Source organism: Pempheris klunzingeri, chromosome 12 (genome assembly GCF_042242105.1).
Source record: "Pempheris klunzingeri isolate RE-2024b chromosome 12, fPemKlu1.hap1, whole genome shotgun sequence".
In the NCBI taxonomy this organism is placed as follows: Eukaryota; Metazoa; Chordata; class Actinopteri; order Acropomatiformes; family Pempheridae; genus Pempheris; species Pempheris klunzingeri.
The window spans coordinates 10,104,636-10,248,814 of NC_092023.1; the positions used below are offsets into that span (position 1 = coordinate 10,104,636).

Below are 144,179 nucleotides of genomic sequence, written 5' to 3' on the forward strand. Positions count from 1 at the left end.
CAGCCCAGATGGGAGGGTGACTTGCACCAGTGAATAATCTGATCATAGATGTCTGCTGACATTTATGCTCGTTTTATAACAATTCAGTGTTTGACAGAAAAGGCAGTGCTGATGCATTACACAGATGGTAAATGCTGAGGTCACTGTCCTCAGCGACTTCATAGTCAATGATGGTTTGACCACTGGGTGTAATAACCTGACTGATGTCTGAAATCACATCGTGCAAATCGTAAATGGTGAGATCGGGTTCTGTATTAATGTGTTCCTCACATGTGGAGGTGACACTGTGACCTCCGCTTCAAAAATACAGCTTTTTTTTTTTTTTTTTTCAAATTTAGTGGTGTTGCTGAAAACATCCATAACTCACAGGCAGCTGTAACTCAATCCAACAAAATGCCTTTTCAATCACTCTCATCTTTTATAGTTATGCCCATCAGACATTTACATAAATACATTATTCATGGTTCTAATCTGGTTTCAGATGGGGAGATATAAAATGTGACTCTGTGTGTGTGTGTCTGTATGTGTGGGAGTGTGTGTCCTGATGTGTGTGCAGATGGCAGGGGAATGAAACAGTCTATTTTGTTTGTGGTTTGCACATTTCTGATTCAGCTGAGCTCTTTCCATCAATGAGGCAAATTTACATTTGCTGCGGCGGTAATAACCTAAAACCCATAGTGATGTTAACACTTGTATACACTCCAATTCACGTTGCCCTGCTGCATGATTACATTTGTGTGGCGCTTAATAAAATGACTCACTTGACATTATCAAACAATTCAGCTGTAATAGTAACCCATGAATGTGAAATTGTGTTTTGCAGGCAATTAGTTCATTGTGATGATTGCTATTCACACTGGGCCACGCAATATTTACCTTATGAATGGCTATACCTAACACACATATAAATACGTGGTATTATGAGATCAATGGCTGCAACCGCAAATGGACGCTATAATTGGTTTGCTGCAAATGAGGGATGGAAATTGTAAATGAAAAGATGGATTGCAGAAAACATAAATTATGCATAAAACACAATGAGATATGGTAGCTCAGATAAACAAGTGTGATATTAGATAAGAACAAAAAGAGGCAATTTATTTTTTTTCCATTCTGCTGTAAACAGTAATACTCCACAAAGTTCACTGCACACAGCAACTCCTTTGATGTTCTGAAGATATCACTGCATCACAGATATTTATGAGCTAAGTCAGTTAATATTCAGCCTTCAGTGCACCGGCTGACACCTGCAAACATACACAGAAATCATCTCAAATAGCCTCCAGGTGAACATATACTTATGTCCTGATTAAACGTGATCCTTTCAATAAACTAATTGGATTTCTTGTGCATGTGTTGTCCACTGTGGGTGGACTCACATGTGATTGAATGGAGAGAAATGTAACACCCCGTTATAATGAGTCTAAGGGGCTAAAATTAGCCCAGCAACATCACTCAGATCTCCTGTTACCTTTCCTAAAGTCATGCTGCAGATGGGAGCCATTGTCATGTGATTACAGCAGCACAAAGACGCAGGTGTAAAGTTACTATTGAAACGTGTTCCTATGGACAAATATTCTTGATGGATTTTTAATGTCCCGGGGCTTTCCATTGATGATAGATGGATATCCACTGGGTAATGCAATTGTGCATGCGGAATGAGTAGGAGACAGAGTGCATTGCCCTAATTTCTCAGAAGCTTACTTGCTTTAGTCATCTGTAGGTTTTCATGATGCCTTGCAGTGTGATTACAAATGTGGATCCTAAAATTACACAGAGAGCTTTTACTGTGAGGACATGTACATGTATCCCTTATTGCCCCAACGCTGACGAATAAGTCTGACTATTTCTCCTTAAGGCTGTTGTTAACACTTAATTAGACGACTAATCTAGTAAATGAGAAGGCTTAAGGTGTCCTTACCCTCTAATGATCTTCTCTTTTTTGGTTGAGCATATTTTGAATTGTGACATTGGTGGTAAAGTTGTGAACAGTGACTGAGTACATTAAGTCATATGTACTCATATGTATTCATACTTAAACAAAATTTACTTTACTTGAGTATTTTAATAGTGTGGTATTTTTGCTTTTAACTGAGTAAAGAGTTTTTCCTCCACCACTGAATTCAATTTTGTTTTATTTAAGTCAACTTCATTGAGACATCTCTGACACTTGGTCAAAGTGTGTTTGGCTCAAAAACATCCCTCGGCTTACTGAACTAAATGATGTGAATGAATACCTACAAACAGTTACATTTTTTAAAAACATGCTCTACCAATCAGGCCAAACATCCATGCGTGGTACAAAATTGAAGGAAAGTTTTCTAATGTTAAAGATATTAAAAAATTATTCATCTAACTTCATTGGATTTCAGTTGAGACATGTTCAAAATGTACTAAATGAATATACAGAGATTATTAGGTAAATCCAGGGTGATATCCTACTGCTAATACTGGTGATCATTTTTCACCAAAGCCCGACTTAACCTGTCAGAACTGATTTTATGGCCACACGGGGGCAGCAAAAACACTGTAAACACCACACTGACATTTATATCGTCACTTTGTCATGTAATAAAGTGAATCTGTTAGCAAACCATCTGCTATTTAATGCCCAGCATCCCCAGAGCAACATTATTATCCATTTTGAGTCCTGTTTCTGGCCAATGAAAGACCAATATTCACTCTCCTTTGAGCTTTGTTTTGTTCTCCACCAACCTCTTAGTGAAGTTTCTGATTCTTTAGTAGCTGAAGGGCTCCCTATGTTCACCAGCTAGCTGCTAAGTGGCCAGTTGCTCCTGGGTGGGTAGGATACAGTGGGTTAATCAGAGAGAGTGGCCAGTATTTTGGTTGAGTTTAATGCTTGGAATATATACACAGATTGATAAAAGTGTACTCATTAACATCATAAAACTGTGTGGTCAATTGGGGAAAAAACAGTTTGTTCTTATAATGCTAAGAAGAACTAAGAAATGCAGAATAATAAATGTTCCCTTGCTTCCTTCTGGGTGAGACCATCAAAGATGAATTTAAATGTATCTCTGCAGTTGTCTGTGGGTTGACTTCTTACCTGTAGCTCTAGTCAATATTATCTTTAAGCCATTATAAGTGAAATTCACCATCAAGACATGTCAGCATGTGGCCAGAATTAAGTTGGCATATGCTATTTTAAAGGCTTTTTTGTATTGCTTTGCTGTGGTTGAAACTGTAACTCCAGCTCTCCATTTTGAGGTGACTTTCCAACCACATTTGTGGCTCCCTGCTGAGGCTGCCTCATTATGTGGAATGTGGAACACCTGTGCTGTGAAAAAGAAAGGTTTTACCACTTATCCACTGATTGTACGTTTCTGCTATAGGCAACAAATAAACATACATATTCTGCCTGAACCGTGTTTATCTTGCCTTTTTAGTGCCGTCACTTGTGAAGATTTTTCCAGCTTCTCTCACTCATGCAGTCAACACATATTAACAGAGAGAGGTTTCTAAAAGAAACAGAGAATATTCATACGGCGAGTGATTTTATTTAACTCAGCCACTCAGCAAAATGCCCCTATAAACAAACTTGCAAGCAGTGATTGTGAAAGTGGCAAAATAACTATTTGAGGGTATAAACTGAGTCTGAAGTGGAAAAAACCTGCAAGATTCACCACACAAATGGCTGGACATAAAGGGGGGGACTTTGAGATTTACTAAAGGGGATTTGAGCTGCTGCACTTCAGCCTGGATATTGGATAACACATTTAATTCTTACCAGTGTGTCCTCGGGGTATTTGTATGCATATATATGTTTATTTGTTTGGGACTCTTCTTTTCTTTCATGTTTAATTATTCATTCTTGTCATGTTTCAAGTTCACTCATGAGGTCAAAGCATGTAAATATATCTTATTGATTTCCTTCATTAAATCTTATCTAATCACAAAGACATGTTGAGATAAAGAGAAACAAATGAGGTTGCAATTTTTACACTCAACATGTGTGTTACTGTTATGCAGATTGTGTTGCAGCACATTTCGACACCGCTCTCTCTCTCTCTCCTTTTTATTAATTTTCAATAAAGATTTCTCAACATGAAGCCCCATTTACACCAATTCACATCAATATCTGCATCACAATGTTGCAGTGGCTGCTGGGTTCTCTGGCTGTTGACAAGCAAACACTTGCAATTGCCAGATAAGAGCTCGAGTGGTGCCATTGATTAACCAGGGACTTCATTATAGTGGCTGCCATTAACAATGCAACCCCATTGATTCAGCCCCTGAAATGGCTGGGAGAGAAATCAGGAAAGATAACGCTAAGAGCCGCAGTTTATATTAGATTCACTGCAGGATCCCAACACTGCTGCAGCCGTATGTAAGACAACGAGCACCGGTTTAATCCACATTTTACTCTACCAGTGCACTAAACTGGTACTTAAAATATCCCAGTGTCACAGAACATTGCCTCAGCTATTTTAGTATTAATACATTATGTTCTGCTGCTTCTTTGAATAGAGGGCAGTGGAGAGGGAACTCTGGTGGTACAATTATGATCTTGTTCCTAAATATATTATATTATATTATATTATATTATATTATATTATATCATATTATATCATATTATATTATATTATATTATATTATATTATATTATATTATATTGGTCTATTTGGTGCCATTGCTTTAATTAGGCTATTCAAGTGCCTTGATGACCCTGTTTGTCTTTAAGATAACTACCCAACAACCATTTGGAACAGCAGCACAGCCAGAAAAAGAAAACATGTCCGCTTGTAAGACAGGAAAACACTTAACTGGGTGTGAATCAATGCGCCTGTGTGCTCTGCCCGTCATTTCAGGGGAAAAAAGGCGCATTGCGTAATACTGTACTTGAAATAGCTGGTGTCAGAAGTAGGCCTATGTCGCTGTTGCATGCTCTGTGATCTGAGTGGTGGATAAATGCAGGGCAAAGGGTGGATGACTGTGGAGAAACAGCACAGCGCTGTGGACTGAGCGGGTACTTGTCAATACATGAACAATTCCAGACACCCGATAAAATATAGCTGACACATTCAGTGGCAGGCTGAGAGGACAATGAGTCCACAGATGTAAATAGAAACCGTGAAGTTTACGTAATGTCATATAAAAATCATATATACATATTAAATAATCCCATAATTAATATTGATCGCCTAATACCTTTGTAATTCTCCGGTGTTTACAATAATAAATATTCATTAAGGTAATTATATAACAGGCTTTGATCGTGTAAATGTGTTAACCCGTGTCAAATATATCCCGCTGTCTCCACAAGGTCAGCGCAGCGTTTTAAGATGATTTATGTCTGGATAATGGACCGCCTCGTGAATTCTGTCTCGTGACGCCCCGCTTTCTAACTCGGCCAATTTTGTCTTTTCATGCTCGCCTCAAAATATATAAAGGCCATTATTTTCGGCATTAGAGCCAACCTGCGCGCCGGAGTCATAACGCAGAGCAAGTTCTGCTCAAAGCAAAGCCGGCACCTCACGGGTCCCACATTGCCTTTTGAGGAATCATTTGATAGCCCTATTAACTTTCATGTAACATTGTTTCTTGAAGGCATCCACAGCAAGCGCCTCAGTGTCATTACTGTGAGAAATGTGCTTTCATACTGAACGTCTTTTGCTGAAGTCCTGGAAGACACACAGTCTCAGAAAAGCCCACAAACACCGAATATCAGCACAAATTAAGCTGTTATAGGCAGATCTTTTTTCCTAAACGGTATTTTCTATTTTTATATGAAACTACTTCACACTGCTGGTTGAAAATACCTCATATTTTTATAGTTACACGTTAATATTTGTCTAAACACGTGATTGCACTTAATAGAAATTCGCCACAAAAAAATCCCCATCACACATAAATAAATTAAATCAATACGTAGACTTACACAATATTTCTTTCACTCAATTTACCACAAATCATATTATTCCACGACTCTTAATCGACTAATACGCGATGTTTTAAACTCTGAAGGAATATGTCCCTTGCAGGACCTTCGGCAATCCATTCAAGCCAGCAAGTTTGGAGAGCGTGTTGAGTTTAATCAATTCATAACGTCGAGATGGAGCCGAACTCACTGAAGGTAACGTTTGTTATCAACCGTCGATTTATTTTATTTTCGCATTGCGCTAATCGCCATTCACTGTAAACTGTGCTCACGTGTCTGATCCACAAAACTTTGACACATTGCATTTAGTATTACCACATCTGTGTCATATGTTGAACACCTAAAAATTGTTACACGATACTAATTGTGTGCAGAAAACTGAGATATCCTAATGTGGTGTTTGCCAACCGTGCGTAATTACGCAGGGGTGTTTGAAATGTTTGTTTCCACTTAGCTACGATTTGTTTGCCAAATGACTTGATAAGCCATTCATTAATTTCTCCATTTGTGTTTTTCCTCTACAGTGGGTGGGCTCGTCTTGCGGTTTACATGGACCATATATATTCTATAAAGCCTTTAAATTTAACCGGGACGGCAAACCGAGGATTTTGTCTCTCGGAGACTTTTTCTTTGTCAGATGTAAACCGGAGGATCCTATTTGCATAGCGGAGCTTCAGCTACTCTGGGAAGAAAGAACAAGCAAGCAACTTTTATCAAGCTCCAAACTTTATTTCCTACCCGAGGATACTCCCCAGGGACGCACGGTCACTCACGGAGAGGTAGGAATATTAATCGCCTGATGAATTATCCTAAATGACCGGTGTGTTTGCGTGTTTGTTCTATGTGGTCGCCCTTGTTCGCGAGCATTTTTATTAAACAGCATCTTTACTGCATTAAGAGTTGGCAGTGGATGTGTAGCCTCCCGTGGCAGGCGTTCATAAGCACATGTATTGATTCTGACATTGATGTATCCGAGCAGTAAAAGGACAGACCTACAGCGGCATTTGTTCTCCAGTTTTACTTTAGTCTATTTGCCTATTGTGGTGTCAACTGCTGAATGTGCACTTGTCCAGCTGCGCTCAATAAGGCTGCCGCTGCGCTCTATGGGGTTAATTGTGTTATAAAGGGGAAAATCCGCAAGAATCCTGCGCGCAGGCTCTGTCATTTCTTTTCTTGGTAAAGCGTATCAAATACTGACATATGGGCGGAAATTGCGAAACGGTAATGAATGCATGGGGTCAACCTGGCTCAGATCGGTCGCTACGATAGTTATTAGATATTTTGTAATACTGCTTGATGTTGAAAGAGCCAGAGCGAGTCATAAAGCGTGGCAGCGCAAAGCCAGCGCTGACACGTTTTAACTACTGTCCAAGCTTTGCATAATTTTCCATGTGAACATTTCGATCCTCAACAATGTGATATTGTCAGCTCACATTTGAGGCAGCACTTAAAACGCCCCTGTGTTGCATTAAGCCGTTGCTGGCACAGAAAAGCAATAGTTATGATTGACTGTGGCCATATGTGGCGCTTGTGATCCGGTTACACCGTTGCACTGAATGGCATTACACTGATACTGAGAGTTTTTCTCACCGGCTGTAAAACAAATGATGTGTTGTTTTCTCTCTGATATTTCTCAGCCAGCGACAACGGCACTTTAATTACTACTCTCTGCTTTTGATCACTCGCGACTGGATGGAAATTATTCTCTGCCGCTGTTATATTGTTTATAGGGAAGGACAAAGCCGTGTTTGTACTCGACTCTTCCGCTGATGGTTTACTTACATTCTTTCCTCTTGAGTAATAGAGTGGCTATCACATTTCCCTTTCATGAGAAAGGTGGCTATTTATGGCCTGCCGCTTAGACAAGCTATCATCTTTGTGGCAAAATTCTTCTATGAACGGGTATCATCTCTTGAAGCCCTCTCCCTTTAGCCTTTAACACGCTGCAATTATTTAGTAATTACTTTGAGTGCATGCATCGCCGACTTTGAGGCCACACTTGCGCAACCACACATCAACTCCGCCCCTTTCCCAAAGACTTATTTGCATTGCAAAGTGCTTACATTCCAGTCCATTGGGCATATCTGGAAAAATATTATATTAACTACCAGAGGGGCTGCACTGCCAATGCAAATCACATCTCGAAGAATGTGGGACATGAAGCGAATCACAGAGCGATATAGTTTGTGTTTGTGATAACAGAGCAAAATCGTTATATAATAAAAGAGGAATAAAAGCAATCTCCTTGAATGAATTATGCAGCAACTCTCATCACAACACACAATCCTGCAAGCACCAGAGACAGATGCACTAGCTTTGAAGTTGCAGCCTGATAAGAGAACAAACCAGACAATGACATGATAATAATAATATGATATAATTTGAGGATGATATGTTTAAGTGCAAAGTAGTTGCCTGCAGGCTGACCTCGATTAAAGGGCTTGTCAAATCTCCTGCTCTCAGCAAATCAGGCTACTTACTGTATATTACACAGTGGAAATTGCCCGGACAACTTCAAGTCAGTTTATGACCTTCACTGAGCCCATTCAGATTCTCGCTGACTTTGCCCCATAACACTAATCTGCACTGCATGAGTCAGCTAGGAGAGCTTACAGATGCAACCCATAATCCAAAAAACAAACAGGAAGGGTAAAGCAGCCTCACAGTAGCCTGTGATATTAAACCTCATTGGCTGTCGCTGAGTGATGTGAAAAGATTATTTGTTTTATGCAATGCAAACAAGAAGAGGAGTTCATTTTAGCAGCACTGGGAAGTGGAGTTTGTAAACCTCACATTAGTCATTTTTCTTTCTGTCTTTCTACTCTGGTTGCATAAAAAAGACAGATTAATGGCTGCAGAGTTAACCTGCTCTGTAAATCTGTAAATGACTGGCTGGAAATCAGGAGTTCAAATTAGCTCTGTGACTCACAGATATGAACTTGATAACATACAGCTCTCAGGAAGTGTGCTATTTTCACAAGGTTTTAGTGCTTAACAAGCACCGGCAGCATTGAGAGGCAAAGCCACAGTTTGGTGTCATTGAGGCTGCAGACATTTATTCTTAGATCATGTTAGATTTACTCTTAAATATTTTCACACAACATAAAAGAGAAACAGTTTTTGACATATGACATGTGAAACTCCTTCTCTGTGAGTTCACCCCCTCATATCTTGTAGATAGCTGTTATCTTACCCCTGAAGCCAATATCCTTCAAATACCAAAATGCAGGACTTTTTCAAGACCCCAGAAAAATATTGGACTAGCTCACTGGAATTGGATTACTGATTCACTTGTGTTCTCGGTGCAGAGGTATGATGTAATTTCCTGGTTATTTCTCAGGTATTTGTTTGCTCTCAGCCTCTCCTGCGTTGTGTTTGCTGTGTTTTGCTGTGCTGTGCAGTGACAGGAGGAACCAACCCATGACCTACTGTGCTTGTTTTTCTTCTGTCACAGGGTTGGAGGTCAGCTCCTTTTAAATGCAGCCAGCTTTAAATCCAGTTAGCTAGAAATAGAAATAATGATTCATGGGATAAAGCTAACTCTCGGTGCATGTGTTTGCTGAATAGCCAATAAACACTGCCAGAGAAAATGTATTAATCTATTTATTGTGGGTTAATTATTAAGTCCATATGTGGAGGAAGCTCTATTTTTCATTGTATCTCAGGCTGACAAGCAGTGTTTACCCCCACCAGTTGAGCTCTGCTTGCTCTTTAAACAGGCTTTGTGTCGAGTTGCTCACCCATTATGCCAAACCGTCTATTGGGGCCTCTGCTCTATTTGTGTGCCTGCAAACTGCCACTGACTAAACAGTCACATGTGTTTTAAAACTCATTGAGTGACACATTATTTCTTCTCACTCCAAATGGCCCTGCCCCTCCTGCTGGTACTGCTCACCGGCTGTAATACTGTCTGTTTTTGGACTCCCCATTTCAGGAGAGAGCTGTTGTACAGCGTGTGTAGATAACAGCTCACCCCACACAACACCCACTTATTGTATGCTCTGCCTCAGACAGTTAATTGCTTATTCTTATCTTATACTATATATCCCACTTTAGTGCAAATACAGCAAGCCACTCTTAATGGGAATTCACAACCGCAGAGAATATTTTTGGATCATGTTATATTAATGTGCTATTATCATCACCTCTGATTTCATCTGACCTCTCCTCTCCTCTATTCTGTCCCTCTAGCTGACAAGACTTTGGCACACGCACACACACACACACACACACACACACACACACACACACACACGCACACACATACACACACACGCACGCACGCACACACACACTGACAGGCTGGGGACTGCAGCAGTAGGCCAGTATTGATTGCTGTGGAAAACACTTTGGCATGCATCCAGAGCCATTTCTTCAGTACATGGCAGTAGTCCATGCATGTGTTTCAGTGCTTGGAAAGCCAGCTTGTAGGGAAATTAGATTGTATTCATTTGCTGCTTCTTTGATTTTTCCTAAGGGAAAAACCCTGAATGGGTAATTCAGGCATCTGGGATGCTAGTTGAATTAAGTGTAAGTGGCTTAGATATGCGACCAGCATTTTGATGGATAAGGTCGTTCTGCTGAATGACTCGAGTGTAAATGTGATATGGCACATTTTTACAGTGATCTTTTTAGAGCATCCATACTGCTGCCTTGTCTTGGCCGGTCTGTGCATTATACCAAATCTCCCCATTCACACAACAATGGCAGGAATTTAGATGGGGGGGGGGGGGTGCTTTTAGTGTGCATGTGTGGCGTGCGCGCATGTGTGCCTCCTCCTGCCGCAGAACAAGTCATTAACTCTGAACACTGCCCTCCAGTGAATTCCTCACCATTGCTGAAATAGCATGTAAATTATTACCAGCTTTTTAGGATAGTGTAATTTAAAACCTTTAAAATGGAATACTCTGGACTTCAAAGGCTATAAAAACCTCCGCTAACATTTCCCATTGGTTTGGGACTTGTCATTCTTGTCTTTCACAATCTTCTGATTCTTTTCACCAAACTGTTTTGTGTCTTTGCCTCCCTTAGTAATCATATGTTACAGCAGCGACTGGTTTTTCAACACACAAGAGCCTTTTGGTGCTCTCCTAAGCTCTGTTTTTTTCCACTTTGTCATTGACTAACCACTTGAACAGCCAAACATTTGCCTTGATGCATGACTTAAGTGCCCCCAGCTACAGTGGATCGTTATTATAACCTTTGAGGAGAATGCAGCCACACATGAGAAGCTCTTGCTTAATACTCCAGCCCCTATTTTAAATTTTTAACCAAGGTTTCTTAGATGGAGCATGTGGAATCATCATGCATTTAGTCTTTCCTTGTGTGTGACTGTGTGCGCATTTGTTAAAATACATGAGTACAAAGATGCAGTGATTCAAGGGAGCTGACGCAGCTTTTTTGTGGTGTCACCTTACATGATGGATGCCTCGCCCACTTTCAGAGAGGCTTTGAAAACTCCTGTTATCTCGCTATTTTTCTCTGTCATTATAACGGCGAAAGAATGCTAAGTTCATATATCACCCCAGCTCATGTAAGAGCAATCTCTTAATGGAATCAGTGAATAAAAGATGAGTTCAGCACCCCTGCAGATATTACAGCAACTTTTATGCATATGAATAAACTGCATGCATTAAGTGGCAGAACATTATGTACAATAATTCTCACCTTCTAAATGTTTTACCTTGAACTCTTTCTAGTCTTTAGGCACTATCAAAAAACATATTCTAATTCAATTGTCCCTGGCTTACTCCCCAGAGCTCCTTTTTAATTCCAAGATAAGTTTGTTTTGGGACACTGAAGCCAAGGTCAGTCATGGGGAGGGGAGATAGATAATGAACTCATATTGTGTTTCATACCCTCGTCCTCACTCTCTCTCTTCTTCCTCTCTCTGCCTCCTGCTCTCTCTCCCTCTCTGTCTCCTCATTGTCCATGTCACCATGTCCATTACTCAATTACTAATCTCCTTTGGCCTTAGGAATTCCAGTGCTGACCTCTCTGAGGCAGCAGGCTGAAACCCTCCCAGCATGACGGGAGTACTGTGTGTATGTGTGCGCGTATATGTGTGTACCCACAGTATAGAAAGACACCCACCCACTGGGAGCGTGCACCCCCTGACTCCCAAGCTGAAAGTCCTGTCCGAGCGATGAGACGCTCCGCCGCAGAACGCTGACAGTCAGGAATGTCTCCCTCACTGCTGGCGCACAGTGGCGTGGATTTCTTGCAGGGAATTGTTCAGAACGATATGGAATATTTCAGGGTGCATTGTTTCTAATTGGATCACCAAATATGGAATTGGGAATGTCCCTTATGGGCTGTTTTGCCACCAGTACGCTGCAGCATCCATATAAATTGAATGATATGGATTTTAGAAAGTTTAATTTCAATGAGATTGCTGGAGTCGTGGGTTGCTGTGACAGAGTTATCTACAGTTTCACAGCAGAAGTCTGTTTTTTTCCACTTTCAGTCCATTATGTGCAGTCATAGCAATAAATTCACTCGGTAATGTTTTTGGAGATATCATGCTGCTGCAGTAATAACATGAATTATTGAAGGAAGAACAGAGACAGAAAGTAACATTCAGCTGTTAATGTGTTACCTTGCATTTTGACTCAATCATAAAATGAGCAGTTAGAGAGTATGCGTCTTTAATGACGTACCCAAGATGAAATTATGACAGTACATTAAGATGTTTAGTGTAAGATTCAGTGTATAAATGCTCTTAATGCATCTGTGTAGGAAGTGTCACTGAAATGACACCAGGCTGCTTGGTATGTTGCTGATGTGGAGTGTCACCTCTTGGCTGTGGGCTTGCAGTCCTGTGACCTATATTATCAAGTGGCCTGCTGGCTGTGTCTGCCGCTTTGCTAAAGTATCAGCTGCCTAACTCGAAATGACAGGACAGTGTGGAGGGGCGGCATTTACAGAAGAGCACGTTTCTAAGGCACATCTTTGAAAACCCCTGCAATGCTGATGAATGTTGCTGAAATGATTAACCTTGGCAGAGTTATGCCCAGCGCTGAAGCAATTAGTCAATTAATTGAATTGGCATAAAATTGTTGTGTGACAACAACAATTTAGTAATAGATTAATCATTTAAGTCACTTGAGCAAAGATATAGGCCTACAATTTAGGATCATTTGGATTATCAATCGATCTGCCAATTATCTTCTAGATTGGTTTGTAAGATATATCTAAAAGATGAATTTAATCAACAGATTATATGATAATGAAATCAATCATTTTAGTTTCTTTTTCTCATTATTGGTAGAAATTCTTCTGTTCTTTTTTGTTTCATTGTAGGAAATCAGGCTGGCGCAATGCTGTTGTGGTTGTTTCTCAATAACTGACAGGGTTGGCTAGTTCTCAGAAATTCACACAGCACATTTCATAATTCTACAGTATTTGCCTAAACATTTCTCAATCAAATATCATGACTTATGCAATCCGCAATCCAGTACTCAGCTTCCTGACTGTATGCGTCACATCACACGGCAGCCCACAGACTTAAGCTGGTGTAAAGTTGGCTGGTAAAGTTAGAAATATATGTGTGTGTGTGTGTGTGTGTGTGTGTGTATATATATATATATATATATATATATATGTATATATAAAAAGTATGCAGGCTAATGGATGTAGGTGGTTGCAGTTCCATTCATAGACTGATTATATTCTGGACTGTGTTGACAGCTGCTGAATTGCTCTCACCTGTTGTGTTTTGCTCTCAAGCCGAACAAGTCCCCAAACAGGATCTGTTGACACTCACACAAGGCACCATGTCATTCAGCTGATTGATATAGAGGCAATGGCTGTGTGTTTTTAAGGGTTGCTGTTGCTGTGTGAATGCTCTGGTGTGCTATTGAATTACTTGAAGTATTGCTGTTTGACTCATACATCAGCAGCAGAACATTCAGGGCATTATTTTTGTTTCGAATCGACTTGACTGAAATGTTTCATGGTTATGTTTCTCTGTGTGCTGTCAGTAGATCGCATCAAAGTACAGTAGCTAATTCTGTAGAGATATAGTACAATGTGGTTTTTGGCTGCAGGCTGAATGCTATTTACTGTTGCTCTACATTATTCAAATGGCCTGCTTTTCTGAAGGCAGAAACAGCAGTCAGTTTTTCATTGCATGGAAAGCCGGTTACAACCACCCGCCACCACTTGACAGCTGAAGACAGCTCATTATAAGAAGACCGAAAACCCATGTTTGATGTTTCTACTTAGTGAGGGAGGCACAGCTATATCAAGCTATCCCTCGCAGGCTTTTCCTTTATAAGGAAATACTGTCTCCAACTGGCTGGGATTTGATATGCCTGTAGTTACAGATGATGTGAGAACTGAATATGGGTAATTGTATAGACAGACAGAGCAGAGCACTCAGAGAGAATCTGAAACGCTACAAAAGTCATGTGTTTGTTTTTAGAATATGGCAACAAAGTAACAGGAACACTGGAATAATCCATTAAAAATGGGGAATGGAGATTACAGAACTTGACATTTTAAGCTTCACAAAGGAAGGATTTACTGCCGAGTTGTTCTCTGGCATTTTATTAGATCGTATAGGTGCAGCTTTTATTGCGTCCACCCTCTCTACATTCATACATGAAGTTCGTAAACATGTCAGTATAGAGTAAATGAACGTTATTTTAATGTCAGTAATATACAGACTCTTTGAAGGGAAATGTGTACAGACAGACAGATGCCTGGTAAATTGCAGATAACCAAGGTAAACATCAGGGACCTACTCACAGTGTCTGCTTTTCTGCCAGTACACATCTGTCCTACAGACTTTTCCTCTTTCTGTAATAGCCATCTTCCAGTGCACCACTCCACTCTGTTGGTAACAAACACTTCAGCCATTAGCCCTTCAAATGGAAATACAATTAAGGATCTCTGTTGCCTTGCCTCTCCATAGGAATTGTAGTTATTTGAGTGTGAGAGTTATTAAAAGGGACTGAATAGGAAGAAAAAAAAGGTTGAAGCACATACTGGAGAGGGAGCAAATCTTATTAAGTGAGCTAGCTGAACAGTCTGAAGTATGTACACAAAGACACCATAGTGTTATTCAGCTTACCTCAATGTCAGTCATGCACATCACTGCTATAGATTTACATTTAAAGGTTTGTCACATTAGTTTTATTGTGTCAGGGAGTCGACTGGCTCACAGCGTTCTCCTGTCCAATGATTACAGTCTCACTGTAGAAAATTACACACTCTGAAGGTGTAATCACAACCACGGAGTGTAACTTGTGATTAAAAAGCATAAAATCTCAAATACCAGGAGCCGAACTTCCTAAATGCTAATCGGAAAGTCCAAACATCTACGTCCTCATTGACATTGATTTAACTGCTGGCATAAATTCAACTCAGCAATCATCCACATCATCCATATTCATGGTGCCGTAATTGACTTACATTAATGTGCATCCACCGCCGTTATGCTACTTGACGCACATACCAATTTAGCTGATAAACCCTTGTCCTTGTTTCAATCCTGTTTCATCGTCATACAATATGCTGCCATACATTACTTACTGGTAACTATGTACATTTACCGAAGTACTTTAGTTATGTACACAGTTGTGGTACTTGAACTTGAGTATTTCCATTTTAAGCTACTTCATACATCTCCAAAGCATTTCAGAGGGAAATTATTCATTTGACACTTATTTACTTAGTTACTTTGCTGATAACATTTTACATAAAACACAAGATACACATATGTGATATAATATAGTACTATATTATTGATCTTCTCAGTAGTATATAAAGTGAAGTATCTAAAAGTATCCAAAATGGGCTTCACAACGGCAAACTACAGAAGCTGCTATTACTAAAATACTCTTACAGGCAGATATTTGCTGATATTACTTCTGTACTTCTACTAACAGTTTGAATTCAGGACCTGTAAAGGAGTGTTTTTAGACTGTTGTCTTTCTACTTAGAGTTAAGTAAAGGATCTGAGTATTTCTTCCATCACTGTTACTTTCACTGTGTAGAAATATGGGGAAACACAAACACAAGTTTTATACTTCAAAAGAGAGCTATAACTGTGAAAAAAACAAACCTACATTTCCTACATAACCAACTAACTGTTTATTAATTTAAAGGTTCTAAAGTTCAGAGACTTTGTAGATATTAAAACGGCACAAATTATTCTGTAAAGTCAAAAATAAATTGCTACCTGAAAGTGTCTTAGAGTATCTAAAAAAGAGAAAAGAAGTCCACATGATTTGAGAGGTATATACATGTTTAAGAAACAAAGGGTCAGGGCTGATGTCAGGATTCTGATTTTTTCTTTTCTTTTAGTCCCAAATTGTTTGTGCAATTATTTGCAAAGCAAATTCCAAATTTCATTTTCAGTCATGTGTATTAGCAGATGTGCTCTTTTTATCTGCTCAACAAACTCATGAAAATTATGGCCCAAGTAAATGATTCATGACCCTGGCACAGTTGCATTTATGTAACTTCCTTTCTGTGCTTCTGATTGTAATTGGGATTCTGCCCTGCTTCCTTTCAGCATGAGGTAATTGCAGTGTCTGAGAAGGTGATTGTGCGGCTGGAGGACTTGGTGAAGTGGACTGTACCAGACTTCTCGGGATGGGCCCACTGTCTGAAGGCCGAGCCTCTCAAACCGTCTGTGCTCCGGGAGCTGGGGACCAACGGGAGGCGGGAGGCCCTCCATCGCTACCGAGAGAGCACCCTGACCAGCGGCCTCAACTTCAAGGATGTTCAGAGGGAGAGGTCACAGCTAGGTGAGCACCAGCAGAGACCTCCATTTCTTTAAGTCTTTTAGGTTATTTTAAAAGCATCTCTTCATACCAAAAGGTTACTGCAGTGTTTCCAATCTCCCTGAGCTGCTGTGTTGAATGTTTATGTATTTGTGTCCTGTCGGCACCATAAATCAGCTTATGTTTATTGTCCTTTGGTTGGTTTAACAAGTGTTGTCTTGGCTGGGGTAATTCATCAGTATGTATTTGGAATTCCTCCCAATATAATGAGCTGAGAATTACATTAATAGAGGCAGGCTAGAGGTAATAGCAGTGTGCTTGCCAGTGCATTGAATCTGACGGTAGAACAGCTCTGTTTTCCGAATGATAGCAACAAATGTACCATTGCAAAAATCAGATAATTCAGCTGGTAATGTCTTTAATGAATTGAGTCACATCAAACTGCAGTCCACAGCACCTCTGACACCTCCTTATCCCTCAGTTCAGATCATAATTGGCTCTGTATCTCAGGAGCCATAAGGATCATTGCTTTATGTGTCTGAATGGCTGTCTGGTGTATTCATCATGTACACAGTGCCATTAAGTGTCGCTGATTGTTTGATTCTTGAACCGGGCTCTTGAGGTCTCACTGCAGCATTACCCATGAATCAGGCCCAACATAAAGCTGGATGTCTCTGCGGATGACTCATCCGATGCAAATAGGAAACTGGCATTTGAGCCCAATAATCAGAAAGAACATAATGTTCCCTTTGAAGCCGTTTCCCACTTATTTGCCTCTCTCTCACATTGCTGTGATGTAATGCCTAATGCTGATTACAATGGTATAATGTGGCTTAGCAAACATGTTAAAAATACCATCACAATTAGAGCACGTCTTGTCAGGTTATAAGTGTGCATCCTGGTGATTTAAGCCATAATTTTAGCTTTAGTGTCCTCAATTAATTCATTTTTAATAATCATTTTATGCCTAAAGCCTAAGTGGAAGGGAAACTGCTACAGGCTTCAAAACAGGAGCCATATTTTTGTAGAAAAGAGTGGTTTATTGATGAGTCTTGTTCTGTTTTCTTTTCGGGATCTTCCAGGAATGCTGTAATGCCCTTGATTACTCGACTTTGCTTCAATCTCATACAGAAAAAGGACAGGAGGATCAATAATGGATGCTTTGTTGTTATTCCAGTAATCAATATAGTTTGATTGTGCTTCTGGGTGTGTGTGTGATTGCTTGCTTTCATAATCAGGTATGTCAGCGTGCTTCATAAATGATATTACGTTCCATATCATGGCTTACTATAAATGCGCTGTATCGTCCAGATTTTATAGATTTATCTGTTGTCAGGGTAATAACCTGGCGATGACGCTATTGTTACTGAGCAGTTGCGTGTATGAGTGTGTGTGTGCGTGTGCGTGTGAATGTCTGAGTGTGTGCGTGTGTGTGTGCATGCGTGTGTTGCTAATGAGCAGCGCTGCCGTTAATGACTCCATCAGGCTGTTTCTAAATGCACTTGTCACTCCGATGGGACACTCCGCCAGAGAATCTGCCCACTCAGCAGAACGGGCTCAGACTCTGGCAGGGCACCAGAGAAACACACACACACACACACACACAGATGGACACTTACACACATGCTACACACCGACAATCAGTGGCGTGCACTCACTTATCCATTTGTTTGTTTGTTCACTACATCTTTGGCGTGTGTCAGTTGTTGACAGTTGTAACAATATGAGAGAGGCAGAGAGTTTGGGGGGGAGGGAGGGTGAGAGAGATCACTTATTCATCAAGGCAAATGCATGTTACTCTGAGCAAGGGTTTGCATAGAAATATGAAATATGCTACTGCAATGCTGCTGACTACCAGAATGAAATATTCATGTCACAGCAGCAGATCAGATATAAAAGTACCCTTAAAGCGTCCTTTAGCTGAATGTCTGTATTCTGTGTAATATGTTGGCTCATTGAGTAAACTGACTTTTTTATGATACAGCTATGCTCCCTTTTTGGGATTGTATTCATAAACAGAATAGCCTGAGGTGTCTGCTCGCTTTATTACTTGAATGATGTATTTGCTGATTGTTATTCTCAGGCTGATCTGTAACTATGTCAGAGGAATTGGATTGTTCTCCATAACAGGATACTGCAGCAATACCACAAGCTGCACAGAAAACCATTGTGAGCTAAAGAGCAATAAAGTGTGCCATTGTTATCGAGGGAAACTGTTCTTTTTTTTTTCCAAGTGCGTATCCTAACTTTTCCTGGCACGCTGCCATTGTGAATTAAGTGCACTGTTATGTATTTGTGTCTCACGGGCAGCATATGAGAAATACTACAGAACAAATGTTTCTAAAATAGCAGAATGAAAATTGTATTGTTGTTCTTGATCTACATTACATGGACTATTATGGTTTTGTAAGTGAACAAAGCTTTATTCTGACTTCAAATATGCATAAAGCCAAAGAAACCAAAGATGCCTCCACAAAGCAAAGTGATTAATTAGAAAACCAAGTGACCTTTGCTGCTGTCCTGCAGCATCGACAGCTGGGACTCTCTAAAACCTGTGAGGCAGAGAGATGATCGGTATCATAATTCAAATTCCAGCTTTAGCCATGCAGGCTTTGAAATGTAGTGTCTTAAAAGAGAGCGGCTGACCTGGCATTAGAGGGCCTTGAGGATGATGCAACCTTCTCATAGACCCTTGAAGGAAAAATGATTTGATATGTACATTGAAAGAAACTGACATCAGGCTGTTCTTTCCCTGAGTTAGACGAGAAGATTGAAAACATTCTCATGTCTGTATAATAAATATGATGCTACTGCAAGCAGCTGGTTAGCTTAGCTTAGCATAAAGACTGTAGACACACACACACACACACACATATATATATATGTATATATATATATATATATATATATATATATATATATATATATATATATATACAGCATTTCAAGCCAAGAGCACAGTAATAAGATATTTCTACAAGTGCATGAAGAGTGATTGTATTTTGCAGTCCTTACATAATCTCCAATGTAATTCACTTAATCAGGTAATGCAAACTGTCCACTCAGTTTATCTTGTCTTGAAGTGAGCATTAGAGCTTCTTTTTACAGTTCAACCCACCAGGGATGGCTTGCCAGGGAAGTTTACATTCTGCCCCTCTATCTCTCCCCAGAGAACTGGCCTGATTCTTTTTTTTTTTTTTTCATTGCTGCCTGCCGAAATTGGTTTCTGGTCGTATACTAGGAGACCGAGTGTCGTGGAGCTGTATCTGCTGATACAGTTTGTTGGCTTGTGCCGAGAGAAACGGAGAGCTATAGAAGAGAAATAATAGAAAAAAAAATTTAAAAAAAGAAAAAACACACACACACAAAGGATGGCTCTTGCTCACAAAATAGCTCAATAGGTTTACTGTCTTCAGTTCAAGCCTTCAGTGCAGAAGCCTGAGAGCAGATACTGAGTTGAGATGTCTGGAGGATTATACAAGGTCATAGCTTGTGACTCCTGCATTCAAAGAACATGAGCAAGAACAGTGTTCCTGACTCCTGCCCTCAACTATAGTATCATCTATAGCTGGTTCCTCCCTCAGTGCTGCGAGGATCAGGGCTCTCTGAGAAAACATCCCCACAGGAATGAGTAACTGTGCAGGCAGAAAGAAATATACATATATTGCAAAAGCAATCACCCCTCCCCTTGACGTTTTTTTATTAATTTTTTGCTTCAGAATCCTTTTTGAAAGTTAATGAAAGCATAAAATTACAACAAAATATTAGGTTTACTGCTACCTCAGACAAATATATGCACATTAATTGTAATTCTGCCATTTGACCAAACAAATTTATACCGTGAATCACACTAAAGTCGAGGGTGTATGATGAATTAGATTTCAGTAAATGTGAGCATTTTTATGGAATATTCAGTTAGTGATGGTAATGGAGGTCAGCTATTATTATTCAAGGAAAGACGTGTACATCATGCATCTCTTGGCTGTATGAAAAGCTGCAAATGGTTTTGCTTTGACCGATGTTTTCCATCTAATATCTCCATCAATGTCCAGAGTACAATTTGATGTGATACATTTGAATTGAAATGCACTTTGTTGCAAGTTGTATGTATAGAAAGAATGACGTTATGGATTTATTTTCCTATCATCCATAGTAACTGACCTTCATTACTATGCATGTTGTATATTTTAGGTAAAGTACATTACACTACATCCATTTGGCTCGTCCTTTTATATCTATTTCCATACAAACACAGGAGCAGGTTGGGGTGCAGTGTCTTGCTCAAGGGCACTTCATCATGTGGACAGGAGTAGCCAGGCAAATTCATTTAGCTTTGTCACTTTTCCAGTATGAACACACTTTATACTCAGAACCTGTTGAGAATGATTGTGTTGTCTGCAACTGGGACACACAAATTGATTATTTTTATGTGATCAGAGCTACTCGTACGTTGATTGAGCTTGAAGGTGCAGTAGGCCAGTGAGGAACAGAGCGATATCACTACATTTCAAGATTCTTTACAGCCTCGCCTGCTTGGGGACAGAACCACTGTATTTCCCTCTGATGCAACATCTGATCTGTATGCCAGGCTTGGCACATATACCTGCATTGATATCCCGACAATATTTCAGTTGGAACATTTCAATTTGATGTAGAGGGTAGATTCTGTCCCTTTTCAGAGACTGTTCAGAGCGTCGGAGAATGTTTATGCGGGTAGGAGCTGGTGATAAGGAGACAGACAGATGCTGTCTTCTCATGGTTGATTTGTCTTGGTGACAATACAGAACAATATTTGGGACTTTGACTCGCTATCACACATGAAAATGTTTTATGTTTCGACTGCAACGTAGGAAGGAGTAAGCGGTTTCTTGGAAAAGATAAAGAGAAAGTGTCGTGGTGTTACAAGAGTAATGGTATGTTGTGACTCTGACAGAGAAAGAATGCAATGCTTCTGTAAAACACACCACACTGTACTCCTCCATTCAGAATCTGTGGCAGATTGTATCGTTTGCACTTGTTTACTTCCCGCCCCTCAAACATATTTGTTTTCCCTTCTGCTTTTTCTGCAGAACTAATTCTACAAACTGTCCAAAATCCCTTTTGAAGTAATTTAATGGAGTGTTTGTATTGATTATGTAGCTCTCTCACCCTCCTCTCCTCTTTCTCTCCTTCTCTGGTATGTGCTTTTTTTCCTTGTGTCTGGTAGTGTTGGGGGTATGGGGGGGGTGGGGGTGGGGGGGTATATGGCAGTATCTTCTTCATTATGCTCAGACCTGTAGGAGAGAGAATCACAAGCTGTTTTTCCTCACTGATGTGCTCATATCATTAATTCACTTCTGACTGGCCGGAAGCCAGAGAATTCTAAATCTGTAAGCAGTAAATTGTGTGCCGGGGTGGAAAAATCTATTAGATGTTTGAGCATGCCTCGAATTTGAATAGGAGAAAGAGAGAGAAAGACACACTGTGAGAGAAAAGGAGAAAGAGAGAGACCACCCAGCACCCGAGCCATATCCTGTTATGGCTCGCACCGTAATCAAATTCAGCTTCTTTGGATAGCTATATTCATTAATAATTTGTGTTATTTTATTTCTGGAATGTCACATAATGTGTTTTGCACGAGGGTGGGGGCTGAAGGCTGGTGGATGGTTAAACAATGAGAATGGCCTCAGAGGAAATGAAGAGCGCCGTCTCTCCATTACAACAGTTGTGTCTCTCTTCTCTCCATTAGTCAGGTCTGGAACAACAGAGATGCTATTGATGTGACCTCTGCCAGGCATCTTAAATAGACAGAAAGGGAGTGGGGCTCTCTCATAACACAGTAGCTTGTCTGCCCCAAGACTAACTCCCTGATAGATTTATCTTATATCAATAATATATATTTTTTAATCTGAAATTGTGTGTTGATTGAGGAACATTTGCTTTCTTTTAAGCGAATTGCCTGCCAGTCCCAGTTACACTCTGACTTAAGTGCTTCCCAACCAGCAGCCCTTCTGGAAAGATTTCTATATCAGTCTTTATCAAAATGATGCTCATTTCAAGTATTACAGCAACATTAATATTTCAGGGCAGAATTGCCTTTTGTACGTGTCTCTTTATTTCATACAGTTTCATATTCAGCCTTCAGATAGATAGATATGGTAGATGATTCTGTACTGCTCAATAGAAATTCAAGGCATCACAGATTGTACAGTTTATAACTCTGCATATTTTATGAGCCTGCCAGTCCATCTGCTCTATGAATGCATGTAAAACTGTCCTCTTTTGGATGCCCTGTTGTGTGAATCAAAAGGACTTCAAGTTCAAATCAATATTAAAAAACACACACACAAAGGAACAGTGGTGGAATGTGTAGATTTAAAGTATTTGTACTTCACCTTAGTATATATGCTAAAGTATAAATATGTCACTTTTAACTCCACTACCTTTGTGTGACTTTTTTAGTTTTAGTTTTAGTTTAGTTAGATTAAGATTTTACATACAAAACACATGATGCGTCTACCAAATATGATGCATTTTTACAGATTAAGGTCCCATATCATGCAAAATGCACTTTTTAATGTCTTTCTGGCATAAATAGATGGTGGTAAAGATCACCAGACTACAAGAAAACACAATCCCCTCTCGTTCCATCTTTCAGTAAATGTGTGTGAAAACACACAGTTCAGATATGGCTCCCTTTATAATGTCATAAGGGGATCTGTTGCTCATGTGACCTCCTCCATCCCATCAGCAGGCCGACTGAAAACCTGCCGAATCCACCTCACTGTCCCACATTGTTTTTTCCGCCAGCTCCCGCTAACACGAAGATGTTGAAGGCAAAAACAATGCAGACAAACTGTTCTGTTCTGAAGAAGAAAACGGCTGCAGCAGCCATGTTTGTGTGAGAAAAGGAATGTATGAACATTAAACCAAATAAACCTGTTCTACTGGGACCTCCAAATACAAGTATAAGTATATATAAAGTATAAACTTTGAAATGAGCTGAAAATGGGACCTTTAAATAAAACTGTATATAAAATAGTTAAAATTAGCTCCACTTCAACGAGCAACAACAGTAAAAAGCTACTCAAACATTAATGCATCAGTATAAATAATCCATTAATATATGAGTTTACTCATAGGAGCATTATAAGTACTGATTAGGCCTGTGAGTGCTTTCTATGTTATACTTTGATTACATTTTGCTTAGATAATTTTACTTAAGTGAGACTTTACACTGCGGTATTGCTACTTACTCACTCAAACAGTTCCTCCTCTCTGAATGTGAAGAGCGTGCTCTTAACTGTTTCTGAACAAGGCACGTGAACATGATTCAGATGATTGGATCCTGAAAGTGGAGATACTTTTAATTTGATACTGATGTCAAAGAGTAAATAAAAAGATTTACTTACTGAGCTCCAGTTCCTGAATCATGGCTCGTTCTTTTCAAGCTTTATGGTTACATAATTTAATAAGACTTAACTGGTGACACTGATAATAATAACTTGAACTCTAAAGTATGTGAGGGTGTGTGAACAAGTCTCACATTAAATATGTGTTTAATTCTGCCTTAGCATTACAGTGTTGGAAAAACACTTTCAGTCAGACCTGTGCCAAGGTAAAAGTAGTTGTCGCCGCCGATTGCAGATCAGCTTTTCAACATCTACTTAGTATCTGTCATAATCAGGATCATAGCTAGGATGCAGGATATGCACAAAGTGGAAGAGAGACTTCTAGCTTTGCAGGAACAACATAGTATTCATTTCACAGCGCAGTGGTAATGTATTTTACCCGCATTGAAAGGTAATTGCAATGGGGGTTTTGATAGATTCCAGACCTATAGTGGGAGCTCTGTGTGTGTGTGTGCGTGTGCATGCTGAATGCTCACACATACTTGCTTGGGTACATAACTGTTCTTAATGCTTTTATTAAGCCAAAGAAATACAAATGACGTAATTTGTATTTGTAAAATATCTCGGTGCAGATGGTGTAATATATTTTGGTTTCTTTGATATACTGACTGCCAGGGGAGTTGGAAGGAGCGCCATGGCTGCAAACAATAGATCATTGATGCCTCTCTGTCCTCTTTCTCAACCTGTCAGTCCATTTCCTTGTTATGTACTGGCCTGAGGAGCACTTGACAAAATGAGAGGCATTCAGCCAGTCTTGTTTTTTCCCCTGATTTTCCTCTCAGCCATAACTCAGGGAAAGCTGTTGTTTCATTCGACGGGTCAGAGGATAATATCTAAAGTTAACAATGGCTGAGTCACAGAATTTCTTTGTTCCAGTGTAATAGGTGCAACTTTAATTTATCTTGCTAAAGATAATCATTAAATGTGAGGAAGAACAGCTGAGTAGATGGGGGGCTGCGCACAGACAAAGCTAGATAAATAACTAATGTAATATTTCAGTATCAGCTTTCATGAGGAGAAAATTGATTCCGCTAGCTTTTTGATAATTTATCACGTCTGTCTTATGACACACATGTGTTGCCAGTCATCACTATGGTTTCTTAGACAACAGCGGCCTTTGTCCAGTAATTTCCATGATTCATGTTGTTTTCATTTCATGTCTCTTCTCACTGTGTTATTATACTGTATACAAAATACATAACAGTCCATTAACAAGAAGTAGCACATAAACACTGGCATTTTCAAGACCTATTGGAGTGTTTCATTGGTTGTGAAAAACACCGCAATATTACAGAGAGAAATAAACAGCATTTTTGGCACGAGTGACCAGTGAACATAAACTTGTTATCAGAACTAGTAGATATTCTCCATTGAAGTTCTTATCTTTCCTGTGCAATGTGAGACAAGCAGCTACAAACACTGTATGTGCTGCATTACAGTGATTACAGCTCTGTCGGTAAAGCGGAGGTTTGCCACATCACAGGTCATGTTCTGTAATCTGGAATGAACGAGTTTAAAGCCAAACTGGCTTCAGTTTATCAGAAATTACCTGCTTGTTTAGCCAGATACTGTGTACGTCGCATGAATAACACAGCAGCAGGGCCGTGCTGGGGAACTTCAAACGGAGATCATTAGGGCTTGTGGAGAGAAAACAATTGTTAGTGGTTGTTTTCTTTTTTGTGGTGCTGTTAGAATGTGTAATCACAACTAATTGCACAGCAAAATATGCTACAAAGAGAAAATCCTACAGTTTGCATTTCTGGTATTTGCTTTTGTATCTTCAGTTTGCTTGCTACCAATGACAGCACATAAACAAAAATGTGAACAGATGGCACTGGTTTTTAATGACATATTGCTATCTGTAAAGTCTCCCTGTAAGCCACAGACTAAAACGTCTCCCCTTGGGGAGCGCACCGCTCTAGTTGTTATCATCCGCTTTTAATGTCACCCTTTTCTTTGTCACATTGTCAAGTCCTCCAGCTAAATAAATGCAATGTAAATTGAGTATTGTGCTGGATGTAATTATTGAAAAGGGTTCCAGTTGGCTTAACTCTACGGGCTGTTTATTTAAAGCCTTCCTCCTCCGCACAGATCTGATGATAGAGAGAGAGGGAGAAAGAGAGGTTCTTATATAATGACAGGAATTCACAATGGAACCATGCTGAATGACAACCCCCCCTCAAACATCTCCAACAAACACCCCCCTTCACCCAATTCCTTCTCTTTCTCATTACAGTTTTACCATTGGGAAACATGCCTGTCCCAAATAGCCTCTAGTATAATTCCTTTTCTCCCCCTCCTGCTCTTTTTTTGCTTCATTCTTTTACTGAAAACATATTAAATCATGTTTCCTTTTACACAGTATACGCCCTGAGAAATAAGTCTGAGTTGATAATGAGGGGTCCCTTCTTTGAGGAAATACACACGGCAACTTTGATCTAGAATGGCATGTAATTCCTTGCCTGACCCAATTCCCAATCTCTTGATAAGATGTTTTTTTTTCTCTCTCTCTCCCTCCTAACCTTCCTGCAGAACTCACTCAAATGGGAACTTGCTGTCCCATTAAAGATACATTTAAAGCCAAACATGTCATCCATTTCATTCTGCAGGAGGAGGATATGTGAGGTTGGAAACGCTGTCTACTACAGGCTGAGGCGAGGAAGCTCTCTCTGTCTCCCTCTTTCACTCTGCCGGTGAACCTCTGAGATCTCCGATCACAGCTGCTCAATTGAGTTTGTGTCGGACAGAGCCGCGTGACAAATGAGAGTGGCCGTCATAGTAGATAGAGTATCATCACCTGGGTGCAAAAGCTTTTAGGCGCGTTTGAGGAGAGAAAAAGAGGCATGGAGAGGGGTTTCACTTGTTTGTGTAGTCAAATGGCAGCTGTATTTCTGCAACCAAAGATAGCTGATTAAATTTGTTCCCTGTGGTATTTGCACATTTCGGGTTCTTGCAGAGCAGCTTGTTTTTACTCTCAGAATTGACTGCGCCGTAAGTGGATTGACCCCCAAAACCCAGCAGTAGTCTTTCATTAGTCAGGAGGCAGCCAGGGACCAGACAGCGAGCAGTGTTTAGGGCCAATCCATCACTACACAAAGGGGGATCAACATGGCACAAACTTGTCTTCCTCATCTTAAGCGACTATGTGGCCTCTAACCTCGTAGTAATCACGGCTTCAACTTTTCTTCCTCGTGACTCTGACAATTCTGAGGGGCCAAACCTGCGTATATTTTCATCACCGGCACAAAAGGGGCCCTTTGGAGCTTTCTGATGGCTCATTTGTTACAAGGCCCCCGTTGTTTTTTGATAGTCAAAAGAACCAATTTGGGTTTTTGACAAGGAGCCCCTCTGAATAATTCCTTCATGTATTACAGGACCTATTAAATGCAAACTTTTCAATCTGACAATCAATAAGGCAGGCAGCTTTCCCTGGCCCCGTGCCAGACACATTAGGGCTGCGAGCGATGGTTGCTAGGGAGCTGAGCCTGCTCAGGGGAAAGAATGTTTAATGTAATAGAATCACATAAATCAACTGGAGGAAAGTGCTTGTGTTGTTTCTTCTTCTCTTCTCTTCTCTTCTCTGTTTAACTGAAAACATTTAATATGGGTGTGTGTTTTTGAAAATGTGGTACGACCATTTTTCCCCCCCTCTGTCAACCGCAAGAACATCTGGGATGGAATTAAGCTGAGGGAAGTTGAATTTTCTCTGTGTTTATGCGCGCGTGTACAGTTATTATACTGTGTGTGTGCGCGCATGTGTGTGTGTGTGTGTGCATGCTTGTTATTGTATGAATAGCTGCGTGTTCCCAATCCTTGTGCCGCACACTTGAATAAATTGAGGTGAAAATTATATAAATGTTTCGTCTTTTTTTTTTTTTTGCTTTGTCACAGGCCGCTGCCCCACCCTGCTAAAATGAATGAGGCACTTTAGTGCTTTACTATAATTAAGAACAGGAGCCAGCATGCATGGAGAGCTCTCTTTCTATGCATTACGCTTGCTGTGTGTTACTCTCCCTCTCTCAGCCCTTTGTACAGTTCCAGTAGAACATTTCCTCTGGGTGTTAGTGCCCTTTTGTGGGAATATGATTATCTTAGAAGAAGTAGCGCACAGACATGGCCTGTGAATGTAAAAGCCAGATATCTTTAAAGTCATACTCCACCCATTGTACCTGATAACCAGTATGTGAAATATTAGATTTTTTTACCTCAATAAAAACTTCTCAAACCAGTCGTGCAGCTTAAACCACTTCTCCACTTTCCATTTCTAAGCTCTGTGTGTTCCAAATAGTAATTGTTACCAAAACATGGCTAAATACACTACTAGAGTCCCATTCTTCGGACAAACCTGCTTGCAGATTGCTTTTGGTTGGATAACCTGCTGCAGTTTACCTGCTCTTGTCAATTAAAAAACGCCAGACGCAAGACAGAAAGTGTAGAAAATGTGAGTATAGAAAACTGAATATGTTGAAACATATTGAACATACTGACTCTACAAATAAGTTAATTATGCTGCTGAGGACTTTCTATAGACACCTAATACTTTATTTCCACCTTAAGAACTCATCATTGGAATGTATTGTGACTATCATGAGTTACAGTTGTTGTAATGAAATACCATTGTATTGTACTGTCTGCCAGAGCAGGTGGTGCATGATGGGTTGTTAGGATTTTGTCACTGAAGACAGTGTTTCACTCCTGCTGAAAATGACTTTGATGAGCACAGTTAAAGGGAACCAGAACTGTGAAGTTGTGGACTGTAAAACCAAAACAATAAGCTGACAGATACTGAAACCCCACATAGAGTTGGCTGATAGTTTGTTCAGTTGTAGTACCCATCCACCCAAACTGTACAGTGCATACGGTAAAAATATGAATTCATTCAGCTAGATCATCAGTTTGATCATTTGATATATGACGTACATATACATTTGCATGCATTTGCCACATTTTGATATATCTATAAAGGAAAAGCTTCTTAATAGGACTTCTCCATGGGGAAATTCACAAAAGCATTAATAATATCATGATATTGATTTCAGACATATTGCCTGGCCCCATTTGATCCTTAACAGATACTTGTTTGGGGGATTATCCCTTTAAAGGGCTGAATGTGTGTTGTGTACATTGTGTGTCAGAACAGATTGTGGCTGATATGACAAGCAGGGAAAGGGGAGTCACTGCCCGTGACTGATGTGATGTCGACGTCCACTGAGTCATTTGCAAACACAGTATGAAACTCAGTGCAGAACCATTAAATGCATTTGAAATATTATTCCAATTCAACTCCCTTTGAACACAATACGCTGAGTGTTAGTGACACACTGGGTGATTGCTTTGCTTTGTTTTAGTCCAATACAGAGATATATTGATGCTGCATCCTCTGCATTAATTAATGTGACGTTATTTACAGCACAGACTAGCTTGTAATTAGAGAAATGTTCTAGCACATTTTGTCTTGCCATTGATAGTGTAGTCATTCACAGAGTGGACAAGCGATGAATCATGCGAATGAATTTATCCGATTGTTTTATGTAATTCTCTTTTCGTTGGAAGCACAAGGTTGCCGCTAATGCAAATGTGACGCCTCCCATCACGCATCATTTCCATTCGGTGTCAATGACAGATGCTGTTCCCTCTTTATTTGGTCAGGTTTCAATAACATGAAACCAATAGCCAGATCGGGCGCCTGCTGCTGCTTATATGGCCCCTTCTCACTGTCATGTCCCCTCATTGAGAGGTGAGAGAGAGAAGGCGGATAAATCAGAGATGTGTTATATATAATGAGAAGAGGCTAAATGGAAACAGGGCAACCTCGGATATCAATACAGACCACGGAGTAGAGAGCCTGCAGGATGGTGTGAGAATACCAAACAAGTACCTTCTCCTCTCTCCATTTCCTCTTTCTTTCTCATCTCTTCCTCTTTTCTTCACTTTCGAACTATTTGTTAGACCTTTTAGACTTGTTTCGGTGATAGAAAAAAGAAAAAAGAAAGAAAAAACATCAAATATGAAAGTGACATTATTGGCTCTGGGTTACATGCCTTGCCATTTCTCGCCAACCCCACAAAAGCAGCAGGGGGATCCAGTAAATTCCTTGGCCGAGCAGATAATGTGGAAATGTTGACAACAGCAAATTTGAGGCGAGTGAGTGATTTAAGGACTACAGCGGGTGACAGAAAGCATCAGAGTAATGGTTTTCAGCTTTTTCCTGCTCGTCTCTGACAAGAGAAATGAGCACACTTGCCTGAAAGATTTTGTCAGAGCTTGTGGGCAGTGTGAATATTTTTAAGCTTGGTTGAATGTAAATGACACAGTTTACATGAGTCACATTTGGGTTTTAATTAGCCAGCGTAGATCTGCTTTTAACTGTCAGCAGCTCTCATATTATGACTAGTTTTATCCCTGACTCTCTAAGCCGCTACAGAAATTCTTCAATAAAAGCAGAGGATCTCAGAGATGTGGAAGTAGATCACCCCATTTATTTCCCTGGTTTGAAATTCAATGGTATCAATGATGTTTCATCTAACGTTGCAATAGCTATTCATCCAGCAGAGCAGCTGCTTCAACCACAACTAATGAGTTTCATGTTGTATGCGGCATTTCTGAGATTTTGATTACGAAGAGTAATTTTTCCTGCTTGTTATGGAAGAGAAGCAGAAATGTTTCCTTTGGTGTAATTATGCAAAATATTCTTTAATTCTTTCTGGTATACTGCAGTGTCAGAGCTTGTTTCTATCATATTTACTTCTACTCCTGCTTCTGTCATATGCAGTGTGGCTGCATTACACTACAGCCTTCTCTCCTCCGTTTTACTAAACATTTGTCCTCGAAGGAAGAGTTGGATCACTGGAATATTTCCCCATACAAATATCAAATCTATCCTGTGTTGTTTTGTCATATTTATATTGCACACATATATTAAAGCACGTTGCTATTACTATGTTGGAGCAGATTGAGATCTGCATTTTACTGTGCAGAGTGTCTCATGACAGCTTCTGTAGCTAATGACTTTACCAGTCGGCTGTGGACCGCAGCAGTGTCGCTTACAGTGTAGTGTGATACAGTAGAGCAATATTTGTGCATTTTAAAGCACTATATTGTTAATATAAATCTCCTGAATTTGACATTGCAAATATTTTCCTAAACATGCTAAGGCAACAAGTTTTTAAAGGTATTCTCCTCTCTTCAGCTAGTTTAATTCAGAGCTACAACTACTAGCAAGTAATAGATATTAATTAAACAATCATTTAATTAACTCCATGAAATCTCACAAAATAATGTAAAAATACGAAATTGACGATTTCAACCCCAAAGTTATTTTGCAAGTTGGTTTTGTTTGCCAAAATTCAAAGATATGCACCTGAGGATATTCAGTATATTTAATTACGAGAAAAGAAGCAAATCCTCACATTTGTGATGCTGGAAACAGCTTTTTTTATATGGACAATGTGTTCAATTCATCACTTACACTATTAATCAGCAAAACTATTTACAGTGATTGAACTGATTAATTGATTAGCTTCTTCAGCATTATTTTTTATTTCGCGTCAGCAGAGCGCAATAATCCGTGTATGAAGATTTAACACTTGTTATTTATGTGAATTTGCGAGTGATTTGTCTGATTTATAATGTGATGATGTGTTCAGGGGAAATTCTGCATCCAAGATGTCCAAGAAAGAAAGAGTCAGCTGTTAAAAACATCTCGTTCAGTAATTTTTAAAGGAAGACAGACAGGAAGCAGACACAGATGTTGCAAAAAGGATTATATGATTTTCATCTTGTATTGCATTTGGCAGACGACTCTCCAAATTCCATGTTTCCATAAACACAACATGAAAGAAGGAATTTCACTTATTCTCTGTGATGGATTACCAAATGTATTATTAGCAACTTTAAAGTCCCTGCAAGCTGATTTTCATGCTGTTGTTAATAGAAAACAATGGCTGCCTTGGAGCCAGGAAATCAGTACATTCAATCAGTACCTTTTAAGAGGGAAATACTGCACCTTTGACTTCTTTTCTGCTGTTTTATTTCACATCATCAAATCAGTAAGTATCAAAACAAAAGCTCTGCACTGTAACTAATCCTTTTGTTCACTGTCAGTGCTTTGCTCCCCATCTCTGCTTGTAAAGTTTTTGATTAAAAGAGGTACTGGAGGAATAATAGTGCAGCAGTTGAATGACAGATGTTTGCATGCTTTTGTCTTTGGAGAATGAACAGATATAGCTTTGTTTGAACTGAGTTGCCTTGGTTTTGTGTGACATCTGCCCTGGGTATAATAACAAAGCATAATCTTACAAAGCCACACAAGTAACATAAAATACTGATTCACTGTACAATTTCTTAATGCCACTTTTGGTCAAAACACCGAAACACTAGTGTGTTTCTATGAACAAAAGATAGTGTTGCCGTGTAAAACTTCTGTGTGACTTATGTCATTTTTAAGGTATTCCAGGCCACAAATGAGTGTAGCAGACCATCCATTTTATATAATTGTCCTCCTGACATCAGGGGGTGGAGATCTTATGTTACTTACAGTACATACCTGACCCTGTTGCACAACCAGTTCTATAATATCTGGACTCTTTTTCTAATTCCGCTGTCTGAAAATATAAAAATTTTATTCCTTTTTGCATTTCAAAAAACTGCTTCAGTTGTGCTTCTTTAATATCAGGAGTGTTTGTAAGATCAGCCCCATCCTCATCTTTAGACTCATTGAAACCTTTCCACGCCTTTGTCAGATCCTGGTTACATTATTATAATGGACTTTTTACTTGAGTGAGCCAGTCATCCTTGAAGTGTCTACATACTGAACAAAGTCCTGCAGCCAGAATCCTAAATAAGACTAGACATGTGCCAATACTCATATTACTCCTGCTTTTTGCTTCTTTCAATAAATTATAAATCTCCTTTTAAAATTACTTTTTGTCACTTTTTAGGCCCTGTATGGCAGAGTTCCAGTCTACTGTATTTCATGTAGCTAGTACTACTACTGCTGTTACTCTAGAAACAATATGAATAATAAAAGTTAAAAAAGTAGAAGCAGAAAAAAAACAAGCCATAACAAAAAGGCCTTTGTAGCTGTCTGTCTGACTTAACACAAATCAAAAAGGAGAACGAAAGGTTTTTATTTATGGCTTCCAAATTAACCACTTCACTGTGCAGTATAATGTCAGAAATCTGTCAGTACTTTTAAATCACATGCATAGAATCCTCGTAACCCGTTTTGTATTGTGTTGTTTGATTTATTTATATATCCATATTTTCCTTCATGTTCAGTTCTTTATAAGCTATTGTTTTAGGAATTCAAGACAACACACATGCAACACTAATCAAATATGTTACTCCAGCAGTTGAAAAAAGAGCTGAAGGCAGAGGCAGAAATACTCTTTTACTTTTAGTTCTTGTATGAGTCAAGCTGCAAAATCACTGGATCCTACAGTTCCCACAATGAAACTCAATAGTGTCTTTCATTAGGGCTCTCTTGGCTGGTAAACCCTCATGTCTTTTATACTCCATGCCCCCGAGTTTTGGTTTTCTTCCACAGGCTTTCTGTTGTAAATTTGTAGTGTGGAAGCCCAACCCTGATGATATCACTATGACATCACCAGGGTTATTTTGAAACGCTCCTCCAGAGCCTCAGCAGACATTATACTGTTAACTGTTCTCATAGACGTATAGCTTCACAAGCCAACATGTGAATTAGTGGAACTGACCCTTTAGTGTCAGAGCATCAAATGTGCAGTACTAAATATCGTACTGAACTATTAGTATTTACGTTATCAGTGCACTATATGTTGTATTAGAATTTATTGAGTGCTGCGCTGGCTGAGTGGTTATAACATCAGCTGTCCTGTGGAGCAGTTATGACCCTGACACTATTGTAGTTTATGAGGTTAGGAGCTTTACAGCGTGTTCTGAAAATAATCTTCTACACCACAGCTGTTTGATCAACAAGCTGCACTACCAGCAGGAGAGGACTGACAGACAGAAAGCAAAAATAGAAAAGAGATCCAGAGAGAGAGAAACAAATTGCATAATGCTCTCGCAGTGTGTCTTCCAGCTCTCCAGTGTTGCAGCACAGCCCAAACCAATTAGAAAGCTTATATAAAGATAAGGACGTCCTTTATTTTGAAAGGTCAGGCTGCAAGAACAAAAGAAAATTTTAAAGTGTAGGCACACTCAATGTACATTACACGCACCAATACACACACTCACACACACACCAACATGCATACTTTACAACGCCTTTGTACAGTTATTAATGCCCTGCGGCTCTCTCCCCAAATTGAATCTAATCAAGTGAAATGTTTTGAGGGTCCTCGGAAAAAAGAGCAGGTTTGACGGTGACCGCTTACAATAAAATCCCTGACATTTGGAAACAAAGCTTGCTCTGCCTCTGAGCTGTAATTGCGTACGACAACTGCTGCAATCTTTGATAAATGTGTGTGTCTGCAGTGTGATATGCATGTGAATGTATGCAGGAATCTTTGTCTTTATACATCTGTGGGCTTCATGGCAACTGTGTGTATGTGTGCGCTGGTTGACTGGTTTTAATGATTTCTCTTGAAGTGGTCGTCACATTGGAGTACAGTGGAACTAATTACGTTGATTGTCGGGAATGCAGCTGCTGTAAATATGGTATGAATGGTGTCCTTCCTCCCCTATTTCTGCTGCACATTTCGATGGTGCCCTCAGCCTTCAGCTTGATAAAAAAACATCAAAAAGGGAAAAAAAATGCATTTTTAAATAGACCTGCTCGTACTGTCTGTTTTGTCTCTAGGAAGGCAAGGTGAAAAGCTCGCTAGTTAGCCACCACTGAAATATTAACTTACCAGTAGAAATTCCCATGAATGTCATGTCCAAGGGCTTTGTAAAAGTAGACAGGACAGTAAATAATTCATGTAAAAATCGTGTTTCAAACTGCCTGACTCTGCTTCATCAACTGTTGAACCGTGTAGTCAGCTTTGTAAGCTAGGAAAATATTAGCACTCTACTTTTAAACAGCACTCTGTTAGAGTAAGCGAATCTACAAAATGTGACTTGGAATAAAGCTTTAATGAAAAATCTGCATGCATAATTTCTCTGCGTATTATGATTTGCCAGCCTAAAGTCATTGTGCAGTACCGTACTATGTTGTATTGCCTCTGTTGAGGTCATGTGTCATTTTATTATCGTATAATCATCATAGTAGGAGATTAAAATCATCATTACAATCATCAATCATTACAATTCATAGGTAATACCCACATGAACTTTGGACCAGAAACATCAAATTTTATCATGTTGTATTTTGTCATGTAAAGTCACTTATCATATTATATTAGTGTTGACACAATTAATCAATTAAATGGATGAGTCAATCAACAGAAAATACATCTGTAACTATTTTTGTAATGAACTATCCAAGCCCCCAAAGTGCCAAAAATTCGGTGTTTCAGCATCTCAAATGTGAATATTTTCTAAGTCATCTTTAAAATTAAACTGAATACGTTTGGATAAACAATCAAGACATTTAAATATGTTGACTTGAGCTCTGGGAAATGGTTATAGACCCGTCTTATTATCTATTATCTGATATGTTATGGACAATATGATTACGCAATGGAGAAAATATGTGGCAGACTAATTGAATGAAAGGAAAAATAAGTAGCACTTATATTACAGTTATATGATGTAAAATATCTCTTTGTTTATGATGTTATATGTCCATGTCAATACTGTAGATTTTCCTGTCAGTGTTAATGTTACAGGCAGATAGAACTAATCAGATTTAGCTGAACAGAGTTTCAGTAAAGTGAAAACACTGTGTCCAATTATATCTTTAAAGAATGGGAAATGTCTCTTGTACACCTTCAAGTTGACTCATTAGTCAAGTATTTCTCTCCCAAAGTGCCTTATTTAACCTGTTCCATGTTCTGCTGCCTAGAAAAATACCAACTAAGCATGTAATTAGTTAAAGGTTATATTTCTGTTATGTGGATGGCAGGAAATAGAATTCCGTTATGATGAAGCATAAAACTGTAATTTCAATTTCCAACAGCATTATGCTCATTACATAACATCCACTTATAGAAGAATGTATACTCTAAGATGAGTGCTTATATACACAAAATAAAGAGGCTACATTTGGTTAAATGTACAGTCTGCTGGTTCAGTTTGTGTCTTCATGTGAGTATTATACAGGGAAAAATGGCAGTAACATAATAATTATAAACACAAAAAACATAGTGACTTTACAGCGACTTTAATATGTTAATTAATTTCTGACTCATTCACTGTAGAATACAAATATTTCTCTGACATTGTATTTATATGAATATCTTACTTTTCAATTGTCATATCATAATATACTTTCTGTTTTAACAATTCAACAGCAGGTTTTTGGTATTTTTATTAGCCAGAAATGGCAGTCTGTCAGTTGGACCATCATTTAACAAAATATTTGATGGATTGCCATGTGCCGTCATCAGATCAAACTTTCTATGTGTCTGCTTCTTTAGTTTATGTCAAAATTCCTATAAAACTAATAATACTCAGCTCTACTCTGTGTTTGGTGCCAATTAGCCAAAGTTAGCATGCTACCAAACCAAACTTGGTCTTGATTGTTTATGGTATAAGTATGATATTAACAGTTTGATTTATCTATTTATCCTGGCTTTTATGGCAGTTTATTGTGTCAGCTCAGTTTGAACTTCCTGTTCAGAGGTTCTTGAAATAACGGAAGATATTTCTTTGGCAGTTAGTTGTCAGGTGATAATACTTCGAGCAAACTGGCATGCTCTCCGTGGAATATTATTTACACCCTCACTTCGGAAACAACACGCCCAGTGTGGTGGTAAAGTCTGGTTGTAATGCTACCTGATTAAAACAATGAGTTTTGTTATCACCCAACTCATAGATTATAATATATTTAGCCAGGCTGCGAATGGCCTCACACGAATTCACATACACTTTGTCCAAACTGCTCAGAGGAACTAGTCTGTTGAAAAGCCTTGTCAATCAAAGTAGCAAGCTAGAGATTCCTCCTTAGAGACACCTCAGTAGCGATGCATATCATGCATTTCAAACATGCAGCCCAACAACATTACATTATTGTGCAGCACACATGATGGGTTTTGTTTTGTCAGTATGGTGAAATGTGTTATTGCTACAAGGAAAGGGTGCGAAACATTTGTGCAAACTATTTAAAGTCACAATGAAACAGCAATATTAGAGCTTGCTCTTCCTTATTGTGATGCATTTCCTGAAATAGACAGAGAGATCATTCAGATATCAGCTAGCAGGGACAGTAATGTAGTTGTATGTGAGAGACTGTACTATTCATGCAATGGAAAATTTTGCATATGGCTAAGATGTATTGCTTTACAGCAATCATTAATAAACTTCAGTGCGTTTGGATTTTTTATTAATCATATATTTACCTGCTTGATATTTATCTGATTCTCACCAAAAGTTACAATAGGATTAACCTAAAGTCTAAGATCTCAAACATTGCAGGAAACCTATCAATTTAAGGCCAGTACTAAGGAGTAAAAGGATCATATTCACAGCACGCTGGCAGTAGATGTATCAGAATATTATAGTAGCCAAAAAATGATCTATGAGAGAGAATAAAGTAGTAAAATCTGCAGAGAAATGGAAGAGTGAATGTGTCCTGTAGAATTAAGCACTGCTATTCTCTACAAATCTTACAGGGACACTTGAAAAACAAAACTCTATTTCCCCACAAAGCTTTCCCCATTGAATGTCAAATTTAACTCTGCATAATCTCTGTGGACTTTCTAACAGTGTGACTGTATTTTGTGTGTTTTCCAGGCCAGGAGGAGGATGGGCGGAAGGTTTTGGTCCTCAGTTACCCCCAGTATTGCCGCTACCGTTCCGTTTTGGCGCGGCTCAGAGAGCAGCCGTCCACTCTGCTCATAGACCACACAGTGCTGGCGCTGGGCGGCATCACTGCGTTGGGCGGGAGCACAAGGATCCTTTACTGTCGGGACACCTTCGAACACCCCACCCTTCTGCAGAACGAGAGCATCTGTGACGAGTTTGGTGAGTGTGGCAGTTGGAGATCTGATTGCAGCTTTTAGATAAGTTATCATATTAGCTCATCTGAAATGCCAACAGCCATTACAGTGGAAGTTTATGGCATATGGAGTGTTGCACATTGCCCCATGAAACATCAAACATGTCCCGAGCCCTGAACATAAGCATGCACTTAAAACTCATTCTCACAGTATGGTTCATCTCAAACTTTCAATTATGACATTTTGGTTACCCTGACCATTTGTTCAAGTCTGCTTTTAGTGGAAAATGGACAGTGTTTGCACTTTTTGGGCCAAGCAATTTAGCTCAATTGTGTCAAATCCCAGAAAATGTACTTGAGTCCATTTAAAATGTTAATTTGTGTAATGAACACCATCAAAGGGCAAAGAAAGGGGAAGCTATTGTATCATTTACACCTGCGAAACAACCCAAAACTCAAGAGGCTTTTATAATATGTGTCACTAGGCTTGGCTTTGAATAAAATACATGTAAGGAACACACAGACAAAAGAAAGAGCAGAAATTAGGACTGCAATATTTATTGTTTATTACTATGAGGACGTCTATGCTACATTTTCCATAGCTGTGATTTGGGTTTGTGTGGAGATCATTAGATTGTGTTCTGTGGTCTCATTTCACTTGTCAATCCTTTGTTTCTCTCATAACTTTTCTATTTGATGTATTTAAAGCCATCTGAGCTGAACATGCTTTTGATCAGTGCTGTTTTTGTTTAGCTTAGATAATTTAAGCTAAAATTCAAGACACCACAACTGACCATCGTTTGTTTTTCATTTAGTCTGAGCTCATTTGTCCCCAGATGGGTCTTTCTGTTTACGAACACAAGTGACCGCCATTGAAACACCCTCGCCAGTCACACCTATGAAAAGCATTCTGTGGTTCCAGTGAGGAATTTTGAAGTGCTGGAACATGTCTGTTTGCCATTCACCGTGCTTTCCCTGTCGCTCATGAATCCACACATTTTATTAACCCCAAGCTGGGCTAAAACAAAGGAATAATGTGATTCATCTCTCTTTATATTTCCTCTGCTCAGGAGCACAGTGGAGCTCAGCGGGCTCTTGTGCAGCATCAATTTGACATTCACAGTAACGGCTCCTCTGGTCAAAAGTCATTGTTTTTCTTTTCCTGTAAATTTGCCAGTAGGTAATTGCATTTTAAGAGAGCAGCAGAGGTGAGACTAGAAGGGAAAACGGTTTTAGGCATAGGAAAATAAGTTATGAATAGTAACGCTAACATCCTGTGGCTGCTGTTGCTCATTCACTTGGCTCAATAATGCCATTCCTCTGTGAGCCACATTTAAGCTAAAGGTTTATTTTCAGAGCCTAAGGGAGTTCTACTTTTTTTTTTTTTACTAAGGCAACCCGATTTCTAATGTTATTCACATGAAGGTTTACTAGGTTTGAAGCAGGCTTTTATTTCTGCTTGAATTGCTGCTAGGAGACTTGTTTGTGAATTGTTTCAAAACAGCAGAGCTAAGTAATTTCCATCGCTCTGCCAAGAGAATTGACTCCAGGGCGCCTTACTTATAGGCACGAACACACACATGAATGTTTGCACATATGCACTTAGGAACATCAGACAACTGCTGAGTAAAGTTCTCTTGCCATTTAGCGGCTCCATATCCAAAAGCAGCAATAAACGCTATATTAAATCCACCTTTATTAGGGTAAATACCAGCACTGTGGACACGTTAGAAATAATACTGTGCAGCTGTGAAATATTAAAAAGTTAAAAATTAATCTGGGGAACAATTTTAGGACTTTCTTCTCTGCCTCTGTCAATGCTAATTCTGACCTTTTAGATCCAGCCAAATCTGCTGTGGCAGCTCTAATAGCCGTCCGTCTTGTCTAGGCTAATTCATGAAAGTGTGTCAGGCTACCTCAGGGGGTAGAGAAGACGAGAGGCCTCAGTGTAAAAAAAAAAGTGCCATTGCAGAGTTTCAGCAAGCCTGTTGGTACAGTATTGTGTAAAATGTAACCATCAGATGAAAGCCTGGTGCTGAAATCCAGTCTATTCTTGGTAGCCTGATTATGGCTTTAACACAGCACTACAGTAGATGGATGTACAGTATGATCATGTCCAGACTTATTATATAATCAGCAGCATATGTTTGTATGCATTTGAGTGTATCTGTACATTTGGAGGTGAGTAATGAAGCATCAGCAGGCTCTGGCTGCTCCTGTTTACATAACTTTGATGTCTTTGATTTGCTCTGACTTTACTCACTGCTATAAGGTCGTTCCTGGTGAAACAATAACGGTTTGTCGGGGACTGTGCTTCTCCTGCTTGATCTATATTCATGTCTTTTCGTCCATGTCGCCACAATGCTTTTGAATCAGCGTGAGCAAAACTGCAGTTGCGTCAGTTACCATTTCTTTAGTCGTGTGATCCATATTTATGTTCAGCATCGCCTGTCACCCCTGCAGCTGCTTTCCTCACGGGGAATGACACAGTTTTTGTTTATAATTATCATGCATTCTCTGCCAGTGTGGATTGATTATACCCATGCTACTTTGTGTCCCCAATTTAATTTCTTGCCAGGAGGAATGTAATACTACCCTTGCACAATCGCAGAAAAGGAAATATATATGAGGGAAAAGTTGTGTGGAAGACCTCAGTGGTACACATAATTCTTCACAGTGTTCATTGCACACACTCACTTAGTGAATGAAAATCAAACTATTATATAAAAGTATGAATAGAGACGGTGTTACTGTACTGTGCTACATTAACATTGCCATTATGGAGGCTCCTCTAATGTGAGAAAAAGCCAGAAATAGTTGTAGTGGGCCAGGTTTCTGCAGTGCTCAAGGCCAGATGACAAGTTCAACATTTTGTTATTAGCTGTCATAGTTCTGTAAAGTAGTACTCACATTCATTTTGTGTGGGTATTGTATGTGCTACAAAGCAATAACACAAACGTTTGTGCGCTCGACCTAGAGGTGCCAAATACGATATATTTAAACAAAATGCACATTGCAGAGCTTCAGGGCTTCTTGACAGCTCCTCATTTGGACGCATGTTAAGGAAAATATTATGACCAACATTTTTCCCATTTTCTCTGATTCTGAAGTTATGCTCCCAAACTGCTGACCTTCCTCTCCCCTCCCTTCCTCCACCTCTTCAGAAACCTAACACTCCTTGTGTGCACGTAGCTTAAATCAACAGCATTTTGAAAGTTAGTGAGGCAATCATGTTTGAGGCAAAGCAGTTGAGAGGAGCTGCCCCCTCCCCCTCTTGCTCTTTCTCATTTGTCCTATATTCCCCAGGTCTCTTGCCTTGGCACAGAAACTATGTATTTTGTGCTCAATTCAGTGTGTTTTGTTTGAAATATCTCTCACTCAGTGCTGGTTTGATTTTTATTAAAAAGGAACATTTTGAGTGCAGTCCTTTGGAATCCTTTTTGTAATCCTCCAGGGTGGGAGGAGTATAAAAAAAATATTTATTGCTTCAATATATTAACATTGTCCAGATGCACTGATCATAAACAGAATTTTACAGTCTATCTTGGTAATGTGGTGCATGTGCGCTAGTTTTCTACATTTGTGGCTGAATGTGGTTGTGTTTCGTGTGTATTTAAGAGGGTGTTTCTGCGCCTGAGTTGGTTACATCTGTGTTTGGAAGAAAAAAAGGTTTCCTGTTTGGTCACTGACACTGGTACTGAAATATAACGTATGCTTTACAAGAGAAGGAAAGATGAGGAAAAGAAAATCCTGAACATCAGTAAACAGTCTAAAATCTTAAACCTGTACTGAGATAATATCTTTGAAAACATTCAGTGCTGCTAGCCTGATTGGGTTGGGTCACCAGATGAACATACAGTATGATGTCATTGTTTCCACAACTTGAACCACTTTCTCGCTCCCTCTTTAAACATGAAATCAGATTAGATGAAATATGCATACGCCAATATCGTCCCATGACAGCCCCGTCTGTTAATGTAATAGGCAAACTGCTTGCTAAGCTCATGTTTTCCCATCTCCTCCGCAGATTTGTGTTAACCACCAGCCCATGAATTTTTCATCGTCCATATGTCATAGTATACAGAGGCCATTGAGGAGAAATTTAGAGGAGAAAAGAGCACATGTTGTAGCTGTATAATCAGATATAATCAGGACACACACTGTATATAACAATGAACTGAACATCTGGTGAAAGGCCACTTATATAGTACACTGTCATGTCCTTACATATCTGTAAAATAATGTTTTTACAAGAAATGAAAGATACATATTTTTACACTATAGGCTGTTATACACAGGATATTACATACCATGCTATGTGACAGGCCTCAGCAGACTTTGAGTACGATGTGTCTTATTTATTGCTCTAATATATCCGTTATGCACAGGCTAAATCTATGCCACATTGCTAGTTTAACTAAAAGCTTTCTTCTACTAGCTTCAGAAGCATTAGCATGACTTTGGGGCTGAATAAGGCACAATTTTTCAGATTTTCCCCAGTATGTCATCAGCAACACTCCAGTTCTGTGCATATTGCTTTGCATTGCTGCTTATCTAGTTTTAGAAGACAGCACAGAGAAATAAATAAGCATTTGGCTATAGGCGAGAGGCTTCTCAAAGGTCTGGACTTGTTATTTACAGTGCAAAGGTTTCTCAGAGGACCAGTGCTGATCAAGGATTATTGACAAGTGAAGGAAGAGAGAACACTAAGGTAGACACAAATGTCAATTAGAGGGTCATAACACGACCTCACCTCTCAATATCCTATTTTTGTCTCCACCAATATTACCGTTTCTGTTTGATTTCCTCATTAAAATCTCACCAAACAGAGTTGATAAAAATGCTGATAAACTCAATGGAGTCAACTTCAGTCAATATCATATGCTCACAAGCAGCAGTGAGTAATTTGAAAACTTGTTTTGCCCCTCAGGCTACATAGTTTTGACCCCCTGAAAGGCAGAGGATCTGCCTGCAGAAGTGTGGAAAAAAGCTGCAACCTCCTGCATATGTTTTTCATGTAAAAAACAATTTAATCTGTATTTTTTTTATTCTAAAAAGGTCCTGAAATTGATAAAACAAATTAATAACAATCATGTAAAGTGCAGAAAATAGCATCCAAATACTTTTAGTTTCTTCTGAAAACTCAAAGCTACACCCTTCAATAAGTTCCATGTTTATATTAGAAAGATAACCAAAAGTTCTTAGACTTAGAGGTTTCCTACCTTTCAGGCAGCCATTTCATTTCACTATAGTGAGCAGTAACATAAAATCTACTTTGTATAGGTGACCTAACACAGTGAAACATTTAGTCACCTTTTTATAGTCCCACTATAATTTCATGTTATTGCAGCTGTGAGTAGTAACTATTTCAAAATATCTCCCTGTTGCTGCATTCAGGGACGCTCCGACATCCAAGATTTAAGAGTTACCTGCCAAATGGGGACCAATTTAAATGATCTGAGGTTTTCGTACAATTTTCTGTCATCACATTGTCCAGTAGATCATGAAATGCAGTGGGGGGACAGAGTGTCCTTCTGCTGGTTCCAGCTCACAACTGCAGTCATAAAAAGATGTTAAAAAATAATAAAGGTGCTAAAATGTGAAGGATAACTCATAAATGCGTTTCATGTCTGTGCATGTTATTTTCATATCAAACCAAAATGCCTCTCACATTTAGGAAATAAATCTAGAAATGTGTGCTGTAAAAGTTATTGGGTAGTGAACATAGCTCCATGAAATGGCACAAACTTGTCCTCCTTTGGTAAGTGAATAACCACTTTGGCACGATGGCTGACAGCTCATTATCAGGTTGGGATATAAAAAGATGGACCGAAATGTGATGTTTTTGGCAAAGCAGTTGTGTAATCTAAAACACTGATAAAGTGCAGAGCATGTTTTTAATTACTTCACACTTCAGCTGACCAGGCCCGCTTGACCTCATTCATAATGGCTTAGGTGATTATTCCATTAATACACTTGTCAAATATGGGAGAACCACCGTCGGTGAGCATGGTTCAAATTAAGATAGATTATATTTACATGATAAAAATATGTCTTAGGTTTGTAGCTGTCATGGACTACACACTGAGTCATATTTTCACAGAATCCCAAATGTGAGATGTGATACAACTCCTGAATGTCCCTAATAAAAATTACAGAACAGCATGTTGCAACCTGGAGTGAGCAAGTCTGACTCATCAGTGTAACTGTAGACACTGTTTACAAAGTCTGTCTCTGCCAGTGAGGCTGGTGTAGAAACAGCTCATGAATGCAGCCCTCTAGCCAGGTTGTGCTGGGTTAAGTGTCGAGCATGTTTCACATGTGTGCAGGTAGAGGCTTGTTACCGGTTGTTGTTTCTGAAAAGAGCTTGTGTAACTTAAGTGACGTCCAAAATCATTGTTGCACGGCTGATAAATGACAGCAGCAAAGTGAGGATTATATTGTACCTGATGACTCTTAGGGATGTTTTGAGCTTTTTGTTTTCCAAAATGACGCACACATTTCCTGGAAAAGAGCCTACCTTAACAGTGTCACTACTGGCAGCTGCTATAAGCATTTGTTTATCAAAAAAAAAGCAGGTGAGAGCTTGTTGTGTCTTTTGAATTATTTGTACATTATTGGAATAAACTCTTAAAATCCCTTAGATACAATACATTAGCATATAAACAGGGAAAAAATGAACTGAGAGATAAAAGTATCCATTGGCCTATTTTGTTATGGGAATGATGATTATTTATAATCACTATGGCATAATGCTGTGTAGCTTTTCAAAATGATAAAGTCCCTCTGATTGGGCTCATTGGCCAACTCAATCCCATCAAGTGTAACTAGAGCGTGATCTATTAGAATACATATGTTTTATTGATGTATGGGCTTCGTGTTTATCCTGGCATTCATTTATTTATAGGTCGATGCTGTGATTTTTTTTTTCCTCCAGTAATGAATAGGATAAGCCTTGAAGCTTATCCACTGCTCCCTTTCATCTCCCCCTCTCTCCCCCTCTCTCTCTCTCTCTCTCTCTCTCTCTCTCTCCCTCCCTTATCCCCTCCCTTTATCTACCCCCCCCCCCCCCCTCTAAAAGCCAAATTGAAATACAGTATTTTTAAAGCCGCAGTCCTAGTGAGTTGTTGCTGCAGTCTGTCAGTATCAATGATGTGGAAGCGTTTGAAGGTTATCCCATTTTTAGCAAATCCTCCACATTATGTAACTTTTACTCTGTTTTACATTTGGCTCTCATCCAAACAGCAGGGTGTGTATTTGGGACAGTCCCTCTGTGTACTCTTAACATTTCTTTGCAAAATGGGATTTATTTTTCAATTTCCTCCCGTGGAACAATAGCCATTAAAAGCTACTTGCCAACTCCAGGATATAAGCTATAGGGACATGTTCTCTCAGATATTTACAGTGTGTATTGTGTTGCAGCATGTTTTTTTTTTTTTTATGTCTTGACAGTAAAGCAGCACTGTTAGTTATTAGTTTCGTTTTCTTTCTTGTATAATTACACTGTGCATGTATGTGTGTGTGTGATATTACTAAGTTCTCCAGGGTCAAAGGTCATTGCATTCCTCAGTGTTTGTGTCAGTCAGTGGATAGGGGTTTAGATTAAACCCAGCCATGTCTCAAACGCGATGTGTGTTAATAAGTACTTAACGGGCGATGTTACCATCATGAGGCGATCACATGAGGTAGACAGAGAGAGAAAGACAGAGAAAGAAAGAGGAGATGAAAGGAGCAACTAGAGAAATTTAAAGGAATGATTTTAGCCCTATAATTACATCCTATTTTGACTATAAATTAAGTTTGTGGAATTGCGCTTGTACAACATGTAAAACTGTGACTGCTTACCATAATTTTCTATTTACTTTGCAAATGGAAAGCTTGAGTCGACAGCCTTTATGAGTTTGCGCAGTGGTAAAGTACACACATTCACACCCCTGTCGAAACACACACCCCAATGAATCCGATGAGAATGATTTCATAATCCGTCGCAATAATAAACTTCTTTGAACAGTTTAATTGGCTCTTCCTGGAATGGCACGGCTTCGCTTCATTTGATCTGATGAAAGAGTAATGTTGCCTCTCCCCAGGGGGAGCATGCACAACAGTGCACAAATAATGAATTAAGAGCACTAGCCTTTTTTTTTCCAAATGACTGCCATAATAAAGCAGGAAAATTCATACCACACTTACACCATTCCCCCCCTAAATTGCTTTCATGTTTACTTGCTTATATATTTAATTTTCAGGGCTTGTTTTAAGTGAAAATAATCCTGATTCCTGGAAGGGTAATGGATTGAGGTCACATGGAAATTGATTGTCATCTGAAAGCCCCATTGTTGTTTGTTGGAAATGTTCCAGAAACATTCCTCATGTGCGATTCTGTGAAAAGTCACACTTACGGTACTCCCTTTGGGAAATGCTAGTACTTTGAAAAGCTTGTATGGCAAGGAGTGAAATTTGATTTGAACGCATTTGGTGTATGTAAAATGGAAACTGAAGTAGGCTATGCAAAAAAGGAAAAGGAATATGTAAAATTGAAACTGACAAAGTCATGTTGGTTTGGGAGATTGTCCTCTTCTCTCAGCTGAGGAGTATTAACAGTGACAGTCTGAATGGAGAGTCTGTGTACAGCAACAGCATGGCCACAGAAATGAGCTCATTACTGGCAAATACATTATGTATGTGCACTTACACACACATTTATCTTATATTACTATGGTGAGAATATTCCATTTGCATATCCATCTGCTAATTGTAACCCCTAACATGCTGGATCCTGAAGGCAAGGAGGATTGGTGTAAAACCAAAACCATAACCTCAACCAAAATGATTCAATTATATCCCTTAAAAGTCTATTTTCTTAGTATGGCTTGGCAGGAAAACCTTAATAAACACAGACACACACGCACATTTTAACAATGCACTGCTCATGGCTCGAAGACACTAAAAGAATGATTTACATGATATTGTAAGCGCAAGATAAAAATGGGAGTGTATTTTTAATGTCCTGGTAAACACACACTTGCTAGTATGTGGGCTTGTCTCCATGGCAACGCTAGTCAGAGCGTGCCCGGCCTAGCGTTTTGACAGGTTCTCCTGATGATGATTGATAATTACTACCTGACTTGTTGTCCCCGTCTCCACAAACATATGGCGGGAGCTGCCCTCCGCCATATATACGCCAAAATGTTCCCTTTTCTGATAATAGCTTTTTAATGTTGCATTTTGTTGTGCATGCATAGCAATCCCCCCCCCCCCCCCCCCCCCCCACACACACACACACACACATACACACACACACACACACCCTCCTTCCCAGCACACATGCACCCCCCTCACCACCAAACCCACCCCTTTGTAATTACATTTGCTGCCGCTCACATAATTATTACAGAAAGGGAAGAGAAATAGATAGGAGAAGCAGGAGAGTGGGGGAAAGTCAAAAAGAGGCAGAGGAGGGAGCGGGGATAGAATTGATTTCACTTTGAATTGATGTGTTCCTCCCAGTGCTGCTGAATTTAAATTTGACAAATTGTCAGGATCAACACAAAGAAGCAGCATTTTTTACAGTATAGTCGCATATTAAAATATAAACACCAGATAATAGCCGCTGTGGTGGGCTGTAGTTTAAAATGACAAGCGAGACTGTTTATTCCATATCCATGTGCGCTGTATTTTATTATGCAGTGTGTTGGCATGCATAAAGCTCATATTTAGATGCAATTGGAAGCAATGCTGTTATATTCACAGAGGCCATAGACGAGGACATCAGTCTATAAACATGATTTATCTACTGCACACTATCTACCAAGGCATTAGCATAGACCCTCCATTGTGGATCTTATTACCTGACTGTGTCCTGAAACCTCAGACTAAGACTTCAGACCTGACCAGCATGTTAAACCTCAGACAAACTCAAATTAAACATCGAAGTGACTTAGTACTCCTCTTTCTTTTTACTTAAATGCACCTCTTAAACCAACATAATTGGGGCAATTTAGATGATTCTATATCTCCAGAAAGGAGATAATGATTTATGACTACATGCACGTTTGAGTTGCGTCTCAGATTGAGTACATTTACAGAAAGTTTGTTTAGTTATTTTTTTTGTTTCTCTTTCATTTGTCCAAACTGTTTATCTGCCTCAATGACCTCCGCTTCTGGGAACAGGAACATTATCAGCAACAGCCTTTCACTCATTATGTCTTGGCTTCCGTGAGCAAATTCAAATGAACTTACTAGCCTCGAAGTATCTGATTTTACATGTCTGTAGATCCCGGGGGGGGCAGGACATCTAGTTCACATATATCCCATTGGTTCATCTAATGTGTGGCACACCTGCAGCAGGCAAAATCGCGACGCTTTGTGGAAACCGAAGTCATTTCTAATACTGTGTGATTGAGGTCTGCCACAGGCTACAGCAACAGACAGGCTGAAGGAGAAGGAGATAATGATGCATGCACACACAGCTGTCAGTCAGCCAGCTAAGGGGAATGGTCTTTGAGGAAAATAAAAACAGACTGTAGCTGATATAATGCAGTATTTGTATAGGAAATGATGGGTTTGGGAAATAGAGTGGAACAGGATGTCAGAGCTGTTGCAACAAGAAAAGCAGATCTGGTGAGAATCTCCCCAGACCATAAAATCTCACATGGATTCCTGTCTTTGCAGTGTCACTATATTTATATGTTCATACTGAGGACACATTAAAGCACAAGTCCAACCAACCAAAGGACAAAATAGATTAGTAGTTTTTTAACAGTTTGTTGACTTACCACCAGTGGTATCCAACCACGCAGATTGTTTTGGTTATGTTTGTTCTTTGGGGTTCTGTTTACAACCCATAATAATGAAAATCAATGGAATTTAGTTTGTGGTGTTTACAGCACTGAAATTAATCATCAGCAGCATCTCTGTCTTCGTTACTCTGACTGGGGGTGTAATTCCTTTAGTAGGGTGCAGTTTCAATGAATTTTGAACATTTTAGACATATGTGTTTGTTTAAAGCTGAACTAAACAATATTTTCAGAGCAGCAATGGCTCAAATGACTATATGTTGCAAGGGAGCACTCATAGTGAGAATTAGCGCCTAACTCTAAAGTAGGCTCTGGGCCACAGCTTTCACCAACCCTGTTTCCAGACAGCAGCAGACAGACCAAAAAAGCTCTGATGAATCCACTTTACGCTACCTGTTCAGCACCAAACAGCAGACAAAGTTAGCAGCTAAAATAAAAAAATCAATTAGTACAGCAGTGCTGTGAGCATCACAGACAAAATTCAATCCACCCCCATTGTGTTGGGGGAAGAAATCTCTGAGACAGATTTCAAAAAACCTGAACAAATTAGCTTTTGAGATATGAAAAACACAACCTGTATACAAGATGCTGTTGAGGATGAGTCGACTGCACCTCAGGGGACTGTTGTTAGAGCTCTTTTAGTAACAAGCCGGACTAATCCCTGCCTTTTACTCAGGCGCATGCTCTAATAGCCTTGTATTACAGTGATTTTCTGTGTGTCAGTAGTCAGGACAAGAGTCCCTGATACAGGTGGTCTCTCCAAATACACTGTTCACTGACTCTGAACACTGGTGTAAAATTTAAACTGTCGCTCTTGCTGCTCAGTGGTGTTTACCGCTTTTTCTCTCTGTCTCTCTGTGTCTCTCTCTCTCTCTCTCTCTCTGTCTCTCTCTCTTCCTCTCTGTTTCTGTGATTCTGTAACTGCTCTCTCCTCTTCCTTCCCTCTTTGTCTCCCCTCTGTTATATTGGAAGGTTGGAGGTTGTTGTCGTTGAAGGCCTGGCAAAACCTGGATGTGTTTGTGTAATAACAGTTACTAGTATCCATTGTCATGCCTAAAAAGGAGCTGAATGCATTCCTCATTAAATTCAGAGTAGCTCTCAGCCACAGCAGTATAAAAATATCTTCTTATGTTGCAGTTACGTTCACGGGTGAAAACAGGCAAGAAAATATTTCAGCATTATTGATGTTAAATCCCCCCTCAGGTTGACCTCATATGAAACACTTTACTCCTAGATTCTGCTGTGAAATGTTTTGCACTTCATCAATGATAATCTTCCTCTGTATAATTATGAGAAATTAATTAACGCTTGTATCATCTATCAACCTACGGAGGTTTTGATGATTAATAAAAACAGTGTACTCTGTCCACCCACATGCTCTGTGGGCGCGTTGTGTAATTTTTGGTGATTGCAGTGATAGAGATGCTTCAAGTATTATTGTTCATTAACATTTTTTTGTGCTGTCAGTGTGTGTCTCAAAAGGCTCTGTGCACAAATGCGCCTCAAGCTCAGGAACAGAGGAATAATTCTGCTGTCAGATGTGACAAAGTGAGAATTATGAGCACGTCAGAAATGCCTGATGTTAGTACGTGAAATGTGACGGTGGCTACAGTCAGGAACAAAATGACAGAGGAGGGAGTGCTTAATACTCACCATGATACATATGGAAAGTCAAGAGTGTAGTTTTGGTTTCAGACATGGGGGCGACACAAAGTGTACGATTGTTCAACCAGACCAAAAAAAAGCTTTTAATTTCTATACATTTATATTAACGGTGCAGTGTGGAGTTTTCTTGTAAACAAACAAATGTTATGTTTACATTCAGTGTTACTCACCAAAACTCATGCATGTGTGTGAGATGTATAATTAACGTGTTGAATGCACAGCTGATTCTTTTTTTCAGGTCTTTCTAATTAAGCATTGTTTACCTCCATGTTTACTAGCTTGCAGTGTTCCCTGCCTTCCCTGCCTTTGCTGTTGCATTGCTACATTTCTTGGCTCATTACCACCACCTGTAGATCAGTAGAATGATATGAAAACATTGGTAGGACGGTATATTGCGTCTCCTGAGTGCAAATAGGCATCCGTGTGTGAGCAAAAATGGGTACCTGCTCATGAAAAAACAGCTTCATAGCTTTATCAGAGGTCAAACACTCCACAGGGAACCTTTAACCTTCAGCGAATAACAATAATGACATCTGTCCTTGTGCCTTTCATGCATCTAATGAAAGAATTAGAAATGCGACTTCACAGGATCTAATTATGAGGCAAAAACTGTGATATATGTAAAAATGAAGGTTGTTGGAAAAGTTTTCAAAATTCACTGCTAATTGAGTCCCAACATAAACAGATGTGGTGCATTCAAAGTCATCATGGCTCATAGTCAGAATGGCCATAACTGTGAGAAACGTATCAGTATTTCCCTTTGATTTTGCTAGGATTGTACTGTATACATGAATGTTGGTGTTAAAAGGTTGTGAATTCTTCTCTCATGTGGATTTTAGAGGCTGGGCAGTAAACTGACGGTGTTTAGAGAGATTTAACTGAGTCAGTCAAATTGAGAGACTAAAAAATGTGGGCTAAAATTTTTTGAATACCCAATGGAACTACTTCTATATGTGAAATAACATATGTATTGTATCCTGATTTATTAGTAGTTCACCCTCATTTAAATTTCTAGTAAGTAAAAGTAATGATGCATACAGTAGGATATTTGTTGTATGCAGCATGTTGTGCTCAGGAATCCAATTTTCAATTTTGCTTCTTGTTTTCTTGAGGTTGGTCCAATGTGAACCTGATATTCTTTTTGATCAGAATTACTTGTAACGTGTTTCATAAACCTACCCAGAAAACAAGATATTTACTCAGAAATGAGCCCAAACACGTTTTTTGATAGAAAATAAACACAGAAGCCTCTTTTACAGTGTTCTCCTGAAGCTCTGGTCAGAAACATGCAGTTCTCGAGCAGAAATACTTGAAATCTCGCCAACCTCTGAGATCTTTGATGTATAGTGAAGACGCGCCGTCGCCTGTCACTACTGGCTGAGGAATCAGTCATCGCTGCCTTTTTTATATTCTCTCTGGTACTGTTGCCTTGGTGCTTTGGAGCCTCCCTTGTCACATTCCTGTACCTCTAGTGGAGTTAAAATGTTCCACCAAAGTGTAATATCACTTCACTGATCACACATTTAATGCTCCGCTGCTCTACAGATTAAAGTCTGTGTCCCAAGAGTTGTATCAGAGGCTGTTTTGTATCATGATTTGTCAGGGTTTAATCACTATTTGTTAGGTTTTATTCGCTGGTTTATCCTTTTGCTTTCTGAAAGGCGCGATTACTGTTTGTTGTGAGTCATTATGAAACTCATGAATCATATTCTAATCAATTCTGTTTTATTCTGTTTAATATGAGTTACAAAACCCTGCTGCTGTTTTCCATCTATAAACATTTTCAGCAGCATTGTTGCTTCATTATTGGGATCTTTTTGACACACACACAAAAAAAACACCTGCTCAGTGCTTACAGAGGTTAAATACTGTCTGTCTTGGAGCCTAATGTTTTATGACTGGGTGTAAAGTTGCAATGCACTGCTGTAACCCTGTATGCCAGCCCCGAGTGTCCTTCTTTGTCTGCGTGTGAGGGTTTCTTCTCACCTGTGCGGGTACATATCTGTCCTGAAACTGCAGTATTTGGCTAAGATGTCCTCTGCCCGTCCACCATGAAAGGAGTGAATTCAAATTCACTGATTGGATCTCTCTTAGATAATTCATTGATTATAACAGAGCTGGACTGTAACTCTACTTGTGAATGTTTCTGTGCTGCTTAACGGACTTGAATGGTTACTATTTACTTTCTCTAAAGGTTTGTTTATCAAGCATTATTAACAGGATGTTTTGTCCTGTTATTGTCGTATCATACATCTCTGTGTGATGCCCTTGTGGCCACGTTGCCACCCTTGAAATTTTAATCTCAGTGACATATTGCTTGTTTATATAGAGGGTAAATTATAATTACAAGTTGTTCTGTGATTTATTGTATTCTGCTCTGTCCTGGGGGACATTATGTACTGTACAGACATGGCCATGCATTGCAACATGAATGTTACCTTTGGCTGTGAGCTATGCTGATAATTGCTGAGTGGGTGTCAGGCCTTTAGTGAGTTTGCAACCAAGTGAGACGATAAAATATGTCAAAACATGTTTTTCACTTACCACTGCTTGTTCTAGTCATGCCTTACTCATTCCCCTTCTCCTCCTCCTCCAGTCCTCTGTTTGAACTTGGACCTCATTATGGTAAGAGGAAGTTGAAGTTAAACTGTCGAATTAAAGAGTAAAGACATGAGTGGGTGTTTAATGAAAGAGTGGTTGGTAGATTCTTCTGCAGTCAGTCTGACACATTTTGTCTGCATGGGGGGAGAAAAACTCTTTGATGTAACAACTTCACATCTGACGAGTCAGAACAGTTGTTACATCCGTTAAAGAGGTCCCCGTTTAATTCGCATGCAATTGACTAATTGTTAATTAATGAGCTCAGCAGGTTTTGTAATCTGATGTTGGACCACAGTTGTTTTGTCATTTGTAACTTTTACACTGTAGTATTTCTCAACTTTTATAAGTGGTTTATTTCAGCTTGACCTTATGAATGCCCATAAAATGAATGATCAACATTGATAACGGCCTCATTGTTCATTTCTATAATATGATTACGAAGAAGATTGAAAAATAACAGTCCCCCCCCCCATAAGGAATTTGCTTTGCCATGTTGGTGCATAATCAAGAAACATTAATACAAAATATATTTGCAATAAAGAAGATGAGAAAAAATATAGAAAGAATGTACACTACGTCTGTTGTTAAAAATGAAACAGCTAGTTAAGCAATAAGATGTACCAATACATTCATAGTCCAATAGTCTGATATTACATGAAGAGAATAAAAACAAGAACAACAAGTCAAACAACATGTACCAACACACAGGGAAAGGCATCATGGATAGACCATCAAAAATGACAATGATAACATGGTGATTTAAATGTAATATTCATCCAGATCACCATCTTAATTAAGCCTGTCTTAACTGCTAAAAGAGTTGCTAATTAGCACTAAGCACACGTTACAGCAGAGGCTGACAGAACATAGTATAACTGGTTTTCGTTATTCATAAACCAAATGATTTAGCAAATTTACATTTTGACCTGATAATGGCGCAATATGAAAAGTCAGGGGATCACCAAATTACAATTCTCCCTGAGAGAAACATGACTGTCTGCACCAAACTTCTTGGCAGTCCATTCAAAAGTTGTTGAGACATTTCATTCAAAACTATGAACCTGTACCTCATTGTGGCACTAGAGGACAAGTTATTAGGATACATCATCTGGGGATCATGGATGTCTGTAGATAATTTTGTCCCAGTCTATCAAATAGTTTTGATAATAAATACATTTCAGATTCTCCCACAGTGGTGGACGAACCACAAAGTGACTAAACGACCAACTGAAACTGCCTCCCTTGACCCACAGACCCACACTGTGTCTAAAAATAGACAACCACTGCACTCATCTGTAATTGTGACAGGTAATTTCAGCCACAAGTGTTACATGCCAAAATACAAGCCAGCTCATCTACTAAAGTTTGTCAAAGTATTCTTTAGATGGCTGAGCTTTTAATTTCGATTTGCCAATCAAATACAAAAATGTGCGTGCCATCTGTGTGATCACTTGTCCATCTACCTTAAAAGAGGATTTTTAAAACCACCGTCCTTTAAAGGGACTGTCATTAAGTGAACACATGTAGATATTGAGCTTTTTTTTGTGTCAATTCTGTGAGTGTTATCAACGGAGGCATCCATCAGTTGAATTCTCCAGTCGGCTTGATCTGTCTCTCCGTTCCCAGCAGCCTCTCAATCAATCAGTCCATTTTATTGTGGTTCCCTGTGGCTCTCCTCTGTTGATGCATAGAACCGTCAAAACCCTTCCTGGGTTGTCCCTAATGAGTATTTTATTATCATTGACATCAACTGAATGGCAATCAAACGGAGGTATTAGGGCTGTATTTAATTGAATCTGAGGGGGGATAAATTATTAGACAAAGCCGTGTTGTAAAGCTGTTCAGAGCTCAGAGCGTTCGGCTGCATCCGGAAATCAAGTTGTCAGGCAGTGCATCTCGCTGCTGAAGCCACCCTGACTTCCATGGCTCGGGGGTTGGGCTCTGTGACAAGGCATGATGGATTCACACCCCGGGGAATACCCCTTACCTGTGTGTGTGTGTGTGTGTGTGTGTGTGTGTGCATGGCCTCACCTTCCTCCAACAAGCCGTGATCCAGAATGTTCAATATACTGTTCAGCCTCAGAAGCAGTGTGTGTTTGTGTGTGTGTGTTGTGTCTGTGACTGTTGCGTAATTGTTGTTGGTGTTTGTTTGTGTCTGCATATGTGTGTGTGTGCACTGTATGCCTTCTGGGGGTTTGTGAAGGACCAGGCAGAGGACCAGGAGTCCTCTGGTCACTTCAAGGCACGTCTCCAAGTCATGTCAACGACCCAGATAAGCAGAAAACCACAGACTGAGAAATAAGTAACTCGATGGGAAGCAAAAAGGAACTTGGTCAGCAGCCATTTTTGGAGTATGACTTTATTGCCCATTTTTGGCCCGTTGAGGGAAGTATCCTGTATACTTAAATGATCTCTTTCTTTTCTAGTACGATGACAAAGACACTTAATGCCCACAGAGTGGTAAAAATATCCTATCTCCCACGGTGCTGTAAAATCATTATCTTGTGATGTTGGCTTTGTTTTTTACAGACTATAAATGTCTCTGTTTCCATTCTAGAAAATCAATCTGCACAGAGTCAGTCGTGTTATTTTCTCTGTGTTATTCTAAAGCTGATGACTCCCCCCTTATGCAACTCTGCCACTAGGAGAGCAGATCAGCAGTTCTGCACAACTTCTGCAGTACAGAAAGATTTCCTGCTCTTGACCTTGTGTACCTGTTTATGTATGTTTATAAAAATACATGAATGCACCATTTGACCCCTGTTTACTGTACAGTAATATCTGCTGAGTTGTTTAATGCGTTCAGGTTGTCCTTTATCAATAAGTCAATTAATTTAAACTCGCTCACTGTCGTGTCACCGTGTCTTATGCAGCAGGGTTTTGCTGTAATTGCGGCATTTTCTTACGCAGCAGTATTTGACCTGATGAAAAATGTAAACAGACAGGAAGGTTATGTAACTCGGTGTAGGGTGTCAGGGGGGTTAGTGATTGGACTAAAAACAGAACAGCGCTGAGCATGTGACCTCACTCAGACCCATACGACATTTGTTTAAACTGATGTCACATGTTAAAATATAAATCTCCTGCAAGACAAACCTGTGAGCAATAGTCATCTGTCACATTATGTTTGTTTTGTGTGATTGCACATGTATTTTTTCATCCACTGTATATATCTGACATGTTGTCATCAGTTGTTTTTCTTAAGCTTTTATCTAGTTTAAAAAGCACGTTTATCTATTTATGGTTTGTGTTTTGTTTCATTACATATTTTAGTTACATATTCAGATTAGCTCAGACTGTAAATGCTATGATATGTGGCATTAGTGGATTCAGTGACTATTTTATGGCTATGTATCTGTCCCTTCACAAACAAACATAAGCAAATAAAGAAATAATAGGGTTTATAGAATTTCTCAGCGTTTATGTATGAGTAATTGGCAGAATAATAGAGGCACAGTGTGCAGCTGAATGAGAAAACATTGACGGAAGAAACACACCCAGTCCTTTCTGAGTAAAAATTACAGTGTTGAAAACTTGTTTTTTTAGTGCCAGAGGGATGACAAATGTACAGCAAATGCCCTTGAAATTTTCCCTGCTCTCTTTCTCCACAGCGAAGCATTTGTGAAAATAACAACATGAAGTGATAGGTTGCTGAATCGTGATCATTTTACCCTTTTTAATGCCTGCGTCTTAGGCTTATTCAGCTCCAGTGTTATTGTAACATTTTCTTGATGGGAATGTGATCCGACAAAAATAATCACAGTCCTTTTGGCAGAGAACAACCTTGGATGTGATTTAATTGTCATTGCAGATGGAAAGAAAGAATGTTGACGCTGTGAATATGTGACTGAACTTGGATTATTTAAAGTTTCTCTCCTTTTCTCTCTCTTTCTCTCTCTCCTTTGAGCTTATCTCTGTTTGTGTTGCTGCGTGGAGGCAAGGCTCTCTGCCAAGAAGTTACATTACAGTCGCGGGTTGACATAAACGTGGGTGTACAAAGGACTTGGAGGGCTTAAATACTTTATTGTGTGTGTAATGTGAACTGAGCAATTATATCTGCCAGCCTTTCAAACAAAGAGCTCCTATCAGGAAGGTTCATGTGTTTTTAATTAACAGCGTTCAGCTTTGAGACATGAGCAGGCTAAACAGGGAAATAGAGCCATGATGATCAGTAAATCTGAGGTGTTTTAGTATAATATAATGCAGATAATGATGATGAGATGACAGCTGTGCTTGTCCTGCTGTGAAAAACAAGACAAAACATAGCCATATTATATATGTTATTATACATAATGTTGTGGTGAGAGACCCATTCAAACTGTGTTTTTGTAGTATCTGAATCAAATATTTCTCTTCGCAGAAACTGTTTGTTTAAAATGTCTTTCCTTTTGTGGGTTTGTGGGTTAACCAGCATCTGTCATTTACAGTATTATACTAATTGCTTGACTGTTACAACGCCCTCATCTGAAATCTTCAAAATACATCTGTCTGAATTTAAATGTAGTTTCTCTTTTAGGCTGAGAAGGAACTTGAGGATCGTGTTTACTAGCACATTGGAGCAATTAGGCAGCCTGCTACCCCATTCAGCACAATGTTGCACTAATCCAGTTTAAAAATAATTAGCTACAGGCTAGCAGGCCTGTGAAATTCCTTTCCCTGATGTTCTTGTCATAGCCTCCATCCTCCTCAGCTTAAAGTAAATGTTCCCACAGAGTAAATGCTTTTTTGGCTGTAAATGTATTCATATTTCTTATATTCTTCCTCACAAATATAGGTTAATTAAGACTATTTGGAGATAAAAACATTAGACTTAACCAAAGGTTGGCAACAAAGAGGTGAAAATCCACAGTGATTTAATCAAAATGTGCTGTACCACCTAAATGGATATTCTCATCTTCTCTGTCTCCTTTTTCTCAGCTCCCAACCTGAAGGGGCGACCGCGGAAAAAGAAGCTGTCCATCTCTCAGAGGAGAGACTCCCTGGGTCAGGGTCAGGGTCAAGGGTCATCAGGGTCAACCCAGGGGTCAACAGCAGTGGCAGCACAGGACCCCTGCAGCCCAGAGGCCAAAACTACTACCAAGGTAAGACAGGATACAAGAACTATTTGAATGAAATAAAAGAAAAACTAAGATTTTAAAAAGGCACTGAAGAAGCTTTACGTGTGTAGAAGATATAAATGACTATATAAGACTGTTTAAGTGTATTATGCAGATAAATAATAAAGATAAATAAATGTATGAAAATTATTATAAACTAACTTAAAGTCCCCTTTCATGCAATCGCCCTGCAGTAATGACATGTGACACCTAAACTTGTGCTGTTGACCAGCTGCTTTCCAGGTCATCTTTGTATCTTCAGTTTCAGAACAAGGTCGCAGCGTTATAGTTTCCCAAACAATTCACCATAAGAGACTCAGTAGCAGCATAGTGTAGTGTTACATGCTGTACAGTACATGTAGTAAAGCATGTGACTGTGAAGGCCACATGTTACATTATGGGTTGACCTAGTATGACATATGCTAGATACAGGATGGTGGCCTGTTTGGCATTTTCACTGTAAAATTGTCAAAATATTTGCAGATTATTTCTGTGTCAATAGACTACCATTCAGACCAATCATTGCATCTCTAAAACAATACAATTTGCTTTCCGCTGACTAATTTATTCACTGATTGATCACTCATTAGTTATTGAGCAGGACTCTCTTTGTTTGTGTGTCTTTTCCTCCAACCACATGCTCATTTAAACAAGTACAGCATGAGCCCAAAGTGGGCTTTTTCTCTGCATTTTCCAAAAACAAGAGCCAGTTTTGTCAATGTAGACAAATCACTCACATACCACCAAAACCATGTTACTTGATGAAGATTATTTGTATTGGAAACAAGTAAAGCAAGTAAAATCCGGGATGTTTTGAAAGACTTTGTGACTTTGATTCTCTGTTTCTGTGTTTTATAATGCTCCTCCTCATCAGCGTCTATCTGTCTATTTGAAATATTCAAAGTGAAGGAAATATCCACCCTAAAAGACTTCCACAGCTGTTTTTCCTATGACCTTGGACAGTTGAATCAATATTAGCAATTCTCTCTCGAAGCTAGAGTCAAACTAATATGTGCCTAATCTGTGATGACAAGAGAAGTTGCTCCATTGATAATCAATGAGAGGCTGCCTTTGCAGCTGTAAGAATATCTGTTTGTGCTTTAGCCCAAAAACATTTCATCCAAATTGCCTGACATCATTTGAATAACTCTGTTAAGGGCTCAATTTTAATCTGAAGCTACATCAATTGGCTCTTTTCGCTCTCTCTTTGCAGGTCAAACCCAACTGTAAAACGGTACCCAATGGAAAAATAACCCCGGCAGCCAAAAACAAGGCCAATGGCCTCAGCAAGAAATCCTCAGCTGAGGAGAGGGAGAGAGGGAAGGATAAAGAAAAGGAAAAGGAAAAAGAGGAGAAGAATGAGAAGGAGGAGAAAAAAGAGGAGGAAACATCAGAGGAGAGCCGAGCGGAGGAGCAGACGTTCTTAGTAGAGCTCTACAAGTACATGAAAGAAAGAGACACGCCCATAGAGAGGATCCCCTTCCTCGGCTTCAAACAGAGTGAGTACAACTTATTCTCTTGTTCCCCCACTGCCACTGTTTAAACAATGAAGTACTCTAGTTTAAACACAATAGTCCAATAGTCATGTTTGTCTGGATACATTTTACCAGGGTTATTTTGGAGATTTAGGTCATAATATCACCAGTGGGGAAGGTTAGCAGGCTGCTAGAGGTAAAAGGCCCCTGTAAGAACAGACATAAAGCTATTACAGCCTACTCAGATCGCATTATTTAAACCCTAAATGTATTATGGTGAGAAGAAACAGAAGTATATGTTTCAAATTACAGTTTAGGTATGAGAGTGAGTCTGCGTAGTGCAAGTCATGTAGTCTTTAAAATCCACATAGAGTTTTCCCCCCGTGTGGATTTTAATCAGCATCTCTAACCACATGTTATCTCTAGTGCCTTCCTGTTGTGATCAGACAAGAGAACCAGTAGCTGCTTTTCCGTCAAGTCAAGGGTAGACTGTGTCTATATAACTATCCAGAATACCAGAGCTTTAGGGGAAGAAGTGGAGAAGTGGCTGCCAACTACTATGGGCATTATGCCCAACGTCTTTAAATTACACCACTGTTAGGATGTAAAAAAACATTAAATCTGTGGTAATAATAAACTTAAGGAATAATCGTCTGTGCTGAGAAAAATGACATGTAGTGGTTAGTAAAAGAGTCTGGAGGCTCACTGTCAGAGCACATTTTGGCTGGCTTTTATATAAGAACACAATATCTTCTCAAACTCGTCAAAGAGGCTCCCTGTGAAGGCTAAGAACGTCCTCTAACAGTGTTAAAAGAACATCACATGTATGGGAAACACGTCTGTCCGAGATGAAAGATTTCTAATATAGGTCGGGTGCTTAGCTTGCACTCTGCGTGCTTGGTACAGAGAGGAGAAACATGCACGTAAACATCATAAAGGGCGCACTCTGGTCTCTTGAAACTGAAGAAATGTGTTTGTTTTATGTGTTTGATCTCGAGGCAAGACACATGAGAATGTGGGCTCTCATCTCAAACTGTGGTTTTCAAATGTACTTCTTTCTCAGTCTTTACTCAAGGAAGGAAATCACATTTGCGTTCATGTCAGACGAGCCAAGAAAGATTTAGCTGTTCACTTCACAATGTAGCACGACAACATCAGCAAATTAGCGAGAGGCAGGAGCGGGAGAGAGATGTCTATTGAATTTAACAGTGACAGTTTATAGCTCAGTAAAACTCATTACTCTAAACTATTACATGAAGGTAAGCTGTGGTCTCCTCGACTCTGCTAACCTCACCGCGGTATTTTGACAATCCTGTCATCTTGACTGCCGACATGTTGTTGCTTAAATAGGTCATTGTGGTTGAGGGAGATATAGAGAGGGAGCGAGAAGGACGCAGAGAGAGAGAGAGAGAGAGAGAATAACATACCCAACATGCTTTACTTTTAGTTGGCATTTCTCAGTTTGAGCTCAGAATAAAGTCGAGGTCCACGCGCCAACTGTTTTACATACAGTACATGCTTTGAATCTCAAAACCAGACACATCATAAGCAAGGCCCTCATTAAATGGTGAAATCATGCTGTTTAAACTTCGTCCTTGGCAGCGAGCACACATCAGCACATGTAAAGAGGAGGAAAAAAAAGAAAAACACATCATAATTAATACAACAAACCCTCAGATGTAATCAGGCACCATTTTCATATTCTTCCCTTTAAAGTCACTACAAATGCATTAAAAGATCAAAGAACTCGCTTTCCTGTAATGGAAATTAAAATGATGTTATTTTAGTTGCGTTTTAGCAATAATCTTTTTATGAAGTTCTCAAGAGTTTAACAAAGCAACAGATGGTTGAATGATTTACCAGACTTACCCATGCATTGTTGGCTGGGCTACTAAAGAAACTGAACCTGAAACCAAACATGGACTATACTGCAAACTGCACCTCTTCTCAGCTGACAAGCTCTGAACTCTTACCTGATTTTTAATTTTTTTATTTTTTTTTGAAGATTGCAGTTGTGACTGTTTACAGCCCAGCAGAAAGATGTGAAACATTAAAATTCAGTCAATTTGCCTTTACCTCCAATGGCTCAATAACATATTTTAAACTCAGTAACATTCATGCTGCTGGTTTAACACAGCAACCCACTTGTTTTCCTGCTTCACTCTCATGTTGAATTTATATTTCACTCCAGGGTTTGTATGAATTAAACATCTTAGAGCAAAGGTGCTGATCTGAGACCAATCAGCCTCTAAACTCTACTTCTGTAATAATCACAAGATATTCTCTTTACTACCACACAGAACAAAAAAGCAGCAAATCTTCACATTTGAGAGGCAGGAAACAGATTTTTTTCTCGTTTGCTGGGAAACAGACTTTAACAATTACTCTGCTATCAACATTTAGGGCTGTAACTAACAATTATTGTCTTAAACAGCTGAAGTGTTGTTTCTTTATTATCATTAGCTTATTTCATTTATTTGTTTAGTCCATGAAATGTTGAACATAGTGAGAAAATGACCATCACAAGCCTAAGGTGACATCTTTAAATGTCTTGTTATGCCCAACCTATTTTTCAAAACCCAAATTTATTCAGTTAAATGATATGAAACAGAGAGGAGCTGTACATTTTCTCATTTGAGGAGCTGGATTTGGAGTATATTTGACATTTTTTACTTTTTCTGCTTAAAAAATTACTGACACATTTAATTGATAGTTTCTACAAAGCAGTTTATTTTTCTATCAGTAAATGTTTCAGCTGTAAAACATTTTCCTTTTTTTCTTTTTTTTCCATTCAACAGTCCTTCAGTTAACCTATTCATAGAGGCTGAATGCAGACTAGCACCTGAATCACGTGTCTCCTGAACTGACAGAAAATAGTTGGCTGTTTCATTTGAAGAGCAGTGCAGTAGGAGAGGAAAATTGTTTTTTTTGCCTCCATTAATTCATGCGAGTCGCTGTCCTTCTGTTTTGATCATGAGTGGATTCAGGAGGAATAAAACAGAAGTGGTTGTGGTTACACTGTGTATTCTGAATGCCCTAAATCTGCAAGATTAACTGGTAACTGTGTGTGAGCATGTGTGTGTGTGTGTGTTTGTGACTGTTCCACACGCATGTGCGCTTCAGTGCTCGGGCATCAGCATGTGATTGTGAACATCAGTTCCAATTTGTCTCCCTCTTTCAGCCTTGTTGTCTAATTGCCATGCCATCGGTGTGTCATTGAGGCTGCATTGTGTTCCTGTTTTGTCATCCTTATCTCAGTGATAATTGGCCCTGCCAAATAGAAGGGAATTAAGAAAAGAAATTGCTAATGACAAGACATCTAAGAAAAGGCATGTTCGCTCATTTCCTTTATCTGTTCTGTTCCCTCCTAGTCCCGTGTGCTATTGTGGTAATTACAGTCGATGCATAACAAGCTAGTTAAATAGACATCTTTCTGTTTCAACAGTCAGAAAGCACAATACACCGGAGTGCTCAGTTCAAACAGAAAAATCTACCCAGCTCCCTTTGTTATTCCACCCGTGCATTGACAACGGTCGCAGAGAGGAGGGAAGGAAAAAATCAATGCTGTCAAATGCGGAGATAGGAAAATGTCATTTTGACAAATGCAAGGCTTTGTGTACGCACAGATTGAATTTTGATGGATTTCTCCCCAGGCGAGGCCTCTTTTTCTTATTTATAGGCCTTCATATAAAAATGTTAAACAATGATGTTACAGAAAGCAAATACAAATGTCATTGGCACAAAAAGTCCCCCAATGAACTTGCGTTTCTTTGTTTGTGGGAAATATTTTCTTTCGAAGACAGACTGCCATTTGAAGCCTTTCTGAAAGCTCACATGGCTATTTTTAGGAAAATGTTGCACAAGACTTGTATTTTGATATGGCCTGTCATGAGGTATTTGCATGGGGAAATCAATGCAAATGAATTTGCATTAGTTCAAACAGAAGTTTGAGCATATTGCCAAGTGTTTGATGCTTGTAATGGTTTTCATTCATACCTGCAGGCTGCAGCTGAAGGTTAACAAATCTCTTTGTCAGGATGAAGCATATGCTGTATTTTATCACATAGCTGTGATTGTACAAGTGCTTAATATTCATTTGCATTCTTTCAGCTGTGTCGCTTTGTGTGAAAATAATGAAAAGCTGTTTTCATCTTGCCAGTCCAAGCAAGCAAATATGTCATTATTATATTCCTTCGAAATCTATCTATCTATCTATCTATCTAGATTTCAACAAGAGATATTGCACTTTTTACTCCTACATGTATTCACATACTGTAATATCATAATTGCGCTAATGACACATCATATCCTTTGCACTGTACATTTTGTGTATTATTTATTTTTGTTTATTTTGCACATATCACTCTCAGTGCCCAGTTGATTTCACCCTGTGCCTTCATTTGTTTCTGTAAATGTCATTATGCACTTCACCACTGTTTCTGCTACTATTTGGTTAGATGCTAAACTGCATTTCGTGTTTCTGATACTTAATGTGTGCACTGAGATTAGAGTGGAATTTAATCTAATTTCACTTCTATAGCTATTTCTTACTTTACAGACTTGGATTTTACTTACAGATATATCATCAGCTTATAAAATAAGGTGCATTTCGGTAGATTTAACTACAAAACAGTACACATAGCTTGAAGATTTTAGTCCCCTGCGACAAGCTACAACTAAAGGATCTAAACATTTTCCCTGGCACTGTATTCATCTCCCCCTCTCTGGTGTAACAACTGTATATGACGTAATGTGTTTCAGCTCAGGTTCGTTCTCACAGCTCCTGACTGCCTTGTTTGTTTTCTGTCTCCCACAGTCAACCTTTGGACTATGTTTCAAGCTGCTCAGAAACTCGGGGGATATGAGTTGGTAAGTATTCACATATGTGGCAATATATTCCATCTCTATCGTCAAAGTCCCTCCCTTCTTTCTTCCCCATTTCTTTCCCTCTGCTTGATATCTACCCTCTCCTGCTATCTTTTTCTCTATTATCTCTTCCCCTGTTCCTGTCTTCCTACCTATATCCTTTCTTTCCTCCTTGTCTTTTCTTTTTCTGCCCTTATTTTTCCCCTTGAGGTCAGTCACTGTTTTCCCAAGAAGAAAGTCTTGCTCAGAGCCACATTTAGCTAAAATGATGCCGTTGTTTCAAAACCCCCTTGGAGTGGAAAACACATGTTCGTCTGCTCTGCACTGGTCAGAAGGAAATTGGTCAAATCGCTCATTTTTTCCCATGCTTGAGATGAAGTGAAATGCACATATATAGCCACAAATACACACATGTACTGCCTGCACGCACATACACAACCAGAGTGAGTCAGAAATAAGTATGTATGAGGCAGAGGCATTTAACTTGGCAGCTATACCTGTTCATTATTCATTCACTATTCATGTGCGCTGTGTTTCCAAAGTGAAGTCAATGTTTGATGTTAAATCGTCAAGTGTATTGCTCATGCCTGTTTCTTCATTAGTTAGCTGGTATATTGTCATCCAAATAGACGGCCAGACCAGACCATAAACAGGATACAGCTTATATAATTGAGGCTCATATCCTTTAAAAACCTTCATATCTGCAGTGGATTATCTCATGTTTCATGTTGAGGCTTTGTTAGCTCTGTGGCAGCCTGAAGTTTTGTGTTGTGTGTTATAGCCTGTCATCTGTTATGGGATAAGGGGTTATAGCAGGAACAACTGGCTGCATGATGTTAACAGAGCTTATTATGTTAGAGAATTGAGTGTTGAGGATTCAATAACTGGAACATCATGACTCAGTAACTCCCCAAGACCTCAACATGATGTCAACCACTTGTGTTTTTCTCTTTTTTTAAATTCTTTCTTCCTGTCATATTTTTTCAATTGTCTTCTCTCTGCATTCATCTCATTTTCATCCTATGTCTCTCTTTCTTTTTCTCTTTGTCTCATAACTCTTTGTCTTCTCATCCGTCCCTTCAGATCACCGTCCGCAGACAGTGGAAGCATGTATATGATGAATTGGGTGGGAACCCCAGCAGCACAAGTGCCGCCACGTGTACACGGAGACACTACGAGAGGTGAGTTATTATGTTCGACAGCTACATATGACACATTATTGCCATGCATGCACACATGGAACAGTTTGCATTGCCTGGATCTAGTAAACTCCCCCACAGCTGCATCAAATATGATTTCACAATGCTTTATTTATAACATCAGGATACTACAAGAAAAATATTGATCTTATTCAGGGGAAGTCAATGAACTTACACATTCGTGAGGAACGGCACTTGCAACAGTGGGATGGTTTGCAAATTACTCCTAAGTGTCTCTCACCGTTATGGCATGCAGTTCTAATAGTATTACGAAATGCATTCCTTATGGGCCTAAATTAATTCATGATGAGATGAGATTCAGTTATTTTTGTAGGATTAATTGATTAGTTGTGTGGCACCATGGAACCAATTATGCAGTAAACTCCACCCATGCTGCGCTACAGTCAGGCTAAAAAGGATTTAAAAGCTCAAAATGACATCAAAGTTTTGAATTATTAACAGAACTACATGGATACACACACCCACACGCACATATATATAGTAGTTACCCTTGCCACCAAATATGCATTCCATGCACACAGAGCTGCATGGGAGATAAAATGAAAACACTAGTTTAATGTATTCATCTAATCATTCAGTCAGATACTGCAGCATTTTGAACCTCCGTATTATAATCACTCAGATGGTATTACTAAACCAAAGCAAGCATATGGATATGATCCTGAGGGAGCTGTGAGAGTATTATGCAGGGCTGCTTGCACACACTCACACACCCACGCACACAAACATGCACACACGCCTACTTTCCCAAGGTTAAACAAATGCCAAATAGGAGCTTTCCAACAAGAGATAACCAGTCACTCATGAGGCAGGTCATTCCTTCGGGCCGGCAACCCCTCTCCACATCCCTCCGGCTGCTGCAGGTCCATGCATCAGCACAGCTCAGACACACACACACACACATACTCACACCTGTCAGTAATACAGCAATATGCCAGCAGTACCATATGAGGGAGATGGGCAGCTTCATATTGTGTCAAGATTGCATGCTGTAAGCAAATTTGCAAGCACAGGCAGTGCCGGCCAGAGAGGCTTTTCCAGGAAATCTGTGAAACCATAGGTGTGAGAGTGTATTGTTCAGTGTGTTGTATTTGTAGACAAGTTGACAATGTGTCTCTAAATGTTCTGCTGAGGGTGTGTTCAGTGTTTACGCTGCATTCCCACTTCTTCCTCACTGCCTCAAACGGGGATATATTTTAAAGGAGGAGCTGCACAGTGGAGTTCCTTATTTATACTAATAATAAATGTGACTTTCAGCACTTACCTTAAGAGATGATGCTGGTCACATTTATTGCAAAAGACAGACTATATCTTTGATCCTTGTTGATCCTTGAATTTTTATCTGGCTTTGAAATCAGTATGATCTGTCTTTGAAGCCAGATGTGAAAAGCTATATTGTTGATCAGTTTATAAGGTGTAAACAGGGTCGTAGGAAGGCAGGCAGGGTAGGACGAAATTGTGTGGGAAGCGCTGAGGTGTGACTGCTGCTGCATTGGCCTTTCCCTCTCCAGCCACCGCGAAGCAGCTGAGAGAAAATAATGCTGAATCAATACAAAGCAATAATATCCACACACTGCAGTGGATATCAGGCTGACAGAGAGAGAAGGTGTAAGCGGGAGGGGTGGGGGTGATGGGGTGTGTGTGTGTGTGTGTGTGTGTGTTTGAGAGAGAGAGAAAGAGAGAGAGAGATCAGCTGAAGCTGAGCAAGTTTCCATTCAGGGGAATAATTTTAGCTGAGCTTTGGTGTTTGGGCTGCTTGGAGGGCAATTAGCTTCATTGTATTAACTCAGCAAACACGGCCATTCTCTCCGCATGATGAATGAGGCTGTTTGTGGGCTCGCTGAAGTGTGTGTTTGTTCCCCAGAGGCGTCTTTGTTTCCACCTTTAATCATTAGTCAATGTGCTACAGAAATATAATTCACAGGGAAGAATGTACAATGTACAAACTGGAACAACACTTATGTTTTCCTCTTCTCTCAGAAGGATCACTTCTGATTTGTCTCAATGGGCCAAAGTACAGTAGAGCAGGAAATATAAAGTCTCAAGCTAGTAGGAAGAAAGGAAACAATATTTTAGGGCATAATCTCTTTTATACTCTTTGCTGTTTTGGCATTATGTGGGTTAAAGACTGTGGATATCCGCAAGCATTCAGCCCCCATTTCAAATTATACACATTATCCCTTTCCAGCCCTAATGATAAAATCATATGAAATGGTTTCCTAGGAGATGTTACTGTGAGAGATGGAGCCAAGGGCATAATTACTATATTTATGCTGTCCAAGATCAGGTAGTAATCGCAGGTAGTAATGGAGTTATATCGTTGGAATTGAACCGGAAGAGAACCTCAGCTAATTGTCATGTTCTTTAGTCACAAAGCGGCGTTCATTAATGTGCAAAGAATAAACCAATGTAGAAATGTCCAAGCCAAGGTCTGCCGCTGCAGCTACGGGGAAGCTTTAATGATATTTATTTAAACCGTTTCCCGAGATTAGCTGTCAGGGCCCAGCGCTCTGAATTAAAAATGAGGTCATGAAAAAGATGGCATCAATAACCTTGAAATAGACTGCCTTTTGCCTCTGTGCTGTGCCATTTTCTCTGTGCCCCCCCTCCATCTCTCCCTCTCTCCCACTCCCTGCCTTGCACTTCATGCTGTTTCTTTCATTATACAGGTCAGCGCCTTTTAACAGCTCCTACATATTTAATCTTCCTGGTTTCCTACGTGATCTCTTGTTACAGAAACATCACATTTCAGTATCTCTGTTCATTTCTGCCTGTTACAGATTCTTAATACCTCACCATGCCTTGGCACTCTAATGTAATTGCACAACGGGGTTGGTATTGGGGTGGGAGGGGGGTTTTGGAGGGGGGTAGCCATGGCAACAGAGAAGCTATTTAGAATAATTTGCTATTTAAAAACGGAGGTTTTGGGCAATAGCGTAGAGCGCATATGAGGGGTTTTGGATTAGATCATTTCATCTTTAAAGTATTAGATGCTTGCCAGATGTACTGTACATAGAGTCAAAGGCCTGTGAAATATTCTCCGGCTCAGATCATGCAGATATGTGTTTCTTTTAAGACAGATGCGCGCCTGTTCCAATTTTAGTCAACTAGATGTTTTATTGATTCAGCCTTTATTCATTCCTCCTGGTATCGATGTTGCTCTGCATTCACTCAAGCTGCTCTCCAGATATCAGAATACATTTGTTGCTTATAATTATTAAGAGACCTTGAACCAGTCCTCACACAAATGATTAGAACAGAATAGGGTTCAAATTAAGGAGACAAGGAACAGGAGATTGTTTTTTTATATTTTACTCTGCTATCTTGCACTCATCAGCATCTCTCTGCATTGTCCGCAACATATTACAGATGCATCAAATGAGGCACATTATGCTTTAGATTGTCTCATCCATTACTGTAGCTCAAACAGATTTCAATTACTTCGGTCTCTTGTTCTAAAGCACAGGGTATCAGTACGAGGTGGGGGGGGGTGTCCACCCTGCTTTTTGCTCCCAAATCTGAGAGAAACAAGAAGGCAGAGAAAGACTGACATATTTTAATGAAGAAATGATACAAAATTAAGAAATAAAGTAGGGAAAAAAGCAGAAAAATTGCTGTATGAGAACATGGTTGGAGATTGTCCGCATTCCTTAACTCTATAAACAATGTCTCAACATGTTGTCCACATCAAAAGCATGGCCAAATTCTTTGTATATCCATGACTCCTCTACTGAATCTGGACTTCAGCTTCAGTGGGAATGCAGCCAAAGAGCTGCATGTTCTTTACACTAAAATAGCAGGCAGCTATTTTAACCTCTGAGAGCTTGATGGTTTCCCCAAGACAAAACGCTTCATTGAGCATTCAGTAAAACCTCTTTTTTTTTGCAGAGATCTAACAAATCACAATGTTGGGTAATTTCTTTATGCGTGGAATTTAATCAAAAGGTCCAAATTCTCCTCCCTAGTGGCAATAAGAAATCACAAATTACTGCGCTGACGTGTGACAGGCAATCGACTGTATGAGAATCTATTCAAGTCTACTGAGATTAATAACTAGTTCAGTGTAGCAAATTAAATTAATGACGTTCTTGCAGAGATTTTAATCCACTATAATGCTGTAAGAGGAACATATGCTGTATATTTTTGGGTAATAACACTTGAATGTTTCTTTATGCAGAATAGTACACATTTATTTTAAACAGTTAGCACTGTTGGCTCACACCTGCTATGGCGAACATTTAGTGCGAGCTGCAGCAGCAGCTAATGAGAGCAAACCCTGGGGGAACAGTAGAGGTCATTTTAAATCTGGTATTTTCAGACTTGACAAAGGACTTAAGTTTTTCATACATTCCTGCGCTGCCCTCCTGTTTTAACTGCATGAATGAGGGTCACCTCAAGTGATTTGGCTTCGAGACAAAAGAGGGGCTTTGAGGCATGAATCCAAAGCAGAGGGACCAGCTACAATGTCTGTTTATCCCTCTGCTGGCATCTTGTCTCTCTCTTTCTCTACAACAGTTATTGTTTTCTCATTCCTGTGATGCTTAATCATTTCATTTAGATTTGACTTTTATTTTATTCTCTTTTCCTCGCAGGCTTGTAAAAGTCAATGTATAAGTCATTTTCTTTCCTCCAAATCTTTCTTCAGCCCCTGGGGCTTGTCCACCAGATCTTTATATAGTTTCTTTTCCTTTTTTTTTTTTTACGCATGAAGCAGCTCTTGTGATCTTAACACAACACCAGTTAAAATTAATTTTTGCATGGATGGGAGGGAAATTGTTGAAATGGAACAGCCCGCAGGCTTTTTCCACTTATTTGGTGACTTAGGCATTTCTTGGATTCTAGCACACTGCTTGTTCCTGTAACACAAAACTCAGATGAGAGCAGCACATTGCTGGTAAAGTCACCTTGTTTTTGCCAAGTTGTGTTTTTTGGGGGAGGTGCTTTGTGTGCAAGCCATTATTTCAAAGGCACAGACATGCTTAGTGGACAGTTGTGGTTTGAAGTTGTGGGTTACACTGTTATTATTTTAGAGAGATCACTCAGATATGATACATACATGCATATATACATCATATATACATTATATATACATACTTTAGTGTGTGTATGTAGTGTGTGTGTGTGTGTGTGTGTGTGTGTGTGTGTGTGTGTGTGTGTGTATGTATGTATGTATGTATGTATGATACACTAGTGTATGTATGGACGTACATGTATATGAAGCAATGTTTTGTAGCTTAATTAAATGAGACATCTTTTATCTCTGCTTGTTCAATGTTTATTCTCTTCACTGCATTTTTAGTTGCTTGTTATCAACGTGGAAAATGGCTGCTTAAACAAAAGTCGGGTGATAAATTGGCATGAGAGGAAGTTAAGTATTTATTGACCTCATAAAAATGTTGCCTCTGCTGCCTTAATGAAATTCTTTCCTGGGATCTCTCAGTGCAGCACACGCCCCCTAGTGGCTCAAATTATTAACTACACCTGGCTTCCTCTCAACTAATGCAGGGACTGCCAAGCTCAACCCTTACCCTTCCTTGGAGGAAATTGCTACTTATATAAGTGGTATTGTATTATGAGCAGTATGTTACATGATCATGACTAAGTTATATACACACTGCTTGAAATTACTCTTTCAAAGTGAGAGTGATTTTACACTTTTTTTCATGAGTTCAAAATGGAGAAAGGAGTGCCCTGCAGCCTGAGCCTTCTTTGCTTATTCATCCATTTCTATAAATTTACATAAAACTGTGAAAAGTGAAAGTCTTGAAATTGAAAGTCCTGCTTATAGAAGGAATTCTTTTAATATGCTACAGCTTATATTTATTAAGCGGAGCAAAGCAAATAATTCTAAAAATATAGGAAACTTCCTGAGACTGATTTTTGGTTTCGTGGCCAACATATCATCTTAGTCTTTCCATTTGGAACTATTTAAGGCTCCAGTAATTTCCCGGGCTCAGCTCTTACATTATCCGTGCCTGCGACACCCCAACCCCCACCCCATATTGACATTCCATAAAGTTGACCCAGGCCAAGGCAGCCGCCTCTTTCCCACAGATCATTGTGATAGTCAGCAGTGCACACTGGTATACTGTATGTATATGTTAACATATATATATATATCTTAGGCTATAAGTGCCTTTTGATCACTAGTAGGACATTTGCACATGCTGAATACACATCTACCAGCCTGAAGTAATCAAATCCACAGTTTTATAATGATGAAACATTTCATCTACCTGCCTTTCATGTGAAATAATGCCTAATTATAGAAAGCCTATGAACCGCTTTGCTATTTGTAATAAATACCACGGCTGCTATTTTAAATTCAAAAAGACGTTTTCAAGGATTCTTTGTTGCTTCATTCAGAATCATATTTGCTCTTCATTAACATGTCATTATCCCCTCTTTCACTCCCTCTCTCCCTCTGTTTCTTTTTTCCTTTTGCTCTTTTTCTCTCCCCTCCTCTCTTTCACAACCCCTTTGCTCTCCATCTTTCCAATAAGTCACATTTAATAGTACATTTCCTTTCTTGGCCTGGGGCCTGGTGCCAGACCAGCTGTATGAAATGTAGTTTCACCGCTTTCCCTGCCAGCACTTTTGTTCAGAGGAAAAATAACAAAAAATCCCACAGAGCCTCTTGAACTCTCTGAGGCTTTTTTTTTCTTCCTTTTGAAGAGGAGGTGAAACAGCTCTTGATTCATTGTTTGTTTTACCGCCATGTCCCTTAAAAGGAATACTGCAACCGTCTCTTGTCGTTACACGAGGAGACCTTATTTCTTCTCATGACTGAGAAAGTCATGTTTCTGTCTAGCTTTTATGGATTGTTATTGTAAAAAACCTGACAGAGGAGCTGGAGAGATTTTCAGAGAGGCTTATTGAAGTTTGGAGTGTTGTACTTTTTCAGTTGTCTTGGTTTCCTCTTCCACAATGTTTCTTATTTCTGGTCTAGTGCCAATTTCCATTTTCTTTACTGAGCAATAAAAGTCTAAAAGTTTCCCTCGCTGGTTTCTTCATGTCATTATTTTACACATGGGCATTGTTATGTTATCCAGATCTTAATGTTCCCATTAGTTATGACATCAGATACGGAAAATTGACTTGGGAAGTATTCAGAGGAGAAATAACAGAAGTCAAGAATAGTTTAGTGTATTTTCTACAGAATGTTCCTTGTCACTTAATATGGACTTAATTCATTTAGAGCATATCCGGCTATCCTGCAGTTTATCATGTCAAATGGGCAGTGTATTAAAACTAGAGCATTGGTATTTTATTACTGTAACCACTTTAAGGGCTTCTGTGATTAATCATATTAGTATTGAATATTATATGCTGTGAGGTTCATTTAAACAATGTGAGGTTAAATTAAACTATTTGATTTCATCTCTTACATTCATTTTTCTCCTTTTCATTCCCAACCACATCAGCTTTACACACCCACAAACAAACGCACGCATATTCCTTTCTCTCATGGTTAAACAAATACCAAATGTGATCTGTCTCTGCAGGAGATAACTGGTTATTCACATTCTCTCTCTCTCTCTGTCTCTCTCTCTCTCTCTCTCTCTCTCTCTCACACACACACACACACACACACACACACACACACACACACTCTGGCACCCAGCTGAACCTGGATTTCCCCTAGCCTAGATTAATTACAATAGGATTGTTAATGCCTGCCAGGTATTAAAACAAGAAGGTTTTAAAGCAAGGTATTTGATACTTTGCATGCCTGTGGCAAAGCTGCGGCTCATTTTGTTTTTGATATTACCCAACAAAATACTTAAGTGGTTTATTGTACTTTACTTTTTACTCTTTGGTATGGACACCAAACAAAGCAAAAAGAAAATGGTTCACCTATCCCACTTTAGGGTCTTCAAATGTATTTTTTTTCTTTCAAGCTAAAATTGTTTGGTTAAAAATTATTTTTGTTTGTGTGTGATGAACCAAAACAAAGCATGAGATGACATAAAATGGTCATACCACAAACTCATCTACATTCCTACATTCCTCCTCAGGCTCCTCCTTCCTTATGAGCGGCACATTAAAGGTGAGCACGACAAACCACTTCCCTTGACCAAACCCAGGAAGCAGGACGCTGTCCTGGAAAAGGCTTCAGGAGCCAAAGCCAAAGGAGTGGGGGCCAAGAAACTGAAAGGCCCCAACAATCCCAAGCCGGAGAGTAAAAAGGACAGAGGGAAGACAGTGAAAGGCCAAGAACAATCTCAGGTCAGTCACAGACCTCTCCCAACTGCTGCCTAATCAGGATTTCTTTTTAAATCCACTTTCATTTTAATCTGCCTGTGCTTCCTCGCCAATTCTTCACCCCCTGTCTTGAATTCATATTGCCTTTTAAACAGCCAAATAAGTGAGCGTATTATTTATTTTTGCTTTGAGGAACAACTGTAATGAATATAATTTTTCTGCATGCAGGACTCCAAGGGGGAAGAGGAGAATCATGACCTGTCCACAGCCATAAAACAGGAGGTATCTCTGAGAGATGAACCAATTGTAATAGAGGAGGAAGAGTTGCATCTTACCCTGAAGAAAGAGGAGTCCTTGGCAGTGGAGCAGCCATCTTTACTCTGCCCCAAAGAGCCAGACTGCAGAACCCCACATGCTGGTCTACCTCTCCACACAGTGCCCGGTCCCCAGCCTGAATGGAGAGAAATCAGCGAGGCCCTCCAAGCGAAATTCTCCTGTGAACAGCAAACTGAGGGGCATTTCATTCCTAAAAACCCCTACCTGCCTCACCGTTGGGATCAGAACAAACCTGCTGGACATGTTGCTCTCCCTGAGCCTTCCTCCAGGGTCAAAGACTCCATAGAAAGTCATGGTGGGAGAGTGGGGAAGGTGTTACCAATGTGTAAGCAGGCAGACAGACAGTGTATAGACTTGAGCACAGATTCCTTCCCAGAGAAAGAAGACTATGGAGCCATTAAGAAGGAGTCTACGCAGGGCCTCACACAGACGGCTGCCTATTGCAAAGCCAGCCAGGGGGTCATGTCTCCTTTAGCCAAAAAGAAGCTCCTCTCCCAAGTGTGTGAGTCCAACCCTTTCTCCTTTACTTCTCCTTCTCTTCAGCCTCCACCTCCCACAGCTGTTTCCTCTCTCCCTGTCATATCAGTGGCTGAAAGGGAACAGGAGAAGAGAAAGGGTGAGGAGGAGGTGGTAGGACAGAGGCATGGGTGTGTGTCAGACAACATCCCAGAGGTAGCGCCCATTTTCAGGCCATCAGTCATCCAGCACGCCCAGAGCAGCAAGCCTCACCAACAAGCCGCCAGTGGCCCATCGGAGAGGAGCGCTGCTGGGGAGCTTTCAGAGACTTACAGCTGCCGAACGCGCCACCATCTCCAGGCTCAAGTCAGTCCACCGTGGCAGCCCTATCTCCCTCGAACCCATACCCAGGATGGTGCGGAGAACACTGGGGAGACGCTACTCCATGGCCCAGCAGTTCAGCCCCGGAGCTACGCAGGTGACTGCTACTCCTCACCTCACCTCCACAGTCTTTACAGACAAACTGAGAACTGCCTGAGCCAGGAAAGGATGGCCAGCTTCCCCAACGGAGAGCGGAGAGAGCACTACACCAGGGACCGTGAAAGCAGCCAGGGCTTTGTTTGTGGCGGCCTGGAGCAAGAGGGTTTGGCCTACAGGTCTCACTACAGTGACAGGACTCAAACACATGGAGAGAGGAGAGAGGCAGAAGATGAGCCCAGAGACTTCACAATCTCTAAACCTCTTTCTCAAAGGGTGGCCTCCTTCTCCAAGCCTTCTTTCTGCAGTCTCCCGTATCCCATCATTCATCAGGGATTGGATTCCCACCCTAAGGCGTGCCGGGTTCCACCAATGACCATCTCTCCTCCAAAACAGAGCCCAGCAGAGTCGTCGCAGCCCTTTCCCAGCCCAAAAGCCTCAAGTGATTCATCCCTCACCAGCCCCATTCGGCCCAGTAAGCGGAGCCTAGCGGAACCTGAGAGTGAGGAAATGCCGGAAAGGAAAGTCCGTGTGGTGACGCCAATCCACCCTGCTGGGGCAATCCGACGCAGTGACCCAGAAGAGCTAAAACCAGCTGAGCCGGCCCATGCTGTTCACCTTAACAACCATCTCCCCGAGGGCCACCCAACAACTACCTACCCCTCGCCCCATGCCTCACCCTTCTACCCCAGCATGTACCCACACGGCAGCCTGGTCTCACCAGGAGCTCAGGACGGGCTCCAGCAACACCCAAGTCTGCAGTACCTGAAAAGCCAGTCTGCAGTTTCTCCCCTCGTGCCCCCGTTAGCTTTCCACTCCATGATGCTCCACAGGCAGCTGCTGGCCTCCAGCCCCAGCCCACACCACTTCTACAGGCACCCGGGTGGTGCAGCCCTGTACGGGGACCTGCTACACCACCTGTACCCTCTCTCCACCCTCCCGCCACCTCAGCTGTCTTCGGTACACCCTAGCACCAGACTGTGAGAAGAGAGGATGATGTATTTCTCCCTCTCCCTCCTCATCCTCAGACACTTTTTCAGCTTCTCTTTGTCTTTCTGTCTCTCTTGCTCGGGGATTGCGGCTCAGTCGAAAGAAAACACTGATTATAAAACTCAGTCTCAGTCAGGCAGAGTTAAAATTCCATTTTCTTTTTTTATTTGTGTATGCATCTGTTTATATACTTTGCACTGTTCTTTATTTTTATCACCACTTACTGTATCTTTTATTTGTTGTTGTTGTATCCTTATTTGCACAGTGCTCATGTGTATGTGCTCACAAATCAGTTTGCCGCTCTCAGTCACCACGAGTCAGGTTGTTGCTCTGGACATGTGAAAAGTGGAGGGCAACAGAGAAAAGCCATTTGTTTACTGCGTCTGAGGGCTAAACTTTTTTGCTTAAAAACACTACAAGTAACATGACAATGTAAATGAAATTCTTTATATAATATGAGGTGCATTCACCATCGCAAACAATGCTCAGCAGCTGTTTAGCTCATTATTACACTTTAGGCAGCCAGTGGTGTTGCATCTGTTTACATGTCTCCACGCTGAAAGCTGTTGCCTGTTTGTGCCACAGTAAATTCACCTGGACACCTTGGAATAGACATTAACACTCACCGCGGTGCTGCATGACATGAAATAGTTTCGACATAACATTCAGAGGTGCTGTGTGTAACAGATGTACTGTAGACTCATTTTTTTACTCAGTTCAGGTTTTTATTCGTTAAATTGCATTTCAATTCAGATCATACAACACAAGCAGTTGTCATGTTCAGTCTGTTGACAAATCATGAATGTTTTTTTTTTCATTAGAGTTAATGAAAAGCCGTTTTAATTTTTCCTTTTTAAATTGAAAGTAATTTGACCGCAGAACCCTTTGTGATGAGTAGACTGTAGCAGCTTGTTTTTATCTGTAGGACCAGCATAATGAAGCAGCACTCTGCTGTGGAATGCTCACCACAAGGAATCAGCATTTCATCTTTTTGTTCTTGACTTGAAAAGCTCTTTTTTTGGCGAACAGACTCTTTTATTCGGAAAAGACTCACTGTATGATTTGATAGGAATGTTGTCACTAAAGATATTATTGCTTTGCAAATATCTGTGCCTTTCGCAGTCTTGGATTAGAGTTAGCACTACAGTTGTTAAGGTTTATCTTCTGTAGCAGGGTAGGAATATCAATATTACTGTCACTCTTGTCTGAAATGCAGCTCACAGACACACAAAAACACAAAAACTATATGGCACACTTGGCTATCAGACACCAGACTTAATAGGTAAGGCACAAAATTTTAAGTTTTTAAAATTTAAACAATCATGCTTTAACCTGATGGTTAGTATTTGTGCTTAAATAAATATATTTACTTAGTTTAACTGTGTCAGGCAGTCAATTATAGAAGAACCTGAAAAGATTTACTGATAGTTGATATTGACAGGTCTGGTGTCTGTCATCCCCAGGCATGTGCGCGCTGTGTGTTTTCTAGCAGTGATGAAAAGGTACCAGACTCGATAAAGTATGCCTACCATGCTCCATGGCCTGAGGTGGAAAGACAACACCTGCTCTGGCTTTTACAACCACTATAATTGCAATCCAGGATAGTCGAAATACACAGTCAACATGTCTGGTGTTTCAAAAGAAGAAAAAAAAAAAGCTGTAAACGTCTCTGTGTAAAGTTTTACTGAATACTTAGATAAAGACATTCATTTCTGATTAAGTACTGTACATTGCTGTGTGTAGGTAAAACTGGCATTAGTGCTGGCTCCTGTACAGAACATTCATACGGGATCAATTCACGACAAACCCTCTCTTGTCTTACTTTCTGTGTAAATAGCACTGTAGATAGTACCGCGTGGTTGTTATCATATAAACTGTTATAATCTGTAAATAGTATAAAAACAGTATAAAAGTCGGTTACACAATCTAGCTGTCCTTGTTTGCTCTGTTTCAAGGTCACCGTGATCATGTTAAATTTAAACACACACTACAGTTTAAGACTTAGGATACTCTTTTTATTTGTTGTCGTTTCACTTTTTTTTCCATGTTGTTTCCATTGATGTGCATCCTGAAAGTGTTTTTGATACAGTAGCCATCTGTTTACCAATCACCCAGCTGGCAAGCAAGACAAAAAATAAAGACATTTTGTATGATATGACCTCCTGTATATTTAATTAAAATATTTTACTATCTACACATGCTTCCTTGATTGTGTTCTGTGTATTTGAATTGCAGATAAATAGCTTGGGCTGAATTAACTGATATTTAACGCCAGCGTACTAACGTCAATATAATGTTCTTTTTTTCCCCTGAGTAAATGCAGCGTGAATAGGGTTTTATTATTGTAATACCATTATCTGGCTATGAGATTCCATCCGCCTTAATCTTCACAACAGGCTACTTCTGGGCTCAAAGCCAGAGAAGCCTTTCCAGTATTTGCTGCAGTAGAGAAATGTGCCCGTGCGTGTATCTCTATGGGATGTGTGCTGGGCTGCAATAAAAGCTATGCTTTGACTTTTATTGCCACCCCCTGGTAAACCTTTACCATGAAAAATATTCAGTAATACTTCCAAACTCAGCAAAAATAAAGCAGCCTCACCAGGGTAGAATGTAGGTCGTTTTATTGCAGATCAGCAATAATAAAAAATACAGTTAGCTTCCAAGACAACAGTGAAAAGAGAGTGGAGAAAATTGCACTTTTAGAGAAACAAAAATGACTACAATATTTTTTCATTGCACTATACACAAATTGTTCTGCACTAGAAGATTATGTATTCCTACTAACTAGTACATAAACAGTGCCACTTAAAATCTGAATAATTCACAAGATAAAAGTAACATTGATATTGACATACAGTATTACACTACAAAAATGAATTACAGAACATTGTAATCAAACACAAATACATAAAGACTACAAATTATTGCTACCATGTGTAATTATTGACAAATATAAGCCATTTTTAAAACATCGTAAACAAATCTAAATTTGGCTCATTAGTTTGGCTATGATCAAAGTGAGAATGTTCAGTCTTTGTTAAGTCATAAAGCAGTTTTACATTTAAATCACAAGCCTCCCTCAAGCTTAATGACAGGGGCAACATTTTCTACACTGGTTACGAGACACTGCTTTCAACAGGGCTACACAGTTAATCTAAAAATACCATACAGAAATGTTAGGTTTCACAATAACTGTCAACATGCCACACTGACATGTAATTTGATGCTCTTTGTCTCTATCATGCTTAGTTTAACTGAAAATGGCCAAGATATTGATGGAGGAGGATAAAGGAAGCACAATATAATTATGGTGATTATAGTCATAGTCATACAGCCTAAGGCCAGCATCAGAAAAAACTAATGCTATGAGGTTTGACCCCAGAACCTTCCCTTGTTTTTCCTGCTTTATACAGCATAACATCAAAGTGACTAATGTATTGGCAACACACACCGAGCACAGAAAACATTTTGAACACACAGCTAATGTTGAGCAGCATCCCCTTTTGTACAATCCATTCTCGGTTCTTTCAAGGCTTAAACTAAATCCTACTGTAATCCGCCTCCCTCCCCAAATCTACATCTCCCCCTCTTGATTAAACAGAATTTAGAGGGTGAGATAAAAAAAATGGGATTGTAGCTTTCACCACACTGCTTCATCTGGCCAGGCAATTTCAGAAAAAGTAGTGAAACCTAATGTTTTGCACAGTGTAATTATGGAGACCATTCTTAAACACGTGATTGTTAAGTGGTTGAAATACTTAGTGGCTGGCAGTATTGGATATGTTCAAAACACAGGCACAAGGACATTCATTATTTTAGCCACTCAAAAGACTCATTCATTCAATTATGTTCATAGCATTTATGGTCTGCAGTGTTAAATTATGTTGGACATACTATGTAGCCACTGAAAAGCAAGGTCACTCCATTATTAAGACCTCTGGGAAATGGAGAAGTCACATTAGTGCTTGCAATTGCTCCTAAAATCCTGTTCCCTTAAAATCAGCTATAGTGGTCATAAAATTGTCACAGTAAGTGGAATAAGTCAATAGTTCCAAAAGGTATGACTCGTCTACAGTCGGCCAATGGATCAATTCCAATTTGAGTGCTTTTGCAAAGGCTTTTTCTTCGGTCCATGTTCCAGTGGCAGAGCTGAGAAATAAGCCTTTCTATTTTAGTGGGATTGATGATGGCGGTGCTCAAGCCAACATACAGCTTTCAATTTCATCTATGGGTTAGCTGCACATGAAGAAGTTGATAAATGGACAGTAGAGATGGAGATGTATCAATACAGTCTTGATATTGTGATATGAGGTGTCGACAGAGATTTGGGCTGTCATGATGGACATTGTTGGGATCTCTTTCAAGGGACCACGTCACCCATCCATCATTTAGTTTAGAAAAAAATTTTTGGGACATTTTGGGAAATTCAATGAGAAGATTGGCGCCAATCTATTAAATGATTAGTTTAGCATAAAGAAAAAAGTGGGGGTGAAACCGCTAGCCTGGCTCTATCCAAAGGTACCAAAATCTGCTCACAAACACTTCACATCTTGTTTATTTAATCTTTATAAAATGTGGAGAGAAAAAACAGTTTTTACAGGTTTGGTTATGTGCTGGACTATTTCTGGACTGGTAGCAGTGACTTCTTGGACAGCTATGATGTGTTAATTGGTGCACTTTAGAGGTGCTAATAGGCGTATGCTTGTTACTTGTGTACTGAACTAGAGTAGGTGTTTCCCTGTTTTCAGTCTTTATGCTTTAATCTAAGTTAACCATCTCCTGGCTCCAGCTTCATATTTAGCGAACAGATACAGACACAACCCAGTCATGTCCCAAATATCATCACATTATTGCTGCTGACGTACAGTCAAATATATTACTACAACATTACTCCAGTTGTTCCAGTTCTAAATGTTGTTATAATTCTTTGTATTAGTGGTATGGTAGGGTTAGTTGGTTATATCTAGATATGGATATGGTCGAAGGATGAGGTCACAAGGCTTTAAGGTTCATCCTCTCTCTGAAAGACTTCCTCAGTTTGCTCCTCGGTGCAGGAACAGGACCGTGACTTGGTCTGAGGAAGCCGTGCTCACTTGTGGCTTCGGTATTCTGGGTGTAGTTGCTCTGGTGCTCCAGCTGCTGGAGAGGCGGCGGAGGCTGACTTTGTGGTTGTACATCAAGGATGCCCAGTGGAGCGTTTTTCCGGCTGAGGCCTCCGGCTCCTCCAGCGTTGTTCCGCTGGAGCTGCTGGATGATGGCAGAGAATTTGGCGTCCAGAGATGGTCTGCCGGTTTTGGACTTTGTGGCTGGGCATGAAGTGCCGGAGTTCTCCTTCCCCTGGTATGGAGGAGGAGGCGGAGGACGAAGAGAAGCAGGGAGGGGAGGTCTGGCAGGACAGGTGGGAGCAAAAGGCTCTCTGTCAGAGGGAGGGGGCGGTGCACGACGCTTCTTGTTGCTGCTGGACAGAGAGCTAGTGTTGGGGTTGGGGCTTGAACAAGGGGTGGAGGTTTTGCTCTGGGACAGGATACTCTTCTGCAGCACCATTGAATGGGACCCATCAAATAGACTCGACCAATTAGGCGCTTCCTTCTCCTCTTCATGACCAATAAGAAAGTGGCCATCTGTCTCCTCTATCTTGTTGTGGATAATATCTGTGATGCTCTCAAACTTGCCAGGTGAATTTATGCCTGCGTGTAAAACAAAATGAGTGGAATTAAGTCAAAGTCAGTTTGATATGTTATTGTGACACAGCAAAAAAGACATGTAAACCCACATTACAGTGTTCTAATTTGCATATAAAAGGATTTAATTTACTTGTGTCCTGACTAAAATTAAAACAATTATGCATAGTTAACAGAATTTATTTATTTCCTTGAAGTGTCCCATTTTTTTTTGCATAATATCCTTTATAAATAGATAAATAAAACCAGAAATCCAGTATAACACTCAACATCAAACAGCGAATTATCAACCTCCGTCTAAATCTCTTCAGCTACTCGTTCCAATTACTCTACTCACTGAGGTCATTGTAAACAGAGTCAGCCTGCTTAGTGAGGAAGAGTGATGGTTTCCGTGGTGACGCGACCTCGATCTTCATTAGCTGGTTGCAGCAGTGCAGCCACTGGCCTGGTTGTAAATAAGGAGAGGCATGAGAGACACAGATAAAAGGTTATACTGTCTGTTCTTCTTGCCCAAACACACTCATATACACACACTTCACCTTCTCTTTATATATTCTCAAACACACAAAACCTTTATAAGAAACATACAAACATGTACCTGCTCTGTACACACATACACAACTTTCTGCTGTATCTTTACACAGAAACACACTCACTCTGATCATAGAGGTGCTGGTGCAGGGCGTCCAGCCAGTCCTCCAGCTGCTCCCCTGTTTCTGTGGTGAAGATGACGGTCTGGGATCCCTCAGGTGAAGGGTTGATGATGGACAGACTCCTGGATTTCCGTCCTGCTGACTCCTTCTCCATCACACGGATGCGGGAGTCCTGCAGGAACACCACAAATAACCTATCATTAGCTGAAAATGAGTTTTCTGTAAACAAATGAGAGTGCTATGCAAGATATTGCACTAAAAAGTACATAGCTGATATTGCAGAAAAAAATTAATTCAGCAGTGAAATGTCAAAGATGCAAGCAGGATCTCAGTGAATAATGTGACATTTTGTATTTTGGTTATTCTGCAAATGCTAGGGAAAACTCTGAGTTGAGATTCTAATAATGATAATGATAATAATGAATGCAATGTTTTTGCTTATGATTTAATTGAAAGTTCCACTGACTAGACAGCAAAATAAAACAGATAATAATGTGGTGATAGTAAAAACAATGATAATAACAAGTATTTTGCTATTCCATTAACATTTCTACTTTTCCACCTTCACATTTATTTATCTAATGAATGCATTTACACAGAAAGTAAAGACACATCAGAGTAACTGCTTCCATTACTGTGAGGTTTATCATCTTTCCCTTGTAGCTTGTATTTTCAATCAACAAGCTCAACAGAACTGAGCCTGAAATGCAAATGAGGGTGTGGAGTGTGTAGGTTTGGATTCTGTCTAACCGTGTTGATGGGTACGTTGAGATTAGGCTGCACTTTAGCATCGATTTCTTCTGGGCTGAAGTAACAGGACAGAAAGCCAGCACTCAGCACACAGTAGAGACTGCAGCAGCGGTACATCCCCTCCACACTTTGCTGAAAATGACCAAATAACAAAAAAAAAGGAACTAAAGTATTTAACCAAGGAAGGAGCTATGGAACTAATGTTAATGAAATCAGCTGTCAACGCACCTTCTGGCTCAGGTAGCCGGTCATCATGTTCTGTGTCATGCAGGCAGGCTGGGCCACCAGCCGGCAGCAAAGGTTGCCATAGAGCGGAAGCCAAGACGACCACTCAGCTGTGGGTACAAAGAGCAGCAGGGGCAATGAAACAAGATTATAGAGATCTATGTTAATCTTAAGAGACAACTATATGCATTATGTAAAGATAAAGGTATTTATTATGAACCCTTCCAGGCTTGAGTAAAAAGATAAAACCATACTATGGTGTAGTGTTACACCTGATGTATGTTTCTGTCATATAGCCTCTTGGCATATGAGCATTTAAGAATAACATCCATTTAAACTCATATGCACTGCAGATCTGAACACTAATGTACCAAACGTTCACCCCTGAAATTAGAGAGGGATAACAAAAACCTGCCTTAGCACCCACTTTCTTATCCATTTAATCACTCACACAAAGGAAGAAAAGTAATCAAAGCTAAACTTCAATCATAGGTTATTTTGTTCAATTTTAGATTTTTATGAACATTATATCATTACCACATTGCTGAATCAAATCAGGAGCTAAAAAGCCTAATCCCTTTATATCCCCAGATATTACATTTCTGTGCCTTTGCTTCTTACCGCCTTGGAGGACAATGAGGGAGTGAGACTGAAAGCTGCCTTCAGCCTCAGGCAGACAAAGTGTAGTGTAGGCCAGCAGGCTGTACTTGGCTCCACTGGTACAGGTAGGCACATAGACAAACACATACAGAGTTTAGCATTCTTTCAAGTATACTGCATTGACTTGTTTTCAATTCTTGGCTTTCCCAGGATTAACCATAAAAGATTCATGCTCACCTCTAACCCTAGCAAGAAATAATAATAAATACATCACCCCAACATATGTGCATACTTTACAGTATTTTGCTTTTTGTAAATTATCCCTTTGTTCAAGGGCCTAATGGACCCAATGTTTCTCCTCCCACTGAACAGGTGGTATGTATCACTTACAGATGTTCAACTGAGATTCACCACTGTAAATGTTGTTAAATACACTCTTCCTCTCAGACACAAACAATGCACATAATAGTGCACACTTTTTTCCAATAAAATAGTTCAATTTATTGGCACAAAAAAAATCTCTGAATATCCAGAGGTTAACATGAGTACTCATAACCCCGAATATTGATTTAACCTTTATTTCAGCACTCTATCAGTGTAATTTGTTTACAAACCTGCTGTGTGAGCTTGTACTTACACCCTTTGTTTCAGTAACAGGCTATAATCAAGTTTGTTCTCAACTGCAAAACAAATGTTAAATAGAGAGCCAGGAGTCTGTAAAGGGTTTTATGGGATGATACAATACATACAGGGGGATGGGGTTGCACTGCAGGAAGGTGTCAGGGTCTGGAGAGTCCAGCAGAGGGCAGAGCTTCTTCCCAGCAGTCTTTCCAAAGGAGTTGCGGAGCTTCTTGGCCAATTTCTTTGGCGTGTTTACCAATGTGAGCTCCTCCTCCAGGGCACAGCTCCACAGCTCCACCCTCAGCTCAAACTGAGGAACTGCTTCTTTACTATGACAGAGGATGGAGTAACTTCAATAGGAGCATAAGCATTAACATTTATAGAAACAATGTTATCACAGGGGGAAAAAAAAACTTAAAAACAAATAGATCATATATAAGATTTATATATAATACATTTTATTGAACATCAATTGTGACCAGTAAAGTCCCTAACAAGAGATGTGTCAGTGTTTGTAGAAACACAAATTCAAATACATATTCTGCTTTTCATATAACAAATAAAGAACAAATTTCCATCAACATATTCTTAATATAACTTAATACAACTACACCTGTACAGCAGCACCAAAAAGGGGCTCCCTAAAACTAGGTGCAGCTGTCCTAAGTGCATTACACTGCATACTGGACATGTTCAATAAATACTTACAAGATGGTGACTCCCTCAAAGCAGACATCAGTGACTGATCTGTCCACCACCACCATCTCTGTGTCGAACACCTCCGAGCCGAGCTGGATCAGACAGAACAACGCCACTCTACGAGAGCCTAATAAACACAGGGGATGTGCGGTATGTGTTGGTGCAGCAAGTAGCCACAAAATAACACGAGGCAAAGCTAAACAGAAGACGTATTTGTTAGCAAAGCGAGGAGAAACTCACTCCCTCTGTTGTTAAAGTGGTCTGAATCCCTCCACAGCAAAGGAATGCGCAGCCCTACATCAGCAGAGAGGGGAAAAGTTAATTAACAAAGCAAAATCGTTAATTTCTAAAATGCTTTATGTTCATGTTGTGGAAATAAACTGCCTTAAAACTATTCTCCATTACTCTACTCTACTATTAAAATAATACTTAATTAATACTTAATTTTGTGTCTCATTGTGAACTGACACTCTAGTACTAAATGATTCTAGACAAAGGGGGAGCGACCTTACCAGACATTGCAACTGTCCCATTACAAGGCACCCGGTCATCTGAAACTGGATCTGACAGTCTGAAATACAATTTAGAATCAAACATTACAATCTACCACAATCTGTGTATCAGTACATAAACACCACTTCACATTTAAAACTCTCTGTCCACAACCCACTCAGACCTGTCTTAAATCAAGTTGCTTCATTTTTAATTCTTTCCCCAGTATAACTTTGTTCATTTAAGTTGAGTTTTTGACATATTACAATTTGATCTATGACTATTTCATCATGTGTGCTGAAAGTGACTGTAACTGTGCTGCTTAAAAACGTACACAAGACATGTTCCATGCATGAGAACACACTAAAACACCCAATTCCTCACCTCCTGACTGCTCCCATCATGTCCTGCTCCTCTTTCTTCCTCTGCAGCTGTGTGAGATACGCCTTGATCCTGGCGTTGCTGGTCAGCAGGTTCTTGGAGGCGTTCAGAACCTGTTCTCTCTTACTGCAGGCGAGCAGCAGCTTGTAGGCGCCGTCCCGCATTCGCATCTCAAAGTCAAGCTTTTCTTGTATGTTAGTGTTCTTCTTGGACAGAACATACAAACGAGAACACGACCAGAAGAATCCATGTCAAGACACATATGAGCAGCTTGCAAGGATGTTTTGAATTGTTTTAGTCTGTCAAACAATATGCTATAATAAGACATAATGAGTGCAAAACTGATTTGACTAAAGTGGAGTTAGAGCGAAGTTGCCCTTGAATTGTTGTTTTTTAAGGAAGAAAAATATCTCTTCCAGTGTTAAAACTGTTGAATCATTTTTATTATACACAAACAAGAACACTCTTCCAGCCTCTACAGTGCACTTCGCCGTATGTGCCTCTCAATCTGAGTTGTTTTTTTTGGCAAAGATGGAAGACCAATTTGTAGAACAACACAAAAAGGCTCAGACTGTCTGGCATACACAAGAGCGAAAGCTTTCAGAGCTCCCTGTGACAGACATAAGACAACCAAATATTAAAAGCCTCTCTGGAAATGAGATCCTCTGACGCCACTGGTTGCTACCGCCACAATCTGACAATGATACACTGATCATAAAAATGTCAGACTTGTGCTGGTGAGGCCAACTTCTTTTCATCAAATCAAGAGCAACTTCTTGATTAGAGTGTGAGGTGGAATGATGACCAATGCACTGTATATGCTAGATGGGATTGACAATGAGTACATGAAGTACAGATATGTAGATCATATGCAATTTGTGACGAGGCAGTATGGAAATGTATGACTGGCATGCTGCAAAGAAAAGCGAACAGTGGCAGGAAAAATGGACCTGGGTGGTTCTAACTAACACGTTTGTAACACAGTATGATGATGTCTGATATAATTTGGTGTGAATGCATCTTATACTAAATTCAAAATAAAAAAATTTTTAAAGATGGAAATGTGGTGCTGGTGGGTTGGAATTGGTCAAGTAAAGTTAAGAGGAGCATGCACAGCTGTGTTAGGGATTCAAACATCATCATTCTCCACATATAAAGCAAAATATGCACCTGTAGCTTCTTAGAAATCTGTCGTATGTACAACAAATTCATATCGTCAACTATCTGCTGAGTGTCATTCAGAAGACTTGCGCATCGTTTCATGCTTTTGGTCTGAAAAGACATTAGTTTGAGCGGCGTTAGAGGAAAGAGAGGAGCGTTGTTTCTGCACACGGTAAGCAACATTCAACAACACAGAGAGCACGACTCTGGTTTCAGGGAACTGAATAATGCTGGAAGGGGCGAGTCCCGTATTGGAGAGCAGGTGAAACTGGCTAGCTTTGTCTTGGCGGTGGGTGAATGTTTAAGACAGGCGGTGGATTATTTAAGTTATTAAATCACACAAGCTAGCTGTTATTTGTCTGTGTAAACTAAAAAGAACCGCATGTATTAGCATTAGCTTGTTCGCTTTAGTACGGTGCACTTCGGAGCACCAACTGAACTGTCATTATGATTCACTGCTGATGGCAAAAAAACACACAAGCCCACGATCCATTTCTTCACCCATACCTCTGTTTGGAGGAATAAGGCACTCTGTCGTATTTTCTTCCGTTTAATCTCCATAGCCACCGCGGAGCCGGCCGATAACAACGACCTGGAGCTCCCGTTTCGCTTAGAGGTTTGAACATCCCGCTGGTCGTCCATGTTGTCTGTCCATTCGCTGGAAACAGCAGCACATTCCTGCTCCAACTACCAACGGACGAGGCGGCTCGATTTGAGTCACAGCGTCTACCGTGATACTAATGCTGTCGAGTAAAAAGGGCAATGCGTCCTTTATTCTAAATAAAAACTTTGGAACTTGGGAAGTTAAAAAATGTATTACAAATCAAGAATGAGGTTACAACTTAACCACTATGTTTAAGATACTAAAATTAAAATGAGTTTGACAGACACAACCAACCATAAAATAGACTTTACAAGAATGTGAATGCCAGATTAAGGTGGTGGTGAAGTAGCCTACATTAGCTTAGAAAAGGTTTTTTGAAAAAAGGTGCACAAGATCAGCAAAATCTCATATACAGTTCGAAAATAAATATCAACGAAACGTCCCGCCCTTCCAGACGGTACTACCAAATATTTAAGCCGAGTGCTCCAGGCGGACAGGGAGGGAGCGTCATTACGTCATTGTGATAGACAAATTAGGGAAGTGCTCCGTTTTCGATTTGAATTTTTTTACGGTAAAAATATCTTGTTTTTTTACGCTATTATTTTTGGAGGAAGTATACATTTGAAAAATACAGTTTTAAAATACTTAAAATTACAGATAATAGTTGGTAGCATATAATTTACTTCTTACCTTTTGTAACATGGTACAGATTTCTCAGGGTAAGCTAAAGCCCAAACATATGTAAATGCAAACAAAACATTTCAGTGACCTCAAAATGCAACAAACTTTTAGATGTGAGTAGGTTTTTATAGGCTTTTATTTACCATGACAATAAGCTGTATAAAATCTCTAAACTGGAATATTTTTTTTTTTAATGATGCATGTTTTATCCAGAAAAATTAGCTTAGTAAGGGTGATTTTGTTATATTTTTGTATTGCTACATCCTAATTTAATTTGTTCATGTCTTTGGTCAAATGAATCCTTGTTTATCTGAGCTGCGCATCTTGCAGCAGGCAATCATTTTGAAACCAGCTGCGCAGCCCAGCTGATGGTTCAGTGACTAAAGACCCTGAAACGTGACCAGTGAGTCCAGGAAACCCGCCCACCCGGTTCTGGCTGACACGGACTCCCGGTCGAGTTGGAAGCGTCCATGGTTGGAAGTGTAGACGCAGGCGCTGCTGAGGACGAGTCAAGCAGCTTAGCCACAGACATAGAAACCACAAACTCCGGAAATACCATATGCTTTCAAAATTAAAAGGTAGAGTCTTTAAAATTAAAATTAGATGCACATTTAATCCTCTGATCCAGCCTGTGGACAGTGATGTCAGCTACTTTGCCTTCTGTAGGTCATTTTCTATGCAACCCTCCTGCCATAAGCTGTATGTCTCTTTAGTTTGTATTTCATGCTGTGCATGATCCAGTAACATTAGTAAGTGCCATTTTAGCTGCGACTGATTTATTAGATCCAACATGGTTGTGCTAGTTGAAAATCATATGAATACATACGTTTGACTTTGGTTCTTTTAGCCTACTTAAATGGAAATCCACACCTCAGCTGCCTTTTTTTCCCTGATTCACGCTTCCTACTATGAAATCAAACTTGACAAACAAATTATAAAACAAACAATTCTGAATTTATTTAATTTGATAGTGTACCCCTGGTGCAGAATCAGGATAACATCAATTTTTTTCATTTTGTGATTTTATGCAGAAAAGCCTAATTTCATTTCCAATCATGTGCCTTAGAATGACAGATTTTCATAGAAATATAATAAATATAAACATTAAAAAATCGGAACATAGAATGTGTATATGAAGTACTGTCTGAAGCTACATGAACCCAATTCGTTTACATGACAGGTGCTCATGACACACAAACGTGATTCACAGAACAAAGCCTAAAATGTACCCACTTTTATTTAGCAAATGAATTAAGACACATCTTCATTATGTTGAAAAATAGCACTAATTAACATGCTAAGACTGTCTCATTGTTTTCATATTCTTTAAGGACATTGGAAGAAAGTTTTGTAACTAATATTAAATTAATGGTTATATTGTTGATTGGTATATTTTAATCTATGCTAATTGTGTTGAAACGAGGGGTGCAATAGCTCCTTAGCGAAGACAGAATATTATAAAATATATTTTAATACATTAAAAACATTACATATTTTTACAATATTATTTAGGATGACACCTCTTATGTATAAATAGACTCATACAAGAAACAGAATAAAATGGATAACAATAAATAATTAATAATTATGTCACTGTTTTCTACAGTAGTCCACAGATTTAGCAAGTTGAACTACATCTTCCTAAATCTGTGATCACATGATTAATTGTATGTATGGTTGGCTAGACGCACAGTCTGTCCCTTCAAGGCTTAGGGACATGTCACTCACTCACAAATCTCTGCACGATCGTTTTGGCTCTGGTTTTATGCTGAAAGTCTTGACCGGAAGTCGCGGATGACATTTCCGCCGCTTTGACGCTTCCTCCAGGACGTCCGTGCGCGCGGCACTAGCGGCGTATTGCTGCTGAGCAACGGAGGGGGAGAAGGCCGCCGCGCGGAGCCAGACCACAGACTGCAGCGACGGCAGGGCTGGGCTGCACACACACACACACACACACCTTCAGCAGCAACACACACCGGAGAGGAGAAGGGTGAGTGAGGAGTAATTTCACTTTTATTCAGCTAACAGATAATTTACTGCCCACCTAACGGCTGGCTTTTAGCTGGCTAGCCGACCGTTAGACTCAGGTGAAGTTTGCGGCAGAGAAAAAAAGAGTCGTTTTCTGCTTTTCTGCTGTCCATCTATTGATGTCAGTGTGGGGTTTTCAGTGCTGAGCCAAGACTTTGGAGCTGCTAAGATTACAATATTAAAAGCTGGATTTAATGCGGTGGATAAAATTTGATAAACAAGCTCAGTAAATAGCTTGCTATGCTTACAGCGGCTGAACAAACTGGTGTGACTCCCCGTTGGCTAACAGGATGGCTACACTGTTGTCGGCAGCAGCAGCAGCAGCAGCAGCATGACCAGCCTGCCCTGCTCCGCCTTTGTAAAGCGACAGAGCCTCGCCACTTAGCTGCCTCTGTAAAAAAAAAACACCGACCACATTTGCCCACTATGCCGTTATTATTGGTTACTGTCGTGCCTTTTTGCTATTAGTTGCATCCTTCAGTAACCGCACGGAGGCTATGGAGACAGGATGCACATCAATGAAGGTCGATCACAATGAGCGCTTTGTGTTTATCTCAGTGGAAACATACTGAGCTCGGGGTCCTCTTTGAGTCTATTTTTATTGTCTGAAGGGTAAATTATTTGAGCAGGTATTTCACTATGAAATGTAGCCGCAGAGTGTGTCCCGAGTGTGTCGGACCCCCTCCTCTTCTTCTGTGTGGAGGCTTTGTTTTCGTGGGGCAGATGTAGCTGGCCTACATGCATCCGCTCTCTTTGTGTTGAGTTAGATTTCTGCTGCCATCATCACATAAGGTGTAAAACTCTGGCAAAAGATGTGCTATACCTGCATTACAGTATCTTTAATACTGATTTGTCCCATACAGTATCAGAAATCTTTAAGATGCCTTATTTGCATGCCTCTTAAAAACAGATCCATACAAAAATCTTAAATTGTGTCATTGTTGTATAATTATCAGGCAACACATGATAGAAGCAGACATGTAGCAAACACCAAAGTTACACAACTGTTCAAAGCAGTTGAAGCAGAGACTTTTATTTATAGCAGCAGCCTGATTGAATTTATTCATCTTGATCCTTTCACTTAATTGCATCTAATGACGTTAAAGGCACCAGTGAAGACTGCTTGCATTCAGGTTTGAGGGTTGTAACACAGTTGGGTGTTCACACACTGAGCTGATGTGTTCTTGGAAAGCTTCAGTGTTATAGGCTGCACATCAGAGTGCTGTTGGTCTGCTCCTCCTCCCTCATCTGTGATAATTCAAATTTTTTTGGGTTTGAGCCACAGAATGTGCAGATAATACCATCCAGTCCGGCTTTGCTCCTTTCCTTTCTGTCTTTCACTCTGCCTTTTTCCGCCTCCTTCCTGTCCTCCCTGCAAATGTGGTTGCCGGCAGGCCGGTTGGCTCTACAGGCGGTTGCATTTTTAAAAACTGTGTCAGTGTCACGGGACAGTTTCTGCGCTCTCGGAGTAGAAGCAGCAGCAATGTCCTAGCTAGACTACAGCCCAGCCTGCCTCCATACATGCTCCTTGGCACAGTTAAAGTGCAGATGATAAACATGAATAAATAGAAATAGTGCACAATGTTTTTATATTTGTTGAAGTTGTCTACTTTCCTCTGAAAAAATAGAAACCTCAATTACATAGAAATTCCTACAGTAACCAAGCTGTAACTACTGATTGGTCAGTTTGGTATCATTGTGCATTGTGTGTTATAAGTTGATTATGAACAGCAGAATAAAGAAATCTAACTTTTTCATCCTTTGCAACAATCTGTCCTGACTTAAGGTGTCTCAGGTTCAGAATAATAATTCTTATGATGACATTTACTGTAAGGCTTTCCCTCTCCCAATTTATCTCATTATCTTGTCATCTATCCTTGCTAAATCCAGATGACAACAATCGTATACTTTGTACAAACACTCTATCTAAAACATTAATATATATTTTAACTGTTAACTGGTGATATTTACTTTAATACTGGTATTGACATATAATATTAATTGCCCCAGTTAAACCGATAATTATTAACATCTCTAGTCTCCTTCAATGATGTGAGTCTATTTTCTGTTGGGTTTGAGGACTTTGTTGTCCGGCCTGCCCGCAGCCATTGTGAATAGTAGGAAGTTTAGGAAGTGAGTTCATTTTACTTCAGTGGTCAGGGAGTGTTATTTGTGACTGAAAACAACCGAGCCTGCATCTTATTCTAATGTAGTCCAATCTATTCAAGATAGTTTCTAACAGGGTGTCTGTGGCTAAAAATAGCACTGAATCGCACTTCTATCGTCTGCCAGAGTAGAAAGTTAAAAGGGTTATGAGAGTCAAATAGCTTTGCTTGGTGAAGCTCCGTCTTGTGTGCGGAGTCACAGAGAGAGACAAGGGAGGTGGGTAAAGAAGTCAATGGTAAGAGACTGAGAGAGACAGCAGAGCAGAGCAGAAAACAACAAAAAGCCTGAAGCAATTTATATACATAATCATCAGCCTCTCCCTTGTTATGGAACATCAAGGGCGTATCTGGTTTTTTTATGCATTTAACTTCTCAAAATGAAAAATAAAACAGAGTGACTTTCACATCTGTTTCGGGGTGTAACGTACTCCCCTCTGAGTTTCCGGTATTTTGTTCCTTTCTCCGCTGCAGATATTGATCTTGTATTTGGGCAGTTTCCATTCCCATCTCTCTCTCTGCCAGGCTCCCCCTGATTGTCCTGTTATGCTAACGTTTTTTTTTTCTCCTAAGTGCCAGTGTGGATTTCAGTGTGAGAGAGTTCACTATTTTTGTCTGCTGCTAAGACTATTGCTGTGGGCGGCATAAATGTTGGTGCCATAATCAACGTGGCAGGGTTGGCCAAATACTAATGTTCCTGTTAAAGGGCCATGGGTCAGTCATTATCTGCTCAGCAGGGGCTATGGAGGGCCATCAGAGCACAAACCAGAGCAAACCTATACATGACACACTTTCTGCTTTGGTTTCTGTTGATTTAATCATTAAAACATTGCACAAGTTTAACTGTTAACTCAGTTCAAATACCTTTAAGTCTCAGAAGAGAAAGAAACATAACCAGCTGTTTCTAAAAGTGAAGTGTGTTCTCTTGATAATAACTGACTGGATAATATTCACATGTACCATAACAATGTAGTGTAAAGGATATAACCATAATTTTACACATAAGATAGCTAAAAAGCTGTCTGCACAACAATAAAAGGGTGCAACTAGCAATTATTTTTGTTATGGATTCTTCTGCCAATTACTTTCTTGATTTATCGTTTGGTTTATAAAATGCCAGAAAACAGAGAAAATGCACATCACAATTTCCGTAAAGCCAAGGTGACATCTTCAAATAGCTTTTCTTTTATCCTACCAAGAGTCAAAAATCCAAAGATATCCACTTTACAGTGATATAAAGCAGGGAAAAGTAGCACATCTCTACATTGTAGACACTTCATGAATCCATGTTTCATGTTTTTTCATCAAAAACGAATCAGTTATTAAAATAGCTGTTGACTAATGCATTAATACACTAATCGTTTCAACTCTAGTCTAATATAATACTTTTTGCTCCAACATTTTGATAGTTAATTAAAGTTGGCTTATTAGTTTACTGCATTTATTCTTCTTTTCCCATGCCCTACTGAGAAAGCTGCCTCCAGAAATGAAATGATTTTCAGTACATTTGCTGTAAAATGTTCTGCAGACAAGCTTCAGAGAAGGAGTCACATGTATTGGAAAAGACTATGCTGCAGGGCATGTGCTTCATTAATTATCTTGGATTATTAATGATCTTTTCTTTTAGTATCTCTCTATCAGTACGATAGCTTGTTCAGAGTGCTGGTTTTCCCCCCTTATATGCTATGAGAATAATAACTTTCTCAGATAGTGCTGAAGGGCAGGCTCTGTTTTTTTACTAAAATGCTGTACAGTACTCAACATCCGTGAAGTGTAAATTTCCATATGTAGGTCTGTGGGTCATGTGGAGCATAGGGGTCACCGAGCATGTGTTCATGTCTTAAGGCCTGGGGTGTGCTGGGTTGTGTATGCTAATAACAATGAGGCAGGCTGGACGAATGCTGGCTAAATGGTGGTGTTTGCGTGTTTGTTCCTATCGCCAACTGCTCCTGTGACGTGTGTGGCCGCTTTTCTGCACCATATGGTCGGGGCAGTTTTTTAGTTTCTTTTTCACATATGCTGCATGTACAAGCCACAAAAATGCATATAAAGCCATACATGCAGATGCACATTCACTTGAGTACATGATTAATTATCTTCCAGCATGGTGCTATTATCCTGTTGTAGGAGATTGTTGTTGGTTGGTGTATAGTGTTAACCTGGCTGCATAAATGATTAACTTTTCAAAATGTAGCCTCATTGCACATTTTTTTTCTTTGTTACATTTTTCAGTTTTATTAAAATTTTCACTTTTAATTAAAAAATGTGGTACATTTGATATTATCCATGCTGTAAGATCCAGATTTACAAAAGTGACTTGAATGACTTGAGATGGAAAATGTCTGGACAAGATTCTTTTTAAGATTTAAGTTGAAAGATGTCCCTTAAAGAAAATATAGCCAGCATTTTCCTCTTTACTGGCCATTCTTCATTTATGAGGAGAGGTAAAGTAGGCCAAATGTCAGATTGACTCAAATACTTGAAGACTGATACCCCTGGAGCAACCATAGCCTGCTCTTAGCACTCTTAGTTTTAGACCAAGAGCATTTCATACTGTATTATTTAACTACTCTCAAACTAAATTTCTGTGATTAACTGGCTGCCATGTTGAGCTAATGTATGTTTATGTGTCATAGACCATGCTAAAGTTCAGTGTTTTAGCTTTGACAGAGATATAGTCATTCCTCCATCCAAGTGTGACATGCAAACACAATTAATGTGTATAACAGTACATTAACAATCTTCACAGTAGTGTGTATTTAAGTGTAAGTGAAACTCAGTATAAACTGTGAACTTCATGAAGTCATGATGCGCACAGGTGATGAAATAAGCTTTTAAAATGGAACAAAGATAAAGTTTTAAAACATTAAGTCCATTGCCCAAAGTCCATTTATCATAAGCTGCATAATAGGAAAAGCCCAATCTCTCTTTTTGTCTGAATTTTAGAGAGGAACAATAGAGTCTATCTTCTACTGTATGCTTTCATGTTTGTAAATCTACAGTAGTCTCATCCACTGGGGACGAGAGGAGCCTTTTGTCTGTCTGTCTGTCTGTTTGTCTGTCTGTCCAGAGGTTGCTTGACTGTCTCCGTTGCCTGGTTTGTTCTTTCACCCCTCAGGCTCTGGAGGCTTCCCTGCTCCCCAAACCTCTCCAGGGTTGCAAGATTGATTCGGTCTTCCTTGTCCATTAGGTATTGACTTACTGACCTTATATCAGTAGTAAGAGAATAGGCTGCTGCTTTTCTATTTGTCTTGTCCTTCAGTGTACTTTCCTTTTATGGGTTTTACTTTCCTCCCCCTAAGGTGCTGTCTAGCACTGCATATACTCTTTATTCTTTTCTTCCATTGTTACAAAGAATACAATTTTGATTACAAATTTTACACTAGAACCTGAACTTCAGGACTTAAGTAAATGCTAATTCACAAGAATTGTACTTTTTCATTTTGGCAACATCTTTGGTACTAAGTCACCTTCACTGTGTTGGTTTCCCACTATACTTTCAAGGAATCACTTTGCACGGAGTTAGAGTACCTTGTATCATAATATATACAGGGCATAAAATATGATATATACAGGACAAATTAAACTCTATACAAACTAAACTCATTTCTCTGTGTATTCAGCCAAGGGGGCTATCACTGCTCAAGCTACTGTTACTACTGAGAGCTATTTATATCAGAACAATCAGCTTTTGCTGCTGTTGTAAACATTAAATGCATCGCCTTCTGTCTGGCAGAGGATTTCTCCTGGGAAAGACCAACCAGACACAAAAAGATCAGAGCAACAAATGCCTAAAAGCTTTTCAATGTAATCACTTTTTATCACTGAGAAGTGAAATATGATATATGGCATATCTTTGCTTTTTTGTCAGTACCACTTCTCTTAGAAGCACTGCGCACAGGGTGTCACCAAGACAAACATGGTTTTTACTTTATGAGTTTTGTAGAGCTAACATTAACTTTAGCCGCTGATGACGTTTAATGTAAATGCACTGAGATTAAGCTAGGCAACAACAAGTTTGGATCACATCATAAGATCATGTGGAAGTGTGTGTGACGAGAGTATGAGTTGTCTCTCTGTGCCTGTCTGTGTCTTTCTTACTGTCTCTCCTACTATCTTTCTCACGTTGATTTGCTTAGCATGTGTGTGTTTGTGTAAATCTGTGTGTGGAGGCTACACGCAGCAGCTGTAGGTGTGTGTGATTTGGTCTGAGTCAGCTATCAGGGTTGCGGTGGCGATGTGACGGTCAGGGAGGGAGAGCAGAAAAAGCAGAGTAGCGCTGATGGTTACCCAGCTGTTGCATCATCCTGGGATACACACTAGAGCCAGATGCTATGTGGAGAACAGCAACCATGTGTCGCAGCTAAAAACATATGAGGTGATGACAGTAATTAAACTGCCGCTCACTGACATCACTTCCTGCCCTGTCACAGTGTCTGTTATTGGCTAGTTTGGAGTGGAGGGAAGAGATTTGAATGGTTGACTTTGACTGGTTGGACTTAAATGCTTATATAAGGTTTTACTGAAGAAGGGAAGCATAGCTGTAAGAGTGATTAGTCATAGCCAATAAATCTGATTATCCAGCACTGCTTTATAATCACCCCGCTTATTTTAAATGTCTTACCATCTCATTATATATTTTAATAATAGCAGTGCTCACACTCATTTGCTTCAACTCTGCCCCTTTGTTAGACTTTAAGACGATTTTCCTAATGACAATGTGATTCAGATGACACATGGTTTTTAAATTCATGTCATCAAGTCAACATCAGATACACATCGACTGTGGACGAGTAGTGAGCAATGTCCACTACAGGGAGTGCTGTGAACGCTTCCTGTCTCTTCACTGACATCTCCTCTATACAAAGAATTCACAGTCATCTTGGAATAATCTGTCCTTCTTTCACTCTATAATTCTGTGTGTGTGTGTGTATGTGAAATAGTATAAGTGCTGGTCTGGGGGTTGGGGAATTCCTGCTAAAACCATGAGGTCACTGTTCCTCCTTATTAGCTGCAGCAAGAATTTGAGTTGCTGAAAGAGTGGAATGAAGATTAGACGGACCCATGAGTGTTAACAATTTGATTTTGCCATTATATAAACATTAAAACTTATTGTGTTAAACATTTTTGCAACTGTTCTTGCTTTGCATTTCACATGATAGCATGGTGTTTATAGCTGTTGGTCTGTTATTGTAAGTTGTAAGAAGTGACAAATGAATTGTTTAATAAATGAAAGGAACGGCAGGAATGAATTACATATAACAAAACAAAAAAACTAAATCAAATATATCTTATCAAATTTTCCTGAACAGTTTTTATAATTTATTGTCATTATTATTATTTGTATTAATTGGATCTGCTGATTATTTTCTTGATTAAACAATTCACCTTTTTTTATATATATATATAAAATGGCAGTGAGTGGGTTTCTCAGAACCCATTATGACATTTTCTCAATGCTTGTTATTTCTGACCAACAGCCCAAAACCAAAAGATATTCAGGTTACTATTATATATGATAAAGAAAAGCAGCGAATCCTCACATTTCATGAGCTGGCACTGGATAATATCTGGCATTTTTTCTTGAAAAAACAAAATAATTGTTTTTTAAAATAGTCCCTGATAATCTTTCTCTCTATCGTTTTATCATCTGGATTATCCAGAGTAACTGCTTTTTGTAGTTACATACATGGCTGGACATCACTAAAGTGGAGTGAGAAAATATGTTTGTGATAATTTGCGTGAGCTGACCGTTAAACATTAGAACTGTTAGGAGCACATGTAAAGCAGACAGATGTCTCCCTCATCAGACCTACCACTGCATTCCTCCAGCTGTGCCATGCTTTTCATGTGTGATAGCATGAAGGTTTTTTTATGGTACCACACAGACTGGTATGCGTCAAACTCACGCTCCTCAACCACAGTCTTGTTAACCTTGCATTCTGCAGTGAGTGTGTAGTGATTATTGAGACGACAAGCCTTCAGATGCCTTGGTTACAGTGGGGTGGGGAAACCACACTTAATTGTAGTATAGTTTAATACTGCTGTTGTTCTTGTGGCTTTTTCTGATAATGTATGCACCAATATGTTCCAGTGTAGCATCCAAACACAATATCTGTTCTAACTCTGACATAGAAAGTGGTCATGTGACTGCAGTGTTACGATGGCTAGTGAACACTGTTATAAATGTTAACGTGTTAACGAAGCAGATAATGCACATCATATGAGTATGAGATACTAGGGTATAAACCGGCCAGTGATGGTTTGATTGGATTCAGAGAAATGAGATCTTGCATTGTTGTCCCATCTGTAGTCTGTCTGCCCATGAATATAGCTGTATTATTAAAAGAGATGCTTTGGTGACGGATGCAGACATTTTAATTTAGTTAAGTCTAATAGTGTGACATTTATGTTGTGGTTATTGTTAATTTAGATTTAGTCTACCAAAGCCTTATTTTTGTACTTGTGCTATGGATAATTTCTCATGAGGATGCACAATATTTAAATGAATCTGGTCAATTTAGGACATAACCAGTCGTGTCAATGAATTTGTCGCATATTCTCTCTTCCCTGTATATTTCATTCCAGTCTTCACGAACAACACCATAATGGCAAAAGTGATTTAAAAATACATTACAAAACGCTTAACCATGACAGCATGTTTCAGCAGATAACACTGTACTTAACAGCTGTCTAAAATTTCCTCATGAAATGTTCCACATATCATATAAAATCATTGGATATTCTGAGCTATTACTATGATGAAAAGCTGATCCCTTTTGCGTTGGAGACAGCTGTTGCTTTGGCATAGTCATGTTCCCAACAGCGTCGTGCAAGGAACTGTCAGAGGTGTGCTGTTGATTAAAATTTTACCCATGGGATTATTGAGTTGGTATACCAAGTACTTATGAGGTCAAACAAGCAAGAGCTTAGCTCAATAATCTTTAATTCCCTCTCTGATGGGCTTTTCTTGGCACTTTCTACACACGACAGAGCTCCTGTTATTTTAGTGTGTCTTGAAATTGTCATGAAAAGCTTTCCTTTGAAACCTGTTAAATAATTATGAAAAGTATTAAAATTGTCAGTATTAACTTAAACATAAGGTATAACCAAATCTAGCACTCCTTTGTGTGCTAGATTGTGTTTCATTGCAGAGGCAACAGATTCTCTTCTTTTCTTCTTCTTCCCTTCTCTGCAATTTACTCTGAGAGGCTCCACACTGTGTTTTGTTTTCATCTTGTGACAGTGTGAGAAATTAAATTATGATGTTACTTTTGGCTGCTAAATTTGTAACTAGTTTTTCAGTCAGACAGCACCAATCCTACCAGCCAGCCACCAAACCAAATTTATAACACACTACTGCATGTAGCCACTCAGCTAGAAAACAGCCATATAAATGACATGCCTGGCAGTTAGCTCTGCTCATTGTTGCTTCTCTGGGCCTGGGCAGTTAGAAAGTTAGAGTGGCTGGCTTTGACCTTCTTTCCAGCTCATCTGAAGGAGAGCGAGGGGAGGAGGTAGGCAGGAGGAAAATAAATGTCCTGCTTGGGAGGCCCGCCAACATTCCTACATCACTTCCTCCTCTAACATCTGGCAATGATCAGGGCAGGCAGAAAGAAAGAGAGGATGTATCTTACTGGCTGGCTTAGGGTTCATTTCCAGGCGTAGACAGTGAGGCATCACATTGCAAGACCGCCCACTCAAAGTCATTCCCCCCACCAGCAAAGCAAAATGAGGCAAGATGAGTGATGTCCTTCAGTGTATCTCTAAAGGTTTACACTTTGTCTTGGACTCTGCTGTCTTTCTTCATTGCTTCATATGCTCTTTCATACATGTTGGCTATTTATATAATGTTGCAAAGAAACAAAGTTTATTTGTTTGTATCCTTATGTGACCATAAATGAAAAAAAGCTTTTCCTTCCTCCTTTCTCAGGATGGCCTAGCTGTGTTGTGTTGTCAGCAGTCTATCAGCAGTGAGCTACCTGGACCAGAGGTGTGTATATTTAAAATAACTGATTCACATTTGTATTGTCCTGTCAAGGCAAAAGATTGGTCCTTTGGACCATGAGAGGAAATATAAAATTTTTTCTCTCTTCTGAATATACTATTAGACTTAGAGAGACTTTTACACATTTTAAGGTGCACTCGATGGGAGTTACGATGGGAGTCGTACAGTAGCTGTTTTTTAAAGAGCATTATGTGAACATTGGACTTAATTGGTTCCACAAAAGCTCAGCAGAAGACAAATGTGCCACAGTAGCAATTCCATTTAAATATTTCATGCTTTTGGAGCAGTTTTACAGTTGTGGGATCACTGCAGCCAAATGACAACTCTTGCTTATTGAACTACACACTAGCTGAACTACTGCTTGTTTGCTTTTGGCCCAATAGGTGTGTACCATCGGCAGCAGGTTGCAGAGATGAGTGTGACCTCCTGGTTCCTGGTGAGCAGCGGGGGGACTCGCCACCGACTCCCCCGGGAAATGATCTTTGTTGGCCGGGATGACTGTGAGCTCATGCTACAGGTGAGAACACTTTACACAACAATTTCTCTGCTGTCAGCAGCTTCAGTAGATCAGAACAGGCGAGATATTTGTGTTGCACTTTCACTCTCTCTTCCTTAAGCCATTGCTGTTCATATAGAGAAGAAAAGTACAGAGAAAAAATGGCAGTCTGATAGCAGTGCAAGTCTTATTGATTTGGTAAGTTTCAAGATAATATGATAAATCAATAAACATACAGAGCCTGACTGTGTTTCCTCTCTGTCATATAAATAACCAGCTGACCCCACAGTCTGTTTCATAAGCTACGTAATTACTGAGACTGACAGAGGACGTTACAGACAAGGACTCAATGCTCATGCTGTTGCTCTTGTTGTATTGTAGTTGCAGAATATGTTTATATGTCAGTGTTTACATGTTGTTGTGTTTGTGTGTGTATGTGTGTGTGTGTGTGTGTGTGTGTGTGTGTGTGTGTGTGTGTGTGTGTGTGTGTGTGTGTGTGTTGTCTGTGCAGCTGAGCATACATCCACGGAGACCATGTGTATGCTCATGTGTACCTCTGGTCACTGCACTATTAATAGAAAGTGGGGCAGATACCTCTTGAGTTAGATCTTATCTGACTGAGTCAGTTGTAGTGCATAGTGGCTGCAGTGAGAGCCCGACTGTCAAGAACACATTCAGGACTCTCACTGATATTTATTAATCTTTACTGTGTTCATGGAAATTAGCCTTACTTTTCAAATTGGCTTCTCTATCTTATAAAATCACTTTGCATAGTGTTGCCACGTTAAATAAGATTTCTCTCTAAGTTTCTTCTTTCTGTCTTTCTCTAAGTTTTTTTAATAGAATTGGTATTAGCTAAAGAAACCAAACTCCAGAGATAGAAATATAATCCATTTATGTGTTTTATGAGTTGAAGAGGCTGAAGCATATAACAGAATTATAAAAGCATACAATATACATTCCATTTGTGAGTGAGCAGTAGTTCAGTAGTAATCTTTTTTTTAATCCAAGTGCATGGCATGGTCATCTTTTTCTTTTTTACTTGATCTTTCTTTTCCATTCCTCTATCTTTCCTTTCTTACTTCTTTCCTTTTTTGTTCAACACTAGCCCTTCCATGGCTTTTCGTACAATTTCCACCACCCTACAAGGAAACTTTAAGCTTTCGGCTGTGAAACAGAGTTCATTTGTCTAGAAGTAGTGTTTGTGGTACAACCTTTTTTCTTTTAGATTTTAATGTAAGTCTCATGCATGGCTGAATATTTCTCAGCCCAAATACATACAAACAAACAGTATCTTGAAGTAGTATTTTGAACTTTTAGGATCCATGTTTGCTGTTGAATTCTATGAATACAGGAAATTTTTATTCCATTATTATTATTATTGTTGTTGTTGTTGTTGTTGTTGATCAGCACTGTGTCTAAAGTTGACCATGTTGCCATTTCAGTCTACTATCAGTTTCCCAGCTGGCCTAAGTCCTCTCTTTAGGGTAGCAATAAGGGTAATTTACTGAAGCATGCAGAGTTGTACTGTAAAAGGTCTTTTTATTCTTCGAACACATTCACTAATACATTTCCGATGGCCCGAGGGTCTAGTGCTCATGCATGTGTATATTTGTGTGTGCACTTTTATTCCAACCCTTGTGATGTCTTTGGAATGATAGGTAGATAAGGGTAATTTCCCACATTGACTATTTTTTTTTGGCTTTGTGTGTGTGTGTGTGTGTGTGTGTGTGTGTGTTCGTGTAACTGCTTAGGTTGTACTCCATGTGACTGCTTTATCAAGCAAAGGCCTGATCACATGGCAAAGGGCTGCTTGTGTCATGCTCCAAATAAAACACAAAAGCACACACTCACAGACAGAATATCAAACTTCAAATGGTTGTATGACAGAATTGTCTCACCGTTGCTTGAGTGGTATGAGTGAGTGTTTTGTAAATGTTTTTCCATTATCTTGCAGAATTTACCAGCAGCTTGGATTTTTCCATCGATCACACACATATCACTGCTTCTGACAGTGCTATATAACAGCTCTGGCCTTGTGATGACAATCTTACTTTATTTATTTTATTAAAAATGGGAAGGAGTGTAATAAACACAGTCTCCATGATGCCAGCTTTATATTTTTTTCCTGAGTGAGGCTATTTGGGCTCTTTCTGTCTGTCAGAGTTATATCTCTGGCTCATAGCTCAACTCATCTGCAGTGTGTGTGTGTTTTTCTTGTTTCCTTGATGAATCAGATTTGCCGCATGTCTTTATCTTTTCTTTATCTTTATCTCTTCCTCTTATTCTTTTCATTATATCTATTTCTCTGTCATTCTCTGCCCATATGCAAAAGACTGATGCTGTATCTATTACCTCCTACAAGCACAATTTGGGTTTTCTGTATCTGCTCATTTTGACTACTTTATTATCACTTCAGATGTATTTACTTTGCTTACACTCATTTTTTAGTTATGCTGAGCTGCTCCTCATCTGTGTTCTAAGTTGCCATTACACATATTCAGTTGGTCAGCAGTATATCTGTGTGTAACAACATGACTCTGCTCCATCCTGTGGTGTGAAGTACAACAGGCAGCTCAGTTGGTTTCTATCCAGTTTGATCTAGCCTAATCTCACTGAGGTAATCTGTTTGATGTTTGGCTCTCTGGAGTCAATTCCCAAAGCAGCATCTTTTTGGATATTTTTGCTCCAGCATGAGTGTTGAGCCCAGTTGTCTTTTTGTTTAAACAAAGAGAGTTATGAGGTTAAAGGAAAGATTCACATTAGAATGAAATATTGGATTCAGCTCCCAGAATTAGCATTGACTTCAGCAATGCTTTTACTTACTACTTACTTTTTGATTTTGAGATTCTTTGCTTACACTCCTGTTTTATGAATAGTGTGATTCATGAGGCAGACTAAGTATCTCTCTTGCATAGCACTTCAGCAGTGTTAATTGATTTGTTAGATGGACTTGTGTTTATATATCTTCACATATTTATCAGATATTATCAGTGTTTGGTCAGCAGTAACAAAATTTATGCTGAAATCATTTCTCACTGATATTGAACATCAGAAAAGCAGTTTCAGACTTAAACACAGCAGACCTTTGAATCACCAAAAATGAAATTAAAATGGGTTCTGTTGATGTCAACATAAACACAAACAATTCCAGGAGAAGGTGTCCCTTTGCTGCTTGTACTTTATTGATGAAGGCCATTCTAACAGACAATTTGGAGACGACAGCAATATAGTATAACATAAATAAGCTTTAAATTTCATGTCATTGATACATTAGAGTGATATTTGCCACGCTCCACAATATATTTCTGTTTGAGGCATCATTATCCATACAGATGGGTGCAGTGTTTGTGCTGGAAACAAATACCCTGAAATTACCCTCAAAACAGCTCATATCTGGACACTGCAGAAAATCAATACAGTCACCTCCAGCCTTCGGTCGCTCCACTCTTGGCCTTGTGTTTGTGGGTGTGTGTGCACAGGCATGAATGTGAAGTGATGTTGTGTGCATGGTCAAAGACATTGAAATACCTGCTTCAAGTGAATGTTATAGTACATAACATAAATAGTAACATTGAGGCTTACTATCAGAAGTACATTCTTGACATTGGATGCTCATTATTCCACAAAGATTTAACATAGCACAGTCTACTCACACAGCCCTCTAATGATCTGAGTAGGAAACAGTAACTATTCTTCAGTTCATGGTCAGGCTTACACTCTCTATAGTCTGGATACAGTGCAGGCACCCATATCAGTAAAGTGATGACATTTTTAAGAAGAACAGCACAGATGATGAGTAAAATTAATATTTAACTCTGTCTCTTAAGAAGTCTGGACCAACAAGATCTGATCTGAATTGATTTCTGATAATCACATTAAGTTCACACTGCAACAACTGGCCGTGTTTGTGTGTGTTTTTGTTTAAAGTCCCGCAGCGTGGATAAGCAGCATGCGGTCATCAACTACGAGCCGGGGACTGACGAGCACAAGGTCAAGGACCTGGGCAGCCTGAATGGGGTGAGTAGAGAGAACAAGAACAGGACAGAAAAGACTAGAGGAGAGATGAGGGTCACATGAAGGATGATGAATGGGGGAAGATAAGAGTATGAGTTTTTTAACAGCTGAAGGTGGAGTAAAGGTGTTTCGACAGAGATGGATTGAGCCTGCAGAGATAAAGAGAACTCGAGAGATGTAGAGGAAAAAAGCAAAGGCATTTAAGGTAAAAACCTTGGAGGTGAGGTTCTGAAGGGGTAGAGGTTAACTTATTTTTTTGCAGTCAATAAGACTCTGTATTTTCCCACTGCAAATCAATCTCCCTGTCAATGAAGATTTGTATCAGGGCAGACGTCAATTGGAATCCAAACCCAATTATGCAAATCACAACTAAAGGGCACAGTCTTTGATTCAAATATAAACAAAGAGTGAATAAAATTCAAAACACAACCTTGTAATTGATAACACTCCCCTATTCTCTCACGATTTGATAAGATTTATCATTCCAGCCATGGCATTTCAGCTCATATTCGCCAGCAATAATGTGATAGTTTTAGTGGGTTTATTATTGAAAAATATGGTGTGCATGCTGAAAGTCTGTGTGTGGAGTTAATGTGTGGAGAAACTGTATCGTCTCTACTGGCTGTCAAAAGGTATTTTGTGAAATGAAGAAAATCATTCATTGATTCAAGCTTTGTTTAAATCTTGAGGGATCATTTAGGCCATGATCTCGAGAATGACGTCGAGAGTACACAGCAGAACAGACAACAGAATGAATACATACAAAATAATCAAGAAAGCAAACAAGCAAACAACAACAGAACATAGTTAAAACAGTTACATTCAAGATTGGAGTAGTTTTTAATCATGGCACAGTTGTGTAAAATGTTCCAAGTGTGTGCAGCACAAATCACTCAAGGGATAGAGGATATACCAAAGTATATACACTTCACATAACTGATCATGTATCCAAATATTTATCTGTAACTTTCAAAGTAATTATGTTCATTACTTTGAGAAACACAAATTAACTCTGTTTTCCCCCCATTTTAGATACACTACACTCTCTTAGACATTGTAGCTCAGTAAAACCTAGTTACAGTTGCCACATGCCATTAGTCATGTGCGGTGATTAGCGCTCAGTCACAGCCCACCAGATTGGACACATATGCAGAATGTCCCTCACATCCTCTCCAGCTCTCAGACAGGAAGCCAGAGTCAGAGCCACGTCCTGCTGTGTCATTAACCCTCCAGCTTCTTTGGCTGGATTGAGAGGAAGTTTTCTCCTGCTGAGTCAGTGAATATATAGAGATTTACCACAGTGGTGAGTAAAAAGCTGTGTTTGGGCAGTGTCACCATTTAGTGTCTTACTGGAGGTATTTCAGTGCTGTTTTGTTATGCGGCCATGAATTTATCTCACTAGAGACGAGACAGGAATGTTTTATTACAGCAGCAGTGCAAGTATGTATGCAAGTCATTTGCAGTTCAGTGAAACCTGATCTGCCTCAGAGCTGCATAGCAGAACAAGGGCTGATGGGGGGAACGGGAGTGTTAGAAAGAATGAGATGGGAAAGAAAACAGTCTCAGGGAAACAAATGCCTTGTCATGCTTAGGCCTTAAGTCCTACTTATTGTTACGGCTCTCATAATGAAAACGTTATTCGATTAATCAATTAGTCGACGGCCAGAAAATCAACTATTTTGATAAAACAATTAATTGTTAGTTGTGCTCCTAATTTCCACTTGGATGAAACTGTACACTTCAGATGCCTTTTTGCAGTGTTATCCTCCTATACTTTTTCACATGGAAGCTTCTTAGAAGTAATGATCACACTCACACATCAACTATAGTTGAATTTGTGTTAAATTGATGTTAATGTTATTGTTTATTGTTACAGTTTATTTAAAGTACTGATTTGTTTTTTTCCTTCCCTCTGCAGACCTTTGTAAATGATGTCCGCATCCAGGAGCAGATGTACATCACTCTGAAGCTGGAGGACAAGCTGAGGTTTGGATATGATATCCTTTCACTGACCTTTTAACCTCTTCAGCCCTCACACATCCACCAGTCGGTTCATCCTGCCAAAAACATGTTGGGCATATAAAGATAGTAGAGTTTACAGTTTACAGCTATGTGTTTAAAGTATATATGTGTATGCACGTGTATCATAATTACATATTACCCTGTATTTTGGCCAGTATTTCCTTAACTTGTTTGTCTCACATACCAACCTGTTCACGGTGGTGAGAGGAGAGCTTACTGTGCCTGAGGAGGCTCTTAAGGTATGAACAAAATGCACAACCTGTGCCTTAAAACACACTGTCAAGTATCAATGTGACACAGCTGTATTATACTACTCTATGTGTTTTTCATTTTTTAAATTTAGCATGAAAAGTTTACCAGTGGCCTCCAGCTGAGCAAGAAGCCATCCAACGGTGAAACCACTACCACCACAACCACAAGCAAGTCTCCCGCTAAGACCCCAACAAAGACACTTAAGTCCCCCAGTAGCGGTACCCCAAGGACAGGGGAGAGTAGAGCAACAGATGGGGGCACTTCCTCAAAAGAGCCAACAGCTAAACCTGTGGACACTCACAAACCAGAGGAGAGGATGGGAGGTGAGTGACAGTGTAAGGAATGTGAGGAAATAGTATGAGCCTTTTTTGGCATCTGTTATGCATTGTTAGAAGCTAATATTTAGGCAATTTGGTGTGTTGATTTGGTTCACTGTTTACAGTCTTTTCTTAAAATTTACATGTATTGACTGCTTTCAGTTTTACCGTAAAATGTTCAAACAATACATAAATTAAAATTGTCATACTGTCACTTAATCCAAAAATAGGGTAATGGTGAAAAAAGAGAACAGAATAGGAGACCGTATTAAAGAATAATAACTCCATCTCCACTAACTTTTCATAATGGATTTATTCCTGTGTGGAAAAATATTTCAAACAATGTACTGAAATACTGCTGAAATAATAAATGCTGAAATGTTACAGTTTCAACGCCAAATCACAAAAGTTGGATGTATTGAGATGTTTCATGCTCCATAATTGTGCAGCACACTATATGACAAGTTACACATATAGGTTTTTAAGCTGTGTGTAAGAATTTTGGGGTGGATCTCTTTGCAAAGAAATCACAAATTTCACCAGAATAGGGTGAAATTATGGTGGGATTTTATCTCAGTCCAGTAGGGGGTGGGCATGGCCACCAGGGAAACGGATTTAACCACCACTCCAACATGCAGTCACTCTGTTTTAACATAAAGGCGGTTTAGGTCTTAGAGTGTCCTTAATAATTGTCATCATTGACCAGGCTGTGGTGCTAGCAGGGGTCCTCGTTAAGCTCCAGATATTGAAACAAGGTCACATGGGACTTGTGTTATTGCACAGATTAAGCAGTAACAGGGTCAGAGTGCCTACATAATGCAAACCCATATGCCAGCACTACTTTTCTTAAAATGAACTAACATTCCCAGGCACGCGCATACATTTGCACATTCAGACCAAAAACAAGCAAACTTACACTTATGGTGGTGCATGTCTCCCCATCTGCTGCTCTTGTTTTTAATGACAGCCTCTCTGTGGTTTTGTGGAAGTGATCCTGCAGTGTTACTACTGTAATACCAGGCCTCACCCTGATATTATACCTCAGAGCGAGCATACATTGAATAGCTTTTATATAGAAGGCCACTTACTGCATGCAATTTGGCGCAGAGTATCCGTAATTATGTGGATATACTGTGATTAAACTTACATAGCTCAGGATAATGGGTACTTAAAGAAGGTAAAGGAAGAGGATAAAGCAGGGATAAGTTAACACAGGATGAGGCCTCCTCTGGCACAGTGGTGTAAGCTGCAACATTGCTGGTTTAGATCTGGCTGGAGACCGTTGTCATTCCCCTCTCTTTCAACTATGTTTCCTGCCACTTTTCTACTGTGCTGTCCAAAATAGAAATAGAAAGTTACTGCAGGATGCTCGCTCCCATACCAGCTTTCATTCTGACATGGCAAATGTAAAGTTCCTCTTTCATTAAAGTGAGCGTCCGTGTGAAAGAGAGAGCATGGTAAAGATTGTGCATGTCTGTGTCCATCCTGCTGGCTAAACTTTAGAAAATAGGTCAGTGGTGCAAGACCCAGGGGAATTAATGCACAAACACACACATACACAAAGAGCAGCTGGGTTCACTTGGTATCATCATGATACAGTTAGCAGTTTATGTCAATGAGTATGAGTATGTCAACTACATTATAAATATGGTAGACATGCCAGGCTGCAGTAAAAGCTACATGTAATGGTGCCCTCTCCGCAGGAGTTCTGTTAAAATGTGTCTGCATCTGTGCGTCTGTCTCAGGGGATGTTACAGCGCTGCCTCGTGGGACCCCCCTGTACGGACAGCCATCTTGGTGGGGGGATGGGGATGCAGATGATGAGAACTCCTTCAAACAGGAGACCAAGTCATCCAACAAAAAACATGATAGCTCCATTTCAGGTAGGAGATTTTTAACTGAAGTACCATCACACACATCACCTCCTCTTCACTATAAGTAAAATGTGCAGGGCTGAAAATGGGCACAGTGCTTTAAATGTTTGAAGTAGACATGGAACATATGACAATATCATATTGCCAAAACAGAGGCAATGTGAGAGTGCTGTAAATGAAAGAAAGATGGTTGAATGTCTATATTTATCAGATTTGACCATATTTTTGAGTAGTTTTGCAAATTGCAGAATTTCTTTGCATTTGTATTATCAGCAAAAAGGGAAACATAAAACATGTTTTTACACAGTAGGTGAATATTACAACATGATATAAACAGTATGCTATTTGATAGCCCACAGATGAAATACAATGCTAAATTGAGTCATGGAGTGAAGATTGTTTTATTTTATAGTGAAATAGTAGCTTGATCTGAATGCCCTTTAACTCAGTTTATTTTCTCTGTGTTGGATGGGTAATGGCCAGCCAGACTGCATGTTTGTACGAGTAACAATGTACATCTAAGTGCTCACAAAGGCTTTTTTCAGAGCCTGTATGTACGTCTGTTTGCCTATAATATGTGTGTGTGTAGTGACCGTTGGACTGGGGGGGATCCCGTTAACTGGTGGTGGATAGTCAGAGTAACAGGATTAAAGGCTACACCAATAGTAAAACAGCTCAGCAATGCAAAATCAGTCTGTGCCAATCTGGTTTAGTGTGGACCAGTGTAGTCAGAAGGAGTGGGGGGAGGTTTATCATACACAAACACTGGAGCAGACTGAGGCATCCTCAAATCTCTCGCCACATCTGGATGGATAGCCTGGCAGCGTCTTCACCAGCCTAGAAAGGAATACTTTGTTTACCAGTTATTTCAATTATGTCTGTGTTATACCATGCATATTTCTCTGTGGATTTTAGTACTTTCCTCTTAGTGTGAGATTAGAAAAGAATTTTTCATTTCACTTTTTGGAGTCTATTTGTGCAAGCGTGGCAGGGTGATTTGAAACCCTAAAAACTTTACAAAAAATCTGGCTAATGGGATTGGCTACTTCAGTCATGGACTTGGGTGAGTTTACCCACTTGGAGCTTTGACCTTTGACTGAGTGCTGAGTGGATGCTGTGATGTAAGGTTTGTTTTTTGAAGCATCATGCAGTGTTGCACAGAATGTTTTTATGTAGGTTACGTGGACCTTGGTATTAAAAGTGTACATGTTTTAAAACAGCGAGAGCACACCCTCTGCTCCAATAAACTGTTAACATCAGATACAGCAGTGACGGGGAAGTGAAAGAGAGAAAGAGAGGTTTAGGGCAGGAAGCGATTTTGTTTGAGAGTGTGTTTTTTGTCGCTTGCATGTATATGTCAGTTGAATTTAGTGTGTGTCCTTTTCTCCTTCCCAGTGAATAGGCTGTGTTGTCAGAGCCCCCTACCCCCCTCCTTGTGTATTGTCACTCACACCGATTGGGTTACGCCATCGCACCAGCTCCCCCATTCCTCCCAACACACACTTGTACACACAGCATTCAAACAGACCACTCTCTCACTCTATAGTGCAGCAATCATTAGCTAACCACTCTCTATTTCTGCGGTAAGTATTGCTCTCAATTTCATACACTTTGGCTAATTGAGCTGGTAAAGGGCTTTCAGTTTCAATCAACTTTTTATCAGTGTGACATCCACTTGCCTTGCACTTGCTTTATTACCTGTGGCTCTTTTAGGAACTATTTGGTCAGTTAACTCTCTTTAGCTCTTAGGTAGAGGCACTAACTTTTGTAAGTGTTGAATGAAAATATATCCCAGGGTGTAATCTTCTATGTCTGCTGTCTGTTTTAATCTTTGTATGTAGGAGACTAATGGAAAACATTAAAGCTGATCCTATAAAGCCTTGGTTTTGCGTGTTTATGATAAGCCAGTAAATAAATCCTGCAGCACAGTCAGCATTAGCTTGAACTGTATGGTCTTTACATGAATTACATTAAACTCATCCATGGAACTCTTAACTTCACAGAAATAACTAGGTGCTTTCCAGACACACCATGTGACTTAGGGTGACGTCAGTGGAAGCTCTTATGTTATTCACATTTATTCCCTTATTACATGAGTGAGATTCAGGAAGTTCGATCAGTTCATCATCATTTCAAGAAAGAACCAAATATAGATGCTGTACTGGGTGTAGTTTTGACTTGGTATTAGAAATTGGAAAACTCTGAGTTGATAGAGAGCATGGATAGAAATGTGAACACTGTAGTAACACCATAACACAAACGTTTACTATGTTGGCATAGCATTACTTTGCATCTTAAGATTCTTTCAATGCATTTGATCTCAAGATCCTAATATTTACACCCTAAATCCAAGTTGTAAATCTTCCCAAAGCCTACAGTATGGTGGCAACGAGAGACAAGCCCCACAAGATTTTTTAGTAGTTTTTTTTTAGGAAAATAAACCTTTAAATTGAGATATTCCTTTTTAGGAACATCCCGCTTTCTCTCATGGCACAATCATATTTATAGAAATGCCTATATTATTCTTGAAAAATCCACTTTTTAGCTATATTCTGCAAAGTCAGTTTCTGTATCTTGCTCCTTATTGCCAATTGCCATATGCTCCTACAATAGCTCCCCAACATGAAGCAGATGGCCCCTCTAATTTCTGAAAGTATCATTTATCATATTCAGATCCCACAGAGGCTCTGTTTGTTAATATGAACAGATGAAGAAGTAAGTGCTCCATATTGTGAGTACCCCCAAAGAGCTGTACCAGCACTTCTTATCATGAATGACTTACAGGACGTGTGTGTGTGAGAGACAGAGTGAAACAGAGAGAAAGACAGAGCATACATGTGCATGTCTTTGTGGTATTTGTTGTTTATAAGGCTGCAACCTCCCCCCAGAAGAAGACAGTAATTGTGATAAATGGTGAGACACACTTCCTGAAGAGAGGGCCATGATTTAATTGGTCCATTATGGACCTAGCTTAACCTTTCACTTTTGACTTTTGATAATTAATCCTAGTTTTGATTTCTCACTGTGACACTGTACAATTGAGATGTTGTTATTAAGCAAATAAATGCTTAAGATTTGAACAGAAGCTGTGACAGACTGTAACTGCATCCTCCCTGCACTATATCAGTTGTATGGGAGTGGACTTTCTTTACCACCCCCATCCTTTTGATACATGTAGAGATAACACTTGATATACATATAATATAGATATTGTTATGATACTAGTCATACAGATCTGTTATGTTTCAACTCAGAGGTCTTGAACAAAGTTTTTTGATTATCAGTTTTTAGAAACAGTGCTGTTGAGCATCAGAATTTAAATCAATAACCTCAGTGCATCTTCACGTGTTTCTCCACCCCAGACAGCAAAGAGGCACGTCGAGGGGAGAAAGGTAAAGAGGACGGCCTACATGTGTCCTCCGCACACGATTCCACTTACTTTGAGATCCCCACCAAGGAGGGTCACATGGCAAATAACGGCATCCATGAGATTCCTACCAAGGACACAGAGGGCACTAATGCTCACACCACTGCAGGTGAAGCATTTCATTTTCTCTAACTTCTTGTAAGTAAAAGTACCCGTGTGTATATTTTGACATCTGACATTGTAACAAAACTGCAACGGTTGCTCCACAGCTCAAGGTCACGCCTCCTTCACCATAGAGTTTGACAACACTTCTCCAGGGAAAGTCACCATTAAAGACCATGTGTCAAAGTTCACACCCGACCACCACAGATCTCGCTCCAAGAAGAGTGGAGCAGGAAGTGGAGGAGCAGGAGGGAGGGACTTGAGCACACTGCAAGCTGCTATGATGGCATCAGAGAGCAAGGTGGCTGACTGGCTGGCCCAGAATGACCCCACACTGGTGCGCAGCGAGTCAACGGAGGACGACAGCAAAAGCATCAAGAGCGATGTGCCGGTCCATCTCAAAAGGCTAAAAGGTGGAGTATGTTGTTTGTCAGCATTTCTGTCTGTGAATTCCATAAAAATCTTTTCTGTACCTTTTTCTAATTTTCTTCGTCTTTCTTGATCATTTCTCCATCCTTCCTTAATCTGTCAAAAAATTACACGCTGCAATAATATTCCCTTATGAGGAATCAGTTATTTAACCAGAATTATCGTCATACAACTGGTGTCAATTTTCCATTTGTCTCATCCTGTGCTGTGTGAAGACTGGGTTTATTCTTTGGTAGGAGCAGGGTTTGTTGGCTGCGGTATCCAAGCCAAGCCAATTTTTTGGATTGCCAGTGTGGGCATCTAAATGTTCTCTGTTTACCTCTACCTCTTGTTGCTTTGTATCTCTAAGGTTTTTGATTGCTGAATTGCATGATTCTCTGTGTTTCTGTGCTCCCTTTACTTGCAAGCAGCCACCTGCTAAGCTTTGCGAGAATGGGCCAGGCTAGGCAAGGCTATGTGCCACCAGTGAAGAGAGATTAAGTCTGATGCAAAGCAAGGCTATGCTGGACAACATGCTGGTCATAAGTTAATGAAATGGAGGCCAATTTATGATGTTGTTGATATGTGTTGGGGGAGGGGCCAGCAGACAGGAGCTGATGAAAATGGAAATCTGCCTGACAGGAGTGGAAAGCAGGGAAGCTAATTTATTAGATGGAGTTAATACTACATACATGTCAACTGGCTGACAGAGTGGCTCACCTGATTGATGATTATGTTTCTAACTGATTGTATGTTGGTCTGCTAGACACTGCAGTATTTCCAGTTGAAGCTGTGGCTGATTGATACTTGATGAGCTGGCCTTTGGTATTTCAGTACTTGGGGTAAGAGAGGGAAATCAGATGAGAGCAAGGGTGGAAAACCAGGAATAACTGTAGAAGACAGAGAAAAGAAGGTAAAAACACAGGTGGAGTGAGGAGGAGAAGATGGAGGGGGAGGACAAAGAGGGATAGATAGAGGACAGGTGGACAGCTGGAAGGACAGCTGTCTATTGTTGTAAGTGAGGTGTGAAAAAACAGGTACAGTGGAGAGATGGGGAGGAAGGCGGGAAACCTCACTGTAAAGCTGAGAGCAGCATTTGCAGCTAACAACAGAGGTGATTGGACAAAGACATGCATAAAGGAGAGAGAGGCTTGTTGCCCAGACTGCAGTGAAAGTGGAAAGAGGCAGCGGTGAATGAGGAGAGAGCAATTTTTGTTAGATATAGTAACAGTCATGCTATTGATGCCAGGGGAAGAAAGAATATAGACAAACATTTAAAATCGCAAAAACTAGCAGTGAGCATTTTTTTATGTCTGTGTGCAAGAAGGCTGCGGGAACATGTGTGAGGGACGAATTTCACTGCTGATTAAGGGCGTGTGTGAAGCATCTGCGGCTCACGTGTGGATTTGCATGGGTGAAATCCGTCGCGTCTGTGTTTGCTGCATATGTGTATTTGAGACATGCTCAGCGCTGATCTGCAGACTAGCAGTGCAGCATGTGTGAGAGGAGGCGTGTGAGTTGTGCTTAGGGTGTGTCATAGAGGTACTAGGCAGATAGAGAGGCAGAGGTCTAGCGAGGAAATTGAGAGGAGGTAACTGAGCCAAAGCCTTTGAATTGTAAACATCAAGGTGAGTCTTTCTCTTGTTGCTGTAAGGAGCATATACATATATATACCTTCAGTTATTTCTGTCAGTGTTGGAATATGAACTGTCATGTGTGTATTATTGGAGCAGCTGAAAATTTGTTCTCTGCATTTTTCTTCCCAATGAGATTCTGATGTATAATGTTACTAACATGCTATCTGAAACGTTATTGAGATTATTTTATATGATTTTGATTCACGACGAGTACCTCATGTACTAATGATATTCATTTGCAGTAGTAGTGAAGGCTTAACAGATACACAAGGGTTGAATTAATATTGTGTGTATTGTACTGTATTGAATGCACATACTGTACAGTACAATTCTATGTATGTTTGGGGTTGCATGTTTGCTTGTCTGTGCAGCTATACACACATGTAAAGTAATCATATGCTTGTGTTGGGCACCCAGTTGTGTGTGTGCATATGTGTGTGTACGTGCGTGCAGCCAGCGGTGGAGGCCAGCTCCACTGTGAGTCATGGTGGGGTGAGCGGGGCAGAGCGCTGGACTCTCACAGATACCTCTGTTCTCCTCTGGCCCTGCCAACAGCTTCTTTGTCTGAGGCACACAGCATGAAAGACCAGCCTCTCTCTGTCCGCTTATCTGCTGATCTTCTCAAGCAAGTGTAACACTCTGCTGCCCTCCCTTCTCATTCCATTAATGCTTTTTTTTAAGAAAATGTATGCTTTATCAAATTTCAAACAGTGACAAAAGCTGCAAAACGGTGAAGGAGGTGGAGGCTGGAATGTGATAAATGAGCTGCAGACTAAGAAATATGCCCAAGGCTACAGAGTCATTGTGATATCCCATTGTTAATAATATGCTTGAATAATGTTGGTGCACTTTTGAGAGACAGAAAAAGAAAGCAGCAGAGCCAGAGATATCTTGACATTAAGTACCTTGTTTGGGTCAGGCTCCAAAAATATTGGGTCCGATAGTTCCCATAATGTGGCTCCATTTTGTCTTTCATTAGATTCTCCCTGTTATTCAGACTCCACACCCCAATATATCACAGGCTTTTATGCTATAAATGTGAAGTTTTCAAGGCTGAACCAAGATAAACCCTCATGACATCATCAGGGTTAATTTCTCAGACTTGACAAAGCTCCACCAGAGATACAAAAGACATTATAAATCTTCTCTCCCTGGCTGAGTATCATTGACAAATAAACTGATCCTCATGTATAAAATCAGTGGAGTCCCTCTTTAGGTCTTTATTGATACTTATAATGAGACATACTGACTCATTCAATAGTAATATATAGTATAGTAATATCTAACTAAATATCCATAATTTTCATTCATTACTGTCCATAATCTTCCTTTCAGTACAGATGACAGTCAGGATAAATCTATTAGCCTCAGGCTCATTCAAAGTCACAGTGTGGGGACAGTTCCCCAGGCAAACCACTGTAGTCCACTCAGCCATGGAGACACTTTGTCCTCTTTTCTCATGGAGGTCCACCTCTAGTACTAAATTTATCTCTCACAAACTGTAGCTATAGCAAAAACAGCTTTGAACATCACTACTTGATTATACATTTACGCCAATGAAATCTTGATAAACATTATATTTTATAAATATTTAAAGTCACACTGTATAGGATGAGGAAGAGATTCATTCATTAAGTAAATATGCTGGTAACCTGGGGCAGATGGCTAGATTATGGAGTGATAGTATGAATTCATTTTCAAACCATAGTTTCTTTTTGAGCATTAATTAGTTCCTAGAAAGCTGGAGAAAACACGATGAATATATGAGCTAGCTATGGAAGTGGTGTGTGAAGTGTTTTCTGATGGTCATCCACAACAACAGTCATGTTGTATTTCCTCCCCTCCTCTCTCTGATACGCTGACAGGCTGATTGTTGGCTCGTTAACTGACTGGCTGATTGTGTGAGTGGCTGTCTACTCTAGTGGCAATATATTACATCCTGAGCCTCCTTCAGTTAAGGATTCCTACTCTCTGTCTCCCTCTCTCTCTGGTTGTCTTTTTTCTCTTCTCCCACTTATCCAGTTTCTCTCCTTTCCCATCCACCCTCCTCTTTTCCACTTCCCCCTTCTTTCTTCCCAGTTCAGCCTCCCCTTTTCTTTCCCAGCCTCCTTTCACCTCCCCTCCTCCTCCATCCCTGAAGCCCCCCCCCACACACACACTCTCATCCTGTCTCTTACTCTGCCTCCCCCTCCGAGTTCTCCTCCTCCCCTCCCCCTACTACTCTCTCTCACTGCCAGTAGGCAGGGCCAGTAACCGTGTGGGTGGCATGTCTGGATTTGCGTGGCACACTGTCTGCCTTCATACAACACTGAGAGGACATGCTGATTCAAACCAGACTGATCAAAATGTAGAAATAGCTGTAATGTGGTAGGTAAACCATGCATTGTGAATTCAGGGTCTGTTTTGATTGTTGAATGAATACATTCAGGCCACATAGTTAATTTAGTGGTATCTGCAGTTGATGTGCTTTCAAGAAGATGTGGTTACTGTGCTGTGGTCTATATGGGACTTTTTTTCTTCTTCTTGGTTGTTTAGTTTAAACATCTGAACAGCCAAACAAATAGCTGTACTGCACATTACTTGTTTATTGTATCTTTGTGGATGCTCACCAGCTGTTGGCTGTTGCTATGTAACTGTTGTGAACACATGTTGTGATATGGATTTAAGCATGTCAGTTAATGTAGTGTCCTCCAGGTTATCAATATAAGTCACACTATAAGAACATCAGCGAGTGTAAATACAGGTATTATTTGATATAAACCTATCTCAGGTAAGTAAACAGATCTATTTGACTGTGAATTGTAAATATTAGAAACATTTATACATTGTCATGTGTAATACTGTCATTGTATATCTTTCCCACTAAGCATTTGCTGTTGTTGAAATATAAGCATCAAGTAACTCAACTGTGTTCTTTTTTTGCTCCCGGATAGGCAGCAAGCATGAGGATGGCACCCAGAGTGACTCAGAGAATGGACTTGGCCTGCGTTACGCCAACCGCCGGCACGCCCTCGAGGAACGCCTAAAAGCAGCACACGGCCACGTTGGAGGAGGAGCAGGAGGGGGGAACGTAACAGTGAGCGGGACCAGAACATCTGGAACCCGCACTGCCTTCATGATCGAGTTCTATGACGAGGAAAACCCTCGCAAGCGCAGGTCATATTCATTTTCCCAGACTGCATCCCTGCAGGGGGTTGGAGCTGGTGGAGAGGGACTATGTCCCCAGCCTCCTTCCCACCCCAAGGTGTTCAGCATCTCCACCTCTGCCACTACAGCCTCCGACTCAGGTAGTAAGACTGTGATCATTTGATCATGTCTCTTCTATGATGTTCTTTCAATGAACAGTTTTGTTTTCTAAGGAAAATTAAAGAAAAAAGTGAAGTCAAAGACACATCAAACTCTCCCCAATGTTTAGTTTGAAAGTATTTGTCTGCATGAAAAACTTAAACATAAATTTGCAGAAGCTGCAGTAAATCTGTTAATCAGATGCTGTTGTCATTCATTCACAACTATTGCTGTCACATATACTACACATACAAAAGACGTGAACTTAAATACACAGAAATCAGTTAGAGACTTTCCTCTGTATCATGATCCTCTTTGAATCATTTTATGAGAGTATGTTCATGTATTTTTCAGTAGTTGTATTTGTGCTCTTTAGGTAAGGTCCCAGCTCCGATACCAGCTACAGTGACTGCAGGTGCTCCTACAGCTGCCCGTGTCCTTCTCAAGCAGAGGTCAGAGGACCCAAGTGTTGGTCGCAGCTCAGCCAGCACCGGTCTGGCAACAGGTAGCCCCACCAGCGTCAGTGAAGACACCTCGGTCGTGGGGAGGGGAGCAGGAACTGCTGGAGGGGAGGGAGAGGACGACCACAGCGATAAAGGGACCTACACTATTGAACTGGAGAACAGGAACCCAGAGGAAGAGGAGGCCAGGCGCATGATAGACAAGGTAAGATGTTTAGAGATACATTTGGAATCCAACAAAATCATTGAAAAGTTGGGAATTTTCGTTTGAATTACTTGTTGCACTGTAGGTAATAGACTACAGAGACTACAAAGAGTAGGATTTTTATCATGAATTTATGCCACTGACGCTAACACCAATATGTGATGAAATCACAGTTTCCTGATCCTACCAGTCTTTCCTGCATGATACTACCTGAAAATACAATTCCTTTTGAAAGCCATTCCCAGAGATGTGATCAGCCACACATATTATTGCACTACACAACACTACAATATTGAACTGTGTCCTTACATTGATGTTGTACTCATATGGATGTGAGGATAAGGACAAGCCAATGAATCATTGATGCAATTACACACTGTGATTTTTCTCTTGCATTGCGTTATGTAGTATGGATAACTGACTACAGTTGAGACCTAAGTAGACTGTAAATTGCATGGAGCTGGTTAGTATTTGTCTGATTTGGGAACTATAATCAATGGCCTTTACTTGTTTATTAGATGCAGTCATCCTCTAAATGTAAGATTTAAGATTTTATTTTTTTATATGCCGCATAATGCGACTCCTTTCCTGTATCAGGGCGTTACAATAGTTCACAAGTTCGAATAGAGGTTATTTGGAGAATTGTCATTGTGTTTTTTACATCAGCGTCTTTAAGTTTAAATCACTCTAATCACCACAGAAAATTTGAAAAACGCCTTCCTTTCTGTCTTCTTTTCTTATTTGTGACTGTAAAAAGTAGCAAGTAGAGTGACTAGTGCATCATTTAAACTTACCCTGCAGTAACTCTAAAGAGAATAATTCGACCAAGCACCAACAGACCAGAGCAAGGTTAATTGCCTCTTTATTACCTGCTTCGTTTGCACTTTTAGAGTCCAACTCCTTTGAGGCTGGTTTGTTTCGTTGCCAATAAAACAAAGGTATCATGTCTCACTTGCCTTGCTTGACCACCACTCCATCCTCTCTGTCCCATTGGTAAACCTAATGCCTCTGTAATAGCCCGTGGAGACTCGCTCCATCAAGCACTGCCCTGTTTTATGAAACGATGCTCGAGGGAAAACCCACCATCACTTTCCTACTGCTGACCCTGTCTGGTGGCACAGCAGTCTTTTATGGTCACAGAAAACATGTCTGAAAGGAGCAAAGCAGTACACTTAGAGAGAGCTGGTTTAATGTTAGTTTCAGGCTGAGATTTACTGGCTGGAGCTAAACAAAGAGGAAAAGCTAACATTTCTTTTCACCATCATTATAAGTAAAATAGGACTTAAAACTTCCTTTAAATAGGTACAGCAAAAGAAAAGTGTTAAACCATTCTAGACAGACGTTCACGATACTTTTTAATTGCCACTTACCAGACTCGGAAGTTGGGAATGGCAGCATATCTATTTATTTTTAGGAGGTTATGTTTTTGCCAGAAAGGTTTTTACATAGACACGATCTAAACTTCACTAAATGGCATCATAAAGAGGACCCTTAAGTGTTATATACAGGTGTTTTCTTAGGAGGAGCAGTGATATAATTAGTGGGGTGTATTTCTAGTCAGTGTTAGTCTGAGTGCGTTACATTCAAAACTGGAAGTGTTGTTATGCTAATTACTGTAATTAGCTGACACACTAATTGGCACACTGCTCACAGTCTGCCTGCTCTTGTTCTCGCTCCCTTTTGTAAACTTTTTATGCGTGTGTGTGTTGTGTGTGCGAGTGTGAGAGAGCTGTTCGTTGCCATGGTTCTCAGCTATCAAGTGCAGATATATGCTTTAATGCAACAGCATGTTCTTTCTGTTCAGTTCACGTTTGTTCATCAAGAGAACTATAGAATTATATTACCATAGTGTTCATGGGGGTATTCAGTTTTCTTTACAAAGTGTATTTTAGTGCCCTGTTGAGGATGCACACAGAATAGAGACTAATTCAAAGTATGACATTCATACATGCATAATGCCATAAGCATAATGCATAATTAGGATTCAGCAAAGTGTCCACCTTTTGCCACATTGTAAGCTTGTGTTCCTTCCTGCTTTTCCACATATTTCTAGGTGTTTGGTGTGCACCAGAGCCAGGACTCCTCTATTCTGTCAGACCTGAAAAGAGAAGGAAAAGAGGAGGCAGGAGAGTCAGGGAAAGAGGTAGAAAAGTGTACTCTAACAGCTTATTTGCCTTTCTACTGTTTCTGCTTTTCTAAGATGTTAGGTTCGGTTCTCCCTTATTGCCTCTCCCTCTTTCTTTGTCTGCCTTTCTCTACCTCTCTTCATGTGGTTACCTATACACAAGTGTCCATTATTACAATATAGATGTTGCCTATAGTGACTCATTCTTTCATAATTTAATTTTGATTAGGTAAATTTAATTGAAATGAATAACTTCTGACTCCTAATGTTTCATTATGCTGCTCAGTCCAGTGCAGTATAACAGAGCATGTTAGAGATAGACGAAGAAGCATAGCTGAGTTTCATAATGTAAGTCACAGTCACTCCCATGTCTTGACTGCTCTACTCCCCTACCCTGTTCATTGGAGTAGACTAGTCCTCTCAGAGACTGACCTAGATCGTACGAAGATGAGGAGAGACACGCTCAGCCCTCCAGGCCATTTTATTAGAGGGAGCAAACAGTGTGTATGAACAGTGACAGCCTTTCTATCAAGTCTTATATGCTGATGTCTTTTTCCACATAAAATGAAGAGCAACTGTTCATCTTTTCTTAAATCCTCAAATCAGTCATCTTAGTTTCCAAGTAAAATAAAATACAGGGATTTGTCTTAATACCAATACCGTTCATTCCCACAAATTAAATCATTTCCTTGGTGTAATACATTTGAGATGAACACAGTGTGAGTGCTGATCTCACTCATGATCTCCCCTGCCACTTTGTGCCACCACCAATTGACTACACTGCTCTTTTTTCTGGTTTTCTCACTCCTCTGTTCTTTTCTCTTGTCACCCCACCCCTCCTCTTGTGTCCCCTCAGGCTCTTCCTGGTGACTCGAGCTGGGTCTCTCAGTGGGCCAGTCTAGCTGCCAATCACACCAGGACAGACCCAGAGGGCTCAGGAGCCGAGACAGCCGCCTTCCTGCACAAGGAGAGAGGTACATAGTCACTTGACTGTCAGAGAAAGAATAGGCTTAGATAAAATGTAGAGCTGGACTAACTTTTAAGTTTTTAAATATATTATAACTCTCAATAACAAAACTTAAAACCATGTACACTGTAAAGCATCACTTGAATGTGCCTTTAATTCATGTGAAATAAGTCTTGAATCTCAGTTTAAGTGCATTTGTCCTATGTTCTCTTGAAGCTGATGCCTTTGAATCTGGTGCGTCGCTCAGCAGAGGTGAATCCTCCTCCAGTCTGACTGACCGGAAGCGCAGGACTCTACCCCAGCTCCCTGTGGATGACCCCCGGGCTAAATCCAGTACCAAAGCTCTTGGGCTGAGGTCTGAGATTGGGGAAAAACAGGACACAGAACCCCAGGAAAAAGAGAACAAGGGAGACGGGGAGTCCCCCACTCCCAAGGGGGACGTTGAGATGACCAGTAAACGGAAACAAAGCTCCACATCTTCTCCATCCAAGGCTCCTCTCCGGACCTCTGGCAGCGCTGAGCGGAGGAAGAGGTCAGAGGAAAGGAAAGCAGGAGGAGCAGGAGAAGGAGGAGAGAAGTCTGGGAAGCCTCTAGTGCGCCAGGGCAGCTTCACAATTGAGAAGCCCAGCACTAACGTCCCTGCAGAGCTCATCCCACGCATCAACAGAGGCAGCAATGGGCGCGAACGCAGCGATTCCGTGGGCAGCATGGACACCGCTACACTCCTGAAGGACACTGAAGCTGTCATGGCATTCCTGGAGGCCAAACTACGAGATGAAAACAAGCTTGACCAGAAGAGTAGTAAAACCACTCAGGGCTCAGGCTTCCCCCCTCGGACTGGCTCCATCTCTCCTGAGTCAGATGTGGACACAGCCAGCACAGCTAGTCATGTGGCTGGAGAGGCAGAGAGGAAAGCATCAGCTGGTGGTGAACAAAAACGACGTTCCTTAAGCAGTATGCACCGGGAGAAGAGCAACATGAGCACAACTTCCAAGACCAGCGTCACTAACGCAAGTGCCCGTGAACGCTTAGAAAGGAAGTCTAAAACAAGAACTGCAGAAGCAACGAGCCGGACTGATGCACGCCGTTCTGGTCAGCCGTCCTCTGCCTCCTCCAGAGCACGCCAGCCCTCTCTGGATCTCACTGATGATGACCAGACTTCTTCCTTCCCCATCTCTGACATCCTCTCCTCAGACCAGGAGACCTACTCTGGACCTTTAGGACATTCCAAATTTGACAGCAGGTCTGCTAAAACCTCCGCCAGTGGATCCTCCAAAACCAGCCGCACTCTCCAGGCGGCCACAACCTCCTCCCTAAACAAGCAGGCCTCACTGCCTCAGCCGCGGCCTACAAGAGCCTCCCTTCTCCGCCGCGCCCGGCTGGGGGATACATCTGACACGGATCTAGCTGATGCAGACAGGGTGTCAGTCGCTTCTGAGGTGTCCACCACCAGCTCCACCTCGAAGCCGCCATCCGGTCGGAAGGGACTGTCACGACTGGACATGCTGGCTCAGCCACGTAGGAACCGCGTGGGCTCCATCTCAGCTCGCAGTGACTCAGAGTGCACAGTGACACGGAGCTCCACCTCTTCACCCCGCCTGTCTGCTGAGACTGCTCTGCGTCTGGGCTTGCGTTCATCAACACCAACAGAAAACAGGCTTACACCCAGGATGAGGGCCAACAGCGTGTCCAAGCTGAATGAGGTCAAGACTAAGACCACTACATCTGGATACTGCTCGCCCACAGGTGAGCACATGAGCTGTACGCCTTATTTCAGGATATTCCAAATGTTATAGGAACAAGGAGAAGAGGGAAATTAAAGTTGTCCCTTCATTGTCACTTTTACTCACTCACTATATTTCTTTTAATCTTGTTATTTCCTGAAAGCCTGCCAAAAAATAATGTGGTGTAAGGTTCAAGTCAAGAAAAGTCTACATCATTTCATACCTCATTATTCGTCAGTGTTTCGGCATCTGTGTGTAAACATTTCCACTGTATTGTGACAAACTTGTTCGTTGGTTGTCATCGTCCAGAGAGCTCTCAGCCCGAACCTGAGGGCGGTGATGCAGAGGAAGAGCTTATGGGTACTGTACCAAAACAGTAGAGCCTTAATTAGACATTGTGCGTGTGTGGGCGTGCACTTGTGTGTGTGTTTGTGTGTCAGACCTGGGTCACAGCAATAAAAACTGCCACCAAGCTCAATTTGAAGTCAAAGGTCAATTAATTTAGTTTAAATTAAGTCCTTTGTAAAAGACCATAAATACTTGAATTTTTTACATTTTACACATTTAAAATTAGCTTGAAATGCTTTGCCGGATGTAAATTTAAAAGTGTATTTTCTAGTGTTAAAGAATTTTCAGTGATTAAAGTTGAAGTACAATGACCCAGCTCTAGCATATGTTGCCATGTTAACTCTGTGTCTCCTCCCTGACATCCATCAAGTAACGCTGTGATGATGACCCAAATGCTCTAATCTCTCACTCAGTCAAAACATTTTGCAACATAGGAGCTCAAGCTTCAAAACCCGTCATGATTTTGAAATGCTGCTCCACCATGTGGAAGTCTGTATTCATGACACTTCCACTGTGTCCCATTTTACCCTTGACGGACTGATAGAGCATGGCGTTGTCTCATCATGGTGCAGCTACATTAATGCAGCTGTTGTGTGACTATTGCGAAGCTGCTAACATATCCCTGGCTCTGTCAAGGTTTTATGTACATCATTGGCTGCTTTTGTTGGTTGCCTGGGGTGCAGAGCTTTTAGATCAGCTAAAGTAGAGTTTGGTTTTGCTGCCGTTTCTGTGGTGTTTTTTTATTGGTTTTATTGTATTGTTAAACATTCCTGTAGCTGTCCAATAACAATAACTTAACAGAGTAAGATTCGATTCCTTTGCTTAACCAATCTCTCTCCATTTTTAGTTTCATCTCAAGAACGATATGCGGGACATTTCATATAACATGTTATAGTGTGACATAACATATAGTTTTTGCGTCCATAATGAAAAGAAAATCCCCATGCATTCAGAGCAGGATTGGCTGAGTGCTGCCTCAGTAACAAAGCCTCTCATGTTCACAAGCCCATTATTAACTTCATGAATAACAAATGTTATAATGGAATAAAGTACAGTAATATTGACCTAACGATCGTATTGCTCTTCCATTGCCTTCACAGTGTCCAGTAGCAGCAGGTGGAGACGTCTGCCGCCTGAGTACGGCTCCACCTCAGAGGAAGAGTTTGGCTCCAACCGGAATTCTCCGAAGCACGGAGGACGGTCCCACATGCGTCCACATCACCTCGTCCCGCACCGTAGCTCAAGACTGGGCACCACCGCAAGCCCAGGCTCCGGAGTGGCGACGGGTCCGGGTGGAGTGGGAGTCAAACACCGCATGAAGGAGCAAGAGGAGTACATCAGGGACTGGACGGCACACAGCGAGGAGATCGCCAGGTATTAATCTTCACTGGATAAGATTTATCTACTAGTTGATGTAAAGAATGTAATGTTTTAATATGATGTTGTACTCCAATGTTTAAGAGTCGTTCTTAATGCCGTTATTTTGTCTTAATGAGTATGTGATTACCATCTATTGTGTATGCATGTTGCACATGTTCATTTAGTTTTCTATCCTCCATCTGTCTGATGGTTAACAGGTTATTCCCATGTGTGCGCAGGATCAGCCAGGACCTGGCTAAGGACTTGGCCATCTTAGCCCGTGAGATCCACGACGTGGCTGGTGAGATAGACTCAGTCAGCTCATCTGGCACGGCGCCCAGCACCACCGTCAGCACCGCCGCCACCACCCCGGGATCAGCAATCGACACCCGGGAAGAGGTAGGCCCTGCACGGCCCACGCAGCCGGATATACAGGAGAGCATGAAAAAGGTGCCCGTTTCTCTTCTTCTATCATTACTGCCTTACTGCGTGTGCTTCCATTGCGCTTTTGCCATCCCTCCTGTGTTGATTGGATAAAAATGGCCGCCTCTCTGTTGATTTGTAGCTTTCATCTGCTGTGAGAGGTATTCATTTATTACACTCCCATCTGCTCAACTTTCATTCCTTTATTTTTAATTCTTATTTTTGCCATGAGAGGATTTACTTCTTCTAGTTCTATAGGATTAAAATCTGACTTCTTTTAGCTGGACAATTAAAGCTTTAGAGCTGCTTAGCTCTCTTTGAATTTGAGAGCCTAATTCCACCATTTTTCACAAATCTTTAACGCTATTAAACAAAACTGGAATAATACTGTCGAGAAATTAATTCAAGAATTTATTTTCCCCTCCTCTCTCCCTTCTACGTCTCTCCCTGTCTTTCCTCAGCTGGTGGATCGAGTGTTTGATGAGAGCCTCAACTTCAGGAAGATCCCGCCTGTGATTTCAACCAATAAGGCACCAGAGATCAATGGTAAGCCGGTGGAGCTCCGTCCCCGTGCTCCCGACAGTCTGGAGCCCCGAGCTCTGAGGAGACGCACCTGGAACCGGGAGGAGGTGAAAAGCACAGAGAGCATGACATCACAAATATACCAACATGGAGGCTTTCACAACAACTTTTGCAATCATCTTGAGGCTGTCATTTGTCAAACTGAATTTATTTTCCTCTGTGTATTCAGGCGGTGTTGGACAGCCTGCTGCTCAACTCAGTTTCTCAACTGTCTACTAAGATCAGACACTCTGTCGACAAAACAGCAGGGAAAATCAGGTAATTACACTTAGCCATATTATAACCTTCAGTAAGTGTGTATTTTCAGCGTGTCTTTCCCTTGGGTGCCATTGTGTTGCTTTGAACAGCTAAAGCTGCTGTGAATGAACATGTGTCCTGTGATGTGTTATTTTTTTCTCCAGGATATTGTTTAAGGATAAGGACAGGAACTGGGATGAAATCGAGAATAAACTTCGATCGGAGAGTGACATACCACTCCTGAAAACCTCCAACAAGGTACAGAAGCTCATCTGTCTTAACAACACTTGATGACAGGGAAGGTGCAGTAGTATTGAGAGCTAATAGTTTTGCTGTTTTTTTCTTTTTCTCTGTGCAGGAGATCTCCTCAATTCTGCTCGAACTGAAAAGAGTCGAGAAGCAGCTTCAAGGTAAAGACACATACCCCTCATATAATCACATGAGCACTAAAAACAAATATGAACTTCTGTCAAGTAGAAACACACTTGAACAAGCTGCTAATATGGGTATTTTGGATGAGGCATCATTTTATTCCTGTCTCTGCGTCTGTTTCAGTGATCAATGTGATGGTGGACCCAGATGGGACTCTGGACGCACTGGCCAGCCTCGGCCTGACCAGTCCCACCACCCCTACCAAGCCCCAAGCCGCCAAAATAATTTCCCCCTCTGCCACCAGCCCAGGGTCTGCGCCCCCAGCCAAAGAATCGCTGCCAGAGATCCTTCCTGGGCCTGGAGGATCAACAGCCAGGATTCAGGCTTCCGCCGCCAGCACAGAGGAGACCGCACGAGACCCCAGTGCGGGTCTGGGGTTAACAGGAGTCGGAGGACTGCCCTTTAACCGCATGCGGCCGAGCGGAGAGGAGGCCATCGCACAGAAGTGACCATAAAGATTCCCTGAAATCAACGTTATGTGAATAAACACGAATCTGGATTGGAGTGCAGGTGGCTGGTGATTCGTGTTCATGTCAATGAAGCAGGTGTCATTCTGCTGATTATACCAGTTTAGGATTATGGGTATAATATAAACATAATTTAGCTGAAGTGTTACCAGACCTGCCCAGTAATGAAGTGCCCTGGATGCACCCTCAAACAGAAACTCACCCATAATTTGGATGGAGTAACACCATGAGCTTTTCCACTTTAAACTGCTGACGCTTACTGGCCAATCTGACTTCCTGATGGACTGAAGGCTACCTGGCTGCTCTCTCAGTGGACACATCTCTGTGGTTACACAGTCTCCTATCTCCTCCAAGTCTTCTCCTCCTCTTGCCTTCTCCATGTGTCTGGACCCTACCTACACTAAGGACATGCCTTAAAACACATCCTCGATAGTAGCAGCTCCTGTGCACTCAAGTAATATACAAGACAGCTTATAAGACTTAAACATAATACTTTCTGACAAACAGAATGCATTGTAAAATAACACTTGCAAAATATGTTCTATTTACACTTTGATGATATACAGCACTGTACTCGCTCAGTATAAAAGAATATTTCAGCAGCCTTAAGTAACCACCCTGACAAACCACAGCTTTATGCCTGAAACAGGTTCACCAATCAAGCAGAATTGCAGATTTTTTTTTAGATGTTTCACAACTCTAACCGTCCATGGATGCATCTCTCAAACTGACTCTACTGAAAAGGATTTGTAGTGCCTCCCCATCTCTGTGCTCACCTGTTTCTCCTCACCCATCAAGTTTTACTCTTTCCTCCCTTCCCCTCCTGTCTCTCCCAGTATGTGGAAAAAGTGTGACATGAAGTTTGTCGCTCCAGTAGCATGTACAGGACAGACCTGAGAGCTTTCTTCCTGCAAGTTTGTGTCTGTGTTGATCTTACTAATACTGAATGGTAGTTTATAAGCGATAGTAATGGCCTTTGGGAAACCAATGATCACTTTCACTCAAAATAATCACGTACCAAAGTTCACAAGTTCATTGATTTTGGAATTTTCAACCAGTTGAGCCATCTTGAAGTTCATCTGTTGTGCAAAAACCTGAGAATCTGTGCTTCTGGCAGTTCGTCATAGTTCACCTTTTTCTTTGAGTGCCACAGCCATTTTTCTGTCAACAAATCAAAGATTCAAGAAGCTTATTTGTTACAAAGATATAAGACATAGCTCGCATATGTTCTTTGGCCCTGTGAGAATCAGAGCTCTTTGCTTTGTGCAGCACTCAATACACTCAAGTGTCCTATGATTTCCAATTGGCTTTTTTCCACTTTTTCCAGTCACAGGTGATGTGACCTTTTTAAAACTAGCAATCATAATCAAAAAAATTAACTGTTTAAACTAAATATTTTATATTACACATTGGTGTTGTAGATATTGCAGACATAAACTTTTTAATGCTTTGAGTCACCTCACAGTGAATTTTGTTTTACCTGTGAGCCTAAGCACATACAAAACCTAAACATGGAAAAAGCTGCTTGAATTGGCTTTAATTGATTTCTTGTCATCACAAACATGGACAACATAAAAGGAGGCTTTCTGTGCTTCAAAATGCTTCTTTGAGGAACACTGCTGAGTTGAAATGAACACATAAGCTCCCCGTCTATATTAGGCTTCATATCAGTGTAAATAGGTGCATTGTTCTGTTTCCAGCAGGGGGGAAGTTCCAGCGTACTGTAGAATTGCAGAGACAGTATAGTTACCCTCTTTTTCATTGACTTTGCTGCTTTTTTAGTTACTTTAAGGGGACTAAACATTTTCAGAGTCTCTCTTCAGCTTATAGTCTGTGTCCTAGAGTAAGATGACTTAAAGACAGTGTATTAGTACTTAGATACTCTTACAATAGTGAATTTAGGTACCAGAATACATGTTAATTTCCTTCTCTCTATACTGTACTGTATAACGTTTTTCAATGCCTCTAAGTGCCCATTTTGACTATACAAGGGCATTGATTAAAAGAAAGATGTAGTTGTCTAAACAAATTCTTATTTTGCACATCAGATTGTGGTGTTTTTTCATACGGACGTAGTGAAGAAGCAGTGAGAGGCTGCATCAAATGTCAAATGGTTTGACAAAGAATGATATCAGAAGTGACTGCCTTGCCTCTCTGGAACTATTCTGTCTGTACAAACAAAGCCTCTAACTGTCTTTTGTTTTCCTCCCTGTATTATAAAAAAAAAATGAAATTAGGGGACTGTGAATGCTAGGTACATGTTTATTTTTTAAATTCTACATGTGTCATCTGATCAGTGTTCTTTGTCATTTTTGTAAAGAAAAAAAACACCATTTTATTTATTTTTTTGTTTAATATTTTGTGGATGTTTCATGCATTTTATATTTGTTCAACTACCTGCATTGTTTCTTACTGTTAATAAAAGAGAGCCATTCACTTGTTTCTCTGTTGTTATTTGACCTTCAACAAAAACCAGACTGATTTCAGATTATAACTTCTACTCCTACAGAGGATATACATATATCTGTATTATAACAATATATATCTATATTAATTATAAAATTGGATTACATAACAGCTCATGGCTGGGAGTTTTTATTCAAAGAAAAGACACAGGCCTCACACTAATTCAGACTAAACCTCTATTATTCTTACTAAACAAAAGCAGAGCTGTAGGCTCTACAACTTTAATGTCTTAGCTGAAAACACAAATGACTCAACTCCTCTTTAGGCTTCTTGAACTGTTTGACATTTGCATGATTCAATGTTTGAGTCTCCACAAAGAAGCTCCAAACAGACTGCATTCAGCATCACTGTGGTATCACATATATAATAATCTAAGTAGCAATGAGCATCTTCAGACTGCTTAGTTTAATGGATGATAAAGTGTATCTTGCTGATGAAAAACTATTATGGGAGACCTACGGCAGCAGTTCTGGCAAGTTTCTTACTGCAGACAACATACAGACTCATGGATTCCCATCTTCAGCTGCAGTAATGAGATTTCTCTGCACATCAGTAACAGCAGGCTAATTGTGTGTGTCACTTAAGTGCTTGCCTCAGGCACTAAAGGAAAGAGAGCAGCAGTGCTTAAAACCCCAACTGTACTAACACTGAACAACACATTTAAGTTGTTTTCATGTTTTTTTAATTGCATTCAGTAACAGTCTGGTTTGAGGAACTTTAGATAAATACAAACAAGACTCTCTCTGGTTGTTGTGAAGTGCATTTAATCATCTTTGATGAATTTACAGGTTTTGTTTGACTCTTACAGGTTTTGTTTGACAGACTGTTGTAGTCTAAATTTATCAGCAGTGGTTGTCAGACAACACATGTGGACACTGATGGCAAGACAATGTGTGATGGGACATGGAGGTTAGCCAGGGGGCCACGCCATGCAGCGCCCGCCAAGGACGTGGACGTGAATGTGGTAGACCGACTGGCCTCCGTCCGGTCCATCATTGATGACAATCCTGTAGCCTTTGGACAAGCCTGCATCTTGAGCACACTTCTTTGCGATTATCATCAAGTGGCCCAACAACTAAGAGACAAAGAGAGAAAGAACAAATGACAGGTATGTATGTATGTACAGTATGTATGAGAGACAGGAACTGTGCAGACAAGCATTAAATCAGGCCTAAAGAGTTCCATCTAGTGGTGAAAGTAGGAATAAGTCATAAAAGAAGGACGGACAATCATACTTACTGCTGCATCACTCTCCTCCGCCTGTGACAGCTGAACAATTGGCTTTTTTGGGACGACAAGGATGTGCGTGGGAGCTTGAGGAGAAATATCAGGGAAGGCTACACACTGAGATACAAAAGAACAAATGCAGAAGAGAGAGTTTAATCTGTGCAGACAGCTGTGGTGTTGTTTTTTTTACACAGTGACCAAAAATGTGAAAAATCTGTTCAATATAATGCAATGAGTGCTACTTCAATTAGTATTGTGACTTCCACCTTAGTTGTTTCTGTGTTGGCTCAACATTGTGTGCAGCTGTATTTGTTGGTGATGTTTTAACTCTCAATCAGTTTCTTTTCTAGGCACTTATGTGCTATCAAGCTTGAGGCTGGATAGATCAGAGCTTTCAGAAAAGAGTTTCCCAGTTATTACTATCACTTCGCTGTTGACCAGAATGTTGATTACAAGTTGGAAACTCCAATATGTGCCAGCTGAGAGGGCAAAAGGCCCTACCTAACCTGTAGTAGCAACACTGCAGACCACCTACATCTACATCAGTAGGCTGGCAGTGGGTCAGGAAGGTGAAGTAGAAACATTTGTAAAGTCTAAATGATCCCAGTTATTAACCTCACATAGTAAAACGCAGGTTAAGACCCAGGATTTACTGGCATTTTCATTTCCTGTGTCACAATTGGTGTAGTGTGTTTTAATTAGCTTTATTCTAATCGTACAAACCTTCTGTCAGTATCTTGTCAGCCTATAATATCAATACTAGACTCCATCGCCTGCATTGAGATGAACTGGTTACAATATCTGATTGATCAGTTGTTTGGCCACCTCTTATCTAATTCTTCACATCGCAGCAATGTAATGAAGCGTGTTTGACAAGCAGTCAGACAGGCTGAGGGCTTTATTTAAGTACTGTAGTTCACAAATGTTAACCAGAGAACAGCAGCAATAACACGACTGCTCACTGTCTGCACATCATAAGGAGAAGCAGGCAGACTTGGCCAAGTAGACCCTGTCATACCTTGGTGCAAATCCAACTGGCTGCACATGTGACATGAGCAGTTATTTAGCATGCAATGCATTAACTAGTTAAACCGCAAAAAAATGAACTTGTAAAATGATGCTAAAAGCGCTATGACAGTATTGGTTGGGGATTTACTTGTATTGTTTTGGTTTCATTCTGACAGCAGTGCAGAGTCATTACAGAAGCTGCTGCTGCTGCAAAGCTGCTAGCTTGAAGCTAACATCGGCTAAACGTGCGCTGGTGCGAGCTGTGTGACTTATTTCACCCAAATGGGCTTGCGAGAGAAATACTTTAGTACCTACCAGGTCATCTTCATAGATTAACTTGGCAGGAATCTCTTTACGGACGATTTTTCCAAATATGGTGTCTCCGCCTGCCTGGGCAACCTGCGCTTTGGCCGTTTCATCAGCCATGTTGGCACAGACTAGCCGCTAGTTAGCGCCGCTTCTGGCTCTGTAGAAACTACAAAAATACGTGAAGTCTGCGCTGATTGGCTGGTAGTACTTCCTCCAATACCGGAAGAGAGCTAAAGAAGTCAAGATGGGGACTCGTGTGAAGGTTAGGATGAAACATTTGTCGTATTAATGAAAAATAACAGTAATTTTCCTGTTTTTTTACGATGCAGTGCATGTTTGCATGTTCTAGGAAGCAGATTAAATGGTAAATAAAATGGCAGTATGTTAATATTCACAGTTGTTTCAGTTCATGTACCAGCTGTCACAGACCGAGGGGACAGGAGTTTAAGGTTGGATGTTCACAGACATCAGGCAGCGTTTCCTGACTCTGTCACCCCGCGCTGACAGCAGGAGGAGGGTTAGCTCACCTCCAGGAGGGTTATCTCACCTCCAGGAGGGTCAGCTCACCTCCAGGAGGGTTAGCTCACCTCCAGGAGGGTTAGCTCACCTCCAGGAGGGTTAGCTCACCTCCAGGAGGGTTAGCTCACCTCCAGGAGGGTTAGCTCACCCACAGAGACTTAGTGACCGACTATAACTTACTGATTAACACATTTTTACTCTCCGACTTACTGATTAAGATTTTTGCTCACCTGACAATGTCAGTGAAAATTATGATTAAAAAAAATACTAATTCGGTTTCATATTGCACACTTACTGATTACTAATGTGTAATTTATTTATTTTACATAAATGGTGTAATAAAAATAATGCCTTGTTTTCAATAGCCTTCATGTAATGAGACCCAGTGATACCAAATCAATACCTAAATGTAGCCATCATTAAACTGGACAGTAAATCCAGTTTGCCCCCACAATAAACGCAAAGTGGAGGCTGAATCCCAAACTTATTCAAACGTTCAGGAGAGCAGAAACACTCTCTCCCAGCTGCACGTCTGAGCCGACACTTTCCAATGATAAGCCAGCGTTTGTGTGTTTGTTCCCTGACAAACCGACACATCTGGAAAAGTCTGGATTTCAGCTGCTTTTTAACTGATCGTAGTAATTTGTCAACATTTTCATTGTTGCTAAATGTCTGTATGAATCCAGGTCCTAAATGTGTTTAAAGCGCTGCACAGAACAAGGATGGCTGTATTCAAAGATGATGACACAGCACTGACAGGTGAGCTAGTTTGATTCCCTCCTCCCAGTAGAGGAGCATCTGTAGCCATATCTTTGGTGGATGATGTTAACCAAACAGTAGACAACTTAATGCGTAACAACTTTTTTTCTTACCAAGCTGCAAGATTAAAGATCAACGAGGAGTTCCGCAAAAACAAAAATGAAACTTCAGAGGAAAACATTGCAAAGGTACAGTGAAAGCACAACAGAAAGCAACATGATTTGTTTATATAGATTGTACAGTTTATTTGCGCTTGTTTCTTCCGTTGTGTATTTAAATGGGTGTTAAATGGGTTTTGTGTAACGTGGGCTGTGGTAGCATTGCAGAGGATTTAGAAAGCACAACAGCCCTTTAGACTTATGTTTAACCTGCAAACAATGCAAAACAGTAAAACAAGGAGGGGGTGTTGCTATGTACACAAAGGGGCATTTTACCCGTCTGTGCCTGTGGTCTCATCGTCCTTCTGCACTCATTACCCTTGTGTTTTTACAGATGATCAAAATGGGTTCAGCTGTGGAAACTGTTCTCCGAGAGGCAGTGATACAAGCGGAACATACTGGAGAAAATACACTATGTATGTTTTTTCTTCTCATGTGTTATTCTACAAAATGTGCACGAGTCGAGAAAGAAGCATATGAATGCAAAAAATGTACAACAGCAATCTTGACTTCTCTCTTATCACAGTTCAATGATATTTCTCTCTCTCTTTCACAGTGCTTCGACCCAGAGAGAGCCTTCTATTAGAAAACTTCCCTTATTGTGACGAGCCCAGGAAAAAGACATGATTTACCATCCGATTACATCTTTTTCATCAAAAAAGAGACTCACTATCACCCTTTACCGTCCCTCAGCATTTGAAAGGATTTATCCCAAACAGCGTTTTATGTTGTTCAGGATTTCCTGAGAAAAAAAGAACATTTTTAAGATCATTTCTACACAAAAGAAATGCCTGTTTCCATTTCAGCTGCTCTGATTGAAGATATCTGTGTCGTAAACTGGATGCTGTCATTTCATGTACAGTATTGTATTAAATGTAATTGAGTTGTGTTTTCTGCCTACTTTTCAGCTAAAGAATGTGTTGCCATGTTCTGATTAAAGGAGTATTCTTTGACCTTTGGGTTTAATTTATTTGTTTATTTTGTTCAAACCACTAAAAATAAAAGATGGGTCTCATATAATGATGGTCGAAACTTGGGACAAACACCACAACAAGTCCTTATTAAAGGTATCAGAAAATGCATGGCTTGCAAAATTGCAATCAGGGTCTCCCAGAATAAATGATCACATTTCATTGTATTGATTCTTTGTAATTGCCCTTGAGTGGGAGATGCATCAGTTGTGACCTGTGTGGCACACAAAAGATAATGAAAGTAACCCTGGAATACAAGGTATTCAATTTAGAGCATGAAATCCAAACTGGACATGCTGAGTTTTTAAATACAAAAAGAGATATAACACATTTAAAGATAAATTACGTTTCAAAAGTAAACTGCATTGGTTTAACCTCCGTGGAGCTGTAAAAGTAGATGGAGCAACACGAAAATTGAATGTCTCGACGAAGGTACTACATTTCCCACAATGCCCTTAAATTAAGGTTACATCATCAATATGCGCCGTTACTCTGGCAACGTTGATAAGCGGTTCGTTTGGTTGTACCCCTTTAGCTAGCTTGTCCACAAAATATCAAATTTGATGCCAAAAATAAGGTGAATATCAGTTTGTATACACATTTGAATCATTTGTAACATTGTCACAGACATTATAACATTATTGTTTTTCAAACAACGTCTCGCTCGATCTCGTATTTGTCAGCTCAGACACGCTGTGGGAGCTAGCCGCGGCGGAGGTGCACAGCCGGGGGACTGAAGCTGGAGAGGCGGATGGAGGAGAGCCGGTCAGCGAGAGGACCGTGTTTCTGATAGGAAGCAAGGCTGGGGTATGTTTGTCTCCAGACCACAGACAGTACATTTGTTGGCACTCTTGTTATTTGCTAGTAAGTTCACCTTTGCTTCTTTTTGTTCAGGGTAAAACGTCCATTCTCCTCAGATGCCTCGACAGGTGAGTTAGTATGTGTGGTCCACTTTCATCTCAAAATGAGCGAGTCTAGCCTTATGATTAAAAGCACACCTGCTCTTGACCCTCCTCATAGTCTGTATGCAGATTAATATTAAAGAGACGGTTCATCCAATTCACAAGCAAACATTACCAGTTAGTAACAGAAATGCTTTGATCAATTGAAGTTCAATCTTGAGGAAAAGGTTTATTATCCAAGCTCAAAGCTCCACTTAACACCAATCAAAGCTTTCAGCTGCATCTCACTGGCTTTTTCAGTGCTATTAAATTGATCGCTTTGTTAGGTTTGACTTAGGTTAGATTGTTGCTCAACAATGATACTGTTTTTTTTCTTTTTTAATCCACGAGGGATGAACCATCCAAGCCAACTCTGGCGCTGGAGTACACTTTTGGCAGACGGGCCCGAGGACACAACACAGTAAGGAAGTCCTGTTGGTCATGGACACTTAGACTCTTGGACAAATCCCTCGGAAAAATATGTTTGAGACACATGCAATCCCATTCCTCTTTCAGCCCAAAGACATAGCCCACCTATGGGAGCTGGGAGGAGGGATCTCTTTGTCAGACCTGGTCCAGATCCCCATCACTCCTGCCAACATCAGGTAGGTCACTTAAATGCATTCCTGAGGTCTTGTTATGTCTTTCACAATTCACTGTTTATTCACTGATCTTTTAGAGTCAGGGTCAGAGAGTGACATATTTCAAATGGGAATATAATTTATGTTTTAAAGTCAGTCTGGTTTGAACAGTGTTGTCATGCCCATAAAAGAAGGGTGTTTTCGTGGTCTGAGCCTGAGAACACCTTCTCCTTTATATCCTGCCAGAGCACATAGCCCTTCCTGTCTTTTCCCAGGTCTCTCTCTGTCATTCTCGTTCTGGACTTATCTAAACCCAACGCCATGTGGGCAACCATGGAGAAGCTACTGCAGGCCACACAAGCTCATCTGGAGAAAGTGTCTTCCCAGACACAACAAGCACAGAAGGCCAAACCCGGAGCCAAACAGCAGGCACTGGTCCACTCAGCAGCACGAGTCTTGCCTAAGGACTATCCTGTAAGACGTCCTGCTAACATAATCTTTTGGCCAGTCCATGGCAACATATAGTAGCATTTAAAGTTTTGGAATGCATGAACCACTTGAGAAATGCTTATACATCAGACTTATATGTCACAAATTTAAATGTGAAAAGACCAAAGCTAAAAATAAACCAAGATTTTGAAAACTAGCTACTTTGATATATTAAAAAAAAAAAAAAAGTTCACCAGATCTCCCCTTACAGCGTGGACAAAGTAAAAATAACATATTTAAGGCAATTCTTAGCCTTGATGAGCAATTTTCATTATCCAGTGCACACGTGAGATGATACATGTATCCTGAGTATCTGTGACTCTGTCAACAGGACAGAGAGCTGATCAGTCCCTTTCCTGTTCCTCTGCTCATCATTGGCAGCAAATATGACATATTTCAGGTAAAACACATGTTTCAACCTAAACATTAGCTATGGAGTTTGTCTCATGGTGGCTGAATGACGTATATCTCATGAAATTTCAAATGCTTGTTATACAATTTTAAAGTTCTTTTGGCAAAGTAATTGTTAAAAACTTTGGTGTCTTACACTCAGATTTATTTGTGTAACATTGCAACTTTCTCACTTAATTTTCTTCTTGGATCCTGCTATAATTTGTGCAACACATTTACAGGGAGACGTTTTTCCATTTTTGTTGCAGGAATCTGACTCTGACAAGAAGAAAGTGGTTAGTAAAACATTGCGTTTTATTGCCCACTACTACGCCGCCTCTCTTATTGTAAGTGTGCTTTTACTACACATGCAGCATATTTACATTTAACATAACTTGCTTAAAATAGGCTGTGATTTGCTCTTTCTAATCTTTTTTTGTTTTCTGTTTCTGTTGAATCCATCTGTTCTGTTAACTGCTGCTGGTCCACTTTTCTTTGAGATTTACATTTTTCTTTTTGCTCCTGTGCATCATCTTGTCATCAGTTCACCAGCATCAAGTCGGAGAACCTAATGTCAAAAACCAAGAACTTATTTTCCCACCTGGCTTTTGGTCTTGACAGAGGGTGAGGAGAATAACACGGCATTGTACTTTATATCAGTAATACTTGGTTGATTTCCCAATTGCATTTCTCATTTGTACTTTTCTTGAGCTATAATAGATTTTGTAATATACAACAGATTTTATCAAACACATGATATGAGAAGAGCTTTTCAAGAGACAACTCAAAATGGAAAATAAATGGAAGATAAAATATATTTCACACCTATTTATTTCAAATAAAATAAATAGTTGTGTATGTGACTGTACTATTCATTTATAACTTTTGGTTGAAGTTGTGTTTTTTCATTCTTTTTCTTTTGTGGTCAGGAAAACTGTGTCCTGTGACTCCACCAAACCTCTCGTCATCCCAGCAGGCTCTGACTCCTTTAGCCAAATTGGTGAGTACAACACCACTCAGTGGCTAAAAACAGTAATGCAGTAAAATGGAATTAAAACACTGTTGCTGTGCCGTGTTGTAAGACGTACATCTCATTTAGAGCCACCCTCTGCCTTGACATTTGTTTCTGTTGATGTGAACAGGATTGTGTGACACTGTGTTGCTCCCATTACTTCAGGCTCCCCTCCTACTACTGATGTTGACATCACTTCTCTGCATGCAAAAAACCCAAAGGACCTCTGGAAGAAAATCTACGAGCGTGTCTTTCCCCAAGAGGTAATTTGGCATCTTTTTCTTTATCAGTACTGCAAAATGCACCTAATTTAGCCTGTGATGTTTAAGAAAATAACAAAATTACCATCCTCACACTGGACAATCATATTCACACACACGGACTGTGTTTCTACATAAACTGCTGCATTCCATCTCATAAACATGCATGTTTACATGAACAAATATCCCTGTTAACAGTCCATTTTTAATATGTTTCTGTTTATCCAATTGTCTTTGTCTTGGCAGAATACCAGCGAGCAGAGGGAACTGAAGGATCCAGCCAAAGACCCTCAGTACAGTGAACCTCAGATTGATGCCATGAGAGCCCAGAAAGACCAGGTAACTCCTCTTGACCAATCAAACATGCTCACGTCGTATTACTTCATAGCTGCACAGTTGGAATAGTACTGCAAAGCACATATTTCACCTGTGATTGTAGACAGGCTGTGCTGCTGCAGTCAGTGTTGAGACTCACAAGTTGGTAGTACGATGGTCAATCGGTGTTCATCAGAAATACCTGCTCCTTTATCTGTGCTTTGTGACCTGAATAAGTATTTAGGTAGGAGGTAACAGATGGTAAAAGGAAAATGAAAAAGAGTACAACTGACAGCACAGCAGTAGGTTTTCTTGTTGTTTAAGAGGTTAGATTCAATGGAAGCCCAGGAAGATTTTTCAATCATAAACCCCGGAGCAAGAAGTAGCTTCTTCTACAATTTATTTTAAATTTTGTCATTGTTGCTGGCTCTTAGTTAAGGTATAATAACAGGCCCCCAAACCATATGCTCCATATGCCTACAACATTTTATTTATATACATTATACGAGTATATTACTTTGGTCTAGTGAAGTCACAGAAAAATGTCAGTGGAATTAGTTGTCTTTCTACTACCCAAGCTAAGCTGAATATGTGAGAATTCACTCTTCATTGGAAAGATAAATCTTATGCACTCCACACCTTTCTCAAACAGAGCTAGTGCTCCAGAGTGACCTTCTGTCTTTAGGTAACTCGTATGTAGTTGTGTTTATGTCACGGCCTCATTAACAGACCATAATATAACCTCAGAGATTAGTAGCCGGTCTGCCTTAGTGCCACTCTGGCACTTGAACTGCAGTAACCTGTTGGAGTCACACTGCTGTTATCACTGACTGACTCTCACCTGATGCTGGTCATCGTGATCTTCCATTGGACTGCACATGTTGTGATTTGTCTGGATAACCAATAAGAGAAATGGGGTAAAAGTTGATTCAATCACGTACAGAGAAAAATTTTGTGAAGGCTTATTTGCATGTCAGAGCAGATTGTCAGCAGATAACCTTCATGTATCCCTGTCTTGTATGTATGGCTCATAAATAATATTCTTCTAATATTCTTGTCTGAGCTTATGTATCCTTAGCCCCAGTTTGTGTCTCTTATGTGTAATAATTACATTCATGTTACAGAGCTAAGCATCTGTTTTTTCTGGAAGAAAAAATCCAGTCTTTCAAAATCCAGGTCATTTAACAACAAGGCATTTCTACAATCTTCAAACTCTTCTGCTCATCTGGATTGAAAAAATCCTATAATAAACAAAACATTCAGATTAGACCAGAAGCGCACGGTTAGAGTTAGGTGCTCGCTAACACAAGCCAACCCCAGATTCACTCTACTTTTGGAAAGAGCTTTGTCTGCTTGATGTGCCACCTTGCCATATTTGCAATTTTTTTCAGTGCTGGTTCCACCATTTCCACAGCTTCCTCTTAGATGAGTACTTACAATCTTGCTGTTAGCTGAGGGCTACACACTCACAGCCCACAGATAGACAACCAGAAACGTCTGGAGCACAGCGAAAAGGAATTACAGGCACAGGGCAGGATCTCTGCAGAGGGAGGCATTGCCACACACTTGTAGTGGGTCATAATTTCAGGCTGAGAGGGATAATTTTTGAATGAATCTGTACATTGGTTCTGTACATCCTACTCATTCAACCTTCAACGTTACCAATATACAATATAAATGCATTTAATGCAAAACCTACAAAACTGTCAAAATCTGGAAGAGGCTTTCAATATTTCTGTGGAATCAGCATTCTTCATTACATGGCACAACCCTGCGAACCTTTGTTTCCAAAGTTTAGACCACGTGAAGGTAACAGAAAAATAGCTCAGGTGACCTGTCTGGCTCCTGATGAAGCCTGAATTAATGCTTCATGTTTGTTTTTCAGGAGTTGGATCAGTATAAGAGGAATGCAGCGAAGTCATGGAGAGGACTGGAGCTGGAGACATGAGCGATAATCAGCTCTATGGTCACACACACACAGACACCATATATTAATGTAAATATAGTATGCATTTATTTATTTCCTTTTGTGTCATTTTTTTTTACCACTTTATAACTCATACAATCCATACAACTGTATAGGTAGAGATCTTTTTACATACTGTTTAAAACATAACAAAACTACTTGTATACTGATGATAAAATGTGTTCTAAAAAATAAACAATTTTACTTTATTACAAAAAGCATTACTTCCTATTCATGATACATTACAATCACTGCATAAAGAAAAAAGAAATGCATACAATACAAAAGTGACATTTTAGTGCTTAGAACATTGATTTACTTCTGATACTCAGTGATACACAGCAGTCCATCATTCAATTTTCAGTCAGACTGTTGATTTAAAGTTTAAGCTTCAAGTGACATGTAGTTTGCATGTATCCCTTTGTATATAGTTTTATGTAAAAATATTTGACGTTACATTAGTGCAAATGTTTGTTGCAAGCAGAAACTGCCTTTTTAAACTATACAGAACTTCAGGTTGAATTAGCTCAGTCTGTCTCAGTCGTTTGAGCCCAATTAGGTTGATTTATGGTGCATTTTAGTGCTGGGGCCTCACTGCTGTAGCTGTCATATCATTTAATTGACTGTCCATGTCTACATACCAGTCAACACTAATGAACTCTGCTGTACTGTATACCTCTGTACACCTCTCATCCTGTTTTTTAGAGAAAATGTTGAACAGAAGTTTTGTACTTGCATCACTGCTCTGAACTATGGAATACTTGATTCTGTGACACTTTATGGTAAGTATTTACACAGAAATGTTCCTTGAATTTTAGAGGAAAGAGTTGAGTGGAAACACAGATGATGTGATGTTAGATGCCACAGTACTTAAGTGTACCTCATCTTCTCTGAATACCGTAAATGTATAACCCTAAATTTATTGCAAATCTTCAGAGTCAAGCTCACTTTAGCTTCCTGCTTAAAGAGAAGACTCTCCCACACGTGTATCTATGGGTTTAGTGACGCACAAGCCTGTCTCTGATCTTGAAGCTGATCGTGCCCAGCAGCAGGAGGGCAGGGAAGAAGGAGTACAGGAGAACAAAGTCTAGTGTGTATCGTGACAGAGCACCAGGATAGCCCTCATCAATGATCTGACTGCCATGAGTGATCAGACAGGCTCCTGGCAAAGGTTTGGAAACATCTGCAACAACACAGCACACCGGAGAGAAAGAGTTGGCAGTTGTCTGGCACTAATTCAAGCATTGAGCAAGAGTGAAATTATTATAATTGTGGGTCTCTGTCAATTCACAGGGAAGGTGGACGCACAGGATGACCCCACGGTAAAAAGAACTTACTGCATGTGAAGTCAAGTCCGTGGAACTCGGTCACTATGAGCAGCTCACAGCTGTACTTCTGGAAAGTCAGGTAGCTGAGCCACTGGAAAACCACCGGCATCTGCTGGGTGCTTCTGTTGCGAGGAAGAGGAGAGGAAGATGTGTTACTGTTAGCATGTGTCTGGAAAGTTAGCAGTGGTCACTATAATATCTTAATTTACATTTAAGACCTGAAAAAGTTGTCTTATCAAATCACAACGGGGTTGTTGTAGTTACTTACTAACTTACTAATTAAATTAAAAACACATTTGGTGTCTCACCTCAAGAAGCCAGATCCCACCAGGATCCCTGCAATATTGAGCAGAGCCACTCCAGTGTTGACCATGTTAGGGTCTTGGACCACTCCTAATAACACCACTGTCAGCAGCTCACCTGAGGAACAGAAAAAAGCAAACATACTAATACATACAACTAGCCATAAACAATGGAACCATGACAGTAATGAGATCTCCACTTAAGTCAAACACATTTGTAAGGCTTCACACCACTGTAGACTGATCTTTCTAAAAGTGAAAATTTAGAGTCTGTCCTTGTCAAAGTATTCGCAGCAAATTCCTAATTAAGACACGTTTTAAGAGTTTTAGAGATACAAATCATGGAGATGTCCCCATTATGTACTTTGAATAACTAAGATAATCTTTTGCTTTGAATGAAAAGAATATCGCTGTTTTTCCCTGAAGGGATACTTGTATCATTACAGTGAGGGCAGATATGTATGTACAATGTTTAACTTTCCTCCATGTCACCTGCACCGAGAGCTTTCCACTTGTCATCCAACTCGATGGCACTAGATGAAGATCAAATCAAACTGACTTACCAATAAAATTATTACTGCTATTAGCACAGACGTCGAGTTGGATGACAAGCGGGCAGCTCTGGGGGAAGGCAACACTGAGGAAAGTTAAACAAAGTTAAACATTGTTCATTTGCATACACTACCCGCATTGAAATGATACAAAGCTGGTTGAAAATCTGCAAATTGTCCATTTGATCTAATCAGCTCACCTATAATATGAGGCACCAGGACTACTGCAGTGAAACACAGGAAGCGTATGCTGTCAGGGTGCATCCCCACCGTCCTGAGTGGAAAGCAGGCAGGGTGAAAAAGACAGAAGAGACAAAAGATGATTTATTGGTGAGAGGGTGCACATATGGAACATGATTCATTAAATCCTTGAGGGACGCTGACTATGCAGCTTTTACCCTCCAAAACAAAGACACATGCAGACTTACTACCCACCAGTAAAGGAAGGAGGTGAAGATGACAACACTGAGGATGCTGAAGGGCAG

At 40.1% G+C, this 144,179-nt stretch overlaps 7 protein-coding genes across 7 annotated transcripts in view; 4 read left to right on the top strand and 3 right to left on the bottom strand.

Moving 5' to 3' along the window:
• The first annotated feature begins 6,061 nt into the window (after positions 1-6,061).
• arid5b (AT-rich interaction domain 5B) lies at positions 6,062-78,423 on the top strand. The gene is made up of 10 exons (XM_070840743.1): positions 6,062-6,094; positions 6,424-6,678; positions 16,422-16,656; positions 37,842-38,072; positions 58,026-58,189; positions 59,418-59,703; positions 64,496-64,548; positions 65,629-65,726; positions 73,784-73,994; positions 74,199-78,423. Exons 1-10 carry the CDS (start codon positions 6,074-6,076, stop codon positions 76,221-76,223), a joined length of 3,579 nt encoding a protein of 1,192 aa, XP_070696844.1. The 5' UTR covers positions 6,062-6,073; the 3' UTR covers positions 76,224-78,423.
• A 2,423-nt stretch (positions 78,424-80,846) lies between these two features.
• Positions 80,847-88,134, bottom strand: rtkn2 (rhotekin 2). The gene is made up of 13 exons (XM_070841263.1): positions 88,000-88,134; positions 86,335-86,534; positions 85,971-86,029; positions 85,699-85,752; positions 85,468-85,585; positions 84,888-85,088; positions 84,160-84,254; positions 83,542-83,648; positions 83,314-83,445; positions 82,567-82,735; positions 82,248-82,355; positions 81,621-81,916; positions 80,847-81,560 (listed from the first exon to the last, which is right to left on the bottom strand). The coding sequence occupies exons 1-13, from the start codon at positions 88,132-88,134 to the stop codon at positions 81,222-81,224; spliced, it is 2,013 nt and encodes a 670-aa protein (XP_070697364.1). The 3' UTR covers positions 80,847-81,221.
• Positions 88,135-90,705: 2,571 nt separating this feature from the next.
• On the top strand, positions 90,706-129,325 carry cep170aa (centrosomal protein 170Aa). The gene is made up of 23 exons (XM_070841387.1): positions 90,706-90,767; positions 100,901-100,960; positions 101,359-101,492; positions 105,402-105,491; positions 107,407-107,485; positions 107,691-107,749; positions 107,854-108,085; positions 109,825-109,962; positions 113,316-113,489; positions 113,590-113,895; positions 118,461-118,814; positions 119,189-119,478; positions 121,532-121,621; positions 122,460-122,577; positions 122,787-124,316; positions 124,604-124,654; positions 125,743-126,016; positions 126,220-126,451; positions 126,886-127,053; positions 127,176-127,264; positions 127,408-127,501; positions 127,602-127,653; positions 127,799-129,325. The coding sequence occupies exons 3-23, from the start codon at positions 101,388-101,390 to the stop codon at positions 128,122-128,124; spliced, it is 4,851 nt and encodes a 1,616-aa protein (XP_070697488.1). The 5' UTR covers positions 90,706-90,767; positions 100,901-100,960; positions 101,359-101,387; the 3' UTR covers positions 128,125-129,325.
• Positions 129,326-131,352: 2,027 nt separating this feature from the next.
• Positions 131,353-133,300, bottom strand: hint1 (histidine triad nucleotide binding protein 1). The gene is made up of 3 exons (XM_070841136.1): positions 133,159-133,300; positions 131,848-131,952; positions 131,353-131,683 (listed from the first exon to the last, which is right to left on the bottom strand). Exons 1-3 carry the CDS (start codon positions 133,267-133,269, stop codon positions 131,519-131,521), a joined length of 381 nt encoding a protein of 126 aa, XP_070697237.1. The 5' UTR covers positions 133,270-133,300; the 3' UTR covers positions 131,353-131,518.
• Positions 133,301-133,377: 77 nt separating this feature from the next.
• LOC139211118 (complex III assembly factor LYRM7-like) lies at positions 133,378-135,536 on the top strand. The gene is made up of 5 exons (XM_070841386.1): positions 133,378-133,414; positions 134,358-134,430; positions 134,548-134,618; positions 134,923-135,004; positions 135,145-135,536. The coding sequence occupies exons 1-5, from the start codon at positions 133,397-133,399 to the stop codon at positions 135,213-135,215; spliced, it is 315 nt and encodes a 104-aa protein (XP_070697487.1). The 5' UTR covers positions 133,378-133,396; the 3' UTR covers positions 135,216-135,536.
• Positions 135,537-136,102: 566 nt separating this feature from the next.
• On the top strand, positions 136,103-141,768 carry dync2li1 (dynein, cytoplasmic 2, light intermediate chain 1). The gene is made up of 13 exons (XM_070841315.1): positions 136,103-136,136; positions 136,243-136,366; positions 136,454-136,488; positions 136,852-136,921; positions 137,017-137,105; positions 137,357-137,555; positions 137,902-137,970; positions 138,230-138,307; positions 138,505-138,584; positions 138,890-138,960; positions 139,138-139,235; positions 139,479-139,571; positions 141,433-141,768. Exons 1-13 carry the CDS (start codon positions 136,123-136,125, stop codon positions 141,493-141,495), a joined length of 1,083 nt encoding a protein of 360 aa, XP_070697416.1. The 5' UTR covers positions 136,103-136,122; the 3' UTR covers positions 141,496-141,768.
• Positions 141,769-142,302: 534 nt separating this feature from the next.
• The window catches only part of abcg5 (ATP-binding cassette, sub-family G (WHITE), member 5), a 9,755-nt gene continuing 7,878 nt past the window's right edge, over positions 142,303-144,179 (bottom strand). Inside the window, exons 10-14 of the mRNA XM_070841384.1 lie at positions 144,130-144,179; positions 143,895-143,968; positions 143,150-143,261; positions 142,851-142,963; positions 142,303-142,696 (exon numbers count right to left, since the gene is read on the bottom strand). The exon at positions 144,130-144,179 is cut by the window's right edge and continues 89 nt beyond it. Coding sequence (XP_070697485.1) covers positions 142,512-142,696; positions 142,851-142,963; positions 143,150-143,261; positions 143,895-143,968; positions 144,130-144,179 — 534 coding nt within the window. The 3' untranslated portion in view covers positions 142,303-142,511. The remainder of the gene's footprint in view (positions 142,697-142,850; positions 142,964-143,149; positions 143,262-143,894; positions 143,969-144,129) is intronic.

Excerpts from the sequence above, each read along its gene's own strand:
- arid5b (XM_070840743.1), top strand. The coding sequence starts at position 6,074 with ATGGAGCCGAACTCACTGAAG. Across the intron at positions 6,095-6,423 it reads TGGAGCCGAACTCACTGAAG|TGGGTGGGCTCGTCTTGCGG; the intron begins GTAACGTTTGTT and ends TTTCCTCTACAG. Across the intron at positions 64,549-65,628 it reads AACTCGGGGGATATGAGTTG|ATCACCGTCCGCAGACAGTG; the intron begins GTAAGTATTCAC and ends CCGTCCCTTCAG.
- rtkn2 (XM_070841263.1), bottom strand. The coding sequence starts at position 88,134 with ATGGACGACCAGCGGGATGTTCAAACCTCTAAGCGAAACGGGAGCTCC. Across the intron at positions 85,089-85,467 it reads TTTGAGGGAGTCACCATCTT|TAAAGAAGCAGTTCCTCAGT; the intron begins GTAAGTATTTAT and ends CCTCTGTCATAG. Across the intron at positions 81,561-81,620 it reads CTTTTGCTCCCACCTGTCCT|GAGAACTCCGGCACTTCATG; the intron begins GCCAGACCTCCC and ends TACCAGGGGAAG.
- cep170aa (XM_070841387.1), top strand. The coding sequence starts at position 101,388 with ATGAGTGTGACCTCCTGGTTCCTGGTGAGCAGCGGGGGGACTCGCCAC. Across the intron at positions 107,486-107,690 it reads CAAGCTGAGGTTTGGATATG|ATACCAACCTGTTCACGGTG; the intron begins ATATCCTTTCAC and ends TGTTTGTCTCAC. Across the intron at positions 109,963-113,315 it reads ACATGATAGCTCCATTTCAG|ACAGCAAAGAGGCACGTCGA; the intron begins GTAGGAGATTTT and ends TCTCCACCCCAG.
- hint1 (XM_070841136.1), bottom strand. The coding sequence starts at position 133,269 with ATGGCTGATGAAACGGCCAAAGCGCAGGTTGCCCAGGCAGGCGGAGAC. Across the intron at positions 131,953-133,158 it reads TAATCTATGAAGATGACCTG|TGTGTAGCCTTCCCTGATAT; the intron begins GTAGGTACTAAA and ends TTTGTATCTCAG. Across the intron at positions 131,684-131,847 it reads CGGAGGAGAGTGATGCAGCA|TTGTTGGGCCACTTGATGAT; the intron begins GTAAGTATGATT and ends TTTGTCTCTTAG.
- LOC139211118 (XM_070841386.1), top strand. Across the intron at positions 134,431-134,547 it reads TGATGACACAGCACTGACAG|CTGCAAGATTAAAGATCAAC; the intron begins GTGAGCTAGTTT and ends TTTCTTACCAAG. Across the intron at positions 134,619-134,922 it reads CAGAGGAAAACATTGCAAAG|ATGATCAAAATGGGTTCAGC; the intron begins GTACAGTGAAAG and ends GTGTTTTTACAG.
- dync2li1 (XM_070841315.1), top strand. Across the intron at positions 138,308-138,504 it reads ACTACGCCGCCTCTCTTATT|TTCACCAGCATCAAGTCGGA; the intron begins GTAAGTGTGCTT and ends TCTTGTCATCAG. Across the intron at positions 139,236-139,478 it reads AGCGTGTCTTTCCCCAAGAG|AATACCAGCGAGCAGAGGGA; the intron begins GTAATTTGGCAT and ends TTGTCTTGGCAG.